The sequence below is a fragment of the Phaethon aethereus genome (genome assembly GCF_964289735.1).
Source record: "Phaethon aethereus genome assembly, chromosome: W".
NCBI classification, from domain to species: Eukaryota; Metazoa; Chordata; class Aves; order Phaethontiformes; family Phaethontidae; genus Phaethon; species Phaethon aethereus.
In genome coordinates, this window is record NC_138581.1 from 25,502,635 (window position 1) to 25,646,813 (window position 144,179).

The following is a 144,179-nucleotide window of genomic DNA, read 5'->3' on the forward strand; positions in this document are numbered from 1 at the left end:
TTACCCCTTGTCCTACTGCAACAGCCCCTTGCCCTTGGTGAAGCCATGCTGGCTGTCTTGAATCACCTCCCTGTCTTCTATGTGCCATAGCTTCTAGGAGGATCTCTTCCATGATCTTCCCAGGCACAGAGGTGAGGCTGATGGGTTGGAAGTTCCCAGGGTCCTCCTTGCTACCCTTTTTAAAAATGGGTGCAATGTTTCCCTTTTTCCAGTCACCAGCAGGGACTTCACCTGACTGCCAGGACTTTTCAAATATCATGGAGAGTGGCTTGGCAACTACATCAGCCTGTTCCCTGAGTACTCTGGGATGCATCTCATCAGGTCCCATAGACTTGTGCATGTTCAGGTTCCTCAGGTGGTCTCAAACTCGATCTTCTCTTACAGTGGGAGGGACTTTGCTCTTCCAGTCTCTGTCTTGCAGTCCATCCACTCGAGAGGTGTGGGGAGAGAGACTGCCAGTGAAGACTGAGGCAAGTGGATATGAAGTCTCATGTAGGAAAATAATAGAGAGACTGTTTTGTTCATTCCTAGGCACTGAAAAATAGCTCAGTGATTCAGAGCTTAAAGAAGAACAGGTTAATGGAACAGATGATGGCATTATTTCCTGGGAGCCCAGACATACATATGACAGTTACATTATCGATTGGTATAACTTTCTGATGTTGCAGCCTTGTGATTTGCAGTGGAAGAGATTTAGGCCCAACGCTTCTGTCCTGGTTTCAGCTGGGGGAGAGTTAATTTTCTTCCTAGTAGTTGGTATAGTGCTGTGTTTTAGATTTGGTATGAAAATAATGTTGATAACATACTGGGTCAGCTGTCCTGGCTGTGTCCTCCCCCAGCTTCCTGTGCACCCCCAGCCTTCTTGCTAGCAGGCCAGCACAAGCAGCTGGACTGTCCACTACATAGCAACAACCCAAAACACCAGTACATTATCAACATTTTCTCAGCCCAAATCCAAAACATAGCCTCACACTAGCTTCTAGGAAGAAAATTAACTCTATCCTAGCTGAAACCAGGACACCATGTAGCAATCTTTTATGCTGTCGGGATTAATTTAATTTAGGAAACAAATCCTGTGCAATATTGAAGTCTGTGTAGTGCAAGTGTAATTCTTCAAAAGCATGTGGCATTATGTTTTGCCTAGCAGCTGAATTAGGTGCTACACATGTGCCAGCACCATTAACCCTTGGAAATCAACATAGTATTTTAGCAAAACCTCTTCTGAGTAACTTGTAGTAACATCTTGAAAGAGGGTAGTGAAGTTAACTGAGTTCAAAATCTTTTAGCAGGAGGGGTGCAAAATGGAACTTTGTCTTATCTATAACACAGGTCAGAAGCTTAGATTTGGGCAATTTAACACCCACTGTGCAGTGAGAGGTTTAGTACTCTCAGTCTGCCACAAAGAATGTGTCTTAGCACCAGTCCTTGATTAGGGCCAGTTGTGTGTTTTTTATCCCAGTGTTGGCAGTTGCAGAAGTATAGCCTTCCTGGAATTCCTCGAGCTGAGAGTTCACAAAATTTGACAGAACATATTTCAATACACAATAAAGAAACTGCACTTCAATTCATCTGAACACATGGGAGCCTACCTTCTCACTCAAGGAAAATGTGGTAACAGCCTTAATGGACAAAGAAAATGCCATCTAGTTCCTCAGTAGGTTACGCTGGGTTAATGTGAAGGGGAGTGGATGTCAGTGAGGATAACATGGAATCCTGATGCATAGGTATGTGTCTACATTAAACAGGCTCAAAGATGACCTTTGTCTGTGCCAGAAATGGAAATGAAATTATCTTACTCTTTGATGCATTCAGTCTGTTGTGCACTCATTTTGAATACTGTGGGGCAACAAAAATAAATAAAACCAACCCTCAGTTCTCTTTCAGACAGAATACATGTGTTCAATTCACACTATGTACACTAAGAATTGACTAACTTACTCTGTATCTTCTTCAGTTGCTTTAATAGCACACAAAGAAGATTCCTAATGGATTATAGACCTCTGTAAACAGCAGTTAAACAGGACAGCTGTTTGTGGAGGTGTTACCATGGCACTGTATCTCCTCTTGTGCACAGGAACTTAAATTCTTTTGGCATTAACCCTTGCGTAGCAGGCCCCAAACAACCAGGTAAGCAGATGTCATGGCTTAGCCCCAAGCCAGCAACTAAGCACCACGCAGCCACTCGCTCGCTCCCCCATGGTAGGATGGGGGAGAGAATCAGAAGAGTAAAAGTGAAGAAACTCAGGGGTTGAGATAAAGACAGTTTAATAGGGAAAGCAAAAGCCGTGCACGCAAGCAGAACAAACCAAGGAATTCATTCACCACTCCCCATGGGCAGGCAGGTGGTCAGCCATCTCCAGGGAAGCAGGGCTCCATCACGCATAATGGTTTCTTGGGAAGACAGACGCCATAACTCTGAAGGTCCCTCCACCCCTTCCTTCTTCTTCGTCCCAGCTTTATATACTGAGCATGACGTTATATGGCATGGAATCTCTCTTTGGCCAGCTGTCCTGGCTGTGTCCCCTCCCAGCTTCCCGTGCACCCTCAGCCTTCTTGCTAGCAGGCCAGCACAAGAAGCTGGACTGTCCTTGACTACTTAGCAACAACTCAAAACATCAGCACCTTATCAACATTTTCTCATCCCAAATCCAAAACATAGCCTCACACTAGCTTCTGTGAAGAAAATTAACTCTACCCTGGCTGAAACCAGGACAGCAGACAGGGTAGTCAGATGCATAGGTGTATGGAGCCCATTTGTAAAGAACATCATATTCAGGCTGCATATCATCTAGATCTTCCAACACTACATTTGCATTTATTAAAAAACAAAACAAACAAAACACACTTTTTTCAGCCAGTGATAAAAGGCATTGCTAACCGTAATTTCAAAACTCAACAAAAACATTCTTCTTGATACTGCAATACCAAAAACTATAGTACTTGCAGAAACACAATTGAATACCATAGACTTTTATTTTTTATTATGTATCTCTCAGAATCCCTACAGTAGGCAGCAGTGAATTTGGTCTTCCATTTTGGTTTTTAAAAACTGTATATTTGTAATGAAACAGAACAGTTGGAATTGTATCTATCTGAAAGTCTCATCAGATTAACATCCTTTAAGGGCAAGGAACCCTTTGGTTTTGCCTAATTATGATGCTGTTCAATACAAGATGAAGAATTATACATGAAAGAACCAAGTCTGGAACATTTCACAAATATAAGACAGACTTAGAGCACAGAATAATCAGTTTCCAAAAGGGAAAAAAAAAATTTTTTTTTTACAATTTGATCTTAAACTGAGATACTTTGTTAAAGTGTAGTTACTCTTCTTCCCTATGTTTAACTAGCTACTCACACTTCCTAAAAACTAAGCAGTTGCAGAAAGGAACAAATGAAAGGTATCCTAAATCAAGAGTTGCACGTCTAAGGAACTCTGATACGGAAGTCAGTTTAAAAAGTCAGACTATTCCAGGAAACATTTTCAATTTCAACATGCTGCAGTTGCTCATGCCAGAGGACAGCTGTAACAAGGCACAATTTCCTACATCTGAGCTGCAGTCCCTGGGGCTTGGCTGCAGTAATTTAGAACAGGGAGTAGGTGGAGGGGGGTGTGTGGGTAGGTGTAATTGTAGCCAGTAGTGCCTTCGATGGTAGGACGAGACCCTTTGGCCTGGTGGGTGTTCCCACCTTGGCTCTGGCAGAGGCAGCTCCTTTGGTCTTTTCCTGGGGAGATTTTACACTGATGAAATTTCATTATCTCAAAGCAAGGTGTCATGGTTTAACCCCAGCTGGCAACTAAGCACTATGCAGATGCTCACTCACTCCCCCACGGTGGGACGGGGGAAGAGAATCAGAAGAGTAAAAGTGAGAAAACTCATGGGTTGAGATAAAGACAGTTTAATAAGTAAAGCAAAAGCCGCACGCACAAGCAAAGCAAAACAAGGAATCCATTCACCACTCCCCATGGGCAGGCAGGTGTTCAGCCATCTCCAGGGAAGCAGGGCTCCATCACGCATAATGGTTTCTTGGGAAGACAGACACCATCACTCCGAATGTCCCTCCACCCCTTCCTTCTTCTTCATCCCAGCTTTATATACTGAGCATGACATCATATCATATGGAATATCCCTTTTGGGTCAGTTGTCCTGGCTGTGTCCCCTCCCAGCTTCCCACACCCCCCCGCCTTCTCACTGGCAGGCCAGCATGAGAAGCTGAACAGTCCTTGACTGCTTAGCAACAACTGAAAACATCAGTATGTTATCATCAACGTTATTTTCATCCCCAGTCCAAAACACAGCCTCATACTAGCTTCTATGAAGAAAAGTATCCCAGCTGAAACCAGGACACAAGAAAACAGTATGCTTGTCAATACCATGAGAAGTTAGCTCCTTTTTATCTATAAACCTTTCTGCTTGCTGGTCCTGGCAGGTGGTGTTTCATGAAGCTACCTGTGTTTAAAAGCACACAGTCAGAGGATTCCAAGGAGCATAATGCCAAAGTCAAAGGATGATACAGTCCAGGCACTAGAACTAAAGATTAGGAAAGTATTTTTGCATTGGGGGGGAGGTCAGGGGGCATGTATACCTTTTTTTTGGTTTTAGACATCTGTCTCACATTAATGATTGAATGATTTCAAAACTGAGAACTGTTTATTTCTGTCATTGTTTATAATTCAACTTTCACATCTGTTGTCAAAATGCTAATACTTAATGTGCAAACATCACATAATGGAAAATGATTAATTTGCAGTATCAGTCCTCTAAATTTTTAAAATTTTAAAATAAAAATGGTGTACAAACTATGAAACTATTTTTATTAGACATCTTACAAAGCATTAATGTAAAATATATTTTTGACCAAAAAAAAATGTTTATTTCAAAAGCTTCAGGTTGTTCTAGTTAATTAGTAACTTATAAATAAAATTCCAACCCATTTCTAGTGCTGAGGTACATATGAGAGCAGAACAACTTGAAGAAGTTAAATACATTTTATTAACAATGCATCCCTTTGATAAGATTACGCTTCAGAAGGCTTTTAATGCCCATAGAAATGAACTGTACACGCTATATTAAAAAAAAAGGAAAAAACCACACACAAAAAAAAATCAAGGCAGGCAATACCACTTTGGGACAAGCCTCTGTTTAAATTATGCACAGGTCAATACAATATTCTTTTGGAAAATATATACTTTTTTTTTTCCTATATTACAGGTATACAATATAAATCAGATTTCAATGTCTGTTCAGTGACCTACAACAACTAGAACCTCCAAATACGTAGCAGCACGTTACTAAATAAAAAAAAGTAGTCCACACGGGACAGGGAGAATAAGTCTTGAGATTTTCCTCGATCTCTTCCCTCCTCAGAATGATTAATTTAGATAATCTCTTGTAATGCAGTTTTAGGGATGCTGACAGCCCAGTACTGGAGAAATTTTTCAATTAAATCTAAAAGACATCTGCCTGCCTCCCCCCACCCGACATCGCATCTTGTGCTAAAACACCTTATTCAGCAGCAAAATGGCATGCTGTTACACTTTTTGGCATAAATTACATTTCTCCAATAAAATAGTGTATTTTACAAAGCAATTCAAGCAAAATGTGCAATTTCTGCATGCTGTGGCATTGCTGTCCACCTATGTTACAAAAATAGTCCCAAAAAAATCCACATTCTTTACTGAACATACAAATCTGTTGAAAATAAAACTATCCAGGGAACCAGAATCAGGAGTTAAACAAAAACCAAAGAAATGGGGGTCTTTAGCAAAATACAAACATGGTTTCTAGCATGTCCCCAAAGGTCTTTTATAGTTCTCAGATTTTACTCTCACCTAATATACCTTTAATAAGCACATGATAATAGAAGTGTAAATAAAAAAAAAAAAAGTTAGGGGAATTGCTTTCAACTGGCTCCACAAAGCCCCAAAAAACACAACTTCTGCGCAGCCCTGCCAGGAGGCAAGCAGAAACCTCAGAGATGCTCCGAAGCCTGGCAAGAATTCTTCCACTGCGATTGCTCAGCTTGAGCTCACACTTACAAGGTAACACCAGTTTCCTGAAGTCCAAAGCACCAAATACCAAGACCAGGACATAGACTAAGCAGCAGCAACAACTCTTTTATCTCTCACTAGGCTTTGATTATTACCTATTTCTCAAATAGCTATCTTTCTCTTCAGGAACCTAGTAAAGGTACTATAGGTTTTTTTTCAGCTTCTCACTGCAAATTACAACTCTCTTGTTCAAGACCAGTAGATATGTTTTGAAATAAAATGACAAAAAGATGAGCGGTATTCTCACTGCTGCCTTTTAAAATGTTTATAAGAGCAGCTTACTTCAGTGTGCCAAGCCACTGTGGCCCTAAACTACTGAATACTTTAGCACTTCGTTGTGTCTCAGGAAAACACACCACCACCACCCAATGAGAGCACATTTAGGGTACATGTGTCAGGTCAAATAAGAACTGTCAGATGAGGAAATGTGACTGTTTCAAATACAACATGCCAAGGGCCCAACATGCAAGTTGGGCACCTCAAAGCCTGACCATCTCCAGCCCTGAGTGATGTCCATGACAACTGGGAGCATTCTACATCTCAATTTCAGACAGCTGAAAAGGTCTCTCTCTCCAAAAGGACACTCACAGCACTCAGCTTTGTCCTCCTCTCCACTCAGTGGAGAGAAACAGGCCCTTAGGGACATAATTGGGAGCCCTTTAGTTAGCTCTCTGCCCTTTGGAAAGGGCTATCCCTTTCCACTGACTGCAAAAGCAGACAAAGAAAATTAGCCAGCTAATTTAGTAGACTAAATGCAATTGGTTTCACAGCCAGCCTCTCCTTCCCAGAAAGGCTTTTGCCTCAGAGCAGTCTGAGTATTTTGTGTTATCATGTTTAATCATTCAGGAGTTTTCTTTGCCACAGCAACCAAACTGTATTTGTAGATAGTGTAAATGAATGCTATATGCTTTATTATTTGTTGGACAGTATCACAAATAGTTACAACTGCAAAAAACACAAAGCTGGTGGTCTGTCAGTTCCCCTTGCTACCCTTTCTAGGGGAAGTGGAAGGATTCTTTGTTAGAGTTAATATAAGCACAATTTTTATTTACTACTGTTTTCTTTTGAAGTTCATGAAGCAAATAAAACCCCAAAATAAGAACTTTGAACAGGATATTTTAAAAAAAGAAACTGATAGAATTAGAAATTCACAGTTTATAACTAGGCCAATATCAAATTCCTTCAATAAACAGTATCCCTTCATTTGTCAATTAAAATGAAAGTCATGTGAACTTAATGTGTAAATATGTAAATTAATTCTAGAAATGTTGTATGTTATGTACAGTACAGACTTTACATCCTTGATGCATACTTGTTGAAATTGACTAACACTCATACACTTTCAGGAAAAAAAAATATGTTTTATAACTGAATTTGCAGCAATAATTCATACATAAGTTTCTGTTGTCATGGATTCCCACACAAGCGAGTACTTCAGAACACATAAGCATTTCAGGATGGAGAGTCTTTCAAAAGTATATTGGCATCGCTTTTGCTTACTTTTTTTAATAATCAGAGGCCTTCCTATGGCACTTTCTACATTAAGTGCTATGGATTAAACTGGTAACAAATGAACAAAGGTGTTTTTGTTTTTAAATACAGGTGATAAAATGTTTATTTTGCTTTAACTGCAGAAAAATAACATGGAGTTGTTTGATGTAACCCCATCTAGTTATTAAAACAAATCTCTTATACTCTAGCCTAACTGAGGTAGTGTTTGAAACTACTGTATGAGATATGCTAGCCCCATTTTTGGGAAAACTACATTATGTCCTTTAGAGTTTATACCACTGTTTGGTCTACTGTGATTGACATTTTGGTTTTACAGAAGCATTTATTTCTTATGACCAGAGAAGTCCAATTAGTTACTGGTGTGGTGTTTTCAGAGCATTTCAAACATGCCTTGACACACAGATATATTATTTGTGTCACTGACAATAAAAGAGTTGAATCAGTTTCTTTATGCTCCTTCTTTCAGTGGGAACTCATGAAAAGATAAACTCAGGAACTAAATTTGATTATGAGCAGCAACTTATAGATCTGCTTTACCAGAACCTCATGGTATGCAGTGCACATAAGAACTCAGTGAAGTGACAGCTGCAAAGCAGTGCTTACGTGGCAAGATGAAGTTTCCAATAAGAGCAAATAAATTCCACATTTCACTAGGAATCGTGTTTTACTGTTCACAGGACTACTTACTGAAATCTCCAGTAGCGTAGCCAGGAAGAACAGGGTTATGAGTGTCAGGATATATTTCACTTATCTTAAGTATTAATCAGACAATTATAAAAAAAATTGTAAAAGTGAATGGATAAAAATATGTTCTACCGTAGTACAGTCCAGCTGAACTATTCACCTATATCAAAATCAAAGGGTAATCCCTTCTGTTACAGGCATTCTAACAAAGGTGGCCTTTCTACTGTGTGTGTATATATATATTTGCATATATTTATATTACCTTCTTATAAAGGCTTCTGAATCTTTAGATCCATGATAAAAGTAACAGGGATTCTTACTTTTTCTTTTTAAGCTTGCACTCATTAATTTAGAAACCTCAACTAGTAACATGACAGACAACTATTTCAGTCATTAAACAGTCACTGTATCATGTAACCTTTGCAACAAGTCTAAAATACCAATATAAAATTATAATTACTGTTGCTTCAAAATTTGCTACTTAAGGCTTTTCACTACAATTATTAGTACTATCTGATGCTTGATCACTAATCCATTGAAAATTCAAATCAAACCTTTGTTTTTATAAAAGGCTGTTTCCATGGAGCTTGGAAAACGCTCACAAAATTACATCTTCTCACAAAAGCAGCAATGATTAAACATCTTCAAGTTTAGTTTATACAATATTCATTTATCTGATACAAATCATGCTTTTTAAAGGTTTTTCGTTAAGATCAACATTCATACTAGATGAGCATGAGTATAGAAACTGCAAACACATGCATATCATTCAGGGAAAACAATCAGATTTCTGCATTTTAAGTTTAAATGATTTGTTATTTTTAAAATCAAACTGTAGTGAAAATCCTTAACTAGTTCAGATAAGATACATGTACATAAGTGTAATGAAATTGGAGAGATTGCTAATAAAATTACTTACAACTATAGTAATATTAAAATAACTTAAAGGAAACCTCAGATTCACAGAGGCTTTTCTTTCTGTCTGAAGTTACAAACCCCCAGGTAGTGTTATAAACAGTACAAAAACCAACAGAGAAGGGCTAACATTAATCCCCTGGTGACTAGATTACAGCATGGCTCCCCATTGCTGGCAATGGAATGCACGCTCATCTCCCTTGATTCCTGGTATCCAGGAGCTAAAAAGCAAGGCATCATTCTGCTTCTCTGGAACAGAATTGGAAGTCAATCATAAAAGATATCTCCTCTGTATCTTGTCTTTTTTTTTTTTTTTTTTTTTTTAATTTATGGTAAAAAAAATGAAATGAAAACTTGTGGAGGTGTTCAGTGCTTGGCTCTTGCATATACTGGTAATTACTATTATTAAAACTATGGTCATGTTTAATAATTCCCCAAAGGGCTCAAAAGACTGAGGCAGTAATTGGTTAAGGAAGAAAAAGTTTTCAGTTCAGTCTTCAGGTACCAGTAGCTTCTGGAACAGTGTAGAAATGATGCTCCAAAGCTTTTTATCCAGTCAGTTGGAGGTTGTCTGAGGATTTCAGACAGTCTACATGCAATGTACTGCATGAGACAGAGGTCAGGATTCAGATGATGTATCAATTACTGGCTGTTTTGTTGGTGTTGCTAAAATAGCCTCTGCTGCTTCATGCATCTAAAAGAAAAAGACAGATGAAGTATTAATTGCGTCAGAGTTTTTACTAGAAAGACATCATAAAATAGTTTCCTTTAAGACATATCTGAAAGCATTCAGAACATGAAACCTGCACCCAGTTGGCACATTTTGGTGCATTCAATGCATCTGAACTCTCCACTTACTTGTAAGAACTGTACATCTTGAAATAGCTCCTGAATGAACCTTCGAGATGGAAGTCGAAATGTACAATGTGCTAACAAGTAGGACACCTCAGAGTAAAGGCATATGTCATCAAATGCTTGGGGATATTTCTCCTTAATTCTGATTGACAGGAAAAACAAAATTTTAAAAGTCTTGAACAGATTTCCATCATATTTTTTAAAACTGTTCAATTAAATTTTGATTGTCATCATTAACAAAGCAGAACTCTTCAGTAAATGGCATTATACATTCTGGATCTGATGAAGCAAAAAAATCAGAACAGAGAGCATTATTTTGTACCAAACGAAAATACATATTAATGAGACAAAACAGAATATATAATTTGAAAGTTGTACAGAATCTCTGAGACCACCTAGTCTTAAAATAACAGATGTGGAAAGAGAACAGTATATCAAAGAATAGGCATCCATATGTACAGTAATAAAAAATACGAAAAACTAACTTAATTACCTGTAAGCTTTTTTTAAAACTGAGCATCTCTGTGTTTTCTTTTAGCAGTCATATGTCAGTTTCCAACATCACTAGCCCAGAAACATACATTTTTTTATTATAACATGTAATCCCTGGATTTATAGTCCTATATTTTAACATGAGTTTTTCTATAAATTAATTCCAGTAGTTTTAATTCTTTAATTAATTCTTGCTTAAAGCAGATTTGTGTTTCTCAAGAAGATACTTTCAGATTGTTATTCTGGTTATCTGATATATATTATTTGGCACAAATAACAAAAAAGAATTATAATTTTTTTTTTAAAGATGCATGACATAATGGATATGTAATGAAACATCACTACAGTTGAATTACTGATTTGAAAAATAATGGGGAAGACTAAGAAATTAAAAACAGAACAAACATTAAAAGGAAAATTCTTTGCTTAGCTTTTATGTTACATTCAGTCATCCCCTGTAACCCACAATAATACCTGCTTGACAATTTTTTGAGAAGTCAGAAATAAGGTGAATCACTATCTCAGAGATCTTAGAAAATACATACAACTAAATGTTGCTAAAACATTTGAAATGTATTTAACTTACGTCAGGAGTCCAGTTTCATGGCCCTTAGTTCCTACTGAACTACTCAAATTGATTACTAAACGTAAGACTTCTTTTCGCAGAAGTATTCTGCACACTGGTGTATCATCTGGGATTGATTTTACTCCTGGAAAAACAAATTCAACAGTATGGAGTTTAAGCAGAACAGTCTTTGATTGTGCTAATCTTATGCCACATAAGTCTGTTTTAGCATAACACACACGAGTACGTATGTATGTATGTATTCTGAACTACCAATAAATATTCCCATTAAAATTAAAACAAACAAAAATATTCTTTTCATGAATTTTAACATGGAAATATTTAAAAAAGGTAAACTAGCATTTCATAAATGCCGTATAACATTTAGAAAAATCTGTGAGATTCCATTACAATGCTGTCTCTATCACTAAATCATGTTGCAAACTGGGTGATTACCTGCTCTGACTGCATCAGATACTGGCAAAATTAGCAACCAGCTACTTCATAAGAAATTATGATAATTCAAAATGTAAAACACAAGCCTAAAAAAGAAATGTCTCTCTCTCTACAGAAATTCAGTAATTTTTTTAAAAGATTTTTTTTTTTAAAAACTAACACCACTGTGGGAGAAAAAGGCAATCAATTTGATTGTAATGTTGGATACAGAGCTGCATTTACATTACCTGCAAAAATGTCATAAAGCTAAAGCAGAACAGTTTGAAAGTATGTCATCTACCATAGTCATTGACAATGCAACTACTGTGTCCAGAGAAGGGCAACGAAGCTGGTGAGGGGGCTGGAGCACAAGTCTTATGAGGAGCAGCTGAGGGAACTGGGGTTGTTTAGTCTGGAGAAGAAGAGGCTGAGGGGAGACCTTATCACTCTCTACAACTACCTGAAAGGGGGTTGTGGCCACAAGGGTGTTGGCCTCTTCTCCCAAGTAACTAGTGATAGGACAAGAGGAAATGGCCTCAAGTTGCGCCACGGGAGGTTTAGATTGGATATTAGGAAAAATTTCTTCACCGAGTGGTCAGGCATTGGAACAGGCTGCCCAGGGAGGTGGTGGAGTCGCCATCTCTGGAAGTGTTCAAAAAACGTGTGGATGTGGCGCTTCAGGTCATGGTTTAGGGGACATGGTGGCGCTGGATTAATGGTTGGACTTGATGATCTTGAAGGTCCTTTCCAACCTAGTTATTCTGTGTGATACCTTCCTGGATAATGATTAGGGCATCCAAAGTGGGTTTTTTGAGTAGTTGTTTCTGTTGTTGTTGTTTGTTTGTTTAAATAAAGAGCATTACTTTGTTGCAGTATATATAAATAAAATATTATTTTTCCACAATACCTAAAAAATACTTTAAGAGTCTCTAATAATCATAAGGCTTTCAAACTTACCGAGTACAAGCTCTGTACTCTTGGTGCTGCTAGCTGAACTACGGGATACTGCATCACTACAGCTTGAAATTCCAGAAAATTTTGAGGAATGCACATCTAAGTGACTGTGTATGGTCTGCCCACACCAGTCAGTATATGGAATGTCTGAAAAATCTGATAGAAACAAGATGTTGCATCTTTGTTATTCACACTTTTCCTCACTTCAAACGCTTTTCTTATTTTTTAAACAATGTTAAGCATGCAAGACATTAATGCATTATGTACGGTAACTATCAGCATATAAAACAGCTGGAAACTAGATGTTCGATTTTGGACAATTCATACTCAAAACATCTAAAAATAACTTTTTTTGAGTCTTATAATACTAGAGTGAAAATAATCAAGTCTTAAGTACTGACAGAAGCCTATAAAACTGTAATCACATGTGGAGCTCATGTAAAATAGAGCATGGATATATCAATAACATAATAAAGATGCTCTTGCATTGCACAAGCTTTTTGTTCATACAATTACCACAGGTCTTGCAGAAAGGGCTCTGACTTCATCAACAGAAAGATGTGACAAGTAAGATTCTTCTGGGAGGTTTCACTATCTACAGCCTTTGACATTTTGGATGTAGAGAGACGAATGTAAAATCCAAGCTTTTAATTGTTGCGCAGTTAACAGAACCACAGAAAACCATAGGTCTGAAGTGACTTCTGGAGATCACCTAGTTCAACCCCTTGCTCAAAGGGCTCGCTTCAAAATGAGATCAAGTCACACTGCAAAGAGTTTTCCCCCTTATGTTTAACTGGGATTTCTATTCCAACAGCACATGCCTGTGGTCTCCCCATCCTTCAGCTTTGTGCTTCTGACAAGAGCCTGGCTCTGCCTCACCTGTAATCCCCTCATGCTAATTGAAGACTACAATTGGGATTTTATTTGCCATCTCTTCTCAATACTGAACTTGAGCTCAAACTCATCTCTCTCAGCCATTCCTCACATTTTGTGCATCATCCCCCTTGCCAGCAGTACTCTTTGTGTTACTACCTGAATGCATAACACTTGTAAAATGGTAAGGATTCCTACTAAGCAAAATTGGAATTTCTATTACGGGATTATCTTTTTATTATAGACATTGTAAAAAGGCATGTAACTGGCAAGCTCTGCAGAGAAGGTTAGGAAGAAAATAATAATTCTGAATCTGATCCGATTCTCAAAATATGAAGAAAGAAGACTAAATCCCAGAAGTTACAGCTCAACTTCAACAGACTCCTCAATCAGCTTTCCTTTGTTTTGTTTTATGGTACAGACTTGCTTTGAAGTCAGACTTTTCATTAGTTTGACCACAAACCTCAGCTTTCAGGACATTGATTTGTAAATACTAAATAAGGTTTTGAATTTTATATTTTGATAAGGTTTTAGAAATACGACCACAGCAATACCATTGGTTACATAGTGAGCTTATTAAGAAGAATTAATTTCAAGGTCAATAGTCAGTAAGAACAACCCCCCCCCCAACCCAACAAACACACTCTTACAGATTCATCAGTTTTAGAGATGAACAAAATTCAATATTGTCATTCAGTTTTATCACACTTCCCCACAAGGAACACTAACCTGTATGACTATATGAAGAGTTTACTTTGTTGTTAGACTGATAACCCAGTATTTGAATGCAGACACAGTAAAGGCAATTCTCATCTGTGTGCTCCTGTAGCCCTGTATCCTCTGTATTTTCTAAAAACTGAGAGGCATCTGAACGGCTGGTATTCATTATTTCTGTGAGACTGATCTGCTGTTGGAGCATCTGAAAAGGACTTTTGACAACATCACTTATACCTGATGGAAGACCTGTAGATGAGCAATTCAACATCAGAAAAAAACCAAAACCACCCAATGTTAATAAAACATTATTTCAATTAAATTTCCCCTTTTAAGGCTGGGAGGGGTGTGTGGGTGTGTGTGGGTGCGTGTGTGAAGATCTAGAAACTTTTTTTGAATGGTTAAGGCTCCCAAGATTTGTTAGCATTCAGGAAATAAACATCGCATTTTAGTCCCAGCTTATCATATATAACAAAACACTGCAAAGGACAGAATTCAACCTCTAAACACACATACTGTAAGAAGATATGTGGTAAATCCTAACATATCAAAATTAGTAACAGTAATACCCATGTAACATTAATGTTATAAATTTTCATAGTATCAAACAAGATTAGTACAACAATATACCAGATATATAAATGACATATGCACCAATGAAAACAGAAACACAATTTTAAAAACTGTAACTTAGTGCCTGTAATAGGATGAAACTAGACTCAACAGTGCAGAAACAAGCCAAAGATACCTTAGTGACATGCTCTTCCCTGGGTGGAAAATACCAACAAATACAATTTTGAACAGGCCTAATCCTAACTTTACACTGAAACTACAGAAACACACTTTCAGGAAAGTCATCTTTATATATTACATTAACAACACAAGAGGAAAAAAAAATAATCAGTTAAGATGTGTCTATTTGGAAGTTCAAAGTGCTTGTAATAAAGTTCCAGTTAACTAAGAAGCAAGACAACAGCTATCCTATACTATTTTAGGACCAGTATCAATGTTTCTTCTTCAGTTGTCCTACTGAAAAGATACATATTGATGCCCTACAGATTTATGACTACTCTGGAGTAAAAAGAAAGTGCATTCCAGAACAAGCCAGGCATTACAGAGCACTTGCAATTTTCTTGTACCATGTTCCATCACCTCCGCTGATCAACTGTCACAGAAACATCACAGAAAGACAAAATTTACTTTCTGAAATACACATCTAACACCTTTATTGGTTCCTATAAATTCACATGTCAAAGGGGAGTCAAAATATAACAACTCAATATATATGTGGCATACAAATTTTATCTTAGCCTAAGTTTTGTTACTTTCTTCAATGCAGTATCACTACCAGTCTTCAATTAACATTAGCTCATGTTATAATCAAAGATACGTAGACTTTCCTTCTTAGTTTATTAGAGCTGGATCAAGCTTTGAAGCAACACCCCATTATCTTGAACTACATAAACCATTAATAGCCACTATCCTAAATCCAGAACACAGCTCAAAAATTAACATCTAAACCCAACATTTTCTGTAAAGAAAAATCAACAAATAAAACCCAACACCCCACCTCATCCAATGTACAAACAAACAACAGAAAGGTACAGAAGAGGAACAAAACCGATACCTTCTGCATCAGGTGCAAAGACCCTAGCTCCACGGTCATCAAATGGAAGTATGGTTTTCTTCTGGAAATATGGAGTTTCCTTTACCTGGAATATTCAAGTGAAAGTTAAAATTAGCACAGGTGATAATTATATACAAAGGAAAAATAGATATTTTTTATGAGGAAATAAAATGTTGTCAATTTTTTACTTCAGGAAAAAGATCTAATTGGAGGAAGAAATTAAGAATGGGTTCCTGAGTAGTAAAGAAAAGCCAATGAGAAAAACATACATTTGTGAATGAATGTTTATTAAGCAAGGCTTATGAACAGTCAGTAAATGGTAAAACATAGTGGTGACAGGCTGTAAGGAAACCAGTGACCCAAAAGTGGCTATTAATGATCTGTCCATGATCACTCTACACCACTGGAGACCTCAGGAAAGTAGAGCAAAACCACCCAGGACATCTAAAATGTTGCCTGTAAGATGTTGCAGAATCAAGAAGTGTCTCAACTCTACAAAAAGTGTTGAGAGAAGTGAGGCAACATAAACATACCATAAAGACTATGGAGGAGAAATAAAATAATCATTTCATAGAAGGGAAATAGAAGCAGGTATGATGAAAAACCTTGCCTTTAGCTCTAGCTTTAGTAATTTTTTGAGATTAGTAAGAAAGGAATTTAGGTTTGAAAGGCAAAGACCAAGTAAACTAAAGAGAAGGAAGCCACTGATTTACCTTTGACATAGACCATGTCCTGTTTTTGATAATTAGGTAACAGAATACTAAACATTGTGATGCATCAGTTTGTTAGATGGGAATGTGTTTTAACTAAGTAGAGAGAGGAAGGCAACTGATAAGACAATTAAGATAATCTGTTTTAACTTAAAGAAATATATCTGTGAGGTTAAGTAAAGACAATACAATTTAATGCTATGATGATAGATATACAAATAAAGTTATATTAAATCAAGATCACGACAGCAGAAGTCATAGTAGCAGGAAGTTTACCATGGGATTATGCACATCACTTATGGTTGATCAATGAACATATCAATTAGTTGGCTAAAGAGATATTAACAAATGTCCACAGACTATGCTAATTTTAGTATAAAAGCTAGCCATCAACTAAAAATCTTATGACAGCATATTTATGCTACCACTGTTTAACATACTTCTAACCTAGTCTGTGTCATTATTTGCAAAATACAAAATAGACTAGCACTATTCTGTAAACAGGGTTAGAAAAGTAACTCTAAAAAAAAAAAAAAAAAAGTAACTCTAACTCCAAAGCACATTCCTTGAAAGTACCACATCCTGTTTTCCTCATTTCTGTAGATCTAATCTATTCTGATGATAATGCAACAGTTAACTACCTTCCAGTATGAAAATGCAAATGAACCCATTAAGTTATCACATACATACCTGAAATATTTCATTGATATCCACTGGGAGAGCAAGGCCAATGTAATCATCAGAGCTACCATATGTAGCATTAGAAACCATGGAGCGAACAGAGGAGGAACGCTGAAGTGTGTTTTGGTTAATAGGACTTAATAAATCTTCTTTATCTAATGAAGCGTAACTTAAAGCTTTCATGAACCTGTAACATTGAAATAACAAATCACAACCTTGGTAAATCTCTCATTATGACACATTACAAGTAAGGACTGCTGACACAAAGACTATCCTCATCTTCCCATTGTAGAACCCAGAGCTTGTTACTCTGTCAAATTACAGCTATAGGCTCATTGCTTTTGTTCTGTCTCATGTTGTATTGCATGGTTTAGCAGTTCCTTAGGTAAAAATTTGTGATTTTTTTTTTATGTCCTGGGACAGAGACTTGAAAGATAGCAGAATGGAACTTCTGCTTAAGAGGTTGCCAACCCTGTAAGAACACAAATTTTCTCCAACTTACCAGGCTTCAAAGATTTACAGCCCAGACAGTCAGTAAAGATTTCGGCTTTTAAACTGCTAACACAGAGCTTGAGCCTGCTAGGTACCAGAGATGTGAGCAAGGAACATTTTTTTCCTGTATTCTAAAGGAGCCACCCACTGGGTCATCCAAGCATGGAAGAAGAATTTGCTAAACATGAACAGACAAAGAACAAACTTGAACCTGCAATGTGAGCAGAGCTGACTGTGACAAGCAGCCTGAGGAACAAAGAAAGAAATAGGTTGGGAAAGGAGACAGGAAAGAGGAGGCTGGAGAACAAGTCCTCAGTGCTGATCAGAGTCCTGATGATGGAAATATCTCATTTGGCCATCTCTCATTTTACTTTTTACATTGAAGATAAAAACCTATTAATACTTTCTGCTAATCAACCTAAGTAGATGGTCTATGCAGTGGATTAAAGCTTCCTAGTAAAAAGAGACACTCCTTAGGAACGGTAAATTTTTATTATATTATTGCAAATTATTATACATTTGAAGGTAAGTACAGTGAACATTTTATTTCTTGAGCTGGACTTTCTGCCTTGGAAATAATTTTCTATCATTTTTTTCTTTTAGATGGGCAATTAAAATGTCTTCTCATCCATAACAGCTTAACAGATTTATACTGAGATAAAAATAAATTATGGTTTGACTATGTGTTGTTCAAGACATTATTATGCAATGGGAATGTGCAGAACACAGATTATAGGACATCCACAGTTTTCTTGCTACTAATTCTGACCAATGCTAATTACAGTAGCAGTGGACTTGCAATAAAACTCAAGCCATACTTCAAAACCCAGAGTTACCATTTGCATTAGTTATTTCATAATAAAGCATTCTATAGTTACTCTCAAGATGAAGATATACATATTAATCCTAAACAATTGTCCCTGCTTCTCTTGGAAAAGCTAACAGATATATCATTAGTAGTGATAAACACTGATAAGTTTTCATGAAATCATGTCTGCCTCACAAAATAATTTGTGCAAAGAAATAAGCTTTTCAACCTTTTGAACAAATGGAACAACTAGAAACATCACCAAAGTCAATTTACAGCTGCTACTTGCTATGAACTCCTGAATTTGTGAATGAAGCATGAATAAAAAAAAATTTTCTGAAGACTGACAGAAGAATGGCCAAAGACAAAAAAGGACAGAGTATTTCTTTCCAATTTATTACTTAAACAGCAATTAGACAATATTTAGCTGGAAGTAGTAACATACTCTGAAATTAAAAGGACCACAATTATTCAGTGGAGACACTCAGCCGTAACCAGTAAGAAAAATACATATACTAGTTAAATCATAGTCTTTCCAATCAATTATATCAGTAACCAAGACAATCTGACAATCTTTTGTAATATGTACATCTGCAATTTTTTAACCTTCTCAGATACAAGCACTCTAGTCATTTAAGTTCAACGTTAAACAGGTCAGCTCAAATCCTTGCACCTAACAACTGATACGAGAGATCATGAACAGCTAAGCACCAGGAATACTGTTAGTATTACACTGCATGCTGAGTCTCAGGATGAAAGTCCACTGCAGGGAGGCTGCTTTGCATATCAAGTACATGACTGCAAGGAACAGTACAGCATGACTACAGCCACAACAGAATCTGTACTGCCACTGAAATGACACTGATTTGTTCCTGCATTAGCACAGGAAGCCAGTGACAGAGCAAGGAACAGCACTTCTGATTTCAAGGACAGTGCAGCTTAACTACTGAATCGTCCTTAATTTAGTCAGCACACGCAGTCTAGTTCTAACTTAACTGAATGAAGGGAACAGAACTTAACTTTTATGGCATCTTTGCAGAATCATGTGAAAATATAAAAACAAAAATTAATGTTGCTCTTAATCAGGAAGGAAACTTTTAGCTACACAAAGTTTTTAGTCTGGAGAAGGCTGAGAGGGGACCTTATCACTGTCTATAAATATCTGAAGGGTGGCTGTCAGGAGGATGGAGCCAGTCTCTTTTCAGTAGTGCCCAGTGACAGGACGAGGGGCAATGGGCATAAACTGCAGCACAGGAAGTTCCACCTCAACATAAGGAAAAACTTCTTTACTGTGAGGGTGACAGAGCACTGGAACAGGCTGCCCAGAGAGGTTGTGAAGTCTCCTTCTCTGGAGACCTTCAAAACCCGACTGGATGCGTTCCTGTGCAACCTGCCCTAGGTGATCCTGCTTTGGCAGGGGGGTTGGACCAGATGATCTTCAGAGGTCCCTTCCAACTCCTACCATTCTGCGATTCTGCGAAACTAGTAGAAATAAACAGGTACTATAAACACTCAACTGGGTATGCGGATTGAAATTCAGGGACAGAGCATTAGTCACTTCCTTACTGCACAGAAGAGCAAATGTGCTGGTAACTTCTCCCCTTTCTCTCATGTGAGACAGGATATTTAGGTAAAAACAGAGGTAGAAAGTGTCTTTTCCCTTTCAATAGTAATCTGAAAATCCAATCCACTATCTAAAAGCTGATTTGAAAGGAAAAGTTTGGGAAGTAGAAGAACTTTTAAGAGAAAGTTGTTAAGCACTGACTGTAGCTGCTGGGAACAGTGTAAATTTCATGAGCTAGATATCTTCTGTAACTATCCAATTAGTCTTCAGAAGAGCTAATATTACTAAAAAATAAAGAGGTGACACTGCAATCTAAAAATAAACCCTATGAGTAAAATCTTTGCTCTGTTGTAGCTAAGAAGCCAAACTCACATGCATATCAGTGGTACCAGTATCTCACCACTGGCCTCAGTGCCACAGTGAACAGCAATATAGTTTTAGTCCCTTTCCTAAAACCCCACCAAGTGACATCCAAGAAAATTCTCTTCTGAAATACAGCTCTGACTGCATGAGCAGTTTTGTGTGATTGTAACTTCAGTAATGTTAGCAGTGCAATCGCATTTAAATATTAAAAAAAGTTAAACAGGAAGTAAATGTGATAGAAGGAAACATACTCTTTTGTCACTAACAACATTAAAGGGACTGAGGACAGCTATGAAAGCTGGGCTTCTATGACAGCACTTACAAACTTCAGACTTCTCATTAGCCTATTCTCCACCTAATGTTGGTAATGCTTTCAGCAAAGTTATGAATCATCCTGCAACAACTGTCACTTTTAGATGAAGTTGGAAAAAAAATATTAGAAAGATACTTTTCTTATTTAATTGCTCTTACAGCTTTGATGTAAGAAACAAGAATATAATAATCTCTTACCGGCTTGGGGTCAGCCGAGAATCCAGGCTGCCAGACTTCATGGTAATAGTGTCAGTAAACAGCACATCCTTTGCTGGAGATGCTAGGGCTTCTGAGTGAGACAGTGAAGGATGCATTCTCTGCTGTTGTAAGCGTTTTAGTGTAGCATAGCCAAAGGCATCTCGAGAACTTGTGTAGCTGAAGTTATAGTCAGCAAGACTTTTTATTGTAGCAAGAGAAGGAGCCTTAAGAGACTGGGCTCTTCGGGGAAGTGTATGAGAAGACCCTGGCAGTACCAAGGATACAGAGTTGGATTTTGAGAGAAGCAGGTGGTTAGACTGTGGTGTTGAACAGTGACTTGGTTTAACTGTTTTTGTGCTTACCACAGTACTCAAACTTCCACAGTCAGTATCTACATTTGTAGTATCCACACCTACAGTCTCCCTTGAAGGGCTAGAGCTCATTGAGCTTATGCCACTTGTTGTGGTATCTGTATTAAAACTTAAGCTACGACTCTTGAAATGTGTTTGTGTAGTACCATCTCCTATTAGCCTTTCTCTGCTTGTGTTTTCCCGGTGAATTTCATTTCCAAGACCTTTTGGCAGCTTCAGATCATTTTCTCCAATACTTGGGGTACTATCAGTATCTTCCATGTGCTTACTTCCAACAAAAGAAGCTTCTAATCGTAAAGTCTGGATTTTAGGAACTCTGAAAACAGGGTTGAATTCTTCCCCAGCAGGAAAGTCTACGCTACTGGAAGGTTCTGTTACAGTACGATTTCGCCTCAGGCCTGATTTACTGTCAGATGTCAGCTTTCCTCCTTTTGAATCACTGCTACTTCTATGTTTTTTATTAGGTAGAGTAAGAGAGTTTAGAATGCGATTTTTCACAAGTCTTGTAGAAGAAAAAAAAGGAAAGGGACTACGGTCTTTGTCCTTTGAAGGTCCAGGTCTGTCATAAAATATTTTTTCTGTATCTTCAGTAATATCTAGGAAGAACGTACTAGTGGAAGTACTACCAAAACGGTCATCCTCCATGATGAACATGCCTGAAATTATATGAGACTTTGTCACTGAAAATGGACGTTTCTTCAAAGTGTATAAACTATGTTGCGAAAAAATAAACAATTCTATAAAAGCTAAAATGGGAGACTGTGTTTTACCACAATTTTAATTCAACATTTTTTTCTGCAGAACTTAGTATTGTAAATTAAGTATCTTCAGGAGTACCTGAGCTGAAGGTCTCGTTGCTTCAAAAGAAAAGCCACACTATCTTATTTCAGTGCAAATATCCAGCTACTAGGATTACAACTGATGCATTCCTTTAATGATATCTAAATATGGTATATTTCTGGATTTAAATTCCAAATATCAATAGCAAAATTAAAACATATTAGAAACACAAAATATACAATAATTTAAATACAGCAATACTGTATATATGTGTGTGTATACACAGAATATATATTCTAAATATTCCTTTATTCCTTTAAGGACAAACAAGTAAATGCATCTTTATACCTAAAGCATGGAGATTTCTGCAGGGTATTATAGCAAGCTGCCATAACTTGACATAAAAAACTAGTAACTTACCGTAATGTTAAAATTTCATATTTCTACACCAAATGTAAATCTAAGCCATTGTTCTCTTTCATCTCACTTGATTACATCTCTCTGAATGCATAAAACTGTCCCCTGGCTTGCACTCTTTCTTGCAATAGCACCTTTAAACCATTTGCCTAAATTTCATCCTGCCAAAAAGTTGGTAAGAACACCAAAATGCTGTTTTGTGGTGTTTTTTTGTTGTTACTTACTTGAAGGCATAGATTCGCTTTCACTGTTATGCCTAGAACCGGTAGACTCAGAGTTCAAGCTAAGAGTGCTGGGTATAGAAGAAAGTTCATTGCAGAGCTGCTCCATGTCATCAGGGACCACTGGCCAAGGCTGTCTACGACTGTGTCTCACTGCATCCCAGTTATGATGCTTCAAAACATCACATCCTTGTTTAGTTTTGGCTATTAGACCAAGCGCGTAGACACAGGTTCTGTATTTAATATATATAGAAAAAAGGAGCAACAATAATAGCATCTAATTTAACTAAACTTATTTCTCTCTTGAAAGGAAACCGTTTCAAAACAATTCAGCAGAAACTTCACAAAACTGCCGAATAGCTTTTTGTTCCTGATTTTTATTTGTAAATCAATGGAAGCTTAAGAAATGCACTAAAATACCTGAGTAAAATACACTATTAAAAAAAAAATTATTACAAGAGCCTGATACATAAAGTAGAAAAATACCTTATTTATTTAAAGGAAAAACAATGCTGCAGCAGTATTAGGCAAAAGACTATCTATTTCTGTGTCGTGGTGCCAGGTTCTGCTAGTTTATCAGGATTCTGCACTTGTTCAGGGGTGAAGTTCCAGAACACCGGAGGTGCCCACCGCCCTACGCATTTGCCCATGCTGCTCCACACGCCCTGCCATTCATAACTATCCAGCCTTGGGGTAGATCTCTGGGTGATATTCTTAAACTGCTTGCCAACCTTAGACAAAACCGAAACAATGTTCCTCAGAAGTACCAACAGAAGTATTTTAACTACCCAAGGGTGTTCAAAATACTGAAAAATTATTGTGATGAAGGAGGAAACATTATGATAGAGGGTAGCAAAGGTACCATTCTGCATTTCCTCCATAAAAAGCCTTTCAGAGGCAGAAGTATAATTCCTAATCGCCTCCACAAGACAGTAGCCAAAATACAGTAACGGCTTTAGTACAGAGCTCAGATGATACCACATTAAGCTCAAGGTCAGTGTTCTAAAAACAAATCTCGCAGGCAAGACATTAATAATCATCGCAGAGTACAGCAGCCCGCAGAAACCAACACCAATCTTTAACATGTACAGCAAGGACGAGAGAATGATACAAATCAAACTGATATCGTGACCTGCAAGCGTTATCATCTCAAACCCTTCGTGCCACGCATTGGATGCCAAAAAGGACTGTCGTGGTTTAGCCCCAGCCAGCAACTAAGCACCACACAGCTGCTCACTCACTCCCCCCTCCCCCAGTGGGACAGGGGAGGGAACTCTGAAAAACCTCATGGGTTGAGATAAAAACAGTTTAATAGGACAGCAAGAGAGAAGGAAACGATGATGATGATAATAATAATACTGACAAAGGAATGTACAAGAACAAGTGATACCCAATGCAGCAATTGCTCACCACCCGGTGATTGATAGCCTGTCCCTGAGCAGTGATTCCCGCCCCCCGGCTAACTCCAGTTTATGTACTGGGCATGATGTTATATGGCAGGGAATCTCTCTTTGGCCAGTCTGGGTCAGCTGTCCTGGCTGTGCCCCCTCCCAGCTTCTTGTGCACCTCCTCACTGGCAGAGCATGGGAATCTGAGAAGTCCTCGACTTAGTATAAGCACTACAACTACTTAACCACAATTAAAACTTCAGTATGTTATCAACATTATTCTCATACCAACTCCAAAGCACAGCACTATACCAGCTATTGGGAAGAAAAAACAACTCCATCCCAGTCGAAACCAGGACATTATGCTTTCTTTTTAAAGATTCAAAAAAGATACTGAATAAAAATGAAAGAATAATAAATTGATTCCAACAGAGAGATAAGTAACAAATATTTTAACTGCTTTTTTAAAAAAGGAAATAAGTAGCATGTATCTTTTTTTCCCCACAGGTTTCATTTGCTTACTATATGTTCTTTTAGACTTCCTATACAATTCTGAGATTGTATAGGACAGATTGATCAACAATCTTTAATAACTGATTTCCAAGTGTCAAAACTATATTCACATAAATTAGGTAAGGCTATTTGAAAACCTACTGGAACTACCATCTGTAAATTTTATGTATAAATCAGATACACATACCCTCTAACAGAGAGAACCTCACAATGTTGCGCAAGTGCCATTATATCGGGAATTACATTCTCCTCTTGAAGCAAGTTAAGACCCCAATTTGATGATCCAATATTGCCCTGGAATAAAACAGTTTGTCAAATAAGTTTTGATTTTGATGTCATCTGCAGCACTATCAGTGTAAAGCTTTCGACATTTTTATTCGTTGGTGGTACAGTTTCAAGCCATATCTTCTCAAAGCAATTAGAGATTTGAGCACCCTTTTTGGCATTTCCTAGTCATGCAAATCCAAAAAAGGACTCAGGACACTATGTATAATACCTAAAACTGGTCACAACTACTACATATTCCTCATTTTATCAATTCTACTACAGCCAGCAGTATGATCTTGAATTACTCATTTTACATTCTTCTTAAACGGGCATTTTATTAGATACCTACAATATCTTCCAGTAATAGTCACTTTGGACAAATGTTCCAAAATAAACTTTGGGGAAGACAAGAAAGAGGCAGACGAACAGCTGCGGTGGCAAAGCAACTTTAGGAGTGTAGCTTGGATAGGCACAGACACTAGGTTTTTCCCATGTTATCCCAAATACCAGGGATGTCATGACCATATATATTCCCACATATCAACAGTGGCAGCCAACTTTCTTCCAGAAAAACTGAATTTTGGAATACCACAGTAAATATATTAAAAATAGACCACAGCAAGTGGTAACCACTGGTTCCATAGTAATACTGTTGCTACGTGTGGCAATCTGTTCTTTTTATTTGGTTTAAAACAAAACAAAATAACAACCCCAAAAAAACACCACCACCACAAAACCAACCCCACCCCCCCAAACCCACAAAAAAAACCTACAACAACAACAACAAAAAAACCCAAAACCCCCAACAAAAGAAGACAGACAAAGCAACTATTAAAAGACTCAGAAGAAAACAGGTGCAGTGAACAATTTTAATCTGAAAGTCCAGTTAAGGTACTTTCCACTAACTTGGAAAGTCACACACATTTTATGACAAAAACCCTAAATAATGATTTTAAGGGATTTTGCTTAGTTATTTCAGAATCAAGAGTCATAACAGAACTCAGACAGCTGCAGAAAGATTGTATATCTATTACTAACCAAGGCCCAAAGGGCTGCTTTCAGCTTCTTAATTCCTTCCCACTTATCCAGCATTGGGGAACGAACAGTGTAACTTAGATCTGTAACAATATTCTGAAAGAGAAAAACAGAAGAAAAAAAAAAAACTCATTTGAAAATGAAAAGGAGTAGACCTCAGTAAAACAGGTTCTCCTGCAGTTTTAATAAAGGTAAAGTGCTAATTTAAAGTATGTACCCTAAAGTAAAATAGTGGTAGTTCTAGCATAATAACCATAAATTAACAGAAATGGTAATATGCAGGTAGAAAATATTAACATTACCACTGACTGCATCAGGTTAATTCAGATTTTATAGAGATAACAGATTCATCAGATTAACACGCTACAATATATACGCTTTCTCTTGAACTTTTTGACTATTATATACAATTCATTATATCATCTTGGAAATCCACATTAAAAGTAAATTTATTTAAGCAACTATGAATTGGTTTAGGGTTTGTTTTCTTAGCTCTTCAGGATATTAGAAGATTTTATTCCCTCATCACCACATTTTTGTATGCATAAAAGGATAGGCACAGTTTTACTTGTCAATATACAATTCACTCAGACTGAAAAATTATTTATTGGTGAGTTACTTTCCATTCTAAGATTTTGTTAATCACTTTAAGAAAAACGTTGCAAGGTATTTCTCTGATATTTCAGTGGTCAGGAAGGAATTTTACATGAGACTAGATGGCAAAGACTGTCATCACAACTTTTTGTCCCCATGTAATGTGAGACTTTCATAATCTACTTATTTTGCAATGACTGTTTAAATGCCATCTCTTTTAAAACGTGTTTAAAAAGGGTTACAATGCTCTTTAAAAATCTTTCAAGATCTAAATAGTTATTATCCTCACCTGAGACTCTAACAAATGGCAGCCTGTTTTATGGTGCACCAGTTGGCTATAAAGGTGAACTGGCAGGTAGACGTGTGGTCGCTGTAACCTGACAGAAAGAGAAATCATATATTTTCCCAGCAATTCTGAAATTTTTTTTTAAAATAAACTACACTGCAGTGTAATGCAATGAGTTACTCTTGAGTTTTTTCAGACTAAGAGGATTCTTTTGGAGAATTTACCTTTGGTTGCTCCGACGAACATAGTTATCACCATCAACAGGTTTGCGATAAGTTGTAAGTGCTTCATTAAGCTGTTCTTCAATCAATTCAACATACTTTAAGTTATACTCCTAAAAGACGACAAAGGTTGTCAAAACACATTTAGGTGGTTAATGTTTTTATAGTATGATACTTGATAAGGAAGGAACAATTGAAGGGCTCCTTAAGGAAGGCTGAATTTCTTTATGGTTTGAAAGTGAAGCTCACCAAAATTACTGCACTTCATACATACAATGAGTTTGCAAAGAGTCGACAAATGATTCCATAATTATTTCAGTGAATTTGTTAAAGAAGGAAAGAAAGAAATACTTCACATCTGACTAACCCGAATAATCTCAACAGACCACCACACATTTCAGTATTGCTAGAGAAGTGACAGCTTATAACTTAGTAAAAAAATTGCCTAAAAGCCAACAGGAATGAGACCAAGCACTTAAAATCAATTATAAAAACAAAATAACGTACAAAAACTTTTATTCTAGTCGTGACAATGACGCATTTTTCATAATGGTTCTTGTGTTCCTATTTACTTCCTACCAGCATAAGATAAATCTAGATCTCATGAGGATAGAATTAACTTTAATTAGCAACAACCAAGACCAGTTGTTCTCGGGGTACCCAGCCCATGAGCTGGAACACAGGGACAGGGAGCAGAATGAAGCCCCCATAATCCAAGGAGAAATGGTTAGCAACCTGCTACGCCACTTAGATACACACAAGTCTATGGGGCCAGATGGGATCCACCCAAGGGTACTGAGGAAGCTGTCAGAAGTGCTCACCAAGCCACTCTCCATCATTTATCAGCAGTCCTGGCTAACTGGAGAGGGTCCAGCTGACTGGAGGTTAGAAAATGTGATGCCCACCTACAAGAAGGGCCAGAAGGAGGACCCAGGGGAACTACAGGCCTGTCAGTCTGACCTCTGTGCCAGGGAAGGTTATCAAGTAGATCACCTTGAGTGCAGTCACACGGCATGTACAGCACAACCAGGTGATCAGGCCCAGTCAACATGGGTTTATGAAAGGCAGGTCCTGCTTGACCAACCTGATCTCCTTCTATGAAAAGGTGACCTGCTTAGTGGATGAGGGAAAAGCTGTGGATGTTGTCTACCTGGACTTTAGCAAAGCCTTTGACAGCGTCTCCCACAGCATTCTCCTGGAGAAACTGGCGGCTCATGGCTTAGACAGGTGTACTCTTCGCTGCGTAAAAAACTGGCTAGATGGCCAGGCCCAAAGAGTTGTGGTGAACAGAGTTCAACCCAGTTGGCAGCCGGTCACAAGTGGTGTTCCCCATGGCTCAGTTTTGGGGCCAGTCTTTAATATCTTTAGCAATGATCTGGATGAGGGGATCAAGTGCTCCCTCAGTAAGTTTGCAGAGGACACCAAGTTGGGTGTGAGTGTTGATCTGCTCGAGGGTAGGAAGGCTCTAACAGAGGGATCTGGACAGGCTGGATCGATGGGCCAAGGCCAACTGTATGAGGTTCAAAAAGGCTAAGTGCTGGGTCCTGCACTTTGGTCACAACAACCCCATGCAATGCTACAGGCTTGGGGAGGAGTGGCTGGAGAGCAGCCCGGCGGAAAGGGACCTGGGGGTGCTGGTTGACAGCCGGCTGAACATGAGCCGGCAGTGTGCCCAGGTGGCCAAGAAGGCCAACAGCATCCTGGCGTGTATCAGAAATCGTGTGGCCAGCAGGAGTAGGGAAGTGATCGTGCCCCTGTACTCGGCACTGGTGAGGCCGCAGCTTGAATACTGTGTTCTGTTTTGGGCCCCTCACTACAGGAAGGATGTTGAGGTGCTGGAGCATGTCCAGAGAAGGGCAACGAAGCTGGTGAGGGGGCTGGAGCACAAGTCTTATGAGGAGCGGCTGAGGGAACTGGGGTTGTTTAGTCTGGAGAAGAGGAGGCTGAGGGGAGACCTTATCGCTCTCTACAACTACCTGAAAGGGGGTTGTGGCCACGAGGGTGTTGGCCTCTTCTCCCAAGTAACTAGTGATAGGACGAGAGGAAATGGCCTCAAGTTGCACCAGGGGAGGTTTAGATTGGATATTAGGAAAAATTTCTTCACTGAGAGAGTGGTCAGGCATTGGAACAGGCTGCCCAGGGAGGTGGTGGAGTCACCATCTCTGGAAGTGTTCAAAAAACGTGTGGATGTGGTGCTTCAGGACATGGTTTAGGGGACATGGTAGTGCTGGATTAATGGTTGGACTTGATGATCTTGAAGGTCCTTTCCAACCTAGTGATTCTGTGATTCTAATTTCAAGCAAACACACACATTTTTTTCTTAGTATTACCTTTTGCCACTTTTCCATTTGTTTTGTTACATAACCTCTTTCATTTAGATATGAAAACCCCTTTGGAATGGACAGAAATCTGTAAAGTAACGTCAGAGTGTCAGTACTCCACTTAAAACACATGAATAAAAATAAACACTTATTGTTTGCACAGTGTAAAGTCAAACAGCATATTCAACATTTACCTTAGAAGTAGAAGCAAACCTTTGTCTCCAAGGTGAGAAAGAGCTGGTTTCAATTGGATAAGGGCATGAAGATTGGCCTAAAATAATTAAAAATGCATAGAGATTATCCAAGCACTATATAATTCTGACAACTACAACAATTACATGAGTCTGCCAAGCAATGAGGCAGCAAGTTTTTCACAAAAGTATCAAACAGCACTAACCTCATCCTAATATCATCCACTTCTGTACCTTCTGCCATTAATATATAACCCCTTTACAAAAAGTATAATGATCAGAATAGCCGAATTAGTCTGAATTCATATTTAAAAGTAAGCATAATCCAGAAGTCTACATTTTCTTGTCATTAATACTGCAGTATTTTCAGCGAGGGGTCTATATACTATTATGAAGTCCATCAATGACAATCAAGAAAGGAAATTATCAGTAGCTTCTTGCATACTTTTACTTTACTACTGGGGGGAGGTGGGGGTGGAACAGCTTACAGAGTAGCATAGCACAACAGAGTTGAAAAGGGAAAGCATGCTCACCTTGTCTTCACATGCCTCATCTAGAATATCAAGTGCCTCAGAAGAAATAGTTTTATTTTTATCATGTAACTGGGTCACCAGCAACTCAATCCCCCAGTTGCTGAAGAACTCTACATTTGCTCTCAGTAATACTCGTAAGTGTTTTGTTGCATACAACCTGCAGCTCTGCAAAAGTAAGGAAAATACTTTTTTTTAAGGGAAGAAAAATAGCTAATGTAGTTAATGATTTATAACTTAAAGAAATAAATTTCAATTATCATATTTTATAGTGTCGTGGTTTAGCCCCAGCCAGCAACTAAGCACCATGCAGCTGCTCGCTCACTCCCCCCTTCCCCCAGTGGGACAGGGGAGAGAACTGGGAAAAAACCTCATGGGTTGAGATAAAAACAGTTTAATAGGACAGCAAGGGAGAAAGAAACAACAATGATAACAACAATAATAATACCGACAAAGGAATGTACAAGAACAAGTGATGCCAAATGCAGCAATTGCTCACCACCCGGCAATCGATAGCCCATCCCCGAGCAGTGATTTCCGCCCCCCGGCTAACTCCAGTTTATGTACTGGGCATGACGTTATATGGTATGGAATATCCCTTTGGCCAGCCTGGGTCAGCTGTCCTGGCCGTGTCCCCTCCCAGCTCCCCATGCACCCCCAGCCTTCTTGCTGGCAGGCCAGCACAAGAAGCTGGACTGTCCTTGACTACTTAGCAACAACTCAAAACATCAGCACATTATCAACATGTTCTCATCCCAAATCCAAAACATAGCCTCACACTAGCTTCTGTGAAGAAAACCAGCTCTATCCTGGCTGAAACCAGGACAATAGCAAGTAACTGCTTTGCATACCTTAATGCATTAAAACTACAGTCTACTTGAGAGATATTTCTATCTTATCAAATGGGAAATTTGAGTCTGAGATTACAAGTAATCTGGTCACTGCAAGTCTCCTTGGAAAGCCCTTATCAATTAGTCATTCACTGTGATGGCACCACACAAATTCATCAGGATACGCAGGAGAAATACCTTGTAAATGACCAGTGCAATTGCATATACTTTCATGTATGTAACGTTGTGAAAAATACTTTAACAAGCAAATCTTGATCCTCTGGGGAATTTATTTTAATAAATTTTAAATTGTTTCCCAAAAGTATCTGATCTTCAAAGCTTCTCAGAAAACCTTCTAAATATAAAAATGTTATTTTCTGTAATAAGACCATTTCTCAACACTTAGTTTACTACTATGAATTTCTCTAAGTGACAGCAGAATGAAGTACCTTGTCAGTTCCTGTACTGCTGCTCAAAACTTGCTGAATAAACAGCATAAACTGATTAGCATAATTTTTATTAGAAACGTTACACGCAAAATAGAAGCAAACAGGCTTAATCTACAAGAATTTGTTCTGGAGTAAACATAGAACAACCCTAACAATGTACACTTACTGAGAAAGGTGTTATCTTCACTTATACAAGCATAGTTATATAAGACAAAATCAGGTACCCAAATCTTTCTTCAGGTCTTCAGTCCTTACACCTTTAAGACTATGATAGCTATAACCAAGTAAATTTTCTATATGTTAAAATATAAATTATCTGTGTTGGGATGTATATGTATATCTTTAAGAGATAGGTTAATTGGTCCAGGTTGGATAGCACTACTTAGGTTAACAATATCTTCTGGAATTCCCCCCCTCCACCTAATACTTGGCAAGCAGAACTTGAAAGAAAATGGGAGTAGGAAATGTGAATGTGCACAGTTAATTTCAAAAACCTTGTCTCATTATTTCAACTTCAAGTATCATGTGCACATTTCTATTTATTCAATATATAGAGGCTTGTTTTTTGGAAGGGAGGTGGGAATGACATAATACAAGTACCAAGAATGACTGTGGCAACAGTGATTTGCAACTCTGATCTAGGCTGCACAACTGTTTTGAAATGGCTTGCATCCTGTTAGTGGTATGCCTCATACAATAGATGACTAGCAGCATACTTATTAAGGATGAGAACAAGAGCTATTATGCCAAAATGATCACTTGATCTAGATGTTAAGCCTACAGAATAACACAATATCATGAAACCAGAATTCAGTGTCATGTAGTTCACGTGTTAAAATCTGTCTATAAAGAATTGTTATTGCTATAACTTTATTGAATGGGATACAGGGAACAAAAGATAATAATCTTCACTTCCTGAAATACTTCCTGAACATGAATTATTCTATCCAGATACCTAGTGCAGAAATAGCAAAATTTTTATTTTCTGTTTGGAGAAGGAAAAAGATGAAGCAAAATCCTGCAATGTTTTTACTTTTGATGGGAACCGAAAGGAAAACCAGTGTAGAGGATATCTGAGGAAACACACATTCCCTTCTTTCCCCCAAGCATGAACTACATGAAACACATAGATAAAGCCCTGTACTATATCTGTCAGAAGATTCTTACTTTTACTATTAAAGGTCTTTGTGACCCATAGAAGTGATGATGCAAGTCAGAGGTCACTATGCTGAGCTGTATGTAATCAGCTGAGCACAGACACCAATAGATATAGGATAAATCTACATCTCAGCCACCCATGAAGATAAAAGGTTATGAACTGCAACACTTGAGGACACACTGGCTACTCTGCTGTTTCTACCATGAGCTGTCAGAAAGGCAGCTGAGGCAGTATTAATTTGTTTCAGCACGAATGACCAAAGCACATCTGGAAGTAGGTTAAGATGTGCTTCTGCTTCACTGATCTGTAAAGACATTGCTCTGTAAATGTTTTGTTGTATATAGTCACCCCCAAAAAGCTACTCTCCCCTTCTAACATTAAACTGACTACAGAAATGACTTTTCCTTATTCTGAGACACTCATTAGCAAATAGCTAAAAAAACCTGCTTCACAGCTCTGGGTAGCTATAAAAGGCTATAACCTCAGTTGACTCATGAAAAAGAGCATCTTCAGGTCTTACAGAATTTATACAGAATCACTAGGTTGGAAAGGACCTTCAAGATCATCAAGTCCAACCATTACTCCAGCACCACCATGTCCCCTAAACCATGACCTGAAGCGCCACATCCACACGTTTTTTAAACATTTCCAGAGATGGCGACTCCACCACCTCCCTGGGCAGCCTGTTCCAATGCCTGACCACCCTCTCAGTGAAGAAATTTTTCCTAATATCCAATCTAAACCTCCCCTGGCGCAACTTGAGGCCATTTCCTCTTGTGTCCTATTGCTAGTTACTTGGGAGCAGAGGCCAACACCCTCGTCGCCACAACCCCCTTTCAGGTAGTTGTAGAGAGCGATAAGGTCTCCCCTCAGCCTCCTCTTCTCCAGACTAAACAACCCCAGTTCCCTCAGCTGCTCCTCATAAGACTTGTGCTCCAGCCCCCTCACCAGCTTCGTTGCCCTTCTCTGGACACGCTCCAGCACCTCAACATCCTTCTTGTAGTGAGGGGCCCAAAACTGAACACAGGATTCAAGCTGCGGCCTCATCAGTGCCGAGTACAGGGGCACAATCACTTCCCTTCTCCTGCTGGCCACACAAATTATTGTTTATTTGAAATAAACAAATACTAAAAATAAGATATTACATTAAAAAATGGCTCAGGGAATTAAAATTTCTGAAGGGACGAAGCCTTACTGGAGATGGTCTTTCTCCCTTACAAAACACAGCTTTTTAGAAATTATGCCCAGTTCCATGCATTTTTATTGCTTTTAAACATAATTTAGAAGCCAGAGGCAGCATACAGAATCAAAAATAACAATCTGTCTTCTGGATTCTTAATTAATACAAACCATTCTGTAGGCATTTGCTTACTGTACAGGCTCCACTCATCCTACCAGGTCCTCATCAGAAGTCCTTGAAAAAGGAAGGTGGAAGGGCTTACAAGTGCCTTATTTGAATTGAACTGCATGTTCATTTTTAATCTTAGGATTCGCTTGTCCAAGGTGACAGAATGTCAGTTCTGGTAATATTAAAAAATATATTCTCCCTATGGGACAGAGCCATGAGTGGTATAAACTGTGCCAACTTTCAATTTTTTCCTATCATGCTTGCTAAACACAAAGGAGTAGATATTTGTTTGCTGTTGACAATACTGCTGTTTCAGAATTCCAGACCGTAAACCCCAGAAAATGGCAGATACCTTCCCCTAACATCTAAGCAGATGTACTTCCAAATTACTCCTCAGTCAGTGGAACTGCCCATGCAAATATCTGTCAGTTCAATATTTCCATATTCTTTCTGGTATCTTATCCTCTCTGAATTGACTATTTCCACCTCACACAAATATTTTAGTTTCTGGAAGAGACTTGTAGTTTTGGATTAGCTTTTAATGCTTTGATCTTCTATTGGGAGCACAAACACCAGAAACACTAAACACAAGCATTTTGTCCAAGAGACAATACTGGCAATATTCTGTACACCAAGCACTGCCAAAGGGTTCTTCAAAAGGTCAGCATTTTGCCTTTTTGTCAAGTAGCCGTCAATGACATTTTCTCCTCAAAATAAGTTTTATCCAAGTATGAAATCATCAGCAGTTGATGCAAATGTAGATCCATTTCTTCTGGCTGAGACAATTTCATTTGTGCTTTTTTTCTTTTAGACCAAAAATACAAAATATTTCTTTATGAATTCCAAGCAGGTCAACTAATTCAGGAAACAAAACGCCCTGAAGCAGTTTTAGCCATCCCTCAGGGTTCAATACATATCACAAAGGAAGTCAGGCTCTATTTAAGAGGTTCAAACAGTAAATTTTCCTTCTTTTCTAGTATCCTGAGGGTAAAAAATTCATTTACATTTGTGATGAACAAACAAGATTTAATTTTTTGATATTTCTTAAATGTGTTATCCTAAATACTTTTTTTTTATTTAAAGAAAATATTGAAGGAATTCTCATGGTACTGCAGGGTACAAAAATCAGGGTACAGTCTCATCCAGTGCAACACTGAACTCTAAATAGTAGAATTTAAGTCACAACACGTCAGCTGTGAACTTTCCTAGAGATCACTATGGTTAGAGACCTGCTATACCTAACTGCACACCTAATTCTGATATCAAGGACTACTGACTCATATCAGTGCACATATTTTATAAGTAAAATTGTAATCTTTCTCATAAGTCAGTGCTAAGCAGTTGAGAAGACATATCCTAATCATTTCTATTCTTTTACATTTCAGAAGACTTCCAAAAATAGACAGTTACTTAGTCTCTGCTGTTTCCCTAGACAATGTTGCTAGATCCATGCGTCAATGTGAGACTGGGAAACAGAAACATTAGAACTCAGTAGCCATAGGCGATTAACATAGGCCGAGACCTTAAAACATCACAGATATGAGAAAGTATCAGTGTTTCTAGCAAGAAAGATCTCTATCTTTAAAACTAATTATTTAGGTTGGAGCTCCAAAATTTGAGTTCTTAAGTTTCTGAACCCATATAATGTCTCTTAGTTTTCTCCAAGGAGTTCTACCTCAACATCTGTCAAGGTTTGGCATTAAATACTCATGGTAATACCAGTGAAGCCTATTAAAATTCAGATTATGATCTCTAATCCTTTTCACAATCCCAAACAGACCAGAACTGAAATGGGTAAACCTGGGGGCTTGTCACAGTTTAACCCCAGCTGGCAACTAAGCATCACAAAGCACTTGCTCACCTCCCCCCAGGTGGGATGGGGGGGTGGGGGGGTGGGGAGAATCAGAAGGGTAAAAGTGAGAAAACTCATGGGTTAAAATAAAAACAGTTTAACAATTTAAAAGAAATTAAAAAATAAATGTAAGGGGAAAAAAAAAAACCAAACAACCCACCAACAAAGAGAGAGGAAAATAAAACCCAAGAAAAACAAGCGATGCAAAAGGAAACTTGATCACCACTGATGCCCAGCCAGTCCCCAAGCAGCAGCCCCCCCCCCAACCTCCCGCCCAGTTTTCTTGCTGAGCATGACATCACATGGCATGGAATATCCCTTTGGTCAGTTGGGGTCAGCTGTCCTGGCTGTGTCCCCTCCCAGCTTCTTGTGCACTCCCAGCCTACTCACTGGCTGGACAGCATGAGTAGCAGAAAAAGGCCTTGATGCTGTATAAGCACCGCTCAGCAGTAACTAAAACATCAGTGTGTTATCAACACTGTTTTCAGCACAAATACAAAACACAGCCCCATACTAGCTACTATGAAGAAATTTAACTATCCCATCCAAAACCAGTACAGGGCTCTACAAGCTTGATTAATTTCTAAGGTGCCAGAGTGACGTCTACCATATTCACATCCAAAGTACGTGTTTACTACCCATTGTTCATTAAGCTGAACTACAAATAGGTGGAAATTGTATTTTTAGTTATCATCACTAAAGGCAGCAGCACCTCTCAACTGCTTTCTGGCTTTGTATATGCTTAGGACAGTATGTTCAGACAGTATCTGCACCCCACTTCAAGCCAGTCTGCTTACAGCTAGTGATACCTGTATCAGCGTTGAGTATATTCTGTTTTGTTCCCCCCAGATAAAGTTAAAAGTAGGTCTTTATAGAACATTTGGAAGATCAACTCGTTCTTTCTTACATAAAGTTTCTGGTGTAAGTACCGGATGCTTGAAAATGTTTGGAAGAATCTCTCTTGAAACAGAATTTAACGTCCTCATACCTTCGATATCAGGATCAATAAATCTTTCCCAAAATCTAACACACAAACACTAATTCATAATAAAATGCCTAAAATTATCTATGGAACTGTATACCTCATTGAGGAAACTGTGACAGCATGCCTGGACTTTTTTCTAATTGTTAACTAGCTGCATTTGGAAGAAACTGAAATGCTGGAGCGCTCTTCCCCCTTGTACGGCCTCTTTTTATGAAGGAAAAATAGCTGTGAGGTGGTGGAGGCAGCCAGTACCCAATGACACGAAATCTCAATAGAAACAGCAAAATGAAGTTCCACTGTCTAAACTGCTTTTAACCAGCAGTCATCTGACAGGAGCTTAGAAGTCTATTAAAGACACGGGTGTATGTCCTCACAACATATGAATTTCTATTTCCTTGCTCAGACTAGGCATAAAACACCTTTGGAGAAAGGATATCAAAGTCATCACTTCTTTGAAAGATTACTTAAAAATCAGTCAGTAGGGAGTCTTATCCTCTTCTTTCAGTGAGTCATTCCTTCAACCCTAACTATTATTTTCAGACTCCTCTATCTCTATAAGAATCATCACATCTTTGGTAGTCTCAGAAAAATATCCTTGATCTCTTTCTTTCCCTCTCCTCTTCCTAAATATGAGATATTTAAAGTCTACCTTATTCCCTCTTGTATCCACTGTAGAACATACTCTGCTTTGTCCAAGTGACAGAGGAATAGCTCTCCCTGAAGTACTGAAAGTTCTTTCCTAGTTAGATTTTAACTTAATAATTGTCATTTCCCTGACATTAATGCTTGCTTGTCTACTACGTTATACCTGATTGATTTCTCTTTTCTTAAATGTTCAAGAGCTTCCTTTCCTAAGTCTGTCTCTCATTTCCACTCACCTTCTTTGATTCAGAAGTACAAATCCCAATGAATGCCTATTTCTGAACCACCCCATTGTTCCAGGAGCTATACCTTCTACTCAATTCCACCAGTAATCTCAATCATTATCAAAACGGTATCTATCACTGGAAGGTTAACCTGCTAGAAATACACATTTCTGTTTGTGAAAACAGTGCCCTCACCATTGATTTAGGATGTCCACTGACCTAGACAATAACGTTATATTTAATTTACATTTGGTTTATGCATTTAAAGACTTTAACCCCCTTCATACATGAAACATCTGTTTGAATGACTTAATTTCTTGAGCACAAATACAATACAAGGTGTGAAATCCACAAAAAATTCAAAAGCTATACGAGTAGGAATTTCATTTCTCTAAATACAAAAATAAAAACCTTTCTGCATATATTATCTTAAAAATAAAGCCACACACCTTGAATAACAAAATTAATATCTAGTGGCAAATAACAATGGAACATAAGTTGAATTGAACTTACATCAGTAGCTGCTGTCAGAATTTTAGAAAGAATGACTCTTGCTAACCCATCTCTGCTGTAATCCAAACTAGAAACAGTCAATTTTAACAAGTGATCCTGGTTCTTCAAAGAACAAAGATTAAGAAGACTGGGGGGGGGGGGGGGGGGGGGGAGAATAAAAATTAGTATTTGAACCCACTCAAACCCACTTATTTATTCAATCAATAGTTTAAACTTAAGTACTCCGAATTACATTTTCAGTTCTATAAATGCAGAATACAAAAAGCAAGGTCTCATATGAAATGGAGTGACTTTAAACTGTTACAGCTGTTAGAGTCAAAGGGAGACCAAATGATGCACTAAACTGCAAGGGGAAAAAAAACCACAAAACCCAAACCAACATTTTTTTATAATTGATATGTAACAATTTTGTCAGTATACTTGGATTGGTGATTATGAGTACAAAACTAAATGTTCATGAAGCTCTGTGAACAATTCTACATTGTAAAACATTCTGTGTATACAGCTTGCCATAAGGTTAGTCCTATTAACTGTCTAGATTTTATTGTAAATGAAGTTTACATAAAACACCTGAATTTTCTCTTAAAATTTACTATATTTGAAATAAACTGGCCATTGGCCAAATTACTCCTAAAGTTTATTTGTACCTGAACAAAATTTTGAACTTCACAGCTTCACTCAAATATATTGGACTGAAGTTTAGGTACAACATGCATCACCACATTTCATACCTACTAGTTTGCTGGGCTTTTTTTTTTTTAAAAAAAAAAAACAAAAAACAAAAACCTATTTCAGTACAGTATCATTCCTCCTGATACCGATTTCCATCAGATAGGTGTGGACAGGAAAAAGTAAGGTATTTTGCAACACAATCACCCATATCTGTTCAGTAAGACAGACTAAAAGACCTCCTAAAAAACCCACCCAAAACCCCTACAACTGAGGACCTTTCCTTGAAGAAAAAAAAAAAATTAAAGTTTTCAGCTTTATAGACAGTGGTCCTCATGCACAGTTTACAAGTTTCATAATAATTATACCTGTAAGCACAATTCAAACAGAATGAAAATACTCACCACTGAAACACATTACATTTTTCAAGCATTTTCACTCCATGAGGGTGACGAGAGAGAGTACCAAAAAACAGAAAGTAGTGTTGGCTAAGAGTATTTAGTAACCCATTATTTTGAAGACTACGTTCAGGTTTCATTCCTGATGAAGAGTTGAGCCAATTTACAATATCTTTAACCAATTCCTCCAGGTAACCTTGTCCATCCTAACCAAAACAAAGAGTAATAGCATTTACTAGTAACAAAACTGGGTCTCTCTTCTTTACTGAAATCCATAATTTAAAATTTCTTAAAATGTACAAACACAATACAGAAATAGAATACAAAATAGAAATGTTGTTTGGCAAACACAAATCAGACTAAAGAAAAAAGTTCAAGGCAAATAAAAGGAGTTTAGCTTGGATACATTTTAGGACCAATTCTATTCTTTCCAAGAAAAGGATTGTTCAATGACATTTTCCTCTTGCATGAAGCATAGAAGTCTTTAGCACACAAGAAGAAAGGAGGCAGAGAAACAAAGGACATACATAGAAAAAAAAAAAAACCCAAAAACCAACCAAATGAAAAAAAAACCCAACAGAAACAAAAAACCCCACAACCAAACCCTAAGCTGTATTTAATAAAACTCCTACTTAAACACAGTCGTCTCCCCAGTGTCTTATCTGGACAACTCAAAATCTTGAGTTATATTTCTTAATTACGCTGATCATCTTAAGTTTAACACCCAAAGTCTACAGAAGTCTTTACTAAAATTAAGGTTTTTTCCTCTAACTGGCATACAGCAGGACTACTCATTCTATCTCCAGTCTTGTAGCTGAAAATGTCTTACCTCTTCTGATTCAAGAAGAAATTCAGTAAACTGACAACCCACCACAGTGAGCTGCTTAGCCTTGGCATAGTCCAGATCCAAGTTGGCATACAGTTTACTGCTAGGCTTGTAAAAATAAAGCAATCTCCTTACAAACCTATGGAAAGTAAAAGAGAATTAGTTATTTTTCAGTAAGACAAGGATAGTCACACATTACAAAATGATGCTGGTATAAAAGATATTTCATCACTAAATAAGCTTATTGGCAATAAATTTTCAAAAGATATTAAAAGAAAGTAGCAGGTATCAGTAAGGAGTCTATCCAGACATGATTTCAGAGATGCAGCTGTACTGTTTGTTATAAAGGGTTTTCTATGCCATGACTTAAAATAAGCAAAGGAACTCAAAATCTCTATGCTCTTAGAGGCCATAGCTTCCTTCTCATTCTCATGCTTATAATTTAGTCTGCTGTAATTTATCCTGTGGTGAGTTTCAAAGACTATACTATCTAGACTTACAAAGAGCTAAAGAAGAGTGTCTTAATCTTTATGTGACATGACTTTTCTTTAGGTGTAATAGTTAATGCTACTGTGAAAAAAAAAATTATGTTCTGCCAGAAAAAAAAAGACATACTTATTCAGCAACAGTATTTTCATTCACCTCATTTAAGCATTTCTGAAGCTCACCACAGTGATTGCAAATGCAGACTCTCACTCAGACTTTTTGAAACTATGGTGAGCAATATAGCTTGAATTTTGCATTGCAGGAATAAATCTTCAGCAAAGAGCTTCCCCCTGTCAATTCTTAGTCAAAAAATAAACACATTTGTGCTTTAAAAGAACACTGAATGTTCTGTCTGAAGGCAGATATGTCAAGCATTAAGAAAGCGTAACTAAAGCACTACCTTCAGTTAAAGAAGTGAGAGTAAGCCACTATCCCAGCTTCAAACACAGGACCAATTATAAAGGAAATCTGAGGGTTTCTTTAAATTTTGTCAAATGAAGTGTATTTTATTCCAGGTTATTAGCAATAAATATATTATATATATTAGCAAATATTTATATGTGAGAGTATATATACACATGTATACTTAAGTGTGTATATATGTATGTATATACACATACATGTGTATACACACAGTGCATTAACTGTATCTCTATGAAATGAAGGGATCTATATCAAAAATATCTTGAATTTCACCTAACAGCCATAAGATCATCACAAAAACACTAATAGAAAAAAACCCACAACTTATGGAAGGACAAATAAATTTACATTTCAAAAACTAAGTGGCTGAAAATTTTTTATGATCATCAGTGAAACTAGAGAGATTTGGGGGTTAATTAGTTATAATTAAACAAGAACAGCAGCATTTTAAAGCATCTAATCCACAATCCTGTAGAAAGGATCAACCAACTGTAGAAGTTTTACAGTAACTCAATCCTAGATTTTCTCAATTTATTTAAAATTAAATTATTTAGGCACTGAACAATGCTTGAGTGCAGCACAAAACCAGGGAATGGGAACACTGTCACAGGCAGGTAGGTAGAGGAGTGGATGTGAGTGTCACAGTCAGGACTGCAGATTTTCCTTTAGAGAAGCAATGTTATAAACCACTGGATTTTGTAAATAATCCTTTACGACAAAGTATAAATTAGCAATTAACCTTTAGGGAAGGATAAAAAAAAACCCAAAGAGAAAAAAACCCCCACAAACGCAAAATTAAATTATGACTATGATTACAATGGAACTATCACTTATGCTGGGAACACTATATAAAAGTTGCCTGATTATAGTAAAAATTTAAAATGATGCATTTGAACCTTTCAGGATATGTTTTAGCTTTAGGTTTTTCCCCACGTAGAAGTAGCTTTCCATGCATACAAATACAGAAATACTCTTCAAAGCAGTTTGTTTAATCAAATCAATTTCTGAAATGCATGTTAAAAGTGAAATCCAAGAACTAATTAGTAATACTATTACCCCACATGCACAAAAGTAATAAAAATGCCTTACTGCCAACAGACATGAAAGGAATCAGAGCTATACTGTCTTTTCAAATCACACATGCTTCCCTTGCATTAATAGCAACTAGAAATAACTTCCTCTTGTTTTTTGATGAAAGCTGTAACTATATAACTGCACAACTGCAGACCTATTCTGTCAAAATTTGTCGATTGCTGACAGCAAACAGTAATGTATGAAATATCACTGAGGTAATACTTTAAGGTTTAAAATGAAATAGGGCATTTGCAAAGCTGATATGATTCTTGTTTAGGGAGTAAATATATAAAGTATCTGTGCACAGAAAAGAAACTGCTGAAGACTAAAGACCTGTTTAAAGCAAATATTACAAACTAATTATGTAAATTTTCATTTTTGCTGCTTATTGTATAGATTAAGTTTTAGAAATGTGACATATCAAGGAATAGTTTATTGCAACATTAAAGCTCAGTTTTTACAAATTTCTTTCTTCAAATGAAGTCTATGTAATTTTTACATACCTGTGCAATTGTTCATCTTTACAGTTCCTTAGATTTATATTTGGCCACTAGAAAAACCAGCAAATATAGCATTATATGAAACTTGTACATCAATCCTTGATTAGTTACTAAAATTTACTCATTTCTATTATGGTTCTATTCACCTAATAATTAGAAATGTAAGTTTTCTTGTATCTAATATTATCTATAAAATAACCCCTTACTTTATTGAAAAGCCCACATTCTTGCTCCAAGAAATGTTCTATTATTTTCTGGAAAAGGACAGGGAATGTCAGGTGCATTCTATGTGTACAAGTCCATAATTAAGATGAAAATAGCAAACTATGACATGCTAATGAAAAATAAACAATTTTTGCTCAGTTTCTTCCCTGCAAATAGCAAACAAATTTTGATACACATAACAGGGAAACTGGGTTTTGTTGTTGTTCTTTTCACTATTAACCCAATTTGTTTTAAAAATAATCATTTTTCTGTTATAGCTCACTTAAATACTGCTTATTAAAATGGTATTGAAACTCCTCTGTTGATACTTTGTAAGATGTTTTAAAAAGGATCATACAAAGCCATAATACTCTCTTACGGACCTATCCTTTCTTCATATTATATTTTCCTCTGTTTTTACTGCCATCTGTTGTGTCTATGGTTTTAGATTTATTTTTGTTGCTACTAGTATATTCTTGGAAGGGATGGAAAAAAGTGCGTCAAACATTTCTCTTTCCTACCTAAGCAATACAGTTCTACATTCCCAATTGGTACACCAATATTAAATTATATAGTGCACAAGTTAACGATGAGTAAAACTGACTACACTAGTAACACTGAACCCACAGTGACAGATTAAGTATGAAACTCTACTGTTAACACAGTCTCAATTCCTCCATCCTGACCACTGCCACTTCTGCTGCTTTTTTAGCAGCTTAGACAGCAAGCTGAGCAAGTAAAAAAAAGGCAGTAAGGGACCATATGAGATGCAAGTAGTGACACTAGGAAAGCTGATGCTCCACACCCATAAGGTTGTGACTGAGACAGGAGGGAGGCAAGTAGCCACATGAGATGAAGTCCAATCACTGGACTCTGGTTCCTGCTGATCAGACCACTCTGATAAACTACACAACACCAGTGTAAGCTAAGATAATGTTAACAGGAACGGAAGTGGTTAGAATTTAACCAGAAAACACAGTAACTTCTCATACTGAAAGACAGAAGTCTCTAATTTTGTGACAGCACCTGGGTCGGGGCAACCCCAGTATCAACACAGGCTGGGGGATGAAGGGATTGAGAGCAGCCCTGCCAAGAAGGACTTGGGGGTACTGGTAGCTGAAAAGCTGGACATGAGCCAGCAATGTGTGCTTGCAGCCCAGAAGACCAACCGTATCCTGGGCTGCATCAAAAGAAGCGTGGCCAGCAGGTCGAGGGAGGTAATTCTGACCCTCTACTCCGCTCTGGTGAGACCCCACCTGGAGTACTGCATCCAGCTCTGGAGCCCTCAGCACAGGAAAGACATGGACCTGTTGGAGTGGGTGCAGAGGAGGGCCACAAAAGCGATCGGAGGGATGGAACACCTCTCCTATGAGGACAGGCTGAAAGAGTTGGGGTTGTTCAGCCTGGAGAAGAGAAGGCTCCAGAGAGACCTTATTGCAGCCTTCCAGTACTTGAAGGGGGCTTATAAGAAAGATGGGGACGGACTTTTTAGCAGGGCCTGTAGCAATAGGACACGAGGTAATAGTTTTAAACTAAAAGAGGGTAGATTTAGACTAGATCTAAGGAAGAAATGTTTCACAGTGAGGATGGTGAAACACTGGCACAGGTTGCCCAGAGAGGTGGTAGATGCCCCATCCCTGGAAACATTTGAGGTCAGGCTGGAGGGGGCTCTGAGCAACCTGATCTAGTTGAAGATGTCCCTGCTCATTGCAGGGGGGTTGGACTAGATGACCTTTAAAGGTCCCTTTCAACCCAAAGATTCTATGATTCTATGATTCAGAACTGTTCAACAGGACACTAGAAAATATACTGCTGGGGAGGTCCGAGATAGCAGGGAGACTGTTTGACCTAAATTTCAGGGGAGAAAAAAACCCAAACAACCAACCCCCCCACCCCAAACCTTAGTTGTCATCTACAACTACTACGGTTGTCAAAGTACTACACAGACTAATTAAAAAGTGAGATTCTGAAGAACAGTTTCTTGATAGTATTTTTAATACTGAATCAACGGTAAAAATATCTATGATTAATAATCATAGATATCTAGTGGTCTATTAGTGTTACAGTAAAAAGTCTGTTAACAGTGGAATTTGGTGAAGCAAAGCTACTGTCATATACATATTCAGGTCTTTATACCAGACAGATTTGTGCTCTCTCGAGTTTATCAGTCCCTAAGAAAATGCACAGAAATATTTAGGGGGATTTTTTTTTTTTTGAGGGGATGGGTACTATTTTTTAAAAATTCATCTTGATTACATCTGTCATCATTAATCCTGTTTTATACTGTTGCCATCTTTATAACAACATAGTAAAGACGACAGATAATTTTAGAAAATGTTACTTGGGGGGAACAATGGAAGGATGGCTTTCATACACAGAATCACAGGAGCTATTCTGGCTCTAAGACTATACCAAGTACTCAGAAAGTTTTCTTACTCTCAGTCAGTCAGTCCTCTGCTTAAAGAGGCAGTCCCTTAAAAGCTGTACATTAAATGTATTTAGGATAATGCCCTCCGTGTCAGAGATATTTCCTGTATTTTATGAAAACAAATTCATTTTGTAATGAACTTGATGCTATGGGACTATTTATATTAGTTCAAAACATGCAATAAGACTGCCTACTACTGAAGTTTTCATATGTGGCTCAGGTCTAAGCATCTGAAGCTTGATCTATAACCCACCTCCAGCCTTAACCTTCAGCACACATTATATATATATTTTTTTTTACATCTGCTATGAAACTGAACAAGGCAGTATCCCTATGTAGTTTAGACTGAAGTCTAAAGTATTAGCAATTTTAAAGTCACTAAGTCTATTTCTATACAAATGAAGTTATATAAAATTTAATATATGCTTATTAAGAAACTTGTGAATTTAACTGTATTGCATTTTTGTATATAGTTTAAGGGTTCTATACAAAGAGACTATATCAGCATTGATTAAACCCATGAGATCCTAATTTTCTGAAATATAACAGATTATGGGATATAGTATGGAATTGATATTAGAAAGTCAAAGCTCACATATGAAATGGAGACTCTCCCCTCCCCCCCAATAATTTCATAAAAATAGTATCATGCCCTTTTTATGCTCACCTTCAGTATTGTTCCTATCAGATTCCAATTCCACTCGAGGTTCTCTTTATGATTGAGAACTTGGCTGTCTCGAAGATTCATTACAAGTGCTTCTTCTGTATCCTGGAATACAGACATAAAAAACTACAGTAAGTTTCCTTTCATCATGTCTTGTCACATGATATACTTACTGTTCATGTAATAATCATTAAAAGGGCTATGCTCCACAATATTTTACATTTGAAAGTAAATTGCATGGTTATAGTACTGCATTAAAAATCTAATAGTAAGAGATCATATTTGTGACTAAAAAGCATTAAAAATTATTGTAATTTCACCCCTTAATTTCTAGAAACACAATGCAGTATCCACAAGTAGCTAGAAGACAAATTCAATGAAAAAAATTCTACGAAGAAATCACATAAATGGCTCTGAATTAAATGAGAGTGTGAATCTTGGGGAGTGGGATCTAAGTTTCCAAAATACAAAATCAAATTCAGTTTTGAAAAATCAATAATGTTAATACCTTTAAAATGAAGATGTCTTTCTGCACACGGTACTGATCCCTCTTTTGGTGGGTTGAGATTGCTTTCTGAATAATATGATCTAAATGGAGGCTGTAAGGTTTAGGTCCTCTTTTCTTCATCTCATGAAAACGTTTTAAGCAGTTGAGTGCGGCACTCGCTCGTCTAATAGAAAAAAAAGACTATAATCACTATTTGACAACTGTTATTCAACTAAAGAGCGCCACTGCTATATCTTGAGTTAAATAAAGATAGTTCAAGAAAGAATTCACCAACAGTTCCAAAGCCAATAAAAAGAAAATAATTTTCTTTATATAAGTTTTCATACTTCCATATCCCTCAGTCTTGTACTGAAATTATACAGAAAATTATCTTTCAGAATTTCTAGTACCGAAGAATAAGCCTTACTGATAACTTTTCTTCTACTCTGCAATTAGTGGTACCATTCAGAGTTCACAGAAGATACTGCAAAGTTTTAAGTTGATAAAGTATTGTGAGATGTCACAGTAGATCAATGTTCTACAGTGAAGTTGAGATGGCTAGCTTCAACTTTGACTAACAAAGTATTTCTTGTAAATTCTCTTCCCCTTCCCAGAGGGTGGGCAGAGGTATCAGTAGTATATTTCTTGCTCTTTAAACAGCTCAGCTACTGACATGTAAGAAAACTTCAAAACTAAAAAGCAGAAGAGCATGAAGTTTCTGGGAAGCACTCTACAAGTAGCATTTATCATTTCACAGTAGCAGTTCGAAAAGATTCTGTAATGTATCACTGACAACACAACAAAAGACAAAATACGAAGTTATGATACATTTATCAGAATACTGCCAAGACGAACCAGATCAGGAAGGGCAAAAGTAATTAACAAAAACATTTCCTATAATTTACTATTAGAAAAAAACACAACACACTCAATTTAAATGGTCTTCTACAAAGAAATACAAGACCACTGAGTTAGAAACACATTTTAAAGACACTGGAATCTATCAAATTATTTGACTTCTTTCCTCAAGAGGTTTAAATTGTGTGAAGTACCCAGGAGATGGTATTTTATGACACAGCACTTGTGAGGTTAAATTGCAAGATTAGTAGATGTATAGAGAAATTCTAAAAAAAATAAGGAAAACAAAATTTAAAAAGCCCACAGGTTTTTAAAATTCCAAAATTCAGGTATTTCTCATTCAAAGAGAAATAGAAAGCCTCTATAAACATTTGTTTCAAGTCAGATGCCTAAATATACCTCATTTGATTACCACGAGTGCTAACATGCCACTGCAGAATGCTGCACTAAGCTGTTTAAAATTTCTGTTCATAGTCTTATATTTAAATGGAAATGACGTGAACTGAACAAATTATCAGTACAAACTTCAAACAAATGGACCAGAAAGTTTTAACATAATTAGTATTGTTACAATGACCATTTTCTTGTGAAGAAGAAAAGGTTAAACAAAACAAAACAAAAAAAACCCAAAAAACAAACAACAAAACAGCCCCATGCCAATATTACGTTTTTTGCTCTTGTTCACACTAATAATGATTCACTGATTTGGTCTATTACTATTTAATTTGCTATAAACACCAAAAGAAAAAAAATGGTACAGGCTTTTTCAGTTTGGAAAGCTTAATTGTATCAAAATGCCAAAAAAGAATTGTGAAACAATGGAGAGGACAAACACACAGAACACATCTTAGATGGTGCTTGGTCAAACAGTGCCTTAGAGTTCATTTAAAAAAAATTCTGTGTAAAAAAAAGTAAAAAAAATCTTGCAATCTATGCAAGAGTGTTCTGAAATCTACTATCAAAGCTTTCTTTCCAAATTTCTAAATTGTTACTGTAAATAGATCACACTTTTGGAATCATGCACTGGAGACTATTTTCCTGGTAAGTGTCACAGAGCATTTCTATATTCTATTTTTCTTTTAAATCAAGACAGCAGTGGTTTCAGCCATCAGAAAACTCATAATGTAGGTTTTCACTCAACTGCAGGGGGAAAAAGGAGACGTACATATTTTCGCTTTTAAGCGTAACTTAGAATTCTTACAGTCTTTTCTCTTTCATGATGTCAAAAGATGCTGCCATGTTCATTAGCGTTGGTAAGCAGTGCAGGTGATGGCTGTGAGAATGAGGAAGGATTGTGTTTGCCTAAACAACAACAGAAGACTAGTTAGAATAACTTATTACAACATTTTCAGCCATCTCTTTAGGATGAGCATTTGAAGAATCTACCGCTTTTCACAAGACTCACAAATGCACGATAACAAACCTACCTTTTGTATAACATGAGAGCAATAATTACATATACCATTTTGAATATTTGATCTAATTAATCAATCTGAAATAACGAGACAATTTTAGGACTCAGAGCCTTCTTTCGGAGCCTTCCCATTTGTATTTTTTGCATTGGTGGTTTTTAAAGTTGTAAAAATGCAAAAACATGCAAAGCATCAGATAACCTTATATCATGTGTATAAAAGTACTAAAAACTCTAAAATCAGAAACACAATTTAAGCTAATGATGTTCATTCAATACTTTTGACTACCAATGATTCTACAAAAAAAAAAAAAAAATCTGATAAACAAACATAACTTCATAAATTATGGGCATTTAATGGGTTTTATTTTGGGAAACATTTGGGTTTTGGGAAACAATTTGGGTAGTTGTGCAAATACTTTTGAAAACTAAAGAATAATGAAGATAAAGAAATTACTTCAATATATTAAAATGAAATAAGAGTACAAATATTTGTTCAATATTTTGATAAAGTCATCTCAGACTAGTGAATAATCTCTTTATAAAACAAAAAAAATACCTATGCTTTGCAGCATACTCAAACATCAGTGCATGTAATCACTCCCATTCAAAAGTATTCCAGAAACCATGAAAAATAGCATACGTTAATGCAGATTCCTCTTTTTAAACTACACGGCTGACTGAACACTCAAAAAATTCCACCAATTATTTAAAGAAAAAAAAAAAAATCACTGAAGAGACTAAAGAACAGATTTGTCGTGGTTGTGACCCATGCTGCTGACCTGAGCTGTTGCAAATCACTGTAGTGATAAGCAATCCTATACCTGAAGATTGTGGTCTTGTTTTCAGAGCATTAAGAATAAGTCAATCCCACACCACTGAAATCCCAGCCGAAAGTGGGAAAGTCTGAAGATGCAGACTATGTCTGATAACTCATATTCAAATTTTTGTAAGACAAAGTTGTATTTCACAATCTTATTGTCTCTTATAAAGGAGTTCATTTGGGGGAAAGAAAAAAAAATATAAACAAAAACACAAGCCACAAGAAAACTGATCAATAAGTGCTCTGCTGCATACACTTCTTGCCATCAAGAAAGGCCATGAAAAAGATAGAACTGTTTTGCAAGAAAAGCAAATCATATCACTTCACATATGACTAACAGTTTCTCAGCAGGCTGAAAGGTAGCACTGGAGTGTATACGAGAAACAGTATCATCTCTATACCAAAATAATTTAGGTTATGTTCTGCTCTTCAAGCAGGTTTCTTTTGGTTGGTTGGTTTTGGTCTGGAGTAGGCTAAAGCAACCTGAGCAAGACAAATACAGTAATACCATGACAGACGGTTACAGGCTCTTCAGGAGGGATAGGCAGGGCAGGTGAGGCAGAGAGGTGCTGTATGTAAGGGAGGGTTTGGACTGTATGGGACTTGCAGTTGGCGATGACATGGTTGAGAACCTCTGGGTAAGGATTAAGGGGAAAGCAAATAAAGTGGATATTGTTGTGGGAGTCTACTATCGACCACCCAGCCAAGACGACAACACCAAAGAATCATTCTACAAGGAATTAAGGAATATCTCTAGATCAGCTGCCTTTGTCCTTATGGGCGGATCTTAACTTCCCAGACATCAACTGGGAATATTATACAACAGACACAAACAGGTCCAGGAAATTCCTGAAGCACACTGAAGATAACTTGTTACAGGTACTAAGGGAGACAACTTTGCAAACAGAGGGGGACTCGTGGGCGAAGTGGTGATTGGTGGATGTCTTGGTCACAGTGACCATGACGTAGTTGAGTTTCAAATCGTTGGCAACAGGAGAAAAACTGCCAGCAAAACTTCAACCCTGGATATGGGGAGAGCAGACTTCGGGCTGCTGAAGAAGCTAGTTAGTAAGGTCTCCTGTGAATCTGCTTTTGAAGGTATTGGGGTCCAGGAACGCTGGTCGCTTTTTAAGAGCCATCTCTTAAGAGCGCAGGAGCAGGCAATTCCAAAGTGTCAGAAGTCAAGCAAGCAGGGCAGAAGGCTGACTTGGCTGAACAGGGATCTTCTAGAACTTCGGCAGAAAAGGAAAGTGTACGGACATTGGAAGTAAGAACAGGCGACAGGGGAGGACTACAGAGATGCTGTTCACCACTGTAGGGAGAAAATTCATGTGGCCAAAGCTTGATTAGAGTTCAAGCTGGCCAGCACTGTGAAAGACAACAAAAAGGGCTTTTTAAAATATGTTAACAGCAAAAGTAGGATCAGAGATAACATTGGTCCGTTACTTGATGAGGTCAGTCACCTCACAAATAGGGACATAGACAAAGTGGAGACATTTAATGCCCTCTTCACCTCTGTCTCCAACACCGATGATGGGCCCTGGGACCCCTGTGTTGGAAGACCATGACTGGGGGGATGATAAACTCCCAGCCAACCCTGAACTTGTTTGAGACTTGCTGCTCCATCTGGATGCACACAAGTCTATAGGGCACGATGAGATTCATCCCAGGGTACTGAAAGAGCTGGCTAATGCCATCATGAGACCTCTCTCCATTATTTTTCAACGGTCTTGGGAGTCTGGAGAAAGTCCTGCTTAACCAACTTAATTTCCTTTTATGACAAGGTCACCCAACTAGTTGACCAAGGGGAGCCAGTAGATGTGGGAGTTTTGGATTTTAGCTAAGCTTTTAATACTGTCTCTCACAGTATCCTTCTGGACAAAACGTCCAGCACACAGCTAGACAAGTCCATAATACTTTGGGTGAACAATTGGTTGACGGGTCAGGCTCAAAGGGTCATAAGTAAATGGGGTTACATCAGGCTGGCAGCCAGTCACCAGTGGGGCTCCTCAGGGCTCAATTTTAGGGCCAGTGTTCTTCACCTGGGATGGGGTAATCCTGGTTATACATACAAATTGGGGGATGAGAGGCTGGAGAGCAGCCCCACGGAAAGAGATCTGGGGGTGTGGGTTGATGGCAAGTTGAATAGGAGTCAACAATGTGCCCTGGCAGCCAAAAGGGCCAACCGTGTCCTGGGGTGCATCGAGCACAGCATAGCTAGCCAGTCAAGGGAGGCGATTGTCCCACTCCGCACTGGTGTGGCCCCACCTCGAGTACTGTGTGCAGTTTTGGGCACCTCAATATAAGGACAACAAACTATTAGAGTGTGTCCAGAGGAGGGCGACCAAGATGGTGAAAGGCCCCAAGAGCAAGACTTACGAGGAGTGACTGAGGTCACTTGGTTTGTTCAGCTTGGAGAAGAGAAGGCTGAGGGGTGACCTCATCGCAGTTTACAACTTCCTGAAGGAGGGGCAGCAGAGGGGGAGGTGCTGATGTCCTCTCTCTGGTGACCAGGGATAGGACACAAGGAAATGGAATGAAGTTGCATCAAGGGAAGTTCAGATTGGACATTAAGAAAAGGTTCTTCACTGAGAGGGTGGTCAGCCACTGGAACAGGCTCCCCAGCAAAGTGGTCACTGCACCAAGTCTATCAGAGTTTAAGGAGCATCTGGACAATGCTCTTAGTCATATGGTTTAGTTTTAGGTAATCCTGAGAGGAGCAGGGAGTTGGACTCTATGATCCTTATGGGTCCCTTCCAACTCGAGATATTCTATGAATAAATTTACAATTTCCTCTCATCTCTAGCTGTTGAAATAAGTATAAATCCTTTCAGTGTGGAATGGTAAAGACTTTAATCTTGTGATACAGCGTGAAGAAAAAAAAAAAAAAAAGAGAAGCTACTATAAGAGAGATTTTAAGGAGGGGGAAAAGGAACAAAGCAAGGTCCCTTCAGCTTCTCTGCAGCAGGGGCTACCAACAGCAGTGCTGAAAGAGCACTCCATCAAGTTGGAGTTGCCTGAATTAATAATATGAAGTGCCCAAGCCACATCAAGCTGAACATGAAAAAGTTTCATCTGCCTAGTCTGCAAGGCAGAAATCTAAACACACTGCCACAGAGCTACCATCATTTTAGGAAAAGCAAAAAGCATCAGTAGTCCTTTTCCCAAACACAGAAACCAATGAGTGAGTTTGCAGGACTCCAGCTTAAAAATACAACTGGTTACTGAGGATTATCCTTAGAGCAGAAGCCCTAGCACTTTTAGTACATTCCAAACCACCTTCCTATCGATTCATGCTGGTTTTAATACATGAAGCGCCATATGCTGTAATATAAAATAACTCATTATTTTGATGAAAAGTGGATGTTCCAAATTTGTAACATAAATTCAAAGCTATAACAGGAAATAGGAGCTACTAATACTACTTATTCTCAGCAAAGTGTCTGTCTTACCATGTGTAACAGTTCTCCTAAAAGGATAGTTGCTCTAACAGATACATGGTCATCACTACTTGTGATCACTTCAACCAGACCCTTCAAAAAAGTTAAAAAATTATTACATTTAATGTATAACACCTTATTTTAATGTTTATAGAAAAAAAAAGTAGCAAGCATCTATTTAAACTTCAAGACATTAGTTACCTCTAGAAGTCCATTAGTAATAAAAGCTGAAAGCACTAAAGCCAAATAATTATCCATGAGATCAGGCCTAAGGAGAAAAAAGCATGGAAATGATTTAGAAAGTACATTTCTTATTGTTTCTGCAAGAAAACAGCAAATATTTTTGTCAACAACAGAAAACTAAAATAAGAGTTTAGACTGAGTTTGAGAAATGCTCACCTTGACCTGGCTCGATGTGGTAGTATAGTTTTAGCTTCAGCAGCTACAAAGCCATCAGAAAGTCTCCAGCAGTCCTGAAACCTGCTTGGATCTATAACAAGAAAATATGGACAATGGTAATTATAACACTGGATTTCATAGTGTTATTTTAATAGTTGTCAGTATGTAAATAATAGTTCTTACTAACTTATTTCAGGTTTAAAATTATAGAAAATTTTGTCATAAGGGATCTCTAACAAGTCATCTAATCCACACTCCTGCACAAAGCAAGGCTAACTTCAAAGCTAGGACAAAGATCTCATTTAAGTATCAACCAAAATGATGAAATTTCCAATTCATAAACACATTAAACTTGTTTAACAGAAAATATCATAAACACCTACAATTTTGAACAGTACATCCATATGTCGCAAAGTAGCAAGTTTGTGACAAAGAATGATTTATTTACTTATAAGCACAGAACAAGGATTAAGCCTGATTATACAACTGCATGGCAAAGACATTTATAACCAGAGTTTGAAGAAAATTGCTGGAACATTAAAGGCTGAGACTTGCTCCTTTTGGGCTCATACTTTTGCACTGTGAGACAAAGCAGAAGATACTCTTAGGTTTACAAAGGAGTAATTCTAAAGATAGAAGACTAACTCTGCTAAATAGAGAGACATGAAAACCATACACTTGCCCTAGGAAAAATCTGCTGAAGTGCAGAGATAGCTAGCAGATACACAATACACAGAAAAGACCCTTTTTCATAACTTCTGTAACATTCACCAGCACTTCTACATTACTAATGCTTCTAATACTTCAAAGAAGTCTAATTTGTAGTAATGTATTTACACAGTCTTTTGCATAAATGCTCCACTACTGCTCTTGTATGAAACATACAACTGATATATAGTAAGGATGTCAGAATAAAGTTAGACTTCTAGTAGCTTGATCAACACTGAACAGCTGATGAAGACTTTTAAACAGGACTTCAGAACACCCAATGAATTCAGTGATGGAACAGTTAAGACTGACATAATTTACAATGTAGAGGAAACAGTAAAGTGTTCAAATTATAGAAGAGATTAATAGAAATAATTTTAATGTGAACCAGTACTAAAATACTTACCTACACTGAGAAGTGCCTCAATAAATTCTTCCGCAACAACAGGGAGAGGAAGGCGAAATATATCATAAAGAACCTCAAGCAGACCTTGCTACCAAACAAAAAAGGCAGAAATTTTATAGATTTACAAAAAATGGTCTTTTTGTTCACTATTAATATTGAAGTTGAGATTTCTAGAGAGTGCTAAAATTGGCGTCTTTGTTTCTTTTAGGATAACATGCTTATTTTCATAATCTGAATGAATGTGGACAAGAGAAGAATGGAAGGGGCTTGCTTACTTTAGAAGTCTGCCTGTCTGTCACTACAAATTCTACAGAAGCTCAGGCTACTTGGATTACAGTTTTTAAAGAACAGTTAGTGCTGCCACCATCAACTTCATTTAGCAAGTAATTGGGAAGAAACATTTTTATTTATCTCAGATTCAATGCTTTAAACTCATAACTGCAGCTACTGTGAATTTGCTTTGACTTATGGCCAGAGTAAAAATTAATTTATGTGCTTTTCTCTTCTCCATTCCCTCCTCTCAGGCATACAGGGTGTGATTCCATTCTCATTTTATGTGTAAGGAGCTAAGACAGAAAAATCAAGCAACTTGCTTAAGATCACACAGGAATTTTATAAAGGAATTATAGACTTGGACTTGGGGGTCAAATAAAGTCAAGGCTAGTGGTTCTCATAATTGCAGTCTGCGTTTAAACCACTAAACTGATAAAACTGTTAAAGTTTTAAATGTTAATTAAAACATCCAATATTATTCTTATATCAATACTAAATATTTACCACCTACCCGTATTTCCATATTTGGTATACAGAGTACCCCAATAAGAGACTGAATCCCAGAATTTCCAGGTTTGCACAGACTGATAATACCTAGAAAATATTAAATACATAATACTATTCCATCACCAAACAACAAAAAAAGCATTAGACACATTGTTAAATTTGATTTCCAGTTTGAATACAAGCAGAGATAGTAAAAATTCCTAATCATAACTTTTTTCACCTTTCCAATCAGTGTTTAACAAAAGCTTTCTAATCACAAAACTCTGTTTCTTCATTAAGAACTATAGCTACTTTTACCCTTTCTACTGTGAACAGTATTCTCAAATTATCTGCAAAACCAACATTTACATGGAAGAAACGTCAGAAAGAAAAGACAAAATTGTCAGTAAAGAGTGAATCTTAAACCTGAAAGATTTGAATCATCTTGGCAGAATTGTGAGCAGTTTCTCCATGAAAAGCTGTATCTTAAACTAACAAATTATTTAGTTACCTTTAATCTTAGGTGAATTCTAAACAGCGAGTTTAAATATACTTGGAGTAACATTCTCTGTGCATCATTTTTAATCCTCTTTTCCCAAATTACAAGTGCTCATCTCAAATTTTCATGGAATCATAGAATAGTTTGGGTTGGAAGGGACCTTTAAAGGTCATCTAGTCCAACCCCCCTGCAATGAGCAGGGACATCTTCAACTAGATCAAGTTGCTCAGAGCCCCATCCAACCTGACCTTGAATGTTTCCAGGGATGGGGCATCTATCACCTCTCTGGGCAACCTGTGCCAGGGTTTCACCACCCTCATTGGGAGAAATTTCTTCCTTCTTCTTTTCACAGTTGATTTTTACTTTGCATAAAAACTCTCATAATTTGGTCCTTTTACATTACATTTTTACTCAATTAGTTTAATATTTCAATATTAATAGGGTAATCCCTCAAATTGTTTATAAATGTTACATAATGCCTCTTGAAGCTAATGATTACACTGATTTTCAGCCTCAAATTACATACAATCTCTTCATTCAAAATGTGGCTGCAAAAACCTTGCTCGCTTCCTTGGCAATTTCTCTTCATACATCACAAAATAAATTAAAACTTACAGTAACATGCAATCCAGAAAATAAACAAGTTTCTCCAAAATGCAACTTTAAATGAACAAAAAGAAGCCAGGTTTCAACACCTTTTTGTGTCTTACATACTATAAATAAACCCAAATCTTCATTCATTAAAAACTACTAAAAAATTAAAAGTATCACTTAGTCTATTTATTTACACTAATACAAATTTAAACTTTAATGACATGTGCTTTATATGAACTTGAAGAAAGACGTAAAGTTCAAAAATTCCATGTCACAAAAACTTAAGACAAGCACACGTGGCCACGTACACATTAATGGCATTTAAATATGTTCCACAGTGCACCTCAGAGGCCCTCCCCCCCCCAAGAGCATATAATGGCCTGTGGTGGTTTGACCTTGGCTGGATGCCAGGTACCACCAAGCTGCTCTATCACTCCCACTCCTCAACTGGACAGGGAAGAGAAAATATAACTAGAGGCTTGTGGGTTGAGATAAGGAGAGGGAGATTACTCACCAATTACTATCATGGGCAAAACACACTCAACTTGGGGAAATTAATTTATTACCAATCAAATCAGAGTAAAGATAATGAAAACTAAAACCAAATCTTAAAAAAACACCTTCCCCCCACCCCTCCCCAGGCTCAACTTCACTCCCAATTTCTCTACCGTCTCCTCCCGAGCAGCACAGGGGGACAGGGAATGGGGGTTGCAGTCAGTTCATCACACATTGTCTCTGCTGCTCCTTCCTCCTCACACTCTTCCCCTGCTCCAGCATGGGGTCCCTCCCATGGGAGACAGTCCTCCACGAACTTCTCCAACATGAGTCCTTCCCACAGGCTGCAGTTCTTCACCAACTGCTCCAGCCTGGGTCCCTGCCATGGGGTGCCGTCCTTCAGGAACAGACTGCTCCAGCGTGGGTCCCCCACAAGGTCACAAGACCTGCCAGCAAACCTGCTCCAATGTGGGCTCCTCTCTCCACGAGGCCACAGGTCCTGCCAGGAGCCTGCTCCAGCATGCATTCTTCATGGGGTCACAGCCTCCTTTGGACGCATCCACCTGCTCCAGCGTGGGGTCCTCCCCAGGCTGCAGGTAGATATCTGCTCCACCGTGGACCTCCATGGGCTGCAGGGGGACAGCCTGCCTCACCATGGTCTTCAGCATGGGCTGCAGGGGAATCTCTGCTCTGGCACCTGGAGCACCTCCTCCCCCTCCTTCACTGACCTTGGTGTCTGCAGAGTTGTTTCTCTCACATATTCTCACTCCTCTCTCCAAGCTGCTGTTGTGCAGCAGGTTTTTTTTCCCCCCTTCTTAAGTATGTTATCCCAGAGGCACTACCACCATCGGTGATTGGCTCAGCTTCGGTCAGCAGTGGGTCCATCTTGGAGCCAGCTGGCACTGGCTCTACTGGACATTGGGGAAGCTTCTAGCAGCTTCTCACAGAAGCCACCCCTGTAGACCCCCTCACTACCAAAACCTTGCCACGCAAACTCAATACATGGCCAAATCCCAATTGCAATGCAGGAACAGATTTGGGTGCATGCAGTCATTGCTGCATCCCCCAATTCCAACTCTAAGGACATGATCACACATGAGGATAAAAGGACACAGTAATTAGCACTAAAGAATAACCCAATCTGGAGAATAAGGAAAGCAGAGCAGTAGAACAAAGCAGACAGTACAAACAGGAAAGAAAAAAACAAAACAACAAACAAACAAAAAACACCCGAAAAGCCATAACAGAACACACAAAACCAAAACCACCCTCAAGCCTGGTTTTGCTACACGTCCTTTGGGAAGACTGACAGCGTAAGGACATTTTTGTACTAAAAACTGTTAAGGTGTTAATCTCCAACATAAAAACAAAAAGGAGGAACATATAACAGTGAAAGTACCACGGCAAGTAATATATTCCAAGACAGTTGTTTCTTCAGTCACTTGAACTTTTCAGGCTTATGCTATTCGTTCTAAATGTCTCAGTTAAGGAAGATGCAGCAACTCTCCTATCAGAAACTGCTTCTCAGAAGTTTCAAAGTTGTCACAAACTTCCCAAGCTTCTTCCCCAAACAAGTGAGAACATGTGAGAAACTTTTGAAGGATACCTGGATGTTAAGTTAAGCTTACTGATCATTTTCAGAACATTAAAAAAAATAAAGCAAATAGTCTTACAAAGCAAAAGCCTTTCTATACAGTCTGAATCTTTCCTAAGTACAGCCTGTAAAAATCCTAACCAAAATTTTGGTAAATGGTCATATCAACTGATTTAGTTGACTGTCTTGACTAAAAGAACAAGCAGTCCCTGAGGCAATATCTTCATGTTAGATATTGTAATACTGCAGAGGAATGATTTAGAAAAATTCAAAAACCTACTTTTTAAATATAGAAATGTCTTCTACATTAAAAATCCAAAACTATGTCCATACTGCAATTTATCTTCAACTGTAGCACTTGGTAAAAGCAGGTGCTAATGAAACTATTCTGTTGATATCTCTTTGTATAGGCAAATAGATTTCTTATTTACAATGGCAGAACAATCTCAAAGGGAAATTCTTATGATATGATGCTATTTTCAATATCCTCTTACCCATCAAATGTAAAGTACCACCATTAAGGCAAAACTTAGATGGCATTCTTTAAAAAAAAAAAAAAAAAGCAGCTGTGTCTTGTCAGTAGTTAGTCAAGGAAAACTATGTATGAGTCCTCAAATTGAACAATATCAAAACACATCTTAGTACCATTGTAGGAAGGTATTGATAGAAATTAGACAGATCAAGAGAGACAGATTCTGTGCTTAAATAAACCACTCTTACACTAGAAAGTAAAATTCCCCTTCCAATCATCCAACTTCAAACAAACAAAAAAAATCTTACCTGCCCATGATCGAAATGCTGCCACTATTCCCATTTTACTAGCTAGGAACCGTGCTTCTCTGTCTTCTCTGTCATTAAAATAACAAATGTCACAATACACAGTTAATTATGATAAAACAAACAGTGTTACTAACATAACAAGTAAAACATAGTTAACTGAAATTTTAGATGGGGGACAAAATCCAGAGTAAGAAAAATCTGTTACGTACATATATATATAATGTGTATACATGTATGCAATGTGTGTACACACACGGAGATTGGAATTTTTTAAGTATTGTTACTTTTCCTTTTTCAGTGAAGGTTCCATGGTAGGAGGATCACATAAAAAGTAAACACCTATATTTGGTCAGATGATTCACTCTGAAGCTTCCACTGACAGTAAGACTACAGCAGGGGCCACTTGGACACATATTCAGTTATGCAGACCTAAGCGTCTATTGCCATTTGATAATAAAAAATAAGAAAACCACACATGCCCCCAACTGAATAATTCAAGTTGGAAGCAATCTCGGGAGGTCTCTAGTCCAAACTCCTGCACAAAGAAATTGTCAGCTCTGAGACCAGACCAGGTTATATGCAGGGCTTATATCCAGTTGGGTCTTAGAAACTCTCAAGGATGAAGGCTGCAGGACCTTTCTGGACAGCCTGTTCACTTGACTCAGTCCACTTGACTCAGAAGAATTTTTATTTTTCCCTGATATGAAGTTGGAACCTCTTGTTCCCATTTCTGAGCCTGACCATACAACCATCAAACATAAAGCTAGCTCAAATGCAAACTCCTCATTGTGGATGTTTAAAGCTAGATAAAAAAAAGAAACCCATACCTGAAGTAAAAAATGACAATTGTGATGATTTTTTTAAGTAAAAGAAATATAATGGTGGGAAGGGAAGAAGGGTAAAACTAATTTTCCCTTTTAAATCTGAAAAGTTTAACAATATTTTAGGAAGTTGCATTCTAACCTGTTATTATATTCAACTTCAAATAGTTTAATATTAGCTAACAGCTTTAATTTGTCACTTTGGAAAGAAAAATAGTTTAATTCCAGTACCATGAAGACAACTGGTAGCATAAGTAGCAGCACTAACACTTACTTGAGCTGTCCTTCTGCTGTGTCTGGATTATGCCTGTAGTGAAAATCTGTGTAAGGAGCTAAAATTCGCTAAACAGAAGAAAGACATGCATTACTTTCACATGAGAATAGTTAACAGGTCTTACCCTTTCCTCAGTCCCACTACAATCTGTCATGTTATTTATTAATCTCTTAGCCTAAAATGTTACATTTAAACATTTTGCACTAATACAGAGGATGAAATCTGAAGTGAAAATTAAACATTTTAATTAGTAATACAGTGTTTAACTTCTGTCACTAAATGAGTAAAACTGAACCCACCTCTAACTCTACATCTGCTCGCACATACTGTCGGGTCTTTGGATGATTAATGAGGTGCAAAACTGTAGTTATCAAAGCCTCATTTATTCGGCTTAGGTGACAATCAATCACATTTTTCAAGATGGTACTTAAACCACCCCGAAGAGCCACCACCTCAGGATTCTGAAGTGCTAAATAAAGAAAAACACATCACTTCAGCCAGTGATAGAAAAGAAAACATTTCATGACTTCCAATACTACAAACTTGTCATCTGTTTAGTACATATATCTTTTTTGTCCTGAACACTGCTGAGGCACACAACAAAGCTTTTAATGACTGACATCAGCAATAAATTGAGATTTTTTGATTAATTTATCATCAACAAAAATACTGGTCAGTCAGTCACCATTGTGCAGCAACTTCCCAGCTTATTTCCAACCAAGTTTCCATACAGTACTGTCTGGATTTCCCTGGAGAAAGGTTTTGTGCTTCACTGGACTAACATGGATAAAATATTTATACTAGAATATAAATGAGTAACAGATTGTTTAGTTCTTTAAAACAGAAGTTTGTATCTTGAAAACGTTGCTGAAGTTATTTCTCATTGATTGAAACTGAAAAAAACTTTAAAAATCAGCACCCACATACAAGTATAGGGAGTTAGTATAAATCATTGTCCAGATAGCCTTTACATGGACACAAATACTGACTTCCAGAAGCCAGCTAACCACAGTACCCACTGAAAAAAAATTTTTAAAGGAAAATGCTTTGTAATTCTCTGAACACTTGTACATTTGTCAGCACCTCATGTATGGAACTTTCCCTACTTCCAATCCATTAGTTTTAGAAACATCAACTGCAGCAGGGAACCATTTTTAAGGCAACACAAAAATTGGCAAGTCTTAAAGGAAAGTATGGTACCTGAAATCTTCAGGTACTTAAGAGATTTTGATTTTAAGTTAAAGTGATTTTGTTTTATATCAAACTAATGACTAAAATATATGAAATGGACATTAAGAACATTTAACACCTGATTCATTAGTTACTAAACAAATACTCTTAATTATTTGAATATCTATTTAATATGAACCCTGAGAAGAGAAACTCTTAGAAGACTGATGACAACTACATCAAAATTTTTTCTTAATTAGCTTTTGGTTATCTTACCTAGTTCACAGATAATGGCTATACAGGCTCGAACCATTCTGTCTCTTTCTTGAAGACCATCATTTCCAACTGCTACCAAAGAATTAGTAATAGAACTGGGGAACAATGAAGCATTCACAGTGATCATCTGCCAAAAGTGAAAGAAAAAGCCCTCTGGTTTCTTCATAATGTTTCTCTAAATATACTCACAGATTCACTAGCATTTCATTTCCTAGATACTACCAGATCACTCTATATATTACTTGGTTGTATCCTGCAAATCCTCAAAACACTTTCTTCTTTTCTTGAAATTCTTCATTCATCAATTTACCATTCTCTTCCTGCTTCACTTTTTTATTTTTATATTATTTTCTTATAATAAGAAAGGGTAAAAATCCCTGACTGTTGCAGAGAGAACTACTGCTACCTTCTTCAGATTTTTTTCCAAGAATCTCTTTATCAACAGAGAACATTATCCAATAACACGAAGTAGATCACAAACTCTTCTAGAGGATTCATTCGTATTGCACCATTTGTATTGCATCTTCAATACCTATTCAACTTTTTAATTAGCCAAGACTAAACTCCCTTGTTTTGTAGCGAGATCCTTAGACTGCTGCAGACTACAAAAAAGGACAGTCAACAAAAGAAGCTGATGTAGTATTTGGAAGGCAACCATCAGCAACACCCCTAATATCCTCTTGTATAGTACCCGATCTTCCTAAAACTGCAGCGTAACAACTTCATCATAAGTTATATAGCTCTATGTCACAAAAACCACACACGCTTTAAAATGTGTTAAAACTTAAAAGTTTTTAGATGATTAGTGGATATTGAGCGTTTTTTAACATCTCAATTTTATTTATTAGTAGAAAAAATGTGACATGGTTGAGTGGGCTATAACAAATTATGTTGTTCCCTTTTTAAGCAGTCAGACAAAAAAACCTATTTCATTTGGTAATACATCTGTTTAACTTTAGTGATATTCATGTTCCATAGTATACAGGATATGTATATTTAATTTTAGCAAACTATGAGAAAATGTGACTAGAGAGCTACTCAGCCTTTGTAGTCAAAGTCTCATTTGGGGGGTGGAGTAGGGTTTTTTACCTTTAATGTGTGCACAGGGTCTTGCTCCTTAATTTGGTATCAATTTGGCTTGTCCTAAGCTAGCAGCTGAGGATTTCCTGGGCACAGGAGCTCTTCAGTAGTGTAAAGGAGCATTGGCTGTTAAAATCTGTTCTTCTATTCTGCCTCAAATTGTTTTTATTTTTTAATTGAAGAATGACTAACCAAGGTTTAATTTAATATCCCTTTTGTTTCCAACAAAAGCAGGCTTATCTCCGTTATTTTTCCAAAATTGTTTTGTCCTATATTAATTTTACAGCTCCCTTACATGTCTTACAGGTATTTGTTCAAAGAGGATTACTCCCCCCCCTTTGCAGAGAATACTAAAATGAGAGGTCAACCATTATGACAAATATATTTGAACGCTTTAACAAGTTTATTTTTAAGACATGTTTTTGAGAAACTTCTTGTCATACATAATATTGTCATCCACAAAACGGGAAGCTTTAAGATAGGACTCTAAATAAAACCCAAACTGTTCCCCACCCACACAGTCTTTCATTTTTACAATGGCATGAAGTAACAAGAATTAGCAATAGAATGGGTGTACCAATCCACTCTACAAAATTATAACTTTTTTTCTACTGGCATTGACATATACTTAAGTGTGAGGACACAAGCAGCCTCTTAAGGCTGTTTTGCTTCATTGTTTTCTTTGGTTTTACGACATGAGAAGGAAAGAGGGATCTGGACAGGCTGGATCGATGGGCAGAGGCCAACTGTATGAGGTTTAATAAGGCCAAGTGCAGGGTCCTGCACTTTGGCCACAACAACCCCATGCAATGCTACAGGCTTGGGGAGGAGTGGCTGGAGAGCAGCCCGGCGGAAAGGGACCTGGGGGTGCTGGTTGACAGCCGGCTGAATATGAGCCGGCAGTGTGCCCAGGTGGCCAAGACGGCCAACAGCGTCCTGGCCTGTATCAGGAATAGTGTGGCCAGCAGGAGTAGGGAAGTGATTGTGCCCCTGTACTCGGCACTGGTGAGGCCGCACCTTGAATACTGTGTTCAGTTTTGGGCCCCTCACTACAAGAAGGATGTTGAGGTGCTGGAGCGTGTCCAGAGAAGGGCAACGAAGCTGGTGAGGGGTCTGGAGCACATGTCTTATGAGGAGCGGCTGAGGGAACTGGGGTTGTTTAGTCTAGAGAAGAGGAGGCTGAGGGGAGACCTTATCGCTCTCTACAACTACCTGAAAGGGGGTTGTGGCGATGAGGGTGTTGGTCTCTTCTCCCAAGTAACTAGTGATAGGACAAGAGGAAATGGCCTCAAGTTGCGCCAGGGGAGGTTTAGATTGGATATTAGGAAAAATTTCTTCACTGAGAGAGTGGTCAGGCATTGGAACAGGCTGCCCAGGGAGGTGGTGGAGTCGCCATCCCTGGAAGTGTTCAAAAAACGTGTGGATGTGGCGCTTCAGGACATGGTTTAGGGGACATGGTGGTTCTGGATTAATGGTTGGACTTGATGATCTTAAAGGTCCTTTCCAACCTAGTGATTCTGTGATTCTGTGATTCTTTTAATATTCAATTCCAAGTATTTTAGTAGAATAAATACAAATAATAAATACAATCTATTTGCTTTCATTCTGCTCTACATATTTAAATGCAATTCTAAAGACCAAGGACAGATGATGCAAGGCTACTTACAAGCAACTGCAATGAAATAAGTAATAAAAGACTGTGAATTTGGTCTTTAAAGATTCCTTTAAAAAGAGGAAGAAAGAAGGTGGTTCATATTATATCTCACCCTGACTTCTGCTTTGAAGATAAAACTTTCTGCCTATTAACTTATTGAAAAATGGGCAGGATGAATCCTATTAGAGGGAGGAACACTTTCTGAAGCGGTGCTAAAGACAACACTGCTAAATTACAAAGCTCTTACTAGGATATGTAGAGGTGACAGTACTAAACACTGCCCCATAGAGTACAGTCAAAAGAGAATATGAGCACTCTCTAAGTCTTCAAAATTCAGAAACCAAGTTTAAAAAGTTTCAAGTTGTTTTTCTTTTCTCTTCCTACACTACTTTAACCTGCACTGTTTTTTAAACAAGTTTATCATTAAGTGCCTTTTACAAATTCATAAAACAGGATTAATATTTTACATTTTGTTCTTCTACTCTATGAAAACAAAGAGAAGAAAGTGAGAGAATGTTTTCAAGTCTTACATCTATGCTATTCTTACATGGGCATTTTTGCTATCAAAGATGAGGTTAAAGAACTGCATCCATACTTTGGAACAGAAAACAATAGTCCTGAGATGCTGGTGGAACCCAGTTGAGCTCTTCCACAGCTCATAGTAAATTATTTCCTGCACAAATTAATTAAATCTGATTGTTATATTTGCCATTCATTCTCCTCTCCCAAGACTTTCATATAATCTTTTAGGAATCCTGGTATCAAACTACTGAGTCTGAGATCTTGCAGGAGATAAGGAAAGATGGGAAAAGGACAAGAGCAGGGTAATAAAAAGACATTGTGAAAATACGGAAGGTGTCATTCAGGACGTGTCACAGTATCCTTTGTGAGACAGAGTTTCTCAAGTATTGACTGCTCTGTGCCAATGCATGCTTAACTGCTGCAGCCCAGACAGGATATGAAAAAGGTGTTAACTTCACTTGTAGCCAGGTTGGGTGGCTTCTTGTTTGTCTGACATCATCTTTTAAGAAACAAGGATGTTCTAAGTAGCAAAAGATGTTAGGAAACATCATTCATCAACATAGTTCTCAGCATTGGAGAATCATCAGCATCCCTTTACAGCATGTACATTCCATGCATGTACATCTCATGTACAGCATAAAAAAAAAAAATCCTGAAAGTTAAATGTTAAGTCAAACTAATGGATTTATTTCTCTTGCTTCCTCTTGTTTCTTTCAAGCAAGACAGAAGTCTTTGCTCAACTAGGAAATGCTCAAGAAAGCCCAGGAATATGAGGACAAATTTCTGACCCAAATAAAACCAATTCACTATAAATATGTTTCCATTCTATCTCCTGATTTAAGTTATTCTGGCCCTACACCAAAGCTCTCTTTTAAACCAGATTAGCAAAGAACTTTTATAAATATTGACTTCCTCAAGGATCCATTCCTTTATGGCTGTGTTTTTTGTTTGGATGGGGTGGGTGTTTAAACTTTAAAACTCTTTTTGGCACAATTGTTAATCAAGCATATTGTCTCTTCTGTAACAAACCAAGTGAGCTCATCTTAAGAAAAGAAGTTGCATGTCAAGCTTCCATATTTTCAACCTAAATATATATATAAAAATACACACATAACGGATTAAACACACACAGTGCTCCTGGGGAACAATTCTTCCAACTACTTCAAAACCTTACTTAAGTCTTTGGTAGTTTTTCCTAAGATGCTCAGTAGAAGTAGAAGAACGTAAGCAAGATAAAGAATAGCAAAGTCCAATACAAAGGGAGAGTAATATACTGCCTGAAAAAAAATAGCTTCAGTAGCTGTATATGCCAATTTCTCTAGGATGAACTTGAAAAATGTAACTACCACAGCTTCAAACATCTCACGTCCATGGGTACACAGGATAGTAACCACCACAGACTAACTACATCTTATTGTGTATCTGAGAAAAGAACTACAGACAGCATCAACCTCTATGGATAAAGCAATAAGGCTTATAAGAAGATTATTCCAGCGATGGCAGTTTGCCTCATTTCTCAAATGGCAGAAAATCTCCCATCCTTGATTTACAGATGCTTAAACACACTATACAATAAAGTTAAATCATTAGATGAAACATAATAATATGGTTCTTATACCCTTGCATTCATCATTTGATAACTTTTTCCCCCCCTAATCTTGTCCAGTTTGATCTCTATCAAAGGAAAATGAGCAGAATTTTTCTAGCCCACTCAAGATTCTCAGTGGTAAGAGATTAAAATCAAAACAAGACTCAGCACTACCCTTCCTCTCTTTTGAATTATCAGCTATAATTTCTTCTCACATGATAAAGTAAGGTAAGGTATTAGAGACTGTGTGGGGGAAAAAAACTGCTGATGGAGAAAACTTGAAGTCAGCACAGCTGACTGGCATAGCTGATAAGACCATATATAGTTAGATTTTACCTTTCTGACTAATCGAAGTGCTTGTGTTCTTTCTACTTCATTACTCTGCTGTATGTCAATACACCTAAAAGAAGTTAAAAAAAACACATTTTGTTTATAACAGTCAAGGTGAAAGTTAGTGTTAACATCTCGCATTAATATTTATCCAATTGAATAAACAGAAGAATATTATGACTGTTTAAAAATTCTGCCTTTCAGCAAGCATACTCATTATGATTGGTCACTTAGCTTCATTTTATATTTTTTCCAATTACCTTCACTATAATTAAATCACTAGAACATTCTCAAATATACAGTGAAAAGGCATAATGGCTTCAACAAATATTTTCTGAGCTAGCTGCATTTGCCATTTCAAAAGAAACTAAACTAAGTATTTGTAATGTTTCACATCAACAAGTTTTTTTGTGTCTTCTCAGATCAGAAAAATCCTTTTGCTCCAACAAAATTAAACAGCACACTAAAATTTACTATGTGTGTATATTTATAAACGGAAACACACACATATATCAATATATTAAACCCAACAAAATTTTAACAAAGGAAGTACTAGAAATTATAAAATTTACATCTACTCATGATACTGATCTTATTATCTCATTATTAGTTTGCCTTTTGGCATTCTTCTGTTGTGTCGTGAGTTATACTTAGATTACAAATTCTTGGGCATGAACTACTTTTTTCCCCTGACTTTGTACTAGAGGCTCTGAAGCACTATGATAATACAAAGAATCAGAACAACTACCATAAAACAAACTTCAGACATGAAAATTACCGAGGTTTCAGCCTCCTAATAACACCACAGATTGAATCGTAAATGCCACTAATCATAAATTAAAAACCTCTATAATTGGTCTAATTTTTTAATTACTCATAGTATATCATATATATTAGGACAGCATTTTATTTGGATTAGCTGGTATGATGTATTACCCCTCTATTTTTAAAGGAGGGCGTTATTCATATTGAAGAAAAATTACCTTTATAAAGCTACATATCAAGAATGTAAGAGGATATGAAAAAACCTTTTCTCACCCATTTTAACCATGAAAAAAAAAGTGATTTAGAACTGTACAATTTACAAGAAGGAAGGAAGGGAAAATTACCTGGCTATCAAATAATCCACTTTCAACTTCAGCACCTTCTGGAGAATACTGGAGTCTCTAATGAGATAGCGGAGGGCTCGCAATCCTGCTGCTCGCACCTCCTTTGCTTCATTTAGTAAAGCTAACCGCAGACTACAATGAAGAAAAAGAAAAAAAGGGGAACAAACAATTAGTTGGCAGTAGGTAGACTTCACCATCTGATGTGCAGCTACTACCTACTCATTTAAAATAATAACTTTGATTTTTAAAGAGAAATATTCTGCATTAATTTTCTATCTTTGAGATATTCACCTGTACAGCTTAGAAAGCAAACCTTCACCCTGACAGCAGACGTAGACAATATATTAATCTGAAAAAGCCACAAAACAATTTTTTTTTTTTTAAGGAACAGTTTGTACTTCCCTGAAATTATATATGACCAAGACTTATGTGCAACTTGTTATTTGACAAAACAGCTGAGCACAATATTAGTCCTGAAAAGGTATTCTGGTTTAGTTACAATTTTCAAGAAAATTAAGAAGTGGAAAGTATTTCCTCCTCTGCCAGACTGCCAATCCATAAGCATGAGTCCTCAAAACAATGTCTTGACACCTAACAGAGACAAATTTGCACCGTGATTATATGCACCACTCACTAAAGATGTTATAGCACCAATATGTTTACATGAATTGTGAAAGTCGTAACTTAAGCAGCCCCACACAGCACATATTTCTACAGATTTAATTTCTACATATAACCAAAATGTATTTCTCTTTAGACAGATTTTTGAAAGCCTTTTGCTTGCACCAAGGCGAGCTTTCCTAAACGTAACTGTCATCATAATGTATTTTCCTAAATTTACTAGCTAGGTAAAAAGAAAGGAGATTTTGAAGACCTCCAGAGATGGAGTTTGAAAGTATTAAGTGACACACTGTCTGTTTGAAGGCCCTCAAAAGATTTGCCCCTCTTGCTTGACTACACAGGAAGAACAAAAAAAAAAAAAAACCAACAACAAAAAAAAAACCCACCCCACAAAAACAAAAAACCCCAACCACCACCAGAACCCCAACTCTCAGCCACATATTTTAGTAGGATTGTTTTAGTGGACATCTAAGAACGTAAATATTTCAGCCAGTGAGACTGAATTTAAACCTATACAGATTGATTTTTTTTTTTTTCTTTCTTATTCTTGGATGGTCATACATGGTAATCAGCTATTCCAAGGCCAAAAACTTCTGAATCTTTCTGCAGATCAGACAGCCTGTGTAAAAGGCAATATAACAGGAACCTACTTCCAGGCAATGTCTAGACGAAGTAGAAAGGCTGCAATACTATATGCAAATAAAGATGAACTGATTATTACTTTCAGCACCAAGTAGGGAATTACTTCAGAAAGACAATCATTGCTGTAATATCAAATATGATTCTTCACATAAAAAGTGCCACTAATTGTCTGTCTTTAAGCTGAGCTAGAAGCAAATAAGAAATAGATTCTCAATATTGTGATGTTAAGAAAAATTCTTCCTCTAAAAAAGCTGAACTAGGAGAGATTTATTTCCAAATCATGCAAGAAAAGCAGACAGAAGGAAAGACGAGTAACTCTTCAACTGTGTTGAGTAGATAATAGTATTCTTTATATCACGAATCATGCTTTGTTTCTAATGTTGCAGATTTGCAGAGATGGAAGTCCGAGGGATAAGCACGTCAGACTCAGTTGTTCTTGGTGATGTTTTTCTATTTGGACTTTTACTTCGCAATTTGCAATTGGTTTGTATATGCCAGTTTAAGACACTTCAGTGGAATTTCCTTTTAGGACAGAAGTTACCCATTACTCATTAAAACAGTGTCATTGATAGCCAAATACTGAATCTGGATTATTTTTTTTTTTTCCCCTCATCAAGTACATTACTTTTATATTTGAGAGGAAAACATCTCTTGAATGGCAGAACAAAACAATCTTTAGACAAATAGTTTCTCAAAAGCAATTAATTCTTTGAAAGCTACAACTCACAAGAAGAGGATATTCTTAATTTGTAGACAGAAGTTAATTTAGAATTGGCAACAGTGAAATCACAAAGGACAACATTATCATGAGATCCAACATCCAAAAGCAGAAGGGTCCAAAAAGGGATGTGTCACTATCTTTAAATAGTGAGAATGCAATGAAAATATATAGCTAGCCACAAAGACACAGCCCTAAAATAAAGGCCATAAAAATCCATAAAGGTCCAATGAAAGCAGTGACATATAGAAGTGTACAAGGCTGAACAAAAAACTCTCAATTAAAAACAAAAACTAAACAAAAAAACCCCACCAGTTAATGGCTGAACTGCAAAAACCTGAGAATGTAGCATGAGTAAAAAGAGAAACTTGACCTTATAAAGTCAATTAAGATATGCTACAGCAAGCAGAAAAAAAAAGTGTAGTAAAACCTACACACGTGTCTGTATGTGTCTGTGTGTTCTGACTTCTCAGCTGTACCACAAACAGAAAACTTAAAAAAATAATCAGACCTACTAGATAACCCAAAAGGAAAGGGAGAAGGAATGAAGCAAATAAGAAAAACAAGCACTTTCTTTGTACTAAGTCATTGCTTTAGAGCTCTGCATGAAGATTCCTATCCTAAAGTCTTTTTTATTATACTAAATATGAGTTAGACTAAGAAGCAAAAACGATGGAAGAACTGGAGGAAATTCGTCAGTAAGTACTGTCACTGGCCGACCAAGCTTCACATCTAAGTGTTTGTAAAGAACATTAACATGAACAATCTGCATATATTCACTAGCACCGTATTATAAATGGTAGCGGCCAAGACAGAGAAAAGGCAATCAATAGGTCTATACAAAAAGGATTCCAAAGCACATCCAGAGGACTGCTTATCATCCTGAAATCACCTTAAAATACAACTGTTTAGCCATGTGAAGCACCAAGCGTTTACACAAATTGCATTCTCCTAATATTTTGAAAGACTTGAAAGGATTTATTACAATAATGTATAAAAAGGCATAAGGTGTTGCTGAAGATTGTATTAAGGGATATAAAGAGGTTACAGGATGATGAAAAGTAGTTTCACAAATCAAAATCTGAAAAGATGAATTAAAAGAGCAGAGGTGAACAGAAGATTTGTATCCGGTTAAGTACTAGGTTCACAGTCTCCTTTTGTAGACACTATTCAATATAAAATTTGTGATTTGGAGAAAGGGGGGGGGAATACAGAGGGCAACATTGTTTATATTAACAAGAATAGAATGAGGTTATGAGAAACTTCAAGGGGACTTAAAAAGTATCTGTATGCATAGTTAACAAGACAGTGAAGAAAATTCAAGATTGTTAGATGTGAGTTACACATCAAGACAAAAAAAAGCATTATAAACCCATACTACGTGATTCTAAAATAGCTATCAGATCAAGAAAATTATTTTGATATGCACACTCCATGTGCATCTGTGGCTGAAAGAGCCAAAAAGACATCACGATTCTGTAAGAGAAAAAGTAAGCGCAGTACTACTTGCCCCAGTATTTTAAGTGTCACTGCAGAAATGAAGAGAACTTCCTAAGACAGCATTAAGGATGATAAATATTAAGACTGATAAAAAGTCTGGAAGAACTAACAAAGGGTGGAATAAGAAAGAATATTCATTATCTATTACAGAATTTTTTTTTTCTACCTTTTTCTAAAGCATCTCATCCACTCACCACAGAAAGATTAAAAATGGTTTTGACAAATCTCCAATACCATCAGGTAATTGTGAAAATTCTGAATTTTGCTTTTATGGCCAAAGCCTCTCGGCACATTACTAAATGACCTCAAAAGTTCAGGGCCTACCAACACTCCATTTTCTTCATGGCTCATGGCTTCCTCTCAGCTGTCAATGGTATGGTGCTCTGGGAACCAGCAAGACCCATTTACGCTGGGAATGACAACAAAATGTGTCAACTATTATCTCCATCTGCTGGCAGGAAGAAACTACAATCAGGCACCTGGACTAACAAAATACTAAAAAGAGAATGAGTTCTAAAAACCAGATCTTTAACTTGAGAATAGTTGTAATTATTGCAGACTACTATTGCAGACAATTGCAGACTAAAGACAACTGTCTTTAGTTTGGGTAAAAATTCTATCAAGGTTACTGATCCCAAAACCTAGAACTATATAGGAAATCTACAACTATTCTTGAAATCATTGATTCCCTTATAGTTTAATGCTTTAAGGTTAGCCATTCATACTTCACAAATGCAGAAAACTCACACAGTATTTTTTGCATCCAAATAACATTTCTCGTTTTCAAAGAAAACCAAGTTTGTTCTGCAGAACAAAAAGGTTTCCTAAAGGAAATTAAGATAACTTTGATAACATCAGCAGAGCAAATTACGGAACTTGCATATTATTTCCAAAGGAATATATGTACTTAGCCTACCTCAAGGTCATTTCCTAAATTAAGAAATTCAGTATTTGCAAGTTACTCAGAGTAGCTGTACAGCAAAATAACCTGCAAACAGAATACTACTGCAGAATGGCTATAACCCTATAGGGCAAAATGCTGACTAATTTTTTGAGAAACCATTTCTGGCATTTTTTTTTAATTAGAGGGCTATTTTTCTTCATGTGTCTGCTGAGAACAACATTTTTATCTGTTCCTGATCAATATCCTTAATTGTGTTTGGATTAGCAGATCTTTCTGCAAACTTTTTCCTATAAAAACAAATAATAGTATTTGTATAATCTTTTAAGACTTGTATTTAAAAATATTTGGTAAAAAACACTGAATTTTGAAGTTATACTCTTAAGTGTTGTTTAGTCTCACTATAAAACACTACTATAGATTACATAAATAAGATCAGAAGATGATAACCTATTAAAGCTCACAGCAAAATATGGATTCACAAAAACACTTAGTGGCATTTGTTAGCTCTAGCAAGGAAAATCAGTTCTACTAAAGAAAACAACTTACAACATTTCCACAAGAAAAAGTAGTTTTCCCAAAATTTTACTTAAAAAGTTACTACCTTTTCTAAAGTCAGATAACTAAACTGAAAGAACACTAAATCATATTAAATACCAGATCTTAGTTGTTTCTGCCACCAATGCTGACCCTTAAGGAAAAATTAACTAACATCTGTGCAAAAACACAGAACTCCCGGAAATCGGCATGTAGTTACTTTTGACTAGCAGAAATGGAAACAAAATATAGGAAAATTCCCCTTGAAAGTACATACACAGGGTGTTTTAGTAGCAAGGAAAGCGATGCTGCAAAGATATCTATTCACACCAAATCAACATAAAAAGTTTATCTTTAAATCCTGGTTCTATATGAAGAATATGCTCTAAATTCTGTACGAGCACATTTTTACTAAAGGTGCTTTCTACAAGTACTGAAACAGGTATTTTTTACATTTTTTCCCCGTGGTTTAAGCCTCAGTCGCCAACTAAGCACCACACAGACGCTTCCTCACCACCCCCTCCCCAGGTGGGATGGGGGAGAGAATCAGAAAAAAATCCTCATGGTTTGAGATAAAAATAGATTAATAGGACAGCAAAGAAAAAGGAAATAATAATAATAATGTTACTGATAAAGGAATATATAAAACCAAGTGATGCACAATGCAAAAACAGCTCACCAGGCAGTGACTGATAGCCCATCCCCAAGCAGTGATTCCTGCCCCCAGCCAACTCCAGTTTATATACTGAGCATGACGTTATATGGCAGGGAATATCTCTTTGGCCAGTTTGGGTCAGCTGTCCTGGCTGTGCCCCCTCCCAGCTTCTTGTGCACCTCCCCGCTGGAAGAGCATGGGAAGCTGAAAAGTCCTTGATTTACTATAAGCACTACAACTACTCAGCAACAACTAAAATCATCAGAGTATTACGAATATTATTCTCATACTAAATCCAAAACACAGCACTATACCAGCTATTAGGAAGAAAATTAACTCTATCCCAGATGAAACCAGGACAGTATCCACCCCTTATTCTCAACCATCTACATCATGCCCAGGTTCTACACTTTCCAATACATGCCAATTAATCATAGTCACTTTTCCTGTCTTTTGATATATACACATACAGATACCATTCCCTTAGTCTATGTGCCATCCCTGTAAAATGTCTGTTGAGTTCATTTGCTCCATGACTTTGGGCTCCATTCGTCATAACAGTCTCTCAGGGCAGGGGAGACGGCATGTGGTGCTGGACTGTTGCATGCTACATCTGGAGCTTGTAGCCGGTGTATCTGGGGCGGCCCGTGCCCACGGTCTGTGGGTTGAGACATCGATCTCAAAGTCGCTGGCCGCAAGATGCTGAAGCCAGTTCTGGTTCCATCACCACTGCACTTGGCTTGGTTTCATTAAAGTTCATTCCTCATTATTCTGTGTGACTCTTACTGTAATACGGTTCAAAAGGCATACAGCAAACATAGAAGTGATGACATATAGTATTAGGTAATAATTAACATAGTATAGTTCAAATCATTGGCAATTTTGACCCAAAATCAATTCTCCTTCAGGTACACATCGGACTTCCTCATCCTTCCACATCACCCACCAAGTGCACCCAGGTCCCTGGGCAAAGGCAATCCCACGAACGGGTTTGCCTTTGCCTGAGGCAGGAGTAACCCAGACTGTCTTCCCCAGCATATTTCTCACATGCACCACAGGGACTTTATCCCCTTCTACAGTACATAAGAGTTTTGATTGGGCAGGGCCAGCTCAACTGGCAGATCCCCTAGTGTTGACTAACCAGGTGGCTTTGGCTAAATGTTTATCCCAATGTTTGAATGTCCCGTCACCCATTGCTCTCAGTGTAGTCTTTAACAGTCCGTTGTATCGTTCAATTTTTCCGGAAGCTGGTGCATGAGAGGGGATGTGATACACCCACTCAATGCCGTGCTCTTTGGCCCAGGTGTCTATGAGGTTGGTTCAAAAATGAGTCCTGTTGTCTGACTCGATTCTTTCTAGGGTGCCATGTCGCCATAAGACTTGCTTTTCAAGGCCCAGGATAGTGTTCCGGGCGGTGGCATGGGGCACAGGGTATGTTTCCAGCCATCCGGTGGATGCTTCCACCATGGTAAGCACGTGGCGCTTGCCTTGGTGGGTTTGTGGAAGTGTGATATAGTCAATCTGCCAGGCCTCCCCATATTTCTATTTCAACCATTGTCCTCCATACCACAGAGGCTTTAACCACTTGGCTTGCTTGACTGAAGCACGTCTTTCACATTCACGGAGAACCTGCGCACTAGTGTCCATGGTCAAGTCCACCCCTCAATCATGAGCCCATCGATACGTTGCATCTCTTCCCTGATGGCATGAGGTGTCATGGGCCCACCGAGCTATAAATAATTCACCCTTATGTTGCCAGTCCAGATCCACCTGAGCCACTTGGATCTTAGCAGCCTGATCCACCTGATGGTTGTTTTGATGTTCTTCAGCAACTCAAATCTTGGGTATGTGAGCATCTATGCGACATACTTTTACAACCAGGTTCTCTAGTCGGGCAGCAATACCTTGCCATAATTCAGCAGCCCAGATGGGTTTGCCTCTGCGCTGCCAGTTGGTCTGTTTCCATTGCTGCAGCCACCCCCACAGAGCATTTGCCACCATCCATGAGTAGGTATAGAGATAGAATATTGGCCATTTTTCTCGTTCACCAATATCTAAAGCCAGCTGGATGGCTTTCACCTCTGCAAACTGACTTGATTCCCCTTGTCCTTCAGCAGCTTCTGTGACTTCTCGTATGGGACTCTATAATAGCAGCTTTCCACCTTTGATGTTCCCATACAGTATGACAGGACCCATCAGGGAACAGGGTATACTGCTTTTCATTTTCTGAGAGTTTATTATGCGGTGGAACCTCTTCAGCACGCATCACCTCCTCCTCCGGCAATATTCCAAAATCTTTGCCTTCTGGCCAGTCCATGATCACTTCCAAGATTCTTGGGCGACTGGGGTTTCCTATTTGAGCCTGCTGTGTCATCAGTGCGATCCACTTACTCCACGTAGCATCAGTCACATGATGTGTAGAGGGGACCCTCCCTTTGAACATCCAGCCCAGCACTGGCAGTCGGGGTGCCAGGAGGAGCTGTGCTTCAGTACCAACCACTTCTGAGGCAGCTCGAACTCCTTCATATGCTGCCAATATAACTTTGTCAGTTGGAGTACAGCAGGCCTCAGATCCCCTATATCCCCGAATCCAAAACCCTAAGGGTCGACCCCGAGTCTCTCCTGGTGCTTTCTGTCAGAGACTCCAGGTAGGGCCATTCTCCCTGGCTGCCATGTAGAGCACATTTTTAACATCTTGTCCTGCCCAGACCGGCCCAAGGGCTACAGCATGACCTATTTCCTGTTCAATTTGTTCAAAGGCTTGTCGTTGCTCAGGGTCCCATTTAAAATCGTTCTCCTTCCGGGTCACTTGATAGAGAGGGCTTACAATAAGACTGTACTGGGGAATATGCATTCTCCAGAACCCCACAATGCCCAAAAAAGCTTGTGTTTCCATTCTGCTAGTCATTGGGGACATACTGTTAATTTGTTGATCACATCCATTGGGATCTGACAATGTCCATCTTGACATTTTATTCCTAAAAACTGGATCTCCTGTGCAGGTCCTTTGACCTTACTTTATGGCAAAAACAGTTTTCAGAAGGATTTGGATTATTTTCTTTCCTTTTTGAAAAACTTCTGCTGTGTTGCCCCAAACGATGATGTCATCAGTGTATTGCAGGTGTTCCAGAGCTTCACCCTGTTTCAGTGCAGTCTGGATCAGTCCATGGCAAATGGTAGGGCTGTGTTTCCACCCCTGGGGCAGTCTATTCCAAGTGTACTGGACACACCTCCAAGTGAAAGCAAACTGTGGCCTGCACTCCGCTGCCAAATATCAATTGTGCAATCGTTAGTGATATCAATTGTGGTATACCACTTGGCTACCTTTGACTCCAGTTCGTATTGAAGTTCTAGCATGTCCGGCACAGCAGCACTCAGTGGTGGTGTGACTTCATTCAGGCCATGATAGTTTCCTGTTAGTCTCCACTCTCCATTAGACTTTCGCACTGGCCATATGGGGCTGTTAAAGGGTGAGCGAGTCTTGCTGATCACTCCTTGGCTCTCCAGTCAAACAATCAACTTACGGATGGGGGTCAGGGAGTCTCGGTTGATGCAATATTGCCACTGGTGCACTGTTGTGGTAGCCATTGGCACCTGTTGTTCTTTGACCCTCAGCAGCCCCACCACAGAAGGGTCCTCTCTGAGAGACCAGGCAAGGTGGACAGCTGTTTAATTTCTTCTGTCTCCAAGGCAGCTATACCAAAAGCCCACCGGTACCCTTTTGGGCCCTTGAAATACCCTCTCCTGAGGTAGTCTATGTCCAGGATGCACGGAGCCTCTGGGCCAGTCACAATGGGGTGCTTCTGCCACTCATTCCCAGTTAGGCTCACTTCGGCCTCCAGTACAGTCAGCTGTTGGGATCCTCCTGTCACTCCAGAAATACAGATGGGTTCTGCCCCTTCATAGCTTGATGGCATTAGGGTACATTGTGCACCGGTGTCCACTAAAGCCTTATATTCCTGTGGGTCTGATGTGCCAGGCCATCGAATCCACACAGTCCAATAAACCCGGTTATCCCTCTCCTCTGCCTGGCTGGAGGCAGGGCCCCTCTAGTCCTGGTCATAGTGGCCGTTATTCACTTCTTGTGAATACAAATCAGAACTCCCTCTATTAAGACTGGAAGTCAGACCAGCCATTCTAGTCTATCTGGGAAACTGCCCACTGGAGATGCAGTTTTCCTGGAAGAAATCCCTTTTGTGATCGTTTCCCCTTGCAACTCACATACCCATGCCTCTAAGGTCAAGGTAGATTTTTCCATCCCACTTCCTCATGTCCTCTCTGTGGTCACGCAGGTAAAACCACAGGGTGGCCAAAGGTGTGTACCCCTTATATCCTCTGTCTTGAGCTGAATAACGCTTACTCCGAACAGCTGAGATACTGGTTCTTACAGGTAGGGAGTTATATATATTCTGTGAGTTGCTGGAACTCCTGGAACAGTTTTTCAAACAGGTTTTCAGACTTGTCAGATAGTTTCTCCACAGCCGAGACACAGGCCCATAGGGAGGAGGAGAGACTTTCCTTGTATTACTGGAGTTGGCCAGCCAATTCATCCACCATTGGTCCCTCTCCATCTTTCCAGATCATTACTGCTAATGAGTTGGCTTACAACAATGGTGCGCTCCATACAAACCTCCACCATGTGGGTCATGTGCATTGGACTTCATTTGGATCTGTGTTGTCCGGGTCATCATAAATCACCTCTACCACAGTTAATTCCCTCAGATACTGGATACCTTTCTCCATGGTGGTCCACTTGCCTGGGTGACATAGAACATCTTCCTTGAAGATGGCAGGCACTGTGACTACTCCAACCCCTGTGGCAGGCACTGCCACTACTCCAACTCCCACGGCGGGCACTGCCACTACTCCAACCCCCACGGCGGGCACTGTAGCTACTCAGACTGTTGCAGCTGAACCAGAGATCCAGTTTTTAGGAATAAAATGGCAAGATGGACGTCGACAGATCCCAACGGATGTGATCAACAAAATAACAGCTATGTCTCCACCAACTAGCAAAAAAGAAACACAAGCATTTTTGGGTGTTGTGGGTTTCTGGAGAATGCATATTCCAAATTACAGTCTGATTGTAAGCCCTCTTTATCAAGTGACCCGGAAGAAGAATGATTTTAAATGGGGCCCTGAGCAACGACAAGCCTTCGAACAAATCAAACAGGAGATAGTTCATGCCGTAGCCCTCGGGCCAGTCCGGGCAGGACAAGATGTTAAAAATGTGCTCTACACGGCAGCCGGGGAGAATGGCCCTACCTGGAGTCTCTGGCAGAAGGCACCAGGAGAGACTCGAGGTCGACCTCTAGGGTTTTGGAGTCGAGGATATAGGGGATCTGAGTCCCACTATACTCCAACTGAAAAGGAGATATTGGCGGCATACGAAGGAGTTCAAGCTGCCTCAGAAGTGGTTGGTACTGAAGCACAGCTCCTCCTGGCACCCCGACTGCCGGTGCTGGGCTGGATGTTCAAAGGGAGGGTCCCCTCTACACATCATGCGACTGATGCTACGTGGAGTAAGTGGGTCGCGCTTATTACACAGCGGGCTCGAATAGGAAACCTTAATCGCCCGGGAATCTTGGAAGTGATCATGGACTGGCCAGAAGGCAAAGATTTTGGAATATCACCGGAAGAGGAGGTGGCGCGTGCTGAAGAGGCTCCACCATATAATGAACTGCCAGAGAACGAAAGGCAATATGCCCTGTTCACTGATGGGTCCTGTCGTGTTGTAGGCAAACATCGAAGGTGGAAAGCTGCTGTATGGAGCCCTATACGACGAGTTGCAGAAGTGGCTGAAGGACAAGGTGAATCAAGTCAGTTTGCAGAGGTGAAAGCCATCCAGCTGGCTTTAGATATTGCCGAACGAGAAAAATGGCCAGTACTCTATCTTTATACTGACTCATGGATGGTACCAAATGCTCTATGGGGGTGGCTGCAGCAATGGAAGCAGAGCAACTGGCAACGCAGAGGCAAGCCCATCTGGGCTGCTGAATTGTGGCAAGATATTGCTGCCCGACTAGAGAATCTCGTCATAAAAGTACGTCACGTAGATGCTCACGTACCCAAGAGTCGGGCCACCGAAGAACATCAAAACAACCATCAGGTGAATCAGGCTGCTAAGATCCAAGTGGCTCAGGTGGATCTGGACTGGCAACATAAGGGTGAATTATTTATAGCTCGGTGGGCCCATGACACCTCAGGCCATCAGGGAAGAGATGCAACATATAGATGGGCTCGGGATCAAGGGGTGGACCTGACCATGGATGCTATTGCACAGGTTATCCATGAATGTGAAACCTGCGCTGCGATCAAACAAGCCAAGCGGTTAAAGCCTCTCTGGTATGAAGGACGATGGTTGAAATATAAATATGGGGAGGCCTGGCAGATTGACTATATCACACTTCCACAAACTCGCCAAGGCAAGCGCTATGTGCTTACCATGGTGGAAGCAACCACCGGATGGCTGGAAACATACCCTGTGCCCCATGCCACCGCCCGGAACACTATCCTGGGCCTTGAAAAGCAAGTCTTATGGCGACATGGCACCCCCGAAAGAATTGAGTCAGACAATGGGACTCATTTCCGAAACAACCTCATAGACACCTGGGCCAAAGAGCACGGCATTGAGTGGGTGTATCATATCCCCTATCATGCACCAGCTTCCGGAAAAATTGAACGATACAACGGACTGTTAAAGACTACACTGAGAGCAATGGGTGATGGGACACTCAAAAATTGGGATAAACATTTAGCCAAAGCCACCTGGTTAGTCAACACTAGGGGATCTACTAATAGAGCCGGCCCTGCCCAATCAAAACTTCTACGTACTGTAGAAGGGGATAAAGTCCCTGTGGTGCATGTGAGAAACATGCTGGGGAAGACAGTCTGGGTTACTCCTGCCTTAGGAAAAGGCAAACCCGTTCGTGGGATTGCCTTTGCCCAGGGACCTGGGTGCACTTGGTGGGTAATGCGGAAGGATGGGGAAGTCCGATGTGTACCTCAAGGAGACTTGATTTTGGGTGAAAACAGTCAATGATTTGAATTGTATTATGTTAATTGTTCAGTATGACATTACTACTATGGCTGCTATCTACCATATCAATGGTATTATAGTAAGAATCACCCAGACTGATGAAGAATGAGCCTCACTGAAACCAAGCAACGTGCAGCAGTGATGAAACCAGAACTGGCTTCAGCAGGTTGCGCCCAACAAATCCCTCGAGATCGACATCTTCGACCTGCAGATCATGGACATGGACCGTGCCAGATGACAATCCAACACCACATACCATCTCCCCTGCCCTGAGAGACTGCTATGATGGATGAAGCCCAGAGTCATGGACTGACTGAACTCCATAGACATTTTAAGTGATGGCCCATGGACTAAGAGAGTGATATCTGTGTGTATATATTAAAAGACAGGAAGAGTAATAATGAATAATTGGAATGTATTGAAAAGTATAGGACCCGGGCATGACGTAAATGGTATGGAATAAGGGGTGGATACTGTCCTGGTTTCAGCCAGGATAGAGCTGGTTTTCCTCACAGAAGCTAATGTGAGACTGTGTTTTGGATTTGGGATGAGGAACTGTTGATAATGTGCTGATGTTTTGGGTTGTTGCTGAGCCGTCAAGGACAGTCCAGCTTCTCGTGCTGGCCTGCCAGCGAGCAGGCTGGGGGTGCACGGGGAGCTGGGAGGGGACACAGCCGGGACAGCTGACCCAGACTGGCCAAAGAGATATTCCCTACCATACGACGTCATGCCCAGTACATAAACTGGAGTTGGCCGGGGGGGCGGAAATCGCTGCTCGGGGACGGGCTGTCGATCACGGGGTGGTGAGCAATTTCTGTATTGGGCATCACTTGTTCTTGTACATTCCTTTGTTGGTATTATCATTATTGTTCCCTTCTTTCTTTCTGTCCTATTAAACCGTGTTTATCTCAACCCACGAGGTTTTTCCTAATTCTCTCCCCTGTCCCACTGCGGGAGGGGGAGTGAGCGAGCGGCTGCGTGGTGCTTAGTTGCCAGCTGGGGCTAAACCACGACAGATACCTTTCCTTCACACCCGACAGGAGTCGCCTCCAGAGGCTGAAGACTCGTGCACCTTTTCCAATTGCTTTGTCAATGCCCCCTTTCCCTAGAAAGGGATCCCAGCTGCTTGGCTTCCCTACCCTTTAATTCCAGGCTACTGGCCCTGTTATCCCAGCATCGGAGCAGCCAGGTGACAATGTGCTCACCTGGATGATGGCTGAAATTCTGTTGCATATCTCATGGCTCACTCAGGGATAGGGATCAGGTGGTTACCGCCTCTTTTATGAGTTCTTCCTCTGCCTCCTCCCCGAGCAGCAGCCGCCTTTCTTCCCTCTTCTCTTCTCATGATGGCCCTGCTTCAGAGTAGTCTGTCTCCTCCATTTCTTCCTCCTGCTCCCTCTTAGAAGAAGGTCCTTCATCCCTTACTAAACAAGCTGACGTCTGCTTCAAGATTTCTTCTTTTGTACAGGGTCAACTGATACTGGCATGGGTTGATTCTTTGGTTCAGCTGCAGTGCCTGTCACGGGGGTTGGAGTATCCGCAGTGCCTGTTGCATTGTTGTCAGATCAAAGGGAAGAGAGGGTCTCTGGAAGGTACTAAATAGTGTTGAACAGGGCTCAGTAGGCATGGGCCAGGCCCCAGCACATTGCAATGATTTGTGTCTCCTTGGAACTGCCAGGGCGACAGCATACTCCTTCCAAATATTCTGCTAGTTTATCAGGATTCTGCACTTGTTCGGGAGTGAAGTTCCAAACACTGGAGGTGCCCACCGTCCTGGGCATTTGCCCATGCTGTTCCACACACCCTGCCATTCATAACTATCCAGCCTTGGGGTAGATCTCTGGGTGATATTCTTAAATTGCTTGCTAACGTTAGACAAGACCTAAACAATATTCCCCAGAAGTACCAATAGAAGTATTTTAACTACCCAAGTGTGTTGAAGACACTGAAAAGTTATTGTAATGGTAGAAGGCAGTGAAGGTGCCATCCTGCATTTCTTCCATAAAACAAACTTTCAGAGGAAGAAATATAATTGCTAATTGTCTCCACAAGAGAGTACCCGAAATACAGTAACGGCTTTAGTACAGAGCTCAGATACCACGTTAAGCTCAAGGTCAGTGTCCTAAAAACAAATCTCGCGGGCGAGACATTACTAATCATCGCAGAGTACAGCAGCCTGCAGAAGCCAACACCCATCTTTAACATGTACAGCAAGGACGAGAGCATGATGCAAATCAAATAAACCAATATCGTGATCCAGAACTGTTAACAGATATAAATCCCTTAGTACACTCTGACTGATCTGTTATTATCTCAAACCCTTTGAGCTCCACGTCGGGCACCAAAAAGGACTGTCGTCGTTTAGCCCCAGACAACAACTAAGCACCACGCAGCTGCTCGCTTGCCACCCACCCCCCCCCAGGTGGGATGGGGGGGGGAAATCAGAAAAATATTTGCAGGTTGAGATAAAAGCAGGTTAATAGGACAGCAAAGGAAGAGGAAATAAATAAATAAATAGATAAATAAATAATAATAATGGAATATACAAAAACAAGGGATGCACAACCACCTGGTGATCAGTAGCCCATCCCTGGCAGGGAATATCTCTTTGGCCAGTTTGGGTCAGCTGTCCTGGCTATTCCCCCTCCCAGCTTCTTGTGCACCTTCTCACTGGCAGAGCATGGGAAGCTGAAGAGTCCCTGACTTAGTATAAACACTACAACTACTTAGCAACAACTAAAATCATCAGGGTGTTACCAACATTATTCTCATACTAAATCCAAAACACAGCACTATACCAGCTATTAGGAAGAAAATTAACTCTATCCCAGCTGAAACCATGACAGTGAGGAATATAATTAAAGAAATCTATACTTTAACTTGAAGGGGATTTTCCCTTCTTTGCCTGAAATCATATAATGTATTTGATTTTACTCTTTAAAATATTTGTAGGGTGCATTATGAAATTTCAAAACACATTAGAACTACAAAAATACTAGCTCAAAAGTACAAATAAAATTAATTGTTCTAGGTGCAATTAAATCAAAGTACCCTAGTATTGCTCTAGCGCTCCTTACTACTTACCATATTATGATGGTGTCATACGTAAAACCTAGCTTTTCTTCAGCATGGCCAGTATTACAAAGAAGCTGAAAATAAAAGGAAACATCTATTACTTAAGTCTTTAAAAATGACTATGTAAAACTGAAGATTTCTGGCAATGGTTTCAAAGAAAACTGAGGAATTTAATTCATGGCAAGGGGAAACTTACCAACTTCAGGCTTCACTGACAATTTCTGCTGTTAGTATTCTATGCCTATACATGTCAGACACACACAAACCTGTGGTGCCTCATACTAGAGAAAAGATTGCACAGTTGTGTAGGCTGCCTACTGGTCAATTTTTCAATTCCAGATTGCTCCTCTTTAAGCTCTTTTCAGAAAAGCCATTAGTTGCGCACTTGGTCACCTGAGCAGAGATGAAAAAGATTGAATTCAAAGCACATCTGCATTCAAAAAGAGGGCTTGGGTGAGTTTTGAAGCAAAGATTGACACTGATGGTCCACAGTCATCTTTTGCCACAGTAGCACAGGCACAGAAAAAAGGCACCATCCAGTGCCCCATAACTGACATTCAGCCTGGCCTGCCATAGATCCATAGGTCAGTGGAAAGGTTGATTTTATGCACTCAAAAGGACACTCAAACTGTCGTAAATTCTGAACGTTTCAACCATATCTGTCCATATTGAGCACAAGAAGAAAGAACTGCGCTTACAAAAGTGCAGTTTTTACATCCAAAACCAATCTTAAAAGGCGCAATCTAGTGCGTGGCTATGTTTTAGCCCCTTGAGAAAAGGAAAACTGTCTCTTCTGCAAGAGAAGCTGATGCTGTTCTCCTTTACAAGAGCAGCAAAGAAATCCCTTGTAATCTCATTTACTACAGCTAGCTAAAATTATGAAATACTTAATATTAAGTCCAAATCCCAAAGCACTTTTCCAAGCACTTCCAAAAACTCAAGTGACTAATACAGATTACAATTGCTTTGCACTTTGTCTTTTTCAAAAAAGGTTCAGTTTTGCATTCAGTTCTGAGCCAGTGCAGTATTAACAGTTTCTCCTCAGTGAGGAATTCAGTAAGTGTTTGTACCAACTAGTGAATACCCCCGTTCTAAAATTATTACAATATATCAAACTCTGCGCCATGTTCATGCTCTGTGCAAAGTGCAAGGTCCTGCACCTGGGTCAGAGGAACCCCCAGTATCAACACAGGCTGGGGGATGAAGGGATTGAGAGCAGCCCTGCAGAGAAGGACTTGGGGGTACTGGTAGCTGAAAAGCTGGACATGAGCCAGCAATGTGTGCTTGCAGGTCAGAAGGCCAACCATATCCTGGGCTGCATCAAAAGAAGCGTGGCCAGCAGGTCGAGGGAGGTAATTCTGACCCTCTACTCCACTCTGGTGAGACCCCACCTGGAGTACTGCATCCAGCTCTGGAGCCCTCAGCACAGGAAAGACATGGACCTGTTGGAGTGGGTGCAGAGGAGGGCCACAAAAATCATCAGAGGGATGGAACACCTCTCCTTATGAGGACAGGCTGAGAGAGTTGGGGTAGTTCAGCCTGGAGAAGAGAAGGCTCCAGGGAGACCTTATTGCAGCCTTCCAGTACTTAAAGGGGGCTTATGAGAAAGATGGGGACAGACAGGCTACTGTAAGTTGAAATATTTAATGTGTTCTACTGTTCACCTCCACCTGAAAAATCAGCATACTGCACAGAAACTCTTGATTTTAAGTAAACCCATTTTATTAGCATGAAGATTTATATTGAAACACTTAGGTTTATGTTCAACAAGTACAAATTCTTCCAAGGACCACATTACAGTGTTGTTTGTTGTGGGGTTTTTTTAAACCACAATTATTTTTCATATTGTGAGAAAAATGCATAGCAGTAATGCTGAAATCCGAAGTTTTTAATGAGATCTATTATTAAATTGGCCTGGATCAGCTCCATATTTGGGATTTTGCATTTTTAACAGTGGCTATAATCCAAGATGATTATAAAACCTAAGGAAAGTTATTATACAACCTGTTTCCCCCCACCTTTCAAATTTAAGTGATAATAAAACTAGGCAATTATGAAAAACTAGGCATTTACTGGTTATGACAGTATGTCACTTCCTAGCATCAATCTATTTTTATGCCATGTTCTTGGACTGCCTAAGGCCACCACTGCTGCTTCAGCATTTCTATTGACAAGTTATAAACTCTAAAAATTGGCTGGCAGTATAAGCAAAACAGTGTGATAAGACAGTGAGTAAAAACAGTTCCTTGTTCAGTTTCAGACAAGTACGTCAATAGTTGTTTAGGCTCATCATTTATACGTCTAAACCTTTCCCCTTCATTCCACCTCGGACACAAATGAGAAATCCTAATTTAACATACCAGATTATCTTCAACAGTCTTTTTTCCTAAAAAAAACAAAACCAAAAACAAAACAAAAAACCACACCCACAAAAAAACACACCACCAAACAAAAAAACACACACACACAAAAACCCAACAACAAACAGAATTATAATTCTGATGTAGGAAAAAAAATTTCTGAGAAAGCTGCTATTGTGTGGAGCGTGAGTGCATTTTTGAAGCGAGTCCCCTGTCATCACACTTACCATGCTTTGGTTTGCATCTTGAGCAGTCCTGAGATGAACCACAGGAGGTCAACAGCATACACAAATTGAGCGCACACAGAGACCATTCAAATTTATATTTAACAGAACAGTCACAGCAATTAATAGGCAAAAGGATGTTATTATTCCATGTGTCCAAAATGTAATTATTATACTGTAATTTTGGAAATACAGTTTGAACAATCACTGGTAATATTTAGTAGTCTCCTCATATAGTAGATCTTAGTCTTAAGAGAAGCCCTTACTGAAACTGCGTCCTCTGGATTTAGACCCATTAGCTCTCCATGTTTGTTCCACAGCTGAGTGCCCCTAAGCAGATATTCTTTTCCTATCTGCTACATATTTCATCATGAGGTATCAAGTTTTGCCCATAGTGATATACAGCTATTTGGATGAATGTTACAGTCAGTCAATACTATATTCAGATTCTAAGATACATGGGTTTTGCAAAGGACAGACAAGACCCTAAAAAAAGGGTTGTGGCCAGCGGCGCAGAGTCCAGTTGGAGGCCTGTAGCTAGTGATGTTGCCCAGGGATCAGTACTGGGTCCGGTTCTGTTCAACATCTTCATCAATGGCCTAGACGAAGGGTTGGAATGCACCCTCAGCAAGTGTGCTGATGATACAAAACTGGGAGGAGTGGCTGATACACCAGGGGGCTGTGCTGCCATTCAATGGGATCTGGACAGACTGGAGAGTTGGGCGGAGGGGAACCTCATGAAATTTAACAAGGACAAGTGTAGAGTTCTGCACCTGGGGAGGAACAACCCCATGCACCAGTACAGGTTAGGGGTTGACCTGCTGGAAAGCAGCTCCATGGAGAAGGACCTTGGAGTCCTGGTAGACAATAAGTTATCCATGGGACAGCAATGTGCCCTGGTGGCCAAGAGGACCAATGGTATCCTGGGGTGCATTAAGAAGAGTGTGGCCAGCAGGTCGAGAGAGGTTATCCTCTCCCTCTGCACTGGTGAGGCCTCATCTGGAGTATTGTGTCCAGTTCTGGGCTCCCCAGTTCAAGAGAGACAGGGAACTTTTGGAGAGAGTCCAACGGAGGGCTACAAGGATGATTAAGGGACTGGAACACCTCTCGTATGAGGAAAGGCTGAGACACCTGGGGCTGTTTAGTCTGGAGAAGAGAAGGCTGAGAGGGGACCTTATCACTGTCTATAAATATCTGAAGGGTGGCTGTCAGGAGGATGGAGCCAGTCTCTTTTCAGTAGTGCCCAGTGACAGGACGAGGGGCAATGGGCATAAACTGCAGCACAGGAAGTTCCACCTCAAGGTGAGGAAAAACTTCTTTACTGTGAGGGTGACAGAGCACTGGAACAGGCTGCCCAGAGAGGTTGTGGAGTCTCCTTCTCGGGAGACCTTCAAAACCCGACTGGACGCGTTCCTGTGCAACCTGCCCTAGGTGATCCTGCCTTGGCAGGGGGGTTGGACCAGACGATCTTCAGAGGTCCCTTCCAACCCTTACCATTCTGTGATTCTGTGAAATGACAACAGAAGCAGAGCAAGAAACGATGCAAGGGACTATGAATCAGAGAGAGAGACTGAATCTCTGAGGGCCTCTGTAGCCCCAAAATCAATCCATATCCTAGTGAAATTTGGCAGCATGGTCAAAAGCTAACAGATATATGAAGCAGAGTAGTAGAGCCTCATTAAATAATGATGGAATTAGTTTTGAGCAGATTGAAAAGATCATTTTTCCATATCAGTGATGCTATTCAATTGCTAGGATTAAGCTAAAATTAATTAAGTTTCATTTTTTCCTTAAAAAAGTACCTTTCTTTTTTGAATGAAAAATAAAAATCCCTATAACAGTATCTGTGGATCTTTTTTTCTGTTCATTATTTAAATATGCTTTTAAGTTTAAAAAGGTATGAAGGATCTCTCAGAAGATAACAGCGGAATAAACCTTCTATAATAAAGTATTCTAAATGAATACTTCAAATCCAAAAAATATTTTCCACTAGGTAAATGCAATTGTACAGTTCCTTCTGGTTTTCAGTAATTTATCACTTATTACTTTTCATGGGGGTGGGGAAAACCCCAAAGAAATAACCATGATATTTTAGTATTAATCAGCAGAAGTCTGGAAACTTCAAGGCGCTTGCCTTATGTAGCTGGCCATATAAATGAAAGATGGGTAAACCTAGTCAGCTTACTGGAGACAACGGTACATATCAAGCTTTCCAACTGCTGTGATGACTGAAGGTGTCATTGACTGTTTACTAGAGGTCAAATACTCAAACAGTTTTCAGGTCAAAATTCAGATTAGCTTAAATAGTGATACAGGCAGTTTGAAAGAAACAAGATTATTTTTGTCCAATACAGACTAGGCAGTACTTCACAAGCCTTTTTGCCCACAAAACTGCAGCTTCAGGTATTAGGTTATGAGCAGCAGATGAGGAGAAAAATTTCCAAGTCTGTCACATATGCAATTCAGAACAAAACATAACTTTCCATAGCCTGAGTATCATCAGAACTGGGAAGGCTAATTTTTTGGAGCAGAAAACTTAAGATGCTACAGCACCTGTTAAGCAAGAATAACCCATGTTCTACAGCCAAAGAGTCAAGAACGTGAACATTAAAGTTTTTACTAATAAGAAGCACTAGCTAAAATTTGATTAATGAAATGCAAGTTTTTGTAAAATATCATGTATACAGCATACTTTGCACAGTAAGCATGGATGCCGTGGTGACTTGAACGTCACTAGTTAAAACTCCTCTTGAAAGGAAAGACACAGAAATGGAGTTACAGCTCTTAAGCATGCAAACATCAAAATATCTGCCTTACAGCATCATTCTTGCAGATAAAGTAACAAATTCTGTTGACTGCTGACCACCATTATTTTAATCAATTTTATATAAATTTATTTATCTTCTGCATAAAATCCTGGAGTCTAGATCAGTAATTTTTAAAGGGTGATTGCTTTCCTTCTCCTTAATGAATAGGGATATTTCCACCCACCCCACCACCCCCCAAATCTAGTCCTCTTTCAAGGAAAGAAACCTGAACCTAACATACCTCAGATGTCTCAGAATTAATACAAAACTTAATGTCTACCATGATCTCTGTCAGGAAAGTCCATGTTAACTTACATTACTTGTTTCCACATGAATACAAACATTTTGCTTCCTCTGACCAAAACAGTAGAACAGTATTTCTTCCAAATGTGAGAATTGTCCAGTCTTTGAAGGAAAAATTTGGGGCAATGGGGAACAATTGCTTAGATTGGTACTGACATCTTCTTTTAAGTATAATAATATTCCTAGCAGAAGAGTTAAGTTTTATAGATTTTTCTGTATTATTTTATCAGAAATAGGCTATAAACATTTTTTTCAAAGGTACTTTCCCTGCCCATAGGACAAATATCCTAGATAATTAGTAGTCTTTCAAATGGACCATAAAATGCAAGGATTTACAGACAAATCAAGTTCATCACTATCAATATAATTCCAAGACAGGATACAAACATCCTCGGCTCTTAGCACATCTAATGTCACAAAACCTCACCATCTTCCCCACAGTCCCATCTCACTAAGGAGGAACTGAGACTATATCAACTCATGGCAGAAGACCTGAGTGCAAAAAGGAAATAAAACCATCTCCCCCAAGCTCCAGGCTTTCACTCTTAACTACTGCAATGAAAAAAACGACAGAATTGTTCCAACCGCAAAGGAGACAATACAATTTGCAACTTTTATTCTATTTTCATAACTGCATTTACAATTCAAACAAAAATAGGAAGAATTTCCAAAACCAAATGTACAAGTTATACATTTATAAAACATATTCCAGTGAGATGAATATAATAACAAGCGCTAAACATCAGAGTTGGATGATCCCCTTTATACAGGGTCTGATTCAGGATCAAACACAGGTTATGAACTACAGTCTCTGGCTTCAAAAGTCAGCTCACAACATCAGCTTCCAACATATCTGTCGTATTTTCAGGCAAGTACCTTCCATATTCCTATGATTTGGAAGCTTATATTTGGAAAAAGCACCTCAAAATTGGCAATACAGACCATTTCTAGAAATTGCCCCTTTAAATCTTTTTCACTATGAAACCTGCAATGAAAGTTGACAGTTGCTATTCTGTTAGTTGCCCAAACCACTGCATATCATGCTCATTGATAGAGTCCTCTCCCTCATCATACTTTGTCAGTTTACATCCAAAGAGTCTGGCATTTCACATTTTTTATTCAATTCTGTGGAGCAGGAACCAATCTTTAGCTCTTCTATCTGTGCAACAACATATGAATTGAGAGAGAATTCAGGCTTCTAAGCACTAAAATACTACAAAAATTCAGCCAGTAGGACATGTAGGCAAACTTCAGCATAACCCTGCATTCACATATTTGCTTGTCCTTATTTACTCCTTTCCTCTCCCACAGTACACAAATTCCAAGTACTGTTCCATGATACTAAGCTGTTTCATGAATCTCCCAGCCAACACCGATAGAGTACATGTAAAATATTTTGCCTGTATGATCACTTGTTCTGACACCATTTGAGCTCTTACCTTAGTAAAATTATTCAAGTGACCTAGTTTTCTCATATTTGAAACGCCTTGTAACTTGGCCACATTTTGGAGAATCTCTCTCATATTATCACAGGGTTCTGCAAAAGAAAACAGGTTATTAGTAGATATAGTTTTTAAAAAGTAATCAAAAATCTAAACATGCATTCAAAATACAGTTTCCTAAATATAACAGGTACTCCTCTGGCCTCAATTAAGGACACAGATCATTTTCCCTCAAAAAGCATCAATTTGATTTATGCCTAGAACCAAAACTAGGCATACCTAAGTTCTCTAGAATAAATGCTAAAGCCTATGCAGGAGAAAGGCTCATATTTTAAAGCAGATTTTAATCAATATCTTTGATTTACAGTTGACAAATCCATTTAGTGTCTGAAACTCCAATCCTAGCATCTTGTAACTGAACAGCTTTATCCTTAATCCCCTTGTAATTTAAAGACAAGAAGTAAACAAAGACAGAAGTAAAAAGATAGCATGTTACACACCACACAATTTCTTTTTTTCCCTTCAGACAAAAGGTCAGTGAGATTTTGGGAAGACAGGACTCTCTTCTGCTCTCCATATTAACTTCTGTCCATGATCTCCCTATACTTACTAGAGGGCTGGGACTTTCCAGTGACATGGGAAGTGAACTACAAGGTAAGCAGGGGGACTAGAAACTTCTCCTTTCTTCCTAAGGGTCCACCATCCCCCACAAAAAAAAAACACCCACAAACAACCAACACACCAAAAACAAAACCAAAAACAACCAAAAAAAACCCCAACCAGGATTCAGATACCAGTTGATGACCCTGCCTTTTTTGGGGAAATGGAAAGGGACTAACAAACATGGGTAGAAGAGACAATATCAGCCTGCCTTTGGGAATAAGGCTAGGAGTTGAGGCAGTGGGACAAGCAGCACAGAGTGGGGCTGGGCACAGAGAGCTGCACACAGAGCTACTGTAACAGAAACTGCAGTAAGCTCTGTACACAGTGGTATTGCAGTAGGACAGTTTTCAAAAGGGAGATGCTTGACTGCAGGATTTTTGTACAGCCTTGGATTAGACACTGCATTCTGCGATAGGCACTACAACACTATCAAGTGGTATTGCAGTAGGACAGTTTTCAAAAGGGAGATGCTTGACTGCAGGATTTTTGTACAGCCTTGGATTAGACACTGCATTCTGCGATAGGCACTACAACACTATCAAGTGGTATTGCAGTAGGACAGTTTTCAAAAGGGAGATGCTTGACTGCAGGATTTTTGTACAGCCTTGGATTAGACACTGCATTCTGCGATAGGCACTACAACACTATCAATAGCACTGTTTGAAATAAATGAAATAGCAAGACTTTGCTGGAGATGTGAACTGTTAGAAAGTATTACATTACCAAAAAAGAAAAAAAATTGCATTACATAAAGTCTTTAGAAAAAGCCTGAAGAAGAGTCCAAACACTGAACATCTGGAAAGCAGCAAAGAGAAGGGTTTTGCATGTGGTGCCCCATACTAACTTCCAGTAAAAGAATCTTGTTTCCTACTACAGTATGAACAGCTACAGATGAATTTGTGGAGTATATATAGTCTTTTATTCCCTGTTCATCCTGAAAGGATATTTGTATATTTTTCATTATACAAAGGAAATAAAAATTATCAGAGATGTAAAGAAAGGACCTTCTCACCACCTCTCTACAAACCAAGCTGAGTTTGTTATCAACTTCTGTAGTTTAAAAACTTTAAAAAGCAACAAATTTGAAAAAGCAGACATATCTAGCAATCTCATCAGGATATATCCAGAACGTATTTGGAAAGACAAGAGCCTGTACTTGCACTACCATCAGGAATACAAGACAGTATTTAAAGATTAAGACACCTACAGGTAGGCACCTGAATTCAGGTGTGTAAACCTGTGCTAGATGTTTCAGCTCCCACTGTAGTTAATGGAGATCTCATCTATCAGCCAATGAAGTCTAAAATAATTAACTTGACTAGCTGCAAGGCATCTTACTCAAGGGTAAGGTGAATCAATTGTATTGACTACGCTGCTTATAATGAGACTTTAGCACACATACAGACATGCTACTGCTACACCACATAATTATGATTTTTTTCAGACAAAGGGTCAGTGGTATTTTGGGAAAACAAGACAGGTATCAACCTCAATCATCAACAGCTTGTATAAAACATCCTCTTCCACAAACCTTAGTCACAGCAATAAGCAAAGTCAACTGTCAGATACACAGCCACAAGTAAAGACAGAGCTACCTTGTATTGCAGAACACTATGCATAGTGAAACCAAACATGCAATAACTTTGTATTTAAATTGGAACATGTGTATGCATCTGTTTGGACCCTCCCACTCTGAAAAAAATATCTTTGATATGATCACAGAAATTAGACAATGAAAATCTTACTGGATCCATCCCAAGTTTAGGATTCCTCTGCATAGTTTACTTTTCTAAGGCTTAATTCAGTTTTAGAAGTTTGCAGTAGCACAAAAGATTAAAAAAAAAAAAAAGAGAGAGAGAGAAACACTGAAGACAAGTAGATTGGTATAGTTGTGACACTACAAATAGTTTACATCATAACCCCTAATTTCAAGGGAACATAATAAGAGAAGAAAATAAGTTCCTCAATTTAGTTTCTCTGAAAATACAGTTTAATGATTTCTATGCTTTGGTCTGCTGTGGGTTATGGGTGGGAATTTCCCTGGCTCACACCACTTTTGGACCTGTAACATATCCCTGTAACATTACGCCACAAGAAAGATCCCAGGTGACCAGCCTTAGAGCTCTCCAGAATGTTCTACTTTGATTCCCTGAAGAACAAGCAGCAAGAATAACTTCCCAAAATGACTGGAAATATGCTTATAAGTTTTAATTTTGAAACTGCAGATGGTTACATACTCAAGGTAAACCTCTACCAAAACTAAGCTCACTATATTGACAGGAAAGACCATGAGACTAGCCCAGGAAACCTCTTATACGTCACTGGCAACAAACATTTCTATTCAGCTACCTGATACTGTGGGCAGTAACTCGGAAGGGAGCGAGGTGTGCTGTGCAGAAAGGCAATCTGGATGTGAAGAAACCAGGACACGATGATGCTGTCATTTCCCATGTTAACAATTCTGTAGCAATAGCACACCTTCATAATGAGGCTGCATAATTAAAATGTGCACTAAACCCATTTTACCCTACACATGTATGAAAAACTGCAGTTATAGCAACTTTTCTCACATTGTCCTCTTTCTGCTGAGAAAAACTCATTTCTAGAGAGACAGAAAAGTCCAAGGAAAGCCATCTTTGTAGTGCTTAGCAGAGCAGCCGGGTATTTCCCAGAAGCTTCACTAGCAGGTAAGTAATATGAAGCAAAGTAGGGACTCCAGTATAAGATCTACAACACTCTGAGAAAACTGAGAACACGACAAACATTTCCACTATTGAATGGATAATATGAATACAGCAAGTTATCTGGCTCACATTTTGATAATACCAGCAACACTAGTGCTGTAGAAAAAAACAAGACAGTAAAAATTAAATACCCTCTAATGGCATACTACCTCAGAAAGAACTAAGATTACAGAATTCTTCTACATCAAGCCTTGTCAGTTCAAGTCTTGTTTTAAACTTCAGAAGAACCTTCTTGCAAAAAACATCTTCAAAAAAGTTCACAAAATAATTGAGACACATTAACTTCAAGGAAAGATGGGCTATCCTGCTTCGCCTCTTCTAGAAATGCATGATATATTAGAAAGAAGTAGAAAATGTACTCAGTTACTCTAGCATGACTTGTTTTTAATAAAAATAAAGTCAATAGGGAAGGTAGGCAGGCCTAATGGAACTTCACGCACTGCAGATGTAAATATTTAAACAAAATAACATGACTTCACAACTAGAGATAGTGTCTTGCTATTCTGTCCCTTACATTAAAATGGACTTTAAGAGTGACTAATTACATTCTAGATTCTACCAACTAAGCCATGTGGCTTTCTCTTAAAGATCACTTACAGCATTACATACCTTCCTGCCGCAAAAATCTCATGCAACAGCATTGAGGAACATGGACTACTGCAAAAATGGAAAAAACACTGCACACAATCAGAGATTGATCTCCCAAAAGTAGTAATATCATGGCCTTAACATTTCATTGTCAAGCTTAACACCTCATGTTGGTGTTGACAAGGACAGGTTTCTTTTGGTTTGTTGGGGTTTTTTTGGTTTTTTGGGTTTGTGGGGTTTTTTTTTTGTTTTTTTGTTTTTTTTTTTTACAACCCCAGTTCAGACCATTGTCGCAGAGATTTCTTAACTGACTAACCAGCCCTTACTCTTTACCCCTTCAGAAGTTTTTGCTTTTCTATTTGGAAAAAAAAGATAAAGCAGCTACTCATAATTTTAAGATCCCTCAACAGTCTACTCTTTCCTGACTTACCTCATTTATCACTGAGATGCTGACTCAATTTGGCCCATAAAGATAACCAAATATCTTCACATTCTTTCCCATGGTACTTCTGAGGGTGGAGCTGTGCAAAATGACTAAGTTTGGAATTACGTTAATTATACCTAATGTGTGAGACCGTGTTGCTTTACTGCTAAAATGTCTGAAAAAACATGTTTTATAGTTGAAATGCAGCACTAATTGCAGCAGGAAACCTTTAAACTGTGGCAAACGTATATGATACCTACAGTCTCCCCCTATGTTATAACCAGAAGATTTCAAAATAGTTCACAGACTGACGATGCTTGGAAACTCCAGTCTCTTGCACTAAGGACAGGACAGGTCTCATCTGCCCACAGCTGTGACTGTTCAAGCCTTTTACTCCTTCTCTTGAAAAGGTAATTTTCAGAGAAGGGACAGGAAGTGTCATATTTATGAATTTCACAGCAGGATCTAAGTACAACTTTTTAAACACAGAAGACACCTAATTCATTGGTAAATTTCAACTTAGAAAAACTTATCCCACCCAAGTAACAGGCTAACCTAAAAAACTGAGGTAGAAACACCACATTTATGGAAACAGCAACGTTTTTTCCATTTCTTTTTTGACTTTCATAAAAAAAAAAAATCCAGTAAGTCTACCCATGAGAATCACATATGGCTTGCATAAAGGAGATGAACACATTTTAAATTCTTTAGATACGAGGTTGCTAAAGCTGAATTCTGACATCACTGGCGCTCAGAAGGTAACAAAGGAAAAAGATGACAAAGATTTAATCAGTTTTTTTTAAAAATGGTAATTTTCAGGCAACAGCTGTTCTTGATAGTCCTCTGGTTTTATTAATTATATTTTAAAAATATACATATTTATTTATAGTCTGTGTACACTTCAACCAGGAAGCCAATCCTTTACGCAGCTAAAAAAAAAAAAAACCCCTATACTGTTCACCATAAATCTTTTCATGAAGAATTCTGTTATATATTTACTATCAAAGAGTAACAGAATAATTGAATTTTTCCATAATTCAAGGCCATATTGTTTTAAATACCGTACATCTATGCACAATCTAATCTACATCTACAACTAATCATTCTGTATTCTTAAATCAACAGCTGTAGCTCATTTCATAATAAAGTCTATATACATTGGGTATAGAGATGTACCTCTTTCATATTAACCAAACAAGTGCTAACTATCAGTAGCCATTTCTAGTACACGTGGGTAACTGTCCTATCTCACCCTTACCATTTTGCCATCCTTTTCATCTTAGACTCATAAGGTTACTCTGATAAACAGCATGAAATTTTGCTAACTACCCATTTCTCCAACTGAAAGGGAATTCAAAAATCTTTGTGCTTTTCATTTTACACCTCAGACAACTAAGCATCTTTAATTTCTACAAAATTAAAATATTTATTAAAAAAATAGCTTCCTGAAATGTTTCAGGAGCAGCTACCTGAATAAATTATCAGATGTGGCCAAAAGAGTAATAATAAGTAGCACTCGGCCAAAACTGAGGAGCTTAGAGAAGTCTAAATAGTGAAGAGCAAAACCAGTAAATTTAGAATTTTTTTGCTCTCTACAGCTTCCTGAGGAGGGGAAGTGGAGAGGGAGGTGCTGATCTCTTCTCCCTGGTATCCAGTGACAGGACACATGGGAATGGCTTAAAGGTGTGTCAGGGGAGGTTCAGACTTGATATTAGGAAACGTTCCTTTACCAAGAGGGTGGTCAAACACTGGAACAGGCTTCCTAGAGAGGTGGTCGATGCCCCATGCCTGTCAGTGTTTAAGAGGCATTTGGACAATGCCCTTCATACCATGCTTTAACTTTTGGTCAGCCCTGAAGTGGTCAGGCAATTGGACTAGGTGATCACTTGCAACTGAACTATTCTATTCTACTCTAGAAACAAAATCTCCCCTTTTAGGAAAATTTTCATAAAGGCTCCATCACTCAGACTAATTTATTAATGAACAACGTTGATTCCAAGGATATTGCTATTCAGGTAGAATTTGGGTGAAGAGACTTCCTCATAAATATTTATAGTTACCCAAACCTATTCAAGCCACTGCTGAGATGCAGCTTGATACACCCTGATGAATATAACTGTCCTGGTTTCAGCCAGGATAGAGCTGGTTTTCTTCACAGAAGCTAGTGTGAGACTGTGTTTTGGATTTGGGATGAGGAACTGTTGATAGTGTGCTGATGTTTTGGGTTGTTGCTGAGCCGTCAAGGACAGTCCAGCTTCTCGTGCTGGCCTGCCAGCGAGCAGGCTGGGGGTGCACGGGGAGCTGGGAGGGGACACAGCCGGGACAGCTGACCCAGACTGGCCAAAGAGATATTCCCTACCATACGACGTCATGCCCAGTACATAAACTGGAGTTGGCCGGGGGGGCGGAAATCGCTGCTTGGGGACGGGCTGTCGATCACGGGGTGGTGAGCAATTTCTGTATTGGGCATCACTTGTTCTTGTACATTCCTTTGTTGGTATTATCATTATTGTTCCCTTCTTTCTTTCTGTCCTATTAAACCGTGTTTATCTCAACCCACGAGGTTTTTCCTAATTCTCTCCCCCGTCCCACTGCGGGAGGGGGAGTGAGTGAGCGGCTGCGTGGTGCTTAGTTGCCGGCTGGGGCTAAACCACGACAGTCCTTTTTGGCACCCAACGTGGGGCACGAGGCTTGAGATAATAACGGTTGCAGGTCACAATATCAGTTTATTTGATTTGCATCATGCTCTCGTCTTTGCTGTACATGTTAAGGATTGGTGTTGGTTTCTGCGGGCTGCTGTACTCTGCGATGATTAGTAATGTCTCGCCTGTGAATTTTGTTTTTAGAGCACTGACCTTGAGCTTAATGTGGTATCATCTGAGCTCTGTACTAAAGTCGTTACTGTATTTTGGCTACTGTCTTGTGGAGACGATTAGCAATTATACTTCTGCCTCTGAAAGGTTTTTTATGGAGGAAATGCAGAATGGTACCTTTGCTACCCTCTATCATAACATTTCCTCCTTCATCACAATAATTTTTCAGTATTTTGAACACCCTTGGCTGGTTAAAATACCTCTATTGCTACTTCTGGGGAACATGGTTTCGGTTTTGTCTAAGGTTGGCAAGCAATTTAAGAATATCACCCGGAGATCTGCCCCAAGGCTGGATAGTTATGAATGGCAGGGTGTGTGGAACAGCATGGGCAAATGCCTGGGGCGGTGGGCACCTCCGGTGTTTTGGAGCTTCACTCCCGAACAAGTGCAGAATCCTGATAAACTAGCAGAATATTTGGAAGAAGTATGCTGTCAGCCTGGCAGCTCCAAGGAGACACAAATCATTGCCATGTGCTGGGGCCTGGCCCATGCCTACAGAACCCTATTTAACACTATGCAAAGGGGAGAGAGGCTCTCTGGGTCTGATGGCAATGTGGCAGGCACTGTGACTACTCCAACCCCTGTGGCAGGCACTGTCACTACTCCAACTCCCACGGCGGGCACTGCCACTACTCCAACTCCCACGGCGGGCACTGTAGCTACTCAGACTGTTGCAGCTGAACCAGAGAACCAGCCCATCCCGGTATCAGTTGCCCCTGTACAAAAGAAGAAATCTTGGAAGCGGAAGTCAGCTCGTTTAGTAAGGGAGGAGGAAGATTCTGCTAAGAAGGAGCCAGAGGAAGAGAGTGAGGAGGCAGAGTGCTCTGAAGCAGGGCCATCACAAGCACGGAAGAGGGAAGAGAGCAGGTCATCACTTGAAGAGGAGGAGGAGGAAGAACTCATAAAAGAGACGGTAACTACCCGATCTCTATCCCTGAGTGAATTGCGAGATATGCGAAAGGATTTCAGCCGTCGTCCAGGTGAGCACATTGTCACCTGGCTGCTCCGATGCTGGGATAATGGGGCCAGTAGCCTGGAATTAGAGGGTAGGGAAGCCAAGCAGCTGGGATCCCTTTCTAGGGAAGGGGGCATTGACAAAGCAATTGGAAAAGGTGCACAAGTCCTCAGCCTCTGGAAACGACTCCTGTCAGGTGTGAAGGAAAGGTATCCCTTCAAGGAAGATGTTCTATGTCACCCAGGCAAGTGGACCACCATGGAGAAAGGTATCCAGTACCTGAGGGAGCTAGCGGTGCTGGAAGTGATTTATGGTGACTTGGACGATGGACAATCATCCAAAGACCCAGATGAAGACAATTGCACGCAACCTATGTGGCGGAAGTTTGTACGGAGTGCACCATCATCATATGCCAACTCATTAGCAGTAATGGCCTGGAAGGACGGAGAGAGACCAACGGTGGATGAATTGGCTGGCCAACTCCGGCAATACGAAGAAAGTCTCTCTTCCTCCCTACGGGCCTGCGTCTCTGCTATAGAGAAACTGTCCCGAGAGTTCCGGCAATTCAAAGAGGATATGCCCTACCCTCCACCCATACGGACCAGTGTCTCAGCCATTAGGAGTAAGCGCTCTTCTGTTCAAGAGAGAAGATATAGAGGATACACACCACGAGCCACCCTGTGGTTTCAATTGCGTGACTACGGAGAGGACATGAGGAGGTGGGATGGAAAACCTACCTCGACCCTAGAAGCACGAGTACGCGAGCTGCAAGGAAAAACAATTACAAAAGGGGGTTCAGGTTCCTCGAGGAAAATCGTCGCTCCACTTTCCAGTGGGCAGCTTCCCAGAAAGAATAGAAGACCTGATCTCACCTCTGATCCTCTTGAAGGGACTTCTGATTCCTATTTACAAGAAGTGGGTAACGAGTACTATGAGCAGGATTAGAGGGGCCCTGCCTCCAGCCAGGCGGAGGAGAGGGACAACCGAGTTTATTGGACTGTGTGGATTAGATGGCCTGGCACATCAGACCCACAGGAATATAAGGCTTTAGTGGACACCGGTGCACAATGTACCCTGATGCCATCAAGCCATATAGGGGCAGAACCCATCTGTATTTCTGGAGTGACAGGGGGATCCCAACAGCTGACTGTGCTGGAGGCTGAAGTGAGCCTAACTGGGAATGAGTGGCAGAAGCACCCCATTGTGACTGGCCCGGAGGCTCCGTGCATCCTGGGCATAGACTACCTCAGCAGAGGGTATTTCAAGGACCCAAAAGGGTACCGGTGGGCTTTTGGTATAGCTGCCTTGGAGACGGAAGAAATTAAACAGCTGTCCACCTTGCCTGGTCTCTCAGAGGACCCTTCTGTGGTGGGGTTGCTCAGGGTCAAAGAACAACAGGTGCCGATCGCTACCACAACAGTGCACCGGCGGCAATATCGCACCAACAGAGACTCCCTGATCCCCATCCATGAGCTGATTCGTCGGCTGGAGAGCCAAGGAGTGATCAGCAAGACTCGCTCACCCTTTAACAGCCTCATATGGCCAGTGCGAAAGTCTAATGGAGAGTGGAGACTGACAGTAGACTATTGTGGCCTGAATGAAGTCACGCCGCCACTGAGCGCTGCTGTGCCGGACATGCTAGAACTTCAATATGAACTGGAGTCAAAGGCAGCCAAGTGGTACGGCACCATTGATATTGCTAACGTGTTTTTCTCGATCCCTTTGGCGGCAGAGTGCAGGCCACAGTTTGCTTTCACTTGGAGAGGTGTCCAATACACCTGGAATCGACTTCCCCAGGGGTGGAAACACAGCCCTACCATTTGCCATGGACTGATACAAACTGCACTGGAACAGGGTGAAGCTCCAGAGCATCTGCAATACATTGATGACATCATCGTATGGGGCAACACAGCAGAAGAAGTTTTCGAGAAAGGGAAGAAAATAATTCAAGTCCTTCTGAAAGCTGGTTTTGCTATAAAACAAAGTAAAATCAAGGGACCTGCACAAGAGATCCAGTTTTTAGGAATAAAATGGCAAGATGGACGTCGACAGATCCCAAAAGATGTGATCAACAAAATAACAACTATGTCTCCACCAACTAGCAAAAATGAAACACAAGCATTTCTGGGTGTTGTGGGTTTCTGGAGAATGCATATTCCAAATTACAGTCTGATTGTAAGCCCTCTTTATCAAGTGACCCGGAAGAAGAACGATTTTAAATGGGGCCCTGAGCAACGACAAGCCTTCGAACAAATCAAACAGGAGATAGTTCATGCCGTAGCCCTCGGGCCAGTCCGGGCAGGACAAGATGTTAAAAATGTGCTCTACACGGCAGCCGGGGAGAATGGCCCTACCTGGAGTCTCTGGCAGAAGGCACCAGGAGAGACTCGAGGTCGACCTCTAGGGTTTTGGAGTCGAGGATATAGGGGATCTGAGTCCCGCTATACTCCAACTGAAAAGGAGATATTGGCGGCATACGAAGGAGTTCAAGCTGCCTCAGAAGTGGTTGGTACTGAAGCACAGCTCCTCCTGGCACCCCGACTGCCGGTGCTGGGCTGGATGTTCAAAGGGAGGGTCCCCTCTACACATCATGCGACCGATGCTACGTGGAGTAAGTGGGTCGCGCTTATTACACAGCGGGCTCGAATAGGAAATCTTAATCGCCCGGGAATCTTGGAAGTGATCATGGACTGGCCAGAAGGCAAAGATTTTGGAATATCACCGGAAGAGGAGGTGGCGCGTGCTGAAGAGGCTCCACCATATAATGAACTGCCAGAGAACGAAAGGCAATATGCCCTGTTCACTGATGGGTCCCGTCGTATTGTAGGCAAACATCGAAGGTGGAAAGCTGCTGTATGGAGCCCTATACGACGAGTTGCAGAAGTGGCTGAAGGACAAGGTGAATCAAGTCAGTTTGCGGAGGTGAAAGCCATCCAGCTGGCTTTAGATATTGCCGAATGAGAAAAATGGCCGGTACTCTATCTTTATACTGACTCATGGATGGTAGCAAATGCTCTATGGGGGTGGCTGCAGCAATGGAAGCAGAGCAACTGGCAACGCAGAGGCAAGCCCATCTGGGCTGCTGAATTGTGGCAAGATATTGCTGCCCGACTAGAGAATCTCGTCATAAAAGTACGTCACGTAGATGCTCACGTACCCAAGAGTCGGGCCACCGAAGAACATCAAAACAACCATCAGGTGGATCAGGCTGCTAAGATCCAAGTGGCTCAGGTGGATCTGGACTGGCAACATAAGGGTGAATTATTTATAGCTCGGTGGGCCCATGACACCTCAGGCCATCAGGGAAGAGATGCAACATATAGATGGGCTCGGGATCGAGGGGTGGACCTGACCATGGATGCTATTGCACAGGTTATCCATGAATGTGAAACGTGTGCTGCGATCAAACAAGCCAAGCGGTTAAAGCCTCTCTGGTATGAAGGACGATGGTTGAAATATAAATATGGGGAGGCCTGGCAGATTGACTATATCACACTCCCACAAACTCGCCAAGGCAAGCGCTATGTGCTTACCATGGTGGAAGCAACCACCGGATGGCTGGAAACATACCCTGTGCCCCATGCCACCGCCCGGAACACTATCCTGGGCCTTGAAAAGCAAGTCTTATGGCGACATGGCACCCCCGAAAGAATTGAGTCAGACAATGGGACTCATTTCCGAAACAACCTCATAGACACCTGGGCCAAAGAGCACGGCATTGAGTGGGTGTATCATATCCCCTATCATGCACCAGCTTCCGGAAAAATTGAACGATACAACGGACTGTTAAAGACTACACTGAGAGCAATGGGTGATGGGACACTCAAAAATTGGGATAAACATTTAGCCAAAGCCACCTGGTTAGTCAACACTAGGGGATCTACTAATAGAGCCGGCCCTGCCCAATCAAAACGTCTACGTACTGTAGAAGGGGATAAAGTCCCTGTGGTGCATGTGAGAAACATGCTGGGGAAGACAGTCTGGGTTACTCCTGCCTTAGGAAAAGGCAAACCCGTTCGTGGGATTGCCTTTGCCCAGGGACCTGGGTGCACTTGGTGGGTAATGCGGAAGGATGGGGAAGTCCGATGTGTACCTCAAGGAGACTTGATTTTGGGTGAAAACAGTCAATGATTTGAATTGTATTATGTTAATTGTTCAGTATGACATTACTACTATGGCTGCTATCTACCATATCAATGGTATTATAGTAAGAATCACCCAGACTGATGAAGAATGAGCTTCACTGAAACCAAGCAACGTGCAGCAGTGATGAAACCAGAACTGGCTTCAGCAGCTTGCGCCCAACAAATCCCTCGAGATCGACATCTTCGACCTGCAGATCATGGACATGGACCGTGCCAGATGACAATCCAACACCACATACCATCTCCCCTGCCCTGAGAGACTGCTATGATGGATGAAGCCCAGAGTCATGGACTGACTGAACTCCATAGACATTTTAAAGTGATGGCCCATGGACTAAGAAAGTGATATCTGTGTGTATATATTAAAAGACAGGAAGAGTAATAATGAATAATTGGAATGTATTGAAAAAGTACAGGACCCGGGCATGACGTAAATGGTATGGAATAAGGGGTGGATACTGTCCTGGTTTCAGCCAGGATAGAGCTGGTTTTCCTCACAGAAGCTAGTGTGAGACCGTGTTTTGGATTTGGGATGAGGAACTGTTGATAATGTGCTGATGTTTTGGGTTGTTGCTGAGCCGTCAAGGACAGTCCAGCTTCTCGTGCTGGCCTGCCAGCGAGCAGGCTGGGGGTGCATGGGGAGCTGGGAGGGGACACAGCCGGGACAGCTGACCCAGACTGGCCAAAGAGATATTCCCTACCATACGACGTCATGCCCAGTACATAAACTGGAGTTGGCCGGGGGGCGGAAATCGCTGCTCGGGGACGGGCTGTCGATCACGGGGTGGTGAGCAATTTCTGTATTGGGCCTCACTTGTTCTTGTACATTCCTTTGTTGGTATTATCATTATTGTTCCCTTCTTTCTTTCTGTCCTATTAAACCGTGTTTATCTCAACCCACGAGTTTTTTCCTAATTCTCTCCCCTGTCCCACTGCGGGAGGGGGAGTGAGCGAGCGGCTGCGTGGTGCTTAGTTGCCAGCTGGGGCTAAACCACGACAATAACAAAAGCATAAGAACACAAGTCCTACAGAGCTCTTAGGTATGTACTAACAGTAAAATTCAGTCACATAACTAAGAAAATACAACTGTAAGTAGAGGTTTTTTGTTCTTTGGGACTGGGTTGGTTTTTTTTGTTGTTGTTGCGTTTTGTGTTGGTTTTTTTACTCCATTTTCTCACTTGTACATCTTTATCAGCATTCTTCCTCTTCACCAGCTGCAAGGATTTAATGAATACACTCTTTACTAATCATGCTCTGAAGTTTTGCTAACTCCTACTTTTTTCCTGATCCATTCTACACAAATTTTCCATCACCACAACAGATGGTTGGCAAATGAAAAAAAATCGTTTCTGCAGTATACATGAATATACTAATACTACAGATTTTTAAACTAGAATAAAGCAAAATACATTTTATTGTGAAAGTTACAAGTGCTCCAGTTAAAACAATTTGTCAAATATCGGCCAGCACTTGCGTAGCAGTGTTACGGCACCTTCCCTTCTGTATCAGAAATCATCACAGAAGCACTGCTCAACATGCAGTCACCTGCACTATGGTATAAGCATCTGCCTATCTGCATGCTGTAAAAAAAACTTCTAATGAAAAGCAAACCTCTTATGTAGTCTATTGTGTAGTTATCAAAGCCTTGAGTCACACGCTTATGTCTTAGTTGTAAGAAGCTAGTTGGTTTTAAGGTAGATTATTCGTGTCATTTATTGTTATTTTTAAAAAGTCTCAAGCATGAGTCTCAATTAGTATGAAAGAAAAAAAGCATACCTGATTTTTCAGCACATTCCCCAAAACTAGTCAGCCATCATTTTAACAGAAATTCTCAAAGACATTCTGTAAGCCTTTTGAACATCCCTCTTCTGCAGCGTTTGGGTTTGTATGGATATAACCAGTTGTAAGCAGCCATTTTTCACTATAAGTGACTATTTCACTTCTTCCCACTTTTACGGAAGAAAACAAACAAACAAAAAACCACTCTACCTGATATTGAGCATTTCTTCTATGTTATTAGGGAAAAAATTCCAAGATTGCCAGGTAATTGGTAAAGTATGCATGAAGATCATGAGATTGGGCAAATATCTGATGTATTTCTTTCTGGGAAGGCTATTATTGACATAGCTTCCTTATTTACTGTAATTATGATGAGGGGCATGTTTCTGTTGTTCCTGTTTTCAAGAAATGAAAGTGAAAATAATATAAACATACACCATTTTAGTAGCTCTGAAAAGTCTTAAGATTGTAAAAGCAGTAATACCTTAGGAAGCAAAGCCAAAGGTATGCAAGTGTTATTAATCTAACCAGGCCAGAGTACTATACAATTCCAAAACAACGTTCAACTGAAGCACAAGTGCAGACAGGAAAGCTAAGTGTATGCCTTAATTTTGGAGTGCATATACTGAGTGCCTCTAACTCCCCCACTTTTAAAACCTACCACAAGGTTACATGTTGCCGAAAAAGTTAGCAGGCCACCACCATCAATCACTTCCCCTTTGGGCTCCAACTATATTAAAAAAAACCCAAAACAATATTCAAGAATAATGCAGTAGAGAATTTCTCAGACAGCAAGGCAAGTAAGATCTCCCTCCAGCTGTTTTTCAAGTTGCCCCTCTATATCTCAGAAGAACAACAAAAAAAAAATGTTGCTAAATACTGCCTTGCTCCTATTATGGCTCCTGTTACAGATTCACAAACAAGGAAGAAAAAAAAAGAGCTACTGCTCTGTGTGATTTGCTCTAACACAAGCATCCTGTTATAGTTACCCAATCACAACGATGGCATACCGCAAAGCAAGGGTTAAAGGTGCCCACACATTTTGTTTATTTGGGTATTTTTAAAATAGTGTTTCTAAGGTGCAGTGGAGTCCCACTTCTCTGTATTTTCAAGCCAGACCATGTATTGCAAGAGTACACAAAGAAGAACTTAAAGGCTTTCCGTAACAGTCTTGTCACATTAGTGTGGAAGAACTGCCTTTGAGCCACCAAGAAAGTACACATCAGCTACCATCTCTGCACCAGTTCCCTACTGCCTTGCTGCAAGCACTCCAAAAGGGGTTTTTTCCTCCCCCACTACTTGAGCTCTCAGTATCAGACAGGTATGTAGCATCCCTCCCTGCTTCTTCCATACCGATGAAAGAAGCTGGAAATGGCGTGATCACCAAATCTCAAGTTGAATTTGGAAACAAAATTCATCCAGCCTTAACTATCCTGCAAATAACCCTTAAAAACACCTGACATTTTTGTGGGCTGTGAACTGCAAATGGCATCCTGAGCCATTTGCCCTGCATGCAACGCATTATGATTTGCCATGTGGGCACATGGAATCAAATACAACATGGTTTAAAGTGATGTAAAGCACAGTAAGAAAAGCAATACAGTTCAGATCTTGTGAAGTTAAATGGGACTTTTGTATTTATTTTTACCTACATGATAGAAGGAAATGATGGAGAAGGGAGAAAAAAAAGGAAAAGGGTATTTTTTCACATAATACTAAGTCAATTTTGTGAAACACACCCTTGGGGAGAAAAGCAGCCAGTTTTCTCAGCTACTTTATTCATATTTATCTTGTGTTATAGCTAGAAGACTCAACATTTACAAAATATAGGAATCAGCCATACAAGAAAAGCTGCTAAATCAAAGCAGTATCTCATAATGCACATTTATTAATAATAAATGAAAGTAACAATGTTGGACATAATTAAAAAGTATAATATTCGAAAGTGAAGACTAACCAAAATGTACCTGTTGCCCTCAAAAAGGGGGAAACGAAGACATACAGACATGAACAGCACTCAACCATCAGCAGTTGGCACCCCTGTATCTCTCCAAAGCTTCAGTAAATGAACAAGCTCTGAAAAGTTCCTAATAGCTATCGCAGACTCAGAGCTACAGGAATCCAAGAAAATGGAGATCCCTTGAAGGAATGACATTTAAAAGGAGCCTGACTACAGATAAGGCACTGTAAGACACTGCTCTCACCTAGGCAAGTTCCAAACTATTTAGGCCTTCACAGCCCAAAAGCAACAGCTGAAACTCCAACAAAGGAAAGGGTGTTGGTCACCCAACAGGATAAGGCGATACTGAAACAGTAACAAATTTTCAAAATCAGCTTGTAAGTAGATTCAGTTACAGAGATGAGCAAAGAACTTAGCAGCAAACAAGGTGTGGATTACACAAGCCTTTTACAGTGCCCAGAGCTTTGGGAGGTATATAAGCTTCTATAATTCAGCTTGGAATCCCTGTAAAACAATCAGAGATGAAGATAACATGCTAAAAGCATATAATACTTGTAGCATGGTTACATACACAACCATGACAGGACTCAACGCAAGAATTCCTACCAAATGCAATAACCCAGTTGATAATGTTAATTGTCCTTTCTGGCCTTAAGAAGTTATGAGCTTGATTTCAGTAGTCTAATTAAACCAGTCTGCCTCATCCCATTGCCAGTTCCTTCCGGATGACTGCAATGGGAGTTGCACTGGTATTGAGTCTGTCCTCCCTTTTCCTTTTCTGTTCTATTCTGAGCAGGTAATAACACACAAGGCCAAAACCCAAGTACTCTGAATCCCAATTATTAACTGCAATTTTGTAACCAACATAAGACACTATACATGACCTTAAGTAGACAAAAGCAACCAGTCTAACCTTTATCTGCTCAGTTTTTTTCTTGCTATACCAAAATTATGCCCAACCATATTTGTGATGGGGACAATTTTTCCAGAGCTGATCATCCTTTCAGCAAACTGATTTTCTATGAAAAAGTTAAGAAAATCATTGTCCCAAAAGAAGATTTATCAGAATAAGAGATGGGGTACAGCTGGGGATGAGTGGTCCAGAAGTTTAAAAAAAAAAACACCAAAAAAACCCCACAAAAAACAGACACAGCAAACAGCAGACTTTACGTTATCATCTTTTACCAGGCTAATCTTGTGCCTAGAGTGTTAACACACAACATACACACACACAATGCACCATCATATAAAATGCCTTTCATAAACATTATTATATATAATTTTTAAAAATACAGAGCACCAAAAAGCTCCAAAGAGTAAAACCTACTATACCAGCCATGGTAAAAATACGTAAGAGAACAACATGGTGCATTCTGGGAAAATGTGGGCACCCCTCAAGCTACAGCAGCAGAGAAAAGAGCAAACAAAAGGCATGCAGAGGAAAGTAGATCAGCTCTACATGCAGTAAAGTATTCCCTGAATCTTACTGCACAAAAAGCCAGGAAGAAGTAGGACCCAAAGCAGCACAAATAAGAAGCAGCACAAACAAGGCTAGCACCCTCCCCGTATCTATTATTAGTTCTGAAATACTTAACAGCACTGCCTTCTCACATGTAAAGAACAGAGTATATAGTCCACAGCTATGGACTAGCGAAGGTCTGACTTGTATGCTAACTCGTGTTTGACAAGCTATCACTAAATAGGAACCACTCCAGCATTTAAATTTTTTGTATTGTTCTTTCACATCAAAACAATTCAGTATGCTACACAACATAAGTTACTAAACCCGTTCATAAAAATCCCGATTCTGTAAATTTTATACACAGATAACACTGCTTACAGTGTTTGAACCATTAAGGCCTTTGTCCTGCATTTTGTTGACAAAAGTTCCACTTGTTTTAATTCTAAAGACAGTGTCTCACTAAAGCAATCATGTCCATTTGGAGATTGCATGGGAGAAGACATAAGAGCCTGTTGCTTTAAACTGAAAAAAAACTCACAGCTTTGAGCCGTTTTGGTTTTTTGAGCATTTGTAAATATGATATGTATACACAGAGATAACTGTCAGCCCATGGTAAAACTGCTTAATAATAAAATTCTAAAAACAGATCATACTGGGGAAAAAAAGAATTAGAAGTGGAATTGTTAATACAGCCTTATACTAAGCTGAAAACTTTATTGATGCTGCTAACGATAAGCCAAAGATAAATGTTAACCATTAAGCCGAGCAGCTGTATTGTGTGAATTTAGCAAGATTGTGTAAACTTGCATGCCTTACTAATCACCAGTCTCTGGAGGAGGAACTGAAAAGGGATTTCAGGGACTGATAAAAGAAACATCTTGCCACAAGGAAGATAACAAGAATAGGAGAATGCTGCCAGCATGAAGTCAGCGAAATTTCACAATAACTAGGGTAAAGGCAAAGATGGCAGGGGGAGATCACGACCACCGACTCAATTGAGGAGCTATGCAAATTACCCCCCACACACACACTTTCTAGGAGCATGCATGCTAATTTAAATACGTGCAACCAATGTCTGAGAGACAACTTAGCACGTAGCAGATGTTATTGTTGTTTCCTTCCTCTTATCTCTCCCCCCATACATCTGAGAGGGGTAGAGGGCATTCTGGAACAACTTAACAAGTAAACGGCAGATGAGTGCCTTCTGATCTCACAGCACGGATATACAAGGGATTGAGGCAGGACCAGACGCCACCACCGAGGTGCTCCCCAGAGGCGCACTGTCCCGACCCGCCGAGCGGAGCCACGGCCAGAGGGAGCCCTAGCGGCAGAGCCGAAAGGCACGACGCGGGCCGGACACCGTAAACAGCCCCGTCTACAAACAACGGCACCCTTCGAAAAAGAAGCGGCCGAGGAGCCTCTGCCCACACGCGCCCGTGCTGCCCCACAGGCTGCAGAGAGGTTTCCACCTACGGGCAGGTCCGCTCACTACAGGACGCCAGGCCGGGCACCGGCACCCGGCAACCGCCGCTCCGTCTTCTCCACCCCGCGCTGGCCCAGGGCACCAAGGCCGCTCACCGCCGGCGGCACCCCTCTCAGTAGGTGCGCAGCGTAGGTGACGACCCCCGCCCCACCGGCCCGTACCTCGGCTGAGATCGAGGGGGACGTTCTCCTCACCGCTATCGTTCCGACCTGCGGGGATGGGGGAAGAGAAGTACGTTAGGCTGGCGGGAAGGAAGGAGCCGGAGAAAGAAGAGAGAGGGAGAGGGAACAGAGGAGATGGCTAGGTACCCGGCGTAGGGCGAGAGCCGCCGGAGGAGGGCAAGAGAAAGCAACCTACTACAACAGCCTGCCTAGGCCCCTTACCTCGGATGCGGAGGTGCCTCAACGAGCGAGCGCGGAGACTCACCGCCATGTTTACAGCCCCACAGTCACAACACCGGAAACCTCGCCCACTCTCGCGAGGAGAAGTCCGCAGATTCCGCCGCCGTGGCTGGTCTCCCCTCCCCCGCTCTGTAGCTGCGCCGCCGGCGGGAGGAGCGCGGGGGCGGCCGCGGCCCCTCTCCCATATCGAAGCGGTGCCCTGTGGCCCCGGAGCTGCTCAGCGCGGTGGTGGTGGGGATACCTCAAGTACCCGAGGGTGGGTAAGGGCTGCCACTCTTCGGGCTCTGCTTGCCCGGGTGCAACACCTGGGTCACGCTTCCAGCGCCTCTGTGCGGTGGAAACGTGACACCCCACCGTACAGAAGCGTTGTAAGCTTGACCCAGGGAGAAGCACCGGTGTCCTCAGAGCCGCGCGGTCTCAAGGGCCGCGTCCGCCGCCGGGGTTCGCTGTGGGGCTTCGGCGTGGTAGTACTCCGCAGGCGCCTCCGGTAGCTCTGCCCCAAGAGGCCAGGGGAGAGGGGGGTGGCGAGCCGTCAGAGGTGAAGAGGCATTCGAGGGAGCTTCTCCTCCGTACCGTTGCGCCAGAAAACGTGGCAAAATGCTTTCTTTTCCTGAAGAGCCTGCGCTGCTGGGAACTGACTACCTACATAACTGCTCTATCACCACATCTAAGGATTTTGGTCTCTCAAGTGTGATAAATGATTTAGTCCCAAACAGGATTCCAATTTAAGTTTGCAATTTATTAAACGAATAGAGGCAAGCAAACAGCGCTGGGTGCGCCGGGAGTCTCCGCTCCACCAAGACGCACACCTTCACTTCTTACAATTCCTTCCTTTATACTTCTCTAGGCTTCGTTTCTCGCCTTTCTCCGCCTTTTTCTTGGAAGATGACTCCTTCTTTAAGTACGTCACCACTTCCCCGGTCTGCGCATGCTTCATCTTTTTCTAGGTGGTCGTCCGGTGGTCGTTGGGAGGAAGATGCTCCTCTTCGTCAGTGCACTCTACATGACCTCTCTGTTTGTGCAGGCGCTCCGTTATTCTACTTATATTATGCTACCTTATTTGGCTATACATTTTCTTGACATTTCTGCGGTTATTTACAACACTGGTTTGCACTAGTATATCAGGAACTAACTTACATATCAGGAGGCTACATAAGCTACACATATCAAGGGAGTTACCCAAACTATACTTATCAGGAAGTTACATAAAGACTACCACTCCCCTGTTTATGGTCATGCCCTACATATATTCCTTTATTTCAATATAAATGACATTTGCTTCAAGCTTATATTCACTAGATTTTCTTTACACGAATCGCTCATTCCTCACACAAGTGAAGTTACTTTTTATTTTATTTTTATGAAGTTTTCCTGCTTACTTTTCCCTTTTTAAACTGCACTTGCCTTGTGATGAGATGATAATTCAAGTGGATACAACATGACCGTTGGCATTATACACCAGATGTTTTTCAGTGCTCCCAGATGCTCCGGGGTGTAATTAATATTTGCCATAACTGAAAAAATAAAAACCATTAGATTTTTAAGCTTTTTGTTATGGTGAAATGGAAAGCAGCAAGTATGCATTAGCTTTAACTACCACTTAAATATGTGGGAGCTTCCCACACACACACAAAAAAAAGCTTGCCACAAAGTGATGGCCCTTAAAATGTCATGGCCTTAATTGGTATGAGGAGTCCTCACCCTGTGAGAGTAAAGGACATTTTGGGATCTATTTTTGGAGCTTTTCCTCTGTTCTCTCATAAATTTGGGGAAAGAATCACAAAAGTTTAATTAAAAAATTATGAAAGTTCCTTACCTGTCAGATTTTCTACACATTTTCATCAGCTACTATTGCTCCTGTTCACAATTCACTATTGCATCCTCCACTATTCTCCCACAGGAGGGGAGAAATGGGGGGGGGGGCTTTTTTGTCCATTTGGAGGGGGGAAATTAATACCAAAGAGAAAATTAACTTCTTCACTGGTCTGATGGCTTGTCTGTGTCACAAATTACAGTTTATACAGCATAAGACAGCCTCTGATTTATTATTTTTGTCTTTCAGTGTCTAAATCACTATAAAAACACAATAAAGCAAATCAAAGAAAAAATGTTTTAATGGCCACATGGAGAATCAGACTAGTTCAATTTTACTTCTTAGTTTATAATTTTATGTGAATATAGCTTCTCTATATAAATAAGTCAATCTCCTAAAGCCAGAGGCACAGTGTGAAAGCAGAGTTTCCTGTGAGCTGCTTGCATACTTGCTTTCCTACCTGCAATGCATGACTATGAGAACATAACAAACCTCCAGTGTCATCTGGAGGTTTGCAGAGGCAGTTTAATCTTGAAACTGTGTTAAAATGTTTCTACATGTTCCATGGTGGATAGGGGCTTCTAAAGCTAAGCTACATTTTTGCCTGTACATGCAAAGGACTCATGAAGAAACTGCTTTGTTCCATCCTTTTCTAATTAGAAGATAATCCCTTTGTTGTGAAAAGCAACAGGTGTTGAATCTGCATATGGTTGGCATATTTATTAGACCTGAGGAAAAAAAAACAACTTTAAAAAAACCACAGCTGTTAAGTATTTCAGTCCAAATAAACTCCAGTAAGAGGGCAGAAGCTATATGTAAGGATAATTTATCATAATACGATTCAAAATCCTTATGGCAGCAGAAACTATTTCTTTTAAGTCTTCATGGTCCTTTTTTTTGAAACTGAAGAAGCCCATTAACATTTTCTTCGGGCACTGACTGACAAAGGCTTGCTAACATTCTAATAGCAAATTTCCAAGATGCTCAGCAGTCAGTGGATATCATTAGAACAGGTTTCAGTCTCTTACACGGCTGGTAGCAAGTAGCTTGCTATGAACATTCCTGGCAGTACAGAAAGGAGCAGAAAAAGGGATGGGATGGATAGAAAAAATTTTTTATTTTTTATTTAATTTAAGCTGGTGGTAGTAAGATTTACTTACATGTAGCATCCTAACTTGAGTACTGAAAAAGTCTCCACCAAATACTGAGGGCAGAAGGAAGGTATGTTTGGACTAATCTAAATGCTATGGGATAAACAGCGTAGAATGCAAAATACAAGAGTTGTAAGTCTTCTCAGTGGTTGAGTGAGTCATAAAACCTCTGCTGGTGTCACCTGCAGAGTTAGGAATCTTGCACAAGAAATGGGCATTTAAACAGAGCAGCTTTTAAAAATGAGATAAAAATGAAAGTGCTAGGGGCAGGAATGCAGATGTAGGGGATGAAAAGAGAAAGGAACAAGGAAGCAGAAAAGCAAAGGACAGAACACCGTGGTCAGAGAATCAAGGAAAGGAGGAATAATTATAGGGAACAGGAAGTAATCGAGAAAGCAAGTAGAAGAGTATAGAGAACATCTCAGGTAGTGAAAGGAGGCAATGACAACACAAAAAAAGTATGTCTTTGGATCAATACAGAAGAAGAAACTGGTCTTACCTGTGTGAGCTGGAAAGTGGGTGACGGCATCATCCAGAACAGAAGAACATGAAAGCTGAGATGTGGGAGAAGGGAAGGGAGCTTGGCAGGGTGTCCCTTCTGTCAGCAAGAAAAGGGGACGGGAGTCCCAGACTCTGTGTCTGTGTTTTGTGTACATTTTCCACCTGCAGTGTACCCACATTCAAATGAAGGAGCAGGCAGCTTTTCCTGCTAAGAACTTGAAAATCAGGAATCAGGCCAAAAAAAAAGAATTAAAAGGCAGGAAAAAAAGCCAGTGTTGATTTTTCTTTCCTTTGTCTCGTGATGCTTGAGCTGTAGGATTTGGCATTATTACTGAAGTAACACAAATTATAGAATGTTTCTTAAAACCCTTGATATCTGTCTAATTTCACATTTCATTCACGTTCGTGTTGACATTTTGCATATTTCCTTTCTGCCTAACAGTGAACATTTTAAGTTTAAGCATTATTTCTGTGTCTATGCATTAAGAAAGAAAATAACCATAGTTTCCCATATTCTTTTCAACAAGGCCCACAATATAAAAAGCTTTGAGCAAGAAACTCTACATTTAACAACAGCTTAATCCTCTCTCTCAAAGTGCTTTAGAAGGAGGCAAATAGAGATAATTTAACAAATTCTACATATGTTCAGGAGCCAGCTAGCTAGAATGAAACACAGAGAAGAAAGGCTTTGTGAGTTCATTATAACTTTGCTCTACCCAGGCAAAGAAGGGGACCTGGGGCTACCACACTGCTGCTCTGCACAAGGCTGTGACATGTTGTGGTGGCATTCTGCAGTACCGTGGCTAACCTGAGTGGCATGGAAATATCTTCCAGATGGCTAGAATGCTGGAAACTGCTTAGGATGACCCTTCAGCTGGACTACTACACTGTTTCTTAGACAGGCTAAGTAGTTGGAGGGCTATGCTGCTATTCTGGGTGAATGGCTTCTGATAAATAAGTTAATTCTTTCAGAACTGATTTGGGTGTCTCAGCCTGGCATATCCCCAGACCATCTACACATAAATGTTTAATTCTGACAACAGCCGTAGGCCTGACTCAAAACCATGCCAACTGTTGTAGTTTAACCCAGCAGGCAGCTAAACACCACACAGCCATTCGCTCACCCCTGTGGTGGTGCGTTTCTTTCCCCCTTCCTTGCACCTGGAGCTCTCAATAAGCCTTGGCCTTGGAGCAGAGAGTTTGGCGGTTGAGAGCCCCTTGGCTGTGCCAAGCACTCCTGCGTAGCTAAGGTAGAGAACGGTATTGACCGTCTCAGGACTATCAGTTGTGGGAGTAATCCTCCTCTGATAGCCCTGGAACATATTTTTGTCTAATTATGACTTGGACAGATCGGTACCAGTGTCGCTGGAATTTCAGAATTCTAGCAATTACCGACAAATGACTTGTGGCAAGGATGGAAACTCACTGATGCCTACAGTCAATCATCTCCCAGTCCTATAAATAGTGGTCCCAAGTGAGACCCTCTTGGACCGCAGCGGGCTGCGACCAGCACCTCCCTCTCAGTGGGACGCCTCTCAGAGTCCGTGAACCCTCAAGTTTGCAATCAATTCAGAGGCTCAACTGTGCACCCGTTGAGCGATGCAAAGCATTCAATGTGAGTATTCAACGGAATTCGGGGGGATATTTAATAGGTACCTTTGTACATATCTATCTCTTTACATCTCTTTATGCGTCTCTATCTCTACACCTATATGTGTGTGTGATTAAGGAATCTTAGTAAGTTTTAGGTTGATTATGCTGCTAAGTTTTATATGATTCGATACTGTGATTTATCTCAATAGCGTTAGTGAATTTAATTGCTGTTATTTTGTATTAGACTGTTACCATCCTAAAGTTACACCAAGCACAAAATATAACACCACACCAGAATCCCCGATACCCTACCCCTTTAGTCATAAACCGTTGACCAAGTCTGGGACTAGGAGTGGATTCAGCCGCACCTAGACTCCTCCCTGAGAAGGGGTTTAGAAAGCAAGGGGGTCCACTCTGAACCTCGTGACTCAATGGGAGGGTCTCCCCTACTTTCTCTCTTCAATACACATATAAGCCACATTAACCCAATTCGATACACAAGTAAATCATTCCAATCTAACTGTAATTTGTTTTTTCTTTGTATACCTTTTTCATGTTGAATAAGTAATAGAGTGGACCTTGCCATCGAATTCTGTTAAGTTGCGCTTTTTACAAATTTATATTAAAATCATTCACTTTCTGATATCTTTGGCGGTGATTCTTTGGGCGGCCTAAATTACTCATTCGTGACAAATTGGATGGCAGGATGGCAAGTAGTATCACTGATTACTCACAAAAACATGGAATTAATCCAAGTTCTAAATTCTCAGAAGAATGGGCTTGTGAGAATTAGCACAATTGGGAATCTGTGGAAAAACAGTTGAATGAGGCCAGAGGCCATATAAAAGATGGAAAAGGAAAAGGAATTATTTGCAAAATGTTAGGCACCTGCTTAGAAACTGCTTGGCAGGATAGGAAGGATAACAATAAGAGAGAACAAGATGCGAAGGATGAAATAGAAGGCAGAAAGACAACTGAATTGGTACTGTCTTTAAAGATGGATCAGCTGCAGAGACTGTTATAGGGAGAAAGAAAAAAAAATTGGAGGAAAAGATTGAAATTATGCTAATGCAGGCCCCCAACCCCCCCAACATCATACAGATTAGAAAATTAATTACGTCTCCTGAAGAGTGGAACGGAGACATATGGGGCGACTCTGATGATAACGAACTGGACAAAACTGATTCTTTGACTCCTCCAAATTCCCCTGTCCACGAGGTCAGACCTATTATAAAACCAGAGGAAACGACTGGACCTCGGGTGGTGCCGGAGATCACACCCAAAAAACTACCCCATTTGATCCGATTCAGTTAGTTAATTTACAAGAACGCTATGGCCGTAAGCCAGGTGAAACTGAATATTTGTGGCGAGTGTGTCTAACTGGGGGAGATAGATAGAATCTTACTAAGTGGCGATGAAGCCAATGGATTTTGGGGTCCTGGTGTCTTTTTAAATGCTGGCCCTGCATCACAGAATGATCCCCACTCGATAACAAGCAGAGTGGCATACTGGGCTGGTGGAATAGATATGCTAGAGAGAGGAGAACCTCTGGTAATACCCATTAGATCTTTAAATGACCTCTCTACAGCTATCACAAAGGCTTCCTGTATCCAGGCTATGCATGAACGCAGAGCTCACAATGTGCCTTTATCAGTGATTGTAAATCCTGAGATGTTAAAGCCATTAACTAAAGGAGCCCCCGCTATGCTTAAACCTTACCTCATTGCAAAATGAGATGAAATTAGGAGAGATGTGGATTTTAACATGCTATTAAACATGAGGAATGCTGTTGAAGATCAGGAAGAACAACTGATATGTAGAATCCTCCCTACCTGGGCAACACTAATGCATGATATTATAAATCATGGGCGAGAAATGGGATGGGGTGATTTGCCTACTGAAAACAGGACTGCAGGCCGTAACATTAGGTAACTTAAGCAAACTCCCCAAAATAATTCGGAGCCCACCAAACATCACCTTAGGGCCCAGAAGTATAAGGAACTATATAATCAAGCATTAGCATTAGGCATTCCAAAAAGTGCAATTCAGAGACAATCTCCTAGTGCTATACAGAGCTTAATTACTGCATTCCAGAAAAAAGACACCCCAAACACTCAAGACACCAACACCAACTCCGAGAGGGAACAATAACCCTTTCCCTCCCCAAAATCCAAGGTCAAAAAACAAGTAGTGCCCAGACAGCAATTGGGCCTGCCTGTCCAGCAAGTAGAACCTTATCAATGGATAAACAATAACGGCCCATACATTTTGATCCCAGTTGGCCCTCAACAACAATTGGTAAAATTCTTAATAGATACGGGAGCACAAATTTCAAAATTAACACAACAGGATACTGAGAAGCTGGGTATATGATCCAGATGGCAAAGAGTTAACATCACTGGAGTAAACAGAGCAAGTGTTCTTTGCCAAACTGCCAAGGCTAATTTATGGCTCCCAGGCAAGAGAAGCGTATGTCCTCTGGCTTGCTCGGCAGTTAAAGATCACAATGAAAATATTTTAGGTTTTGACGTTTTGAGTGGTCGAACTTGGCACCTGTCGGATGACAGTGTGTGGTCTTTTGGCTCAAAAATCAAATTTGACCCCAATAAAATTCAGGAGGCTACAGTGTGAGTACTTTGTGCAGCCCCTGCACTCCCTGATTCAAAAATTACTAACATCCCACAGTGACGCGGAAGTCACGGACACGATGTACTCGATCAATATGATCAGGTCGATGCTGTTTATTGTCTTGTCTGACTCCAATATATGTATCATAATTTTCGCTTAGTCACTGCGCACACACTCATGATTGGTTACAGCTTGTTACACACATTATTGCAATTGGCTATATACAAAATATCACGCGCTGTCCATGCGCCTCTCACACAGTCAGGATTCGCTGCCTGCAGGTGTTCCTGCGCTCCTTTGCTTCTTCTTAGTTGTTTACCACAGCTCCTTCTCCTCAAGGCCGAGCCGTGCAGATATCCAGCTGTTTACCAGCTTCTCAACGCCACAGCTCCTTCTCCTTAAGGTCGAGCCGCGCAGATCAACACCACAGCTCCTTCTCCTTAAGGTCGAGCCATGCAGGGTGATCCCAACATCTCCCCCTTTTTGTTTATCTATAAACAAAACCTGATGGATCATTCCCAACCCGAGGACTGTGAGGAAGATGGACCATCTGTACATTCTTGTATCGTCCTGTGCCGCGAACTCAGCCCAGCAGTCGGTAGGTGCCAGCTTTACGTGGGCGTCCCCACGGAGGCAACGGTGGCCTTGCCGTACACCGATCCCACTGCCCTTCGGGAAATCCCGGTATTTATACATTTGCCAAGGAACGAGTTTTGACACACGTGGCCAGCGAGTGTCAGAACTCACCTCCATTGTCACCTTTTAACACAGGGAGCCTATGGCGTATGCGCCTGCTGGCCAGACGTGCTGCATGCGCCACAGCCATCCCGTCTATTGGTTTGTAGGCTTTGTTCACACGGCATCTTACCATAATCCAGCAGTCACATATCAACTATGCTTAAATTAATAGCAGAATGTTACAAGGCAAACAATTCTAGCTGTACTACTCCTAGCGATGGAAACTACTCCTAGCGATGGAAAAAGCGCCTGCACAAAGCTATGAAAACCAATATTATATCTTACCAAAGGATTTGTAGTTATAGAGCGCTTTGCCCTAAAAGCTTTCCATGTTCCTCTCATGATACCGCTAATTTCAGTGTGATTTACCCATACATTTTCTTTTGGCTGAGGTGGCATCCAGATTGCGATGACACCTGATAGTGTCAAGATGTGTCCGACGACGACGATGGTGACTGTTTCGCCCATGGTTTTACCCATTTTGCGGGTACCCAACGAGTTCCAGAATCCATAATGACACAAGCATAACCTTGTCCCCAGGTTAGCAGTTGAAAAGGTCCTTCCCACATATTCTTTTCCAGATTTTTAACTTTTACTTGCACATTTTGTGTTAACTCACATAGGCTTCCTGTCATTCCTTTTACATGTTTTATTATGGGAGGTACTGTTTCTCCTTCTGCTAGACGCAAATAATTTAACACATATAAGGCTTTATTCAAATGTTCTTGCGGTGGTGTGGTAGCCTCTCCCCCTTTTTGTTTTTGCAATAAACGCTTCAGGGAACGATTAATTCGTTCAACAATAGCTTGTCCAGTTGGGGAATGCGGTATTCCAGTAACATGCGTCACTCCCCATTGAGCAAAAAAATCGTTGGGTTGACTGGGCTACATAACAAGGACCATTATCGGTTTTAATTTGTAGGGGTATACCATGGGCTGCGAATGCAGCTCGGAAATGCTTTTGTACATGTCTACTAGTTTCTCCTGTTTGTGCAGTGGCCCAAACTACTGCAGAATAGCAATCAATTTAAACATGAACATATTGGAATCTTCCAAAGTCTTGATAACAGATTCAACAATGGTGTCATTTCTACATTTGTTATTCCACAAATATTACGAATCCAATTCAAATCTCCCACTAATTTTTGAACATCGTTCAATGTTCTGATTTCGGTTCTCAACACCACATTCTGTGGAAATTTTTTTTTTTTTTTTTTTTTTAGGAATTACAAATACAGGTGTATTCCATGGACTTGTAGTGGGTTTAATATGTTTCTTTTCTAATTGCTCTTTTACCAATTCCTGTAGCTTAGCGACCTTTTCTTGAGATAGCGGCCATTGATCCACCCAAACCGGTGTATTAGTTTTCCAGGTCAATTTGAGTGTTAGTCGCTCCTCAATGGCTGCTCCACAAAATGTTCAGGAGTGCTACTTAGAACACAACTCATTTGTCCCAAAATGTCTCTCCCTAGCCAATTGATTGGGATCGGAGCTACATATGGTTTAATGGTTACATCCGCTCCCGTATCTATTGGCATATGACAACTCCATTCTTTTGGGTCTGCTTGGTTGTTGCAAAAAGTCATTTTTAAGGTAGGTTGTCGTTGCCCTATTTCGAGCGCCCAAAAAACTTCTGGCAGATTGCAAGTTACCCAAAATTCTCTATCCCCCCAACTCTGTTACACCGTATACACCGTGGGGAGAGTGTCTTATTCAAATATACTCTTTGATTCCCTGCAAAAGAAATGATACATTTGTGACAATAATTACGACGACATAGAACAAACCCACAACACTGTTTTACAAATATGGCATATTGAAGTTCCTGCTCTTGACCGTCCAGGGAGTACTGCTGAAACAGTCAATGAGCCGTCATTCCCCATACAAAAGAGTGAAAGCATCAGCTGGCGATAAGTCGGAGTTGACTGCGTCCGTGGGACATGTGACAGGATCTTCTGGACTTACTGCCAGCCGTACCGACCTGGCCGGTACCCACTTCGCTCCGTCCCCTCCCCCTCTGCCAAGGCCTCTTGTCTCATGCCTCGCCAATGTTGGGCAGGGTCCTATCTCGACTTGGGGGAAGGATCGCCCCAGGCAGCCCCCCTCCTGTTGCGGCACGGGTGAGCACCGCTCATGTTCCAGGTCAGGAGGCGGGGGCCAAGGAGGACTCACCACCTCCATTGGTTGCGTTAACGGGGGGGCGGGGGTGTGTGTGGGGGGGCGGGGGTCGCTCATTCTCATCATCCCCAGCTCGGCCTCCCTTCTCTCCCGAGGCTGTGGCAGCGGCAGCTGCTGCCGCCGCTGTCCGCTCTGATTTTATCGCCTTTATAGAGTCTCTGACTAATCGCCAGGTTGTTAACACTTTCGCAGCCGTATGATCCCCTTTGGAGGCTGCCTCAAACACCAATTTCCCTGCTTTGTCCCAGATAGGTAACTCAAAAACTGTTGCAGAGTCTGCTGCTAGCCCCTGGCTCTTCAAAACAGTCTCGAATGTGATAAACTGTAATCTGTTTTGTTCATCAAACTTTGTGTATAGGTGTTATACAATTAAGTCCTGTGATATGTGTTAGAACCATGTTTGCTAAAGTTTTCTTAAAGCATTAAAGTTTAGATGGTAATGCTAAGAATGAAAGAACTGTATAGTAAGATGGAACAGCATGATAAGAAATCGTTGCTTAACACCTTGAATACCCCTGGCTACAAGACAAAACAAGCCCTGCAACAAGACAAAACAAGCCCAGACAAGACAAAAACATGCCCTGAGGTAGAAGGGGAGGGGGGAGCGGAGTAGATTGCAATTGGAAGATTCGAAAGAAGGCGCGAGTGAAAAAAGGTATAAAGAGAGGACTGAAAGACCTGTTAAGTTGCCTGCCGTTGGTGGAGCAGGAGACTCCCCGGTCGCCCAGCGCTGTTTTGCTTACTGGTCGCTTGCTTTAATAAATCAAAAATTTCTAATTGACTAGCCTCTGTCACTCAATTGGACAGGTAAATTTATAACATCGAATAGCAATCGCCACGTTGTTGCTAGCTCGGCTGCTTGCCCATCCTAGTGGATGAGGGAAAGGCTGTGGATGTTGTCTACCTGGACTTTAGTAAAGCCTTTGACAGCGTCTCCCACAGCATTCTCCTGGAGAAACTGGTGGCTCGTGGCTTAGACGGGTTTACTCTTCGCTGGGTGAGGAACTGGCTGGATGGCCAAGCCCAGAGAGTTGTGGTGAATGGCGTTAAATCCGGCTGGCGGCCGGTCACGAGTGGTGTTCCCCAGGGCTCGGTTCTGGGACCAGTCTTGTTCAATATCTTTGTAGATGATCTGGATGAGGGAATTGAGTGCTCCCTCAGTAAGTTTGCAGATGACACCAAGCTGAGTGGGAGTGTTGATCTGCTGGAGGGTAGGAGGGCTCTGCAGAGGGATCTGGACAGGCTGGATCGATGGGCAGAGGCCAACTGTATGAGGTTTAATAAGGCCAAGTGCCGGGTCCTGCACTTTGGCCACAACAACCCCATGCAATGCTACAGGCTTGGGGAGGAGTGGCTGGAGAGCAGCCCGGCGGAAAGGGACCTGGGGGTGCTGGTTGACAGCCGGCTGAATATGAGCCGGCAGTGTGCCCAGGTGGCCAAGAAGGCCAACAGCGTCCTGGCCTGTATCAGGAATAGTGTGGCCAGCAGGAGTAGGGAAGTGATTGTGCCCCTGTACTCGGCACTGGTGAGGCCGCACCTTGAATACTGTGTTCAGTTTTGGGCCCCTCACTACAAGAAGGATGTTGAGGTGTTGGAGCATGTCCAGAGAAGGGCAACAAAGCTGGTGAGGGGTCTGGAGCACAAGTCTTATGAGGAGCGGCTGAGGGAACTGGGGTTGTTTAGTCTGGAGAAGAGGAGGCTGAGAGGAGATCTTATCGCTCTCTACAACTACCTGAAAGGGGGTTGTGGCGACGAGGGTGTTGGTCTCTTCTCCCAAGTAACTAGTGATAGGACAAGAGGAAATGGCCTCAAGTTGCGCCAGGGGCGGTTTAGATTGGATATTAGGAAAAATTTCTTCACTGAGAGGGTGGTCAGGCATTGGAACAGGCTGCCCAGGGAGGTGGTGGAGTCGCCATCCCTGGAAGTGTTCAAAAAACGTGTGGATGTGGCGCTTCAGGACATGGTTTAGGGGACATGGTGGTTCTGGATTAATGGTTGGACTTGATGATCTTAAAGGTCCTTTCCAACCTAGTGATTCTGTGATTCTGTGATTCTGTGATCTCCTTTCGAGACTCACCCCATTGATCTTTCACATGGGCACACAGGGGAACATTGAGTACATTGTTCTGGGCAACGTTGTCCCATCTTGCCCTCACATACATCATCGTAGATCTGTTTCTCTGACTTATCTAATGCAGCCGGTTCACCTGGTGCATCTGGCACCTCAGGAGGTGCAGTTGGAGTCGCTGAAGGTCCTGGACCCTCTGACTCGGTTAAGAAGGGATTGGTTGAAGGCGGTTTAACAGCCTCCTCCATATCAGCTGCAGCTTTTCTCTCTGTCTTTAAGGCTTTTAATGTGGTTAATATCAACTTCCATGCCGTCACTAACTCTGCGGCGGTTTTATCTCCGTTCCCAATATGTTCCTATAACATTTTTCCTATCTCCTCCCATGTCTCTTCCTTAAACGCCACAGACGGATCGGGGGGGTACCCTTTCTTTCAGCTCCAAATTAGAAGCCTTCTAAGTGTATATTCATCATATTTCAGTCCTCTCTTAGAGAAGAGACTATCGCCGCTTCTTCATGCGATGCGTTCTGCCTTTAGTTCTTTTAATGTCTCTAGGATCAACCTCCAGAGCGTCGGAAACTTTATACTGTCTTTGTTGCCTATGCTGACTTTATCCCTCAGTGCTGCACCAATTCCTTCCCAGATCGGGACCTCAAAAGCCGCACTTACTGAGGGGATTAGTCCTTTTTGCCGCGCCCATACCAATAATCTTTTTAGGCCGGCTTCCTCATGCTGTACACCTCTCTTAGAGAGGATATGTTGGAGGAGCTTAACCACTGCTTCTTCCTCTTTTGTTAGTGTGGACCCCATCTCCTCCCCAGCCGCTCACCTGATCAGGGTGAGATTCTGACGGTTTCTTCGGTTGCACTAGCGTCTTCCAGGCACCGGGGCAGCGCCTGTTACGGCTGGCTTCCGCACCCCCTTTGCTGTCTCTTCTGCTCCGGGAAGCATCAACGAGAGGGTCCCTGTTCGGGCGCCAACTGACGCGGAAGTCACGGACATGACGTACTCGATCAATATGATCAGGTCGATGCTGTTTATTGTCTTGTCTGACTCCAATATATATATCATAATTTTTGCTTAGTCACTGCGCATACACTCATGATTGGTTACAGCTTGTTACACACACTATTGCAATTGGCTATATACAAAATATCACGCGCTGTCCATGCGCCTCTCACACAGTCAGGATTCGCTGCCTGCAGGTGTTCCTGCGCTCCTTTGCTTCTTCTTAGTTGTTTACCACAGTTCCTTCTCCTCAAGGCCGAGCCGTGCAGATATCCAGCTGTTTACCAGCTTCTCAACGCCACAGCTCCTTCTCCTTAAGGTCGAGCCGTGCAGGGTGATCCCAACACCACAGTATCCAATTTCTGCTGCTGCACGAAAAGGGATTTCTCAAGTAGTAGGAGATTTGGAAAAAGGACAAATTATCTCCAGAACCCACTCCCCATACAATTCACCTGTTTGGCCCGTCAGAAACAGAGATGGCTATTAACTATTGATTACTGGCGCTTAAATGCTAACACAGGCCCATTAACAGCTGCAGTACCTAATATTGCAACTTTAACAGCCATACTCCAAGCAGCCACGCACCCATGGATGGCAACACTAGACATAAAAGATATGTTCTTTATGGTCCCCTTACAAGAAAAGGATAAAGAGAAATTTGCTTTTACTTGGGAAGGCGTACAATATACCTTTAACAGGCTCCCACAGGAATATAAACATTCACCCACCATTGTTCATGCTGCACTTGCTGAACTTTTACAAATGGTCTTACTCCCTCAAGATGTGAAACTGTATCAACACATAGATGATATTCTAATCGGAGGAACCTCCTCAGAAAAGATGGGAGAGGCAGCAGTATGGCAAGCGCTACAACAGGCAGAAGTTGAAGTCCCACCTGAAAAATGTCAGGGACCAAGCAGAGAAGTAAAATTTTTAGATACTTGGTGGATTGCAGGTAGTGCAGCAATTCCACCGGATATCTTAAATAAAATAGAGCAATTAGAGATGCCCCAATCTCTAAAGGAATTACAACAAATTATGGGTATTTAAGAATATTGGCAAAAACATGTACCTGGATTTTCTATCATTGCTTGTCCCCTGTACTCACTTTTATGAAAGGGAAAATCATGGAAATGGGACCCAGAACATGAAGAGGCAATCAAAACCTTAATACAGGAGTTAAAAACATATCAGTCATTAGGACCAGCGCACCCCCACAATCCTATTATAGCAGAATAGGGTTTTGCTGAACACGGTACTTACTGTAATCTATTCTAAACTGGCCTTGACGGGCCAAAGAGACCTTTATTGTTCAGCTCAACCGCATTTAAGGAAACAGAACAAAGATATTCTGAACGGGAAAAGGGACTTCAGTCTGAGCAGTCAAACAAGTTGAGAAAATATGCCAAGAACAACCTGTTCAGACTAGAGGGCCATTTATTAGAAACAGTCCTAAAAGGAACTGCTCCACCACCAGGAATTGCACAAAAACATACCATCAGAAAGTGGTATGCCTATTTGACAGGAATAGCAGATGAAGTGCAATTAACTGAAGGACATACTGTTACCAAAAAGTCGGGAAAAGAACTACTTCTCCATGTTCCCAGTCTCTGAGTCAGCACGCCCAGGGCAAGATGTTGTCGTTCATGTACAAATAGCTCAAAAGGTTTAGACAAATCAGGCAGTCCCAATGCAGGTGCTGACATCAAAGCCTTTTTCAAGACCTTAAAGGCTACTTGGGCATTCAGGGGTCCATAGTAGGTGGTTCTCTTTTGACCCCTTCAAAGTTTCATAGAGGGGTTTTGCCTAATAGTCCATAGTTGAGAATTCACAGTCTGCACCATCCGACCATACCCAAAAAAGCCCTTAGCTCTCGTACGGTTCTTGGTTCTGGAGTTTGGCAGATTGCTTCTTTTCTGTCGGCTCGCAGTCTCCATTGCCCTTGTGAAATCTCGAAACCTAAATAAATCACAGTCACTTTCCCTACCTGAGCTTTACTCTTTGATACATGGTATCCCCCTTGTCCTAAGAAATTCAACAGGCTTATAGTCATCTGTAAACACTCTCCCCGAGTCTCTGCAGCCAACAAAATGTTATCTACATATTGCAGTATTGTTCCCTCTGGGTTTTCCTTTTTCCGTAGCTCCAGCTCCTTTGCCAATTGGTTGCCAAACATTGTAGGACTATTTCTGAACCCTTTGTTGAAGGCATGCAAGGAATGAAGCTGGGGGTATTGTTTAGTCTCTGTGAGCAGTTAACAAGGTGCAACCTTGAGGGAAGGAACAAGAGAATCACAAAAGAAACACAACTACTGAACCTTGAGTCAACTATCCTAATTAAAATCTAATTATCATATAATTGGCATAATAGAAACCTGCCCTTGGGCCAGGAAAGCCCCCTCCCTCACAAAAGCCCCTTCCTCACTGAGCATGCCTAGAAAAAAAGAAAAAAGGACACTGTGACTTTAAGTGGAGACGAGGCTTGTGAGAACCAATAGGAACAAGGGGAACGGAGCCAACTTTTAAAAAATACTGATAACTGTTGCTCAAAGTGTATAGATATTTTCTGTGTGTTAACCGAGGTGTGCTAGCTTTGTGGACCTACCACCTAGCACCCAACTCTGTGCAGATTTGGAATAAAAGCAAATATCTTGGCTCTGTGTGTTTTTCGGCTCTCTGCACACCGGGTGGAAGAACCCATATTTGGGACAACACTGGAACGTCCTAGACTGTTTCCTCCAGACCCCTCACCAGCTTCGTTGCCCTTCTCTGGACACACTCCAGCAACTCAACATCCTTCTTGTAGTGAGGGGCCCAAAACCGGACAGAGTATTCGAGGTGCAGCCTCACCAGGGCCGAGTACAGGGGCACGATCACTTCCCTACTCCTGCTGGCCACACTATTCCTGATACAGGCCAGGACGCTGTTGGCCTTCTTGGCCACCTGGGCACACTGCCGGCTCATATTCAGCCGGCTGTCAACCAGCACCCCCAGGTCCCTTTCCGCTGGGCAGCTCTCCAGCCACTCCTCCCCAAGCCTGTAGCGTTGCATGGGGTTGTTGTGACCAAAGTGCAGGACCCTGCACTTGGCCTTGTTGAACCTCATACAACTGACCTCAGCCCATCGATTCAGCCTGTCCAGATCCCTCTGTAGAGCCTTTCTACTCTCAAGCAGATCAGCATTACTGCCCAACTTGGTGTCATCTGCAAACTTACTGAGGGAGCACTCGATCCCCTCAGTCCCCTCATCCAGATCATTGATAAAGATATTAAACAGAACTGGCCCCAAAACTGAGCCCTGGGGAACATCGCTTGTGAACAGCCACCAGCTGGATTTAACTCCATTCACCAAGACTCTCTGGGCCTGGCCATCCAGCCAGTTTTTTACTCAGTGAAGAGTATACCTGTCTAAGCCATGAGCAGACAGTTTCTCTAGGAGAGTGCTGTGGGAGACGGTGTCAAAGGCTTTACTAAAGTGCAGGTAGACAACATCCACAGCCTTCCCCTCATCCACTAGGCAGGAGATCAGGTTGGTTAAGCAGGACCTACCTTTCATGAGCCCATGCTGGCTGGGCCTGAGTGTGGGCGCTCATAGGGCATGTGCAGGACAACCAAGGGGTCAGGCACAGAATTCTATGATTCTATGATCCATTGGTTGTCCTGCACATACCCAGTAAGCACCCTCAAGATGAACCGCTCCATAATCATCCCCGGTACCAAGGTCAGGCTGACAGGCCTGTAGTTCCCCGGATCCTCCTTCCGGCCCTTCTTGTAGATTGGCGTCACATTGGCAAGGCTAAGTACCTCAGCCTTTTCCTCATCCTTGGTGACAATGTTCCCCCCCACATCCAATAAGGGATGGAGATTCTCCTTGGCTCTCTTTTTGTTGTTAATATACTTGTAAAAACATTTTTTGTTATCCCTTATGGCCGTGGCCAGATTGACTTCTAGCTGGGCTTTTGCCTTTCTAATTTTCTCTCTGAATGACCTAACGAGATCCGTGTACTCTTCTTGAGTTGCCTGCCCCTTCTTCCAAAGGTCATAAACTCTCCTTTGTTTTCCTGAGTCCCAGCAAAAGCTCCCTGTTCAGCCAGGCCGGTCGTCTTCCCCACCAGTTCATCCTATGGCACATTTGGACAGCCTGCTCCTGCACCTTTAAGATTTCCTTCTTAAAGAATGTCCAGCCTTCCTGGACCCCTTTGCCCTTCAGGACTGTCTCCCAAGGGACTTTCTCAACCAGTGTCCTGAAAAGGCTGAAGTCTGCCCTCTGGAAGTCCATCGTAGTGGTTTTGCTGACCCCTCTCCTTACTTCACCAAGAATTGACAATTCTGTCATTTCACGGTCGCTAAGCCCAAGACGGCCTCCGACCACCACATCTCCCACCAGTCATTCTCTGTTTGTAAACAGCAGGTCAAGAGGGGCACCTCCCCTGGTAGGCTCACTTACCAGCTGTGTTATCATCTTACACTCCAGGAACCTCCTAGACTGTTTCCCCTCTGCTGCGTTGTATTTCCAGCAGACATCTGGTAAGTTGAAGTCCCCCACAAGAACAAGGACTCGCGATTGTGAGGCTTCTGCCAGTCGCTTGTAGAATGCTTCATCTGCCTCTTCATCCTGGTTGGGTGGTCTATAACAGACTCCCAGCAGGATATCTGCCTCATTGGCCTTCCCCCTCATCCTTACCCATAAGCATTCGACCTTGTCATCACAATCGTTGAGTTCTATACAATCAAAACACTCCCTAACATACAGAGCCACCCCACCGCCTCTCCTTCCTTGCCTATCCCTTCTGAAGAGCTTATAGCCATCCATTGCAGCACTCCAGTCATGAGAGTCATCCCACCATGTTTCTGTGATGGTGACTAAGTCATAGCTGTCTCGCTGCACAGTGGCTTCCAGTTCCTCCTGATTGCTGCCCATGCTGCGTGCATTGGTGTAGATGCACTTGAGCTGGGCTATTGATTTTGCCCCCAACATTGGCATGCCACCCTTAGGCTCATCTCTGGTGAGCCTGGTTTTATCCCCTTCCTCCTTCAAATCTAGTTTAAAGCCCTCTCGATGAGCCCCGCCAACTCATAAGCGAGAATCCTTTTCCCCCTTGGGGATAGCTGAACTCCATCTGCTGCCAGCAGGCCCGGTGCCATGTAATCCTCCCCATGATCAAAAAAACCAAAATTCCACCGATGGCACCAGCTCCTGAGCCGCATGTTAACCAGGCGTGTTTTCCTGTTCCTTTCAGCATTCCTCCCTGCCACTGAAGGGACTGATGAAAACACTACCTGTGCTAATGATCCTTCAACTATTCACCCCAGCACTCTGAAGTCCCTTTTAATCGCTTTTGGGCTTCTTTGCGCAACCTCGTCGCCGCCAACCTGCATAACCAACAGGGGGTAGTAATCAGAGGGCTGTACTAGACCAGGGAGTTTCCTAGTAATGTCTCTCACCTGGGCCCCAAGGAGGCAGCAGACTTCCCTGTGGGTTGGGTCTGGTTGGCATATTGGGGACAGTAGGATTCAAACTTTATTAATTAATGTGAAAATTGACAGTGGTCTATTCAGAGGTTTTCAGGGAGGATAATTTTATTTATTTTGCTCTTTTATGCATAGCAAAGCAGTAACTCTTGTCACTATTTGAAAGGCTTTGAAGACTATGTGAGGAAAACAGTCAACATGAACTAGTTTCTACTTTATTATTAGCTTGATTCAAAAAATGCATCATTGAAAGCTGCTCTTTGGGAACTGGCTACGCTAGTGCAATCCATATCTTGAAAAACATATGTGGTGTTATGCAAGAAATTCTTCCTTACCCTGTAGGCCTGCCAGGAAGAAGGCTATACTCCAGATCGTAACAGATGAGTACAGAAGGGAAAAAATTATAAGGAAAGTGACCGTATCCCCTTTAGAGTTTTATGGCATTGGACTGTCTTCTACATAGGACGGTGGTAAAAGGTTGAGGTGGGTTGACCTTGGCTAGATGCCAGATGCCCACTGTCCTGGTTTCAGCCAGGATAGAGCTGGTTTTCTTCACAGAGGCTCGTATGAGACTGTGTTTTGGATTTGGGATGAGAAACTGTTGATAATGTGCTGATGTTTTGGGTTGTTGCTAAGCAGTCAAGGACAGTCCAGCTTCTTCTGCTGCCCTGCCAGTGAGCAGGCTGGGGGTGCACGGGGAGCTGGGAGGGGACACAGCCGGGACAGCTGACCCAGGCTGGCCAAAGGGATATTCCCTACCATACGACGTCATGCCCAGTACATAAACTGGAGTTAGCCGGGGGGCGGTAATCGCTGCTCAGGGACGGGCTGTCGATCACGGGGTGGTGAGCAATTGCTGTATTGGGCATCACTTGTTCTTGTACATTCCTTTTTTGGTATTATCATTGCTGTTTCCTTCTCTCTTTCTGTCCTATTAAACTGTGTTTATCTCCACCTATGAGTTTTTTTTTTTCTCCTAATTCTCTCCCCCGCCCCACTGTGGGAGGGGGAGTGAGTGAGTGGCTTCGTGGTGCTTATTTGCTGGCTGGGGCTAAACCATGACACCCACCAAAGCTGCTCTATCACTCCCCTTCTCAGCTGTACAGGGGAGAGAAAATATAACGAGAAGCTTGTGGGTTGAGATAAGGAGAGGGAGAGATCACTCAGCAATTACAATCACAGGCAAAACAGACTCAGCTTGGGGAAATGAATTTAATTTATTGCCAATCAAAATCAGAGTAGGAAAATGAGAAATAAAACCAAATCTTAAAACAGCTTCCCCTAACCCCTCCCTTCTTCCCAGGCTCATCTTCACTCCCAATATTCTACCTCCTCCCTATCAAGTGGCATAGGGGGACAGGGAATGGGGGTGGTGGTCAGTTCATCACATGTTGTCTCTGCCACTCCTTCCTCCTCAGGGGGAGGACTCCTCACACTCTTCCCCTGCTCCTGCATGTGGTCCCTCCCACAGGAGACAGTCCTCCACAAACTTCTCCAACGTGAGTCCTTCTTGCAGGCTGCATTTCTTCACGAACTGCTCCAGCCTGAGTCTCTTCCACGGGGTGCAGCCCTTCAGGAACAGACTGCTCCAGCATGGGTTCCCCACGGGGTCACAAGTCCTGCCAGCAAACCTGCTCCAGCCTGGGCTCCTCTCTCTATGGGTCCACAGGTCTTGCCAGGAGCTTGCTCCAGTGCGGGCTTCCCACGGGGTCATGGCCTCCTTCAGGCATCCATCTGCCCTGGCATGGTGTCCTCCACAGGCTGCAGGTGGATATCTGCTCCACCGTGGACCTCCATGGGCTGCAGGGGGACAGCCTGCCTTACCATGGTCTTCACCATGGGTGCAGGGGAATCTCTGCTCCAGCACCTGGAGCACCTCCTCCCCCTCCTCCTTCTTCACTGACCTTGGTGTCTGCAGAGTTGTTTCACATATTCTCACTCCCCTCTCCAGCTGAAATGCTGCATGCCCTTTTTTTTCCCCCTTTTAAAATATGTTATCACAGAGGCGCTACCACTGTCGCTGATTGTCTTGGCCTTGGCCAGCGGTAGGTCCTTCTTTGAGCTGGCTGGTGTTGTCTCTGTCGGACACAGGGGAAGCTTCTAGCAACTTCTCACAGAAGCCACCCCTGCAACCCCCCACTACCAAAACCTAGCCATGCAAACCCAGTACAAAGGTAAAGCTGAGCGGAAGGATCCTGCTGCTTTGAGCATAGTCTATTCCTACATAAAGTGAATTTTCATTAGGAGATTTGAAAAGTATTGTAGAAGCAGCACATTAAGAAATTGAAACCAACAGTAGATGTATCACCGAAATCGGGAATAAACCTCATAACACCAATGTAGTGTTAAAAGGCAGGCATTCTTTATTCACGGCGCCGGGAACACGGGGGATAGCTCCTCCCAAATCGTGTTCCTTCAATCAGTCTAAGAAACATTCTTTTATAGATACACAAATACATATTCATTATCCTCTATACAATGATTTGTTAAAAATTCTTTGCCTAACATGTAAAGGACTATGCATACTCACTATAACTTTCTAAGAATTTAATTCCTTGATCTTTTGGGTCGGAGGGTTTCTTGAGTGGGTGGTCTCTGAGTCGGTGGTTGCGATCTCCCCCTGCCGGAATTACCTTTCCCTCTAAGTTCATTTAAACTTGGCAACACTAAATAGACCTTTATGGGCCGTTGGCACAATAAGTAATTATTCATTCCAAAGTCTTTGTTTCAAGACAGAAAAATTGCCTTCACTATGTTATACTACACCATTCAGACTAGTTACACTGTTCTCTATTTGCTATCAAAGAACGAGACATACTACTCTTAATTCTGATCTTATACAATTACAATGTTACATACTGATTAGATCCTTGATGTTTAAATCAAGATGGAAAGGGTTGGGTGGACTTCTGAGAAGCATTGCTGGTGCATAACGTTCTTATGGTTACATCTATATAACCTTATTATGATTCCCACCACCTCGGTTACAGATCACAGAATCACAGAATCACTAAGGTTGGAAAGGACCTTCAAGATCAAGTCCAACCATTAATCCAGCGCCACTATGTTCCCTAAACCATGTCTTGAAGCGCCACATCCACACGTTTTTTGAACACTCCCAGAGATGGTGACTCCACCACCTCCCTGGGCAGCCTGTTCCAATGCCTGACCACCCTCTCGGTGAAGAAATTTTTCCTAATATCCAACCTGAACCTCCCCTGGCGCAACTTGAGGCCATTTCCTCTTGTCCTATCGCTGGTTACTTGGGAGAAGAGACCAGCGCCCAGATGGTCCAGACTTCTCAAAAAATGCAAAAACTTCTGCCAGTGCATACCCTGGCCAAGGGTTTCAGAGAAACACTGAAAAGCCTCACACAGCTCCCAAAACAGGCAGATCACTACTTTAATAAGTAAGTAGTAATACCTTACCTTTCAAAGGAAAAATAATGGATTGTTTACAAATTAGGGGTACAAATTAGAGGACACCATACAGATATTTTAGTCTTTATATTTTATGTGAACAAAGCTTACTTTGAACTTTTTTCTGAACTCTTTCTCTTCTCTTTCCATCTTTTTAAGCTTTTGTGCATCTTTTTCATCTGATTTACGTTTTCCAAGGCTTGCTGGTTTTGATGAACTAAAACAAGAGGTTACAGATAAAAATAAAATTAGCAACACATCTGAGGTATTGACAACCTTTCTGATAATTTTAGTGAAAATGCATTTACCTTCACGTGTCTTTAGTATATTTTCTTTGCTCTATAAAACTAATATAGATAATACAATACAGATTTGATTTCAAAAGAAATGAAAAGTTGGGGCTGTCTTTCCTACATTTCTTTTAATGAGTTCTGATATTAATATATCTATTACATAGGTGAATATGGAAAATTATTCAAAGTATCTAGCTACTACAACAATGAGGACTTTACATCTAGCAAAAATAGTTTAGGTAAATGATACCCATCACTTTATAATCTCTCGGCAAGGGGCAATTTTTGTGAAGTCTATGCATCTTTGGGCAATAGGCTGAATAACACACCCCACTGTGGAGGCAGCTGGAACATCTTAGCCTTTCATACAGCAGCTGTGTTAGTCCTATGTGCCCATAGAAGACCTTGCTACTCTGGGGAATCTGCATTACGTGACCTGTTTCGAGTTCTGTTGTTTTTTCTACATCCCTGATTCTGTTGACTTGTGCCAATGAGCATGGAAGGGTTTAATGTCCTAACTGCCCTTCCTGATGCTGTAGCTGTGAATTTGAAGTCTGACTCTACTTTCTGATCCTTCCTGATCTCTGTAGGAGTTGTGGATAGCAGTTTCATTGATGATGAATGTATGTGTGTGTGTGAAATAAATAACCTAGATTTAAGGTGGGCCATGTCTTTTCATTTGAATATACAGTTCAGAGAACTCTCTCTGTTTTAATGCCTTCAGACTAGATTATTGTAGTGCACTTTGTAGCTCCACCTGAGTGGTCAGTGACAACAGGATGTGACATATTGCAGTCATCTCCACAGATGCATCTGTGCTCATAACGCATCTGTGCTCATAACACATCTGTGCTCCAGAGATGGCGATGACTTCCTGGTCCAGGGATAAAAGTTTTAGAAGCTGAACTTTATACCTTCTGATGTGTTTCATGCTTATAACACAGGGAACTATCTCCTTTTCTCATAAAATACTGCAGTGTCTGAGATCAAATATAGTACTTATCCTAACAGTCTCCAAATTTTGATAGGAAGAGGACTGCATGCAGAGAATCTGTAATGAAGAATCTTTAGGCCATGCATTCATTTCTACCTCTTGTTCATCAGGGGCTGAATTTGTTGAAATTCAAAGCATGCTTATTTATTCTATAGTCTAATTATTATGTCAATCTGAAATGGAGGCAGGGAGCATTCAACTGCCATTGTCAATAGTAGGGTTATGAGAACTACAAAACCTGACAATACCAAATAAAGCATACATTAGCAGCAATCTGCTTCTAGTAAATACTTTGAAAATGTATCACAGTGTATTAAAGATTTCTAATCAGAGTAGTAATTTCCATTTTCACTTGCCTGAGTTCAGCTGGTGGAGGAGGGAAGTCTGAGGAATCTACGCCATCATAAACATCATCTCCACAATCTGAAACAATAGTGATTAAAAGAATGGAAAATTATTATGTGATCCTTGAGTAGTGAATACATTGTGTTACAATCTACAGTAGTATAGCTAAGTTGACAAGAAATTGCAGCAAGTACTGTAGCCATTTACCATCTATAGTAACTGTGGGTTCTCTGTTTTGCACAATCTACTATGCAAAACATACACCAGCCAACCTTTTCAGAATAAGACTCTATATTAATAATAATAGGTATTGACTGATATTTTAATCTTCTTAAGCTGAAGCAAATTTTAGCACATGTTGGGTAATGCAATAGCCTTTAAACTTTGTTTTAATTAGTCCATTTCCCACTGGGTTGCATCAAAGTATATTTTTAGGGTTTAATTTTAACGTACACTCAGGCACTTCTATAGCACTCTGGTCAATACAACGTTGCCTAGAAGTGCATATGAATCACATGTATGTTAGTTTTTAGGCCATCTTGCAATGCCAAAGCAGTGAAAAGAATTCTTACCCCAAGAACATACTTTGAATCACATCCAGCATATTTGCAGCAAGCAAGCAATTGTTCAACTCATCAAATCCATGGCTACAAAAATCACAGTAGGAGATAAAAGGTTTAGAACTCAGTTCAGGCAACAACCTCAAAAATAGTAAGAACTTCCTTCTTATTGCATGGCTGAGCTGATATTTATGACTATATGTTATCTTACAAAGACTCTGCAAGTGATAAAAATAACAAGCATCTCTCTATTTTTGAAGTCTTGCATTGTGTTTCTTTCCAAGTGTATCTGTTCATACTTAATGTCAAATAAAATGAACTAGTGGAAATCTCTCATAGAAAAATCATGACTTCTTAAAAAATGCATTAAATTGTTTTCTAGAGAGCTTGCAATGTATTTGTATCTCCTCGTCTGTAGCCAAATCAGTCACAATATTTGAAATTTGGTTGCTGGAACTGGGTAAGCAATGGGAAATTCTGTTTCCTTCCTTGGATGTTTTTTTGTGACTAGCATGATAGAGAGTAATGTATACAGAAAAAAGGATCAGGAATCAATATGAAGACTAAACAGTAGGCTATTAATTACCTTTTCCAAACTGCTCTGATGAAGGAGACATGCTGGGGAAAAAAAAAAGATGCTCATTAAGTATTTATATCACATTCATATGCTTTTGCATCATTTAAATAATTTTAAAAACGTGCAACACAAGGGCTCCAAGTAATCTCCAGACATTTTGAAGCTCCACTGACACCAACAATACTCATGGATTAAATGTATTTTTACCACTGAATCAAAGTAAACTGGTTCAGAACTGAATGAGAGAAGATGGTGGTAAAAACACCAGTTGCTGATCTAACCTCTAGGCAAGATGGGGAGAAGACAATCTTTGCATTTTTCTGTTTGGCATATTATTCCTAAAATTTGGATTAATGGGACTAGATTTACCAGTTTATCTCAGTGACATTGTACTGGTGAGCAAAGTATATTTTAACTGAGGATATAGCAAACGTACATCACCAGAGTGGCACAAAGATGATGGATTATTTTGGTTCTCTTCAACAAAAAATTTTATTGGTATATTTTAATTACAAGACTTATGCAACAAATACAGCTTGTTAACAGAGTAATTATATTATGCATGTGAAAAGAAAGGAAGTCAGTGTTTTTGCAGAAAAGTATCATCCTGAGTTGCAATTTGATTTGTGATTCATTAGGCTCCTGCGAGAACATGTTAGTAGCATGTGATCAATGCTTTATTAGTATTAGTTAATGTCCACTGTGATTTCCTGGCAGACTCTTACAACAAAACTCCATTATCTTCTGCCCCATTGACTTTGGTTGTTTTTTCTCATACACTTGTCTTTTTATCATCTTTGGTCTTTAACCTCTTCAGGATTCCCCAGGACCAGATATTATTCCTATCTTCATCCTGAAATACAGACCTTTGGAGTATGCATGCAATTATCACAATGTAAAATGTAACATTCTTTTTAAAAGGTCCACTTTAAATTCTCCATTGATGCACATAATTCTCATTAATGACAACAATGTATATGCCACAAGGTGAGGACATGTAATGTCTAAAGTGCTAAACTAGAAATATGTATTTTAGGCAATTTATAGATATTAGATATATTTGTAGGTATAGATATTAATCTACTGGCTTTCTGCTTTCATGTTGTTACTCAGCAAGCTAGCATTTTAGTTTGTTATTTTCATTTCAGAGCTATTCTGTCTAGTTGGTGATTTGGGGATTTTCATGATTGCAGCTTCTTTTGCTGACATACCAAAATTAATTACAAAACAAAACTTCTCCAAAGGACCAAAGAATCCCTTTTTTTAGCTTCATGAACCCATTCTGATGTATACTCACTTGCTGATTATTATGCCTAATTCAAAAATACTAAAAACTGAAATGAAAACACTCTGATAAAGCAGCAAATTATTTAAACGATATAAAAACATACCTAGTAACAGCAGCATCATCAATCCCATCATAAATTTCTTGATCAGAAGGAGGAGTGCTACCAAAGGGGAAACTGGCTTTGAATGTGTGGTTTTGACATTGTGGAACTTCTGCAGTCATATTGGTTAGGACTTGAGTTTTGCTGAAACTGAAGTTCCCCTTAACTTTGTCAGCAAAATGCAACTTTAATTGTATTATTAATATAGTATTACCAACTATTTCAGAACTGGATTTCTCCTGCACAAAACCTCTTGGTCATGTTAATATTTTGACAGTTATATCTGTGCTGTTTTGTGGAATGGTTTACCTTCACACAAAAAAATTTAAGGATCTGTAATCTTCTAGCATGCTTCTGATTCACAGTACCTGAAGACAAAACTTCTTTCTTGCCCAAGTTCCCATAGGTGGAAAGAAAGTTAATTTGGCTACTATACTTCCTTGTTTGTTGCCTGTTAGCTAACATTTAGCATGCTTATGGATATTTACTGCATTATTTGGAAGCTGCATAGGTCTGGGTTTGAAGGTAAGCAGTACAACTCCCCCCCAAAAGTATATGTAGAACTTACTTACTTCCAGCTCTACTTTGACCACCACTATGACTGGAAAAGCAAACATGAGAGATGTATTAGATAAAAACAGTCATCCTTTGGAAAAAGAAAACACCATGATCACCCATCACTTTTGTGGTTATTACTTCTAAACCTTTTGGCTTTGGCACTTGTCTACATTGCCAACTGAGCACTACAAATTCTGCACTGAAAGCTCAGGCAACATGCTTGTGTGTTCTATATGGGCAACAACTAAATGTGTCAGTTCTTTTTTTGTCTCTGTCTTCACCACACTCACGCCAATTTCTTGCAGTCAAATAGTAGTTGCATTCTCACTAATGCTAAAGAAAATGTGTCATCTAATTCATGAGTGAATCAGCTCTTAGATGAGGAGAAATTATCTTTTAGTAGATTCAGGTAAAGCAGGAAAGAATACTCTGTTTTTTTTCTTGGAAATAATTCATTACAAACCAGAAAAGAGTATTTTAGAACATCATTCACAATAATTCAAAAGGGAATAAGAGAATTATCAATAGCATCTTTAGTTAATGTAGAAAAAAAGGAACAGTATTTTGTAATTAATGAGTAGAACATTCAGTCCTAATTGTTAGCAACTGTTAGCAATTTCCAATAAAGTGTCATTTTCAAGGAAATGCAAACTGATGTCTACAGCTATAATGATTTACTATATTTAGAATATATTTTATATTCCTGTTGATATCTTTAAACTAAAGTACAAAATATGACTTAGGATCATAGGATAATTCAGGTTGGAAGGTATCTCAGGAGGTCGTGTAGTCAAACTTGATGGGAATAAAAATATAATCTGATTGAACACTAGAGAGTGCATCTACACCCTTTAGATTTATCCCTTATGAGAGGATTTTCATGAGATGAAATGAAATGAGATGAAAAGTTGAGCAATGAATTTATTGCTCAACTAGCTTTTATTGGGTGATCCTTTAAACCTCTGCGTGTCTCTAACATTTCAAGGATTCCATAATAGCCCAGTGTTCTAATAGTGATTGAAAAAAACCTGATAGGCTCATAGTAACTGAGATTATTTCCAGGTCAAAGCCTTACTTAAACTTACTCATCAAAACAAGATATTTGTTACACTCTTGTGACAACAAATCCTGAAATACAACAGCCCTAGTCACTTATTAATTTTGGTATATTAGCAATGCTACCAATAATGTGATGATACTATTTGGTCAAGAGGCTTTTTTTAGTATGGCATTCTTATAGTGGTTTCAAAACATCTTGATGTATGTCAGACCTTCCAGCAATTTATGCTCATGAACTGAACAGAATGCTATTAATCACTAGAGGAGATAAAAATGTCAAAATACCGCTTAAAAGATTAAACGAATCTGAGCCATTCATTCATCCTTCCAAGTTCCTTATACTGTTATTTTAATATACAACAGTGTAAGTATTCTTTTGCTTCTGAAGTCAAGAAATTTTCTGAATTCCTTGCATTGAGGTGGTTAATTGTAATGCTTGCCATAGTGAAAAGGATTGTCCAAAGATACTTCTGCAATGAAGTACCTAATGCTCAGGTTACCTAAAACCTAGAACAACTACAGCAACAATTCTGGCTAGGTTACGATGATACGAGACCAATGTGCAGGGAGGGAAACTGATATTGAGAAACCTGCAAAAATATCAGATGCAAAACTATATTGGTTGCTTAAGAATGCCAGCCTGAAGGTAGATTTTTCCAAGCACTGTTTCTGGAGTTCACAGGGATGTTCTAGCAGCTGAGGATCAGCTGCACCCAGCAGCCAGCCAGCTGTGGTCCCTTTATTCCAACCAGGCCTCTAAGTTAAGGTGCTGGGAAGCACTGAAAACCAGGTATAATGGCTAAGTGTTGCAAGATAGTTGTCCTACACATTGAAATCCTCTACACCCATATGCAGATCTCTTATCTGAATCCTGGGGTATGTGTTTCTGCACATCAGGACATGTAACGGAGAATGAGCACTGGTTTGTCGCATCACGTGACAGAAGCAGACTTTTATGTGAGGTTGGGTAACAGAGGTATCACAGTCATGTTGGGTCATGTGGTAGCCTCGACTCTTGTCACAAGATCACTAGGATATTTCCCTGCCAGCAAGTTTGATACCCTGCTGGAGATGGCACTTCCCTAGCTGCAGATCTATTCGATGGGAAAAATACGGCACATTGAAGTAAAGAGTCTGCAATGTAGCACTGCATTGCAAATGCATGTGAGACTGTGCCATAGAGGAGAAGCTCTGATGAAGTCAAAAAAGTATAGCACATACCCATCTCATGGGTTTTTATAGGCCTTATTTTCAGGACTAAACACATTAGCCATGCTCTCTTCTGAAGGGCCATCCTAGTCATGCTTCCAGAAGTCCCTTCTCTTCAAAGGGAAAAAGGTAGCAAGGCTCATAGTTTGAGAGAAACGAGGGTGGTCCTGAGTTCCCCAGTGCAGTGAGCATTTCCATTGCTTTTAGAGTCTTTTATTCTTGCATGTTAGAAAAGGAAATATATGACTTCAAAAGACAGAACAAGGAAAGGAGGGAAGAGAATTGCACTTCCTGCAGGTGATTTGTGATCCTGCAGGTTTTGCATTTTGTTCTCTTTTGTGTTGTGATGCTATAGTTCCCCTTCCAATAGTCTGGATTCCTCCCGAGTATGAGTGCTTATAGATGCTGAATTCCAGAATCAATTCTTATTCTTCTGACTACTTCAGTTTAAATAGCTCAGTTACATGTTTCTGATATAAATTGCTGTTCTTTTGTGACAAGAGTCTGCTTTGTTGTTGTAAAATCTCCCCTGTCTAGGCTGACAAGAGTCTGCTTTGTTGTTGTAAAATCTCCCCTGTCTAGGCTGACCAGGGTGAATCATTGGTTCCTTTTAATGTGTTTCTTATACATACCTGCTAATACTGTCTTGCTCTCCAACATCATCATACACTTCTTGGTCACTCTATGGATGTTTCACAGCAGCTCTGATGATAGCTGGTTGTTGCTTTCTTAAAGAATCATAATCAATCATCTCCACCACGGTTGTTTTAACGTATCCATCTAAATGAATGAAACCATGTAATTAGGCAGAGAGAATTTTAAACCTCATGGTAAAGGGATGAGTTTAACAGAAGGTTCAGAATCAGTATCATTGAATTGTTTTGTATCATCTTTGAAAACTTTCAAAGAAATGTCTCATTCCAAGCAGCCTCAGCTTGAGTCTCCATCTGTCTACACAAACACAAATCTCAGATCTCCCCTCAAACCCTCCTCAGCGGCTGTCAAGTTAACTTCACCTTTATTTGCTTCTCAGCTACAGCAGAAGAATTTTCTGTGCAGACTCCAGGGATCAGGGGGCAAGCTCCCTTTCTTGGCTAATCTTAGGACCATTGCAGTCTAGTGGCATATTTTAGGGCAGTACATGACAAAAAGATTCTGGCAGGTCATTAGAAGGAAGAGACACTTTGTTTGGACTGATTTTGCTTCAGGATGGTAGACACGCTGCAGCTGCATTGCTATCCTCTTGCCCTTGATCCTTTGCTAAAAAGATCTGGTTATACCCCTGGGTGCACTGGCTGTGCTGGTTTTGGCTGGGATAGAGTTAATTTTCTTTATAGTAGCTAGTATGGGACTATGTTTTGGATTTGTGCTGAAAACAGTGTTGATAATACAGGGATGTTTTAGTTATTGTTGAGCAGTGCTTACACAGAGTCAAGGCCTTTTCTGCTTCTCACCCCACCCCACCATCGAATAGGCTGGGGGTGCACAACAGTTGGGAGGAGACACAGCTGGGACAGCTGACCCCAACTGACCAAAGGGATATTCTATACCATATGATGTCATGCTCAGCATATAAACCTGGGGAAAGAAGAAGAAAGGGGGGGACATTCGGAATTATGGCATTTGTCTTTCCAAGTAACCATTACGCGTGATGGAGCCTTGCTTTCCTTGAGATGGCTGAACACCTGCCTGCTGATGGGAAGTGGTGAATGAATTCCTTGTTTTGCTTTGCTTGTGTATGCAGCTTTACTTTACCTATTAAACTGTCTTTATCTCAACCCATGAGTTTTCTCACTTTTACTTTTCTGATTCTCCCCCCCATCCGTCCGTGGGGGGAGTGAGTGAGCTGCTGTGTGGTGCTTAGTTGCCAGCTGGGGCTAAACCACAACACTGGCTCGGGAGAAACTTGCAGCAGAGCAGTTGAAACTCTGTCTCTGCTGAGGGGAATTTTAGACAGGCATACAGCTTGTATGAGAAAAGAGCATGAATGGATTTTCTCAAAGGTGAAAAATGCTCATGCATTTCTTGAGAATGGAAAATCCCCCACACTGCTGCTTCTGAGTGAACCTAGTTTTTTGTGTGCTTCCCTTCAAATCTGTAACACATTGATTTTTTTCTTATTTTATTTAAATGATCAGGACTGATTTTCCTCTGTTGTTTGGTCTTCTTCACAGACCATTATTGGTCTGTGAACATTGAAGGCTGAAGCATTGGTGAAACGACTTGGGCTGTACCTTTGACACTTGTTAGTGAGAAGCCTGGTACAGCTTGCAGTTTTGCTGAGGCAAAAATTGTTTTATGAAAAGCCAGTGTAAATTAATTAACTGACTGGACATGCTCAATAAAATACCCTTCTCCCAGCCCTCACCAAGATTTGTTTTCCTATATACAAAATGATCCATGCAAAAGAGTTATTTACAAAACTTCAAAGTATCACAGAATCACAGGATAGCTGATATTGGAAGTTACCTCCTGAGATCAGCCTGGTCAATCCCCCTGTCCAAGCAGTATCAGCTAGACCAGGTTGCCCAGGACTGTGTCCAGCCGAGTTTTGAAGATCTCCATGGATGGAGAATCCACCACCTCTTTGGGCAACCTGTTTCCTTGCTCAGTCACCCTCAGTAAAAAAGTGTTTCCTGATGTTCAGACAGAATTTCATATGTTTCAGTCTGCGCTCATTACCTCTTGCATTGTCACTGGGCACCACTGGAAAGAGCCTGGCTCTGTCTTCTTTATACCCTCCCATGAGATATTTATAAACAATTATAAGATCCCCCCGAGCCTTCCCTTCACCAGGCTGAACAGTCCCATCTCTCTCAACCTCTCCTTGTATGAGACATGCTCCAGTTCCATAATATCTTTTTACATTCAGTACTACAAAGTGCTCAGCTGGTATTGTCCAGTACCATATGTGTGAACTGTCTTACTGAACTTATTATCATTTTAGTCTCCTTAAAAATCCTTAATAATTTTCATTGATTTTATGGATCAGTCCTTTAATGTCTTTGCTATAACCCAGGAGCCAGATCATCAGCCCCTTATCATACTCATAGATCCACTGATGTCATTTATACGATTAGAGAAATATCTTGGTTTTGACCCACTTACTGGATGAGGGAAAGGCTGTGGATGTCGTCTACCTAGACTTTAGGAAAGCCTTTGACACCGTCTCCCACAGCACTCTCCTAGAGAAACTGTCTGCTCATGGCTTAGACAGGTATACTCTTCACTGAGTAAAAAACTGGCTGGATGGCCAGGCCCAGAGAGTCTTGGTGAATGGAGTTAAATCCAGCTGGTGGCTGTTCACAAGCGATGTTCCCCAGGGCTCAGTTTTGGGGCCAGTTCTGTCTAATATCTTTATCAATGATCTGGATAAGGGGATTGAGTGCACCCTCAGTAAGTTTGCAGGTGACACCAAGTTGGGTGGGAGTGTTGATCTGCTGAAGGATAGGAGGGCTCTGCAGAGGGATCTGGACAGGCTGGATAGATGGGCCGAGATCAACTGTATGAGGTTTAATAAGGCCAAGTGTCGGGTCCTGCACTTGAGTCACAACAACCCCATGCAACGCTACAGGCTTGGGGAGGAGTGGCTGGAGAGCTGCCCAGCAGAAAATGACCTGGGGGTGCTGGCTGACAGCTGGCTGAATATGAGCCAGCAGTGTGCCCAGGTGGCCAAGAAGGCCAACAGCATCCTGGCCTGTATCAGGAATAGTGTGGCCAGCAGGAGCAGGGAAGTGATTGTACCCCTGTACTCAGCCCTGGTGAGGCCGCACCTCAAATACTGTGTTGGGCCCCTCACTACAAGAAGGACATTGAGGTGCTGGAGCATGTCCAGAAAAGGGCAACAAAGCTGCTGAGGGGTCTGTAGAACAAGTCTTATGAGGAGCAGCTGAAGGAACTGGGGTTGTTCAATCTGGAGAAGAGGAGGCTGAGGGGAGTCCTTATCGCTCTCTACAACTACCTGAAAGGGGGTTGTAGTGAGGTGGGTGTTGGTCTCTTCTGCCAAGTAACTAGCGATAGAACGAGAGGAAGTGGCCTCAAGTTGCGCCAGGGGAGGTTTAGACTAGATATTAGGAAAACTTTCTTCACCAAAAGGGTTATCAAGCATTGGAACAGGCTGCCCAGGGAAGTGGTGGAGTCACCATCACTGGAGGTATTTACAAGACGTGTGGATGTGGTGCTTAGGGACATGGTTTTGCGGTGGACTTGGCAGTGCTAGGTTAACAGTTGGACTTGATCATCTTAAGGATCTTTTCCAATCTAAATGATTTTATGATTTTATGATTTCAGACAAAATAAAATCTAGAAATTAGTTAGAATCTTTCCATAAGAATAGGAACAAGACAAAGACTTAATTCAAGGACTTATTCCCTGCTTCTATTATAAGCACATCCATTTTATTTTATTTTTAATACAAAGACACGAAAAATGTGATCCTTGTTACTTGCACAGAGCCAAGTTCTGATGGTATTTGAAGACTGACATGGAATTACCTCTCACTAGGTCCATGAAGATCACAACATATTGTTCCTAACTTATTTTAGTGCCTATTGATGTTACATCATGTTGCATAATAACTTCCTGCTATGACTTGAGCCCTGCATGCCAGCTAAGGACAGCAGGGTGAGTTGTCGTAAT

The 144,179-nt window shown here is 40.4% G+C and overlaps 1 protein-coding gene across 1 annotated transcript; it reads right to left on the minus strand.

The window, feature by feature from the left end:
- Window positions 1-9,782: 9,782 nt before the first annotated feature.
- On the minus strand, window positions 9,783-110,024 carry LOC309415129 (rapamycin-insensitive companion of mTOR-like; the record flags this gene model as incomplete). The annotated part of the gene is made up of 38 exons (XM_082012576.1): window positions 9,783-9,857; window positions 10,022-10,160; window positions 11,097-11,220; window positions 12,468-12,620; window positions 14,067-14,300; window positions 15,679-15,763; window positions 17,079-17,256; window positions 20,807-21,833; window positions 22,599-22,828; window positions 24,684-24,790; window positions 25,802-25,894; window positions 26,682-26,769; window positions 26,903-27,012; window positions 29,230-29,308; window positions 29,415-29,491; window positions 29,945-30,109; window positions 37,944-38,070; window positions 39,017-39,216; window positions 39,840-39,975; window positions 42,323-42,369; window positions 45,619-45,720; window positions 46,124-46,286; window positions 48,162-48,262; window positions 52,647-52,727; window positions 52,836-52,902; window positions 53,034-53,124; window positions 54,148-54,235; window positions 54,932-55,014; window positions 58,869-58,936; window positions 59,964-60,031; window positions 60,263-60,432; window positions 61,410-61,536; window positions 66,590-66,653; window positions 67,693-67,824; window positions 83,390-83,454; window positions 90,514-90,611; window positions 109,754-109,801; window positions 109,976-110,024. The coding sequence occupies 38 exons, from the start codon at window positions 110,022-110,024 to the stop codon at window positions 9,783-9,785; spliced, it is 5,139 nt and encodes a 1,712-aa protein (XP_081868702.1).
- Window positions 110,025-144,179: the final 34,155 nt, after the last annotated feature.